This window comes from Strix aluco, chromosome Z (assembly GCF_031877795.1).
Source record: "Strix aluco isolate bStrAlu1 chromosome Z, bStrAlu1.hap1, whole genome shotgun sequence".
Lineage (NCBI taxonomy): Eukaryota > Metazoa > Chordata > Aves > Strigiformes > Strigidae > Strix > Strix aluco.
In genome coordinates this window covers 81,197,114-81,341,292 of record NC_133971.1, presented here as the reverse complement: position 1 = coordinate 81,341,292, position 144,179 = coordinate 81,197,114, and positions in this window count along the sequence as shown.

The window sequence follows — 144,179 nt, the reverse complement described above, 5'->3', positions numbered from 1 at the left end:
TCATCTAATTGATCTAAATGATATTTCACAAGCTCAAGAGACTTAAGCAGCTTTATAAGAATCAGATGAGGGCACATCTACCAGGGATCTGCAAAATAAATAAATTTGTCAGCCCCAGTAAGTGGAGACAGTTGAACTCTTCAATATGAACAATACACTTACTGCTTTTCTCAGTATATGTACTGCCCTTTAATTGGGCACAACTGTGTTGAATTTTTACATATATGTAACAGCTCACATACAGATGGTTTGAAAATTAAACCTTGATATGGCACTACTAAATAATGCTCACAGATTTCTTTAGCACATGATCAAGGCTGGATTAGTCCTATAGGTATTTACCTGTTTTATATACAGCATAAAACATGCAAAGAGATTTAAGATTGATGCTGTAAGATTGTTCACAAAATCACACAACTCTTTCCTTGTCTATTTGACTCAGTTTACTGGAAAAAATGCAGGAAGAAGAAATTGCAAGACCAGAATCAGGCTTTTCCTGTGCTTGAGGAAGCCATGTAGGACAATATTTGGAGCACTTTCTGTTACCATAAATTCGGTCTCAAAAAAAAAAAAACCTTTTAAGACTTAGTCTGAAGTTTTAGAAAGCAGGCATTCTTTATTGCAGTGTTAGATGCACAGGGGATCATTCCACCTAACATGCACACACGAAAACAAAAGTTCATCCTTTATATTCTGTAAAGACATGAGTATTCATACATTTTCCAAGAAGTCTCCACCTTTCTGTCTATCTACTACATTTACATAATGCTGGCATTGCAAAACTACACTACACATGTGCAGGGGTCTCGGGTGGTCGTCAGTGGTCATTTGGGGAGTTAGCCCCCTACTCCTTTTTCCCTTTTGTGGTCACGAGTCTTTTGAGGACTATTTCTTCTCCTTGGATGTTCCCAACTCTGTTGTCCAGCCAGGCTGTTCTTTTTTATCCACCTTGTTAGAGCATTTCTGCCAGAATGTATCTATTCTCAAGGTTAGGATATCTTCTCTCTACGTTGTAGTCACTCAGGCCTTGTTGAATACAAAGTCAAACACTGTTTGATAAAAGAATTTCTTAATATTCCCCTTTCAGACTTCCAAGTACACACAACTGGGTACATCATGAGTACATAAGGTATAATGGAATGTTTCTCTTATCACTAATTTTTACAGGCCTAATGGATAAGGCATCAGTTAGCAGGCATCACTTACAGAACAAAACCCTTACATGAGTGCTGAAGGAGGCAAATCAGCAGTAGCTTAGGCTGCACTTGGGTTCATTCTGTTTTCACTGTTCTGTGAATGAAAAGGACAGTGCTGAGGTGGCAGCACTTTTACAGACTCTCTAGTGGAGTGGTAAACTTTATCAGGAAAGGGGCAGACAGGTCCTCTCAGCTCCCACTGATAAGTTAGTTTCTGCAGCAATGCCAGTGATGACTTTCTCTCTCTCACTTTTAAATGACATCAGAAACATCAAACTTCTAAAAACTGGAATTACTGACTTGAAAGACTCATTTAGATATTATTGTTTGGGATTGTTTTTATTTATAGCTCTGTAGACAAAAATAAAACTATTCTTCCATGACAAAAGACTTAGAAACTGAGTTCTTAAAAACCAAAATATGATGAAGTTTCTAGGGGACAGATGTTGAGAGATCCTCTCTTCCCCCTGAAATATGATTTTCACGATATATTTGAAAATTGACCATTCAGAATCTTTTATTTTCATATTAAAAATGCTTATTTGGGCCTTGATATTTGGGAACTTTATTTTGTATACACCAGCATAGAATTTCTCTGGTTATGCTTTACTGTCTTCACTTAGAATGGAGGAGCAAGCAACCAAGTTCCCAAGAAAAATGACTCTGCAAACACACTCTGGCTGTATTGACAAGAGCATACTGAGTGAATTGAGAGAAGTGATTCTTCACCTCTGTTTAGTACTTATGAGACCACATCTAGTGTCATCTGTCCAAATCTGGGTTCCCCAGCATAAGGACACTGACATAGTGGAATGACTCCAGTGGAGGGCCATGATGATAATTGAGGAACTGAAGTGTGTGACATATGAGGGATGGTTGAGAGATCTGGGTTTCACAGAATCACAGAATGGTTGAAATTGGAAGGGACCTCTGGAGATCATCTGGTCCAACACTCCTGCTCAAGCAGGGTCACCTAGAGTCAAGTTGCCCAGGAGCATGTCCAGATGGCTTTTGAATATCTTCAAGATTGGAGATGCCACAACCTCTCTGGGCAATCTGTTCCAGTGCTCAGTCACTGTTGCAGTAAAAAAAAAATGCTTCCTGATGTTCAGAGGGAACCTCCCATGTTTCATTTTATGCCCACTGCCCGTTGTCTTGTCACTGGACACCACTGAAAAGAGCCTGGGTCCTTTTTCTTTACACTGTCCCTTCAAGTATCTATATAGATGAATAAGATTCCCCCTGACCCTTCTCTTCTCCAGGCTGAACAGTGCCATCTCTCTCAGTCTTTCCTCCTATGGGAGATACTCCAGTTATTTAATCATCTTTGTGACGTTTTGTTGGACTCTCTTCAGTAGCTCCATATCTGTACTGAGGATCTGAGAACTGGACACAGTACTCCAGGTGTTGCCTCTCCAATGCTGAGTAGAAGGGAATGACCATGTCCCTCAACCTGCTGTCAATACTTTGCCTAATGCATCCCAGGATACCATTAGCCTTCTTTATAGCAAGGGCACATTGCTGGCTCATGTTCAGCTTGGTGCCCACCAGGACCTCCAGGTTCTTTTCTGCCAAGCTACTTTCCAGCTGGGTGACCCCCAGGATATAATGGTGCCTGGGGTTATTCTTTACCAGCTGAAGGACTTTTCACTTCTCATTGTTGAACTGCATGAGGTTCCTGGCAGCCCATTTTTCCACCCTGCCAAGGTCCCTCTGGTTGGCAGCACAAACATCTGGAGTATCATCTACTCCTCCCAGTTTTGTGTCATCTGCAAACTTGCTGAGGATACATTTTGCCCCACCATTCAGATCATTAATGAACATATTAAACAGGACTGAACCCATTATTGACCTCTGGGGTACACAGCTAGTTACTGTCCTCCAACTAGATTTCGAGACACTGATCACCACCCTCTGGGCCTGGCCATTCAGCCAGTTTTTAATCCACCTCACTGTCTCCTTAACCAGCCCAAACATCAACAGCTTGTCTATGATGATCTTATGGGAGACAGTATCAAAAGCCTTAGTGAAGTCCAGGTACCCACTGGACTTCAGTAAGTCCACTGTTTTCCCCTCATCTACTAGGCCAGTCACTTTATTGTAGAAGTTTATCAAGTCTTTCAAGCATGACTTCCCCTTGCTGAAGCCATGATGACTACTCCTGATGATTTTCTTGTCCTTAACATGCCTGGAAATGGTTTCCAGGATTTTAGAGGAACTTCTGCTTCTATGATTTGTTCAAAGAAGACTAGGTTAAGAAATGAATCTATTGCTGTTTCTAATTGTTTATTATTGTGCTTATTAGTCTGAATGACCTCCACGGGTCACTTCCAATCTAAATTGCTCTGTTTTCTTATGCAGTGTCTAGCAGCTAGTGGTGGCTAGCTGGGCCAGACTAGTAGTGATGCCACGCACATTCATTCAGGGACCTTGCATAACCATAAGATCAGTGGATATGTGTATGTCAGATTATAAGGTCAGAGTACACACTTCCTTTCTGTAATGTCATTGTAGGGGAGTGGGCCTGTATTCTCTTTTTTGACTGAACAAATGAACAGCTGTTATAGCCATTTCCCTGGGAAAGTGGACAATTGGAAGCTGACATCAGTGTAGGTGATGTGATACTATTTCTCTGACGCTGTGGCTTATGTCCTCCTTTATATTTAGCAGCAGTTTCAAACATTCTTCATTTTTTACCCTTTATAAGATCAACTACTGAAGACTTACTTTAACGCAACTGCAGTATCTTCTCTTTCCACATAGTATAGTGAGCAATGCCATGCATCTCAGCTTGACAGCAACTGTGTTCAAAATACAAAAATCTGATCAGGAAAACTCATTATATTCTGCTCCAGCATATATGCTGCCACTGATTCTTAAGTAATACAATCCCGCTACCATGCATACTGTGGCTCCTGAGCTGAAGTAATTATTCATAGTAGAATTTAAGTTCTGTATGTCATCTATAATCCTCCTTGTATTTATTGTGCATTGCATTTTGACCATACATGCCTAGGATCCCTCCTTCCGCCACTTGTAATTGGCTTGGGTTGAGAACATAACACAAATTTCTTATTTTCAGTGCTTTGTAAATTGAGGCAACTGTGAAGGAAAGTAGGACAGCATTACTGAAATACACAGCCACTAAAGAACATATAGTTTAGCCATTTTGAAAGCAGTCACTATGAGAAACAGATCTTAGTGGATTAACTCTCTGAGGTCTGATCAATGTCCATTTCATTCAAGCATCTATAGTACAGAAGCCCTTGCGTAACATTAGAGATTAACCCAGATGAAATTATCCACTCCCTGGAATTTTAGCAGTCTGCTTATAGTCATTGTTTCATTTGAACTCTGCCAGTGGCACACATGCATTTTGCTTTTTAAAAATAAATTTACTATCCTCATCAACCAATATCTATTTTAAATGAAGGAATAACAGAGATTACATGGCAACTGTTAACTTATTTGCTAATTTAAATAACTGCCAATGATTTTTAACACATTTTTATGCTGTTTTAATATTAGGTAGAAGAGATTACTGTGATAATCAATGTTATTTTCTTGTATTATGGCTGAATACAAGATCAAATCACAAATTTGACTTTTGTTTAGTTTTGTAATATTCATCTTTTGAGTAAAATTGCACTCTGTAAAACAGTGCAGCATTTAAGCATTAATAGTGAGTTGGGATAAAACTGGCCTGAGTATTATTCCATTGAAAGATGGATTTAACCTGCTTTGGTAACTGTTTCATAGCCTGTCAATATGATAAAAAATTGTTAGGTAATATCATCAAGCTTCTAATCAGAAAAAAGGGGTTTTTTTTGGTGTAATTTATAATAATTTTAAGGGGCATAAGATATAAAGGGAAACCTGCTTAATGCTTTACATTTACATTTAAATCCACCTATCTTTTCTGTGTTTTCCATGATTATCCTTGACATTTTGATTGAATTGTGGGAGATGTTTTTATTTAAATCATTGTGTTACCCTCTTAGCCCAACTTGTCCTATTCCATCTCCTTCTCTTATATGATCCAGAAATGAAGTCAAAATGCCAAGGTGTAAAATCTCTACAATTTCCATGGCAACAGAGATATGATTTAGTGAACACAGGATTTTAATTTCTAGAGAAAATCAGGTAAATGAGAGAAAAAACCTTTCCTCATTCAAATATTATGTCATTTTATTTCAAGGCATGGCGTTTGATATGAGGTTTTATGTTACATCATTGTGGTATAAGATCTTGCTGGACAAACAAAAAAACCCAACTTGCTCATTCAGCATCCAAATAGGAATTCTTCCGGGAAAAGTAACACGCTCAAGAAAGGAGAGTTAGTGACTTAGCAGCTGATGTGCTTCTCTTGGAGTCTTCACTCAATCCTTGCCTCTGCAAGAAGGTACAGAGGATATAGTAGAAGGCGTGCTCTCCAGGATGATGTCTAAAACTGTGGTTTTATGAATGCAGGATAGACATGCTTTAAAAAGGAGCCTTATTGTGGCTGACTTTTTGATAACTTTTATATAAGCTGTGGTGCAGTAAATCCTTCCTGTATGTCTAACTCTGCAAAAATGCAGTAACTCAAGCTAAAATATGTTTAACATCATATGCTGGAGTTTTCCCAATATCTTGCAGCTGGGGAAAACACATGGGCCTTGCAGTTCAATAAACTGAGAGTATTATTGACCAAGAGGATGGGAAGTGAATTCCAAAGATGAGGATATTTTAAGCTAATTAAATGTCTCATGGTACCATATGCAAGAGTAGGAACATCTGCTACTATGTCCTAGTCAAATTACAGGTTTGGTAATTACTTTCTGCCTAACTGAGCTCCTGATTAATTTTAGCTGGATTTAAGTATTCATCATGCCTTTCCATATTTTGTTTCTGCTGTCAATACGGTAGAGCGAGCCACTGGTGATAGAATTGTTCCTCCACTTGTGCTGTATATGCTATACATGGACAATAGTTCAGGGGAGCACATGGGGATTATGAAAGTCAATTGGTGTTGGGTTGTTGTAGATAGTAGACAAAAGCACAGCCTTAAACACTACTTGACTGAGATCTGTGTACTACAGAAGGCCAACAACAGTTTTCCCAGAGGAAAACGAGGACTCTAATAACGAAATATCTTGTGCCCCACCGCTTCCACCCACCCCACCATTTACAAAGCATCTATTTATATTATTTTAACTGTTGTTGTGTACAGATGCAACAGTTCTATTTGCTTTAAAAGGCATCATTAACATGTATTCCAGATGACTGCATAGTGTATTTCTTGTAATGAATTTAAAATTCCATTTACAAGTAGAAGTAATCCAAACCTTATATAACTTCAGATGGAAAAATGATAGGGATATTTAGTAAATTATCTGCCAAAACACAGAAAGAATTTAAGAGCATATCAATATTTCTTCTTTTCCAGTTACTTAATATATTGCATTTGTAGGTCCATACTGAATTGTGAAAAGGATGATTGTGTTTTATATTAATTATATAATAATATGTATAGTTTTATAATATTTACAATTTTATATTAGATATCAGTATGCATATATATTTATACATAAATATGAATAGCTTTTAGAAAGAAAAAAGTGAAATATATATATATGGTATAATAATCACATATGGGATTATGTGAGAAATGTGGCAGACTGACAGAATTCAAGTCATTTGGTGTTATCACTGTACTTTTGGCAGTATCTTTAAGGGGACTTCTGTTGCACTAAACTAAGTGAGTATCAGATTTCACCAACTGTGCCTGACAATAGATTGTGGCTAAATCTGACAAGACCCCTGGGAAAGAGTGCTACCCTCTGCAACCATATGGCCAGGAAAGGGTTTCATACCTGTTACAATATCCTGAGGAGGCGGATTCATTGCTAAATATATGCAGGCTCATTACTAATCCCATGAAGCTAATTATCTGTGAAGGATATTTTAAAGATGCTTACTGTGAATAAGCATATTATTCAGACTGTCAGATCTAGGGTTTTTTCCTTGTATTAGTTTTTATTAAGCAGTGATTACACTCGGCTACTGAGAATACATTATCAAAAACATTGAAAGAATTGCTTAATCTCTCTTGCAAATCATAAATATTGGTTGAATCTAAATTTAACAAATTTACTGGTATTTTAGGGCAAGTTACTTATCAACCAAAACATATGTCATTTCCTAAATTGAAAGTGATTCCCATGACAAAAAAATACTTTTCTGCTTTCTAACAAACAATTTCAAATTCACACATAATGCAGAATGATGTTAAACTCCGTTTTTTTAACCAGAAATCTTCTCTTTATGGCATGTGCAATTTTGATCTCTTGTCCAAACAACCTGCTTAATACCCATATTATTATGAAGTATTTAACTATTAGTTTTCAAGGTATTTGCTCCCCTATAACTTTAATATGGCTGAAAAAAGATAGTTTACAGTTAATGATTCTACTTACACATCAGTAAAAACAATTCCCTTTTTGTTTTTGCCCCTATATCTGGAATAACTTATGGGCAGCTAAACCATTATTCAGTAAAGGTTTAGATTATTGCATAATGAATTTATTTATAGATATCACCATAACTGCACATATGACAAAAGATTCAGATGTGCATTTGTGAGGAACCCAGATGGATGCTAAACTTCTCTCCCAAAACCACTAGCACTGATGATGTAGTATATCTATTCCTGCTCAGGGAACATGTCTACATGGCTATCCTGCCCCTGTATTCCACTTCCCAGTCCCTCAGTTTATATGAAGAAGCTGAAATATCTGAAAATTTGCTCTTAAATTTTCTCTTAAGCATTTAAATAAATAGATTTAGGAACATGATGTATGCTTGAAATGAAAAAAAACACAGAGTATCATCTTGCAAGAAGACAGTTAGATTTTACCTTCTCTTTCCCTTTGCCAGCTCAGCACATTTTAGTGTTAGATGTTTTTGTTATACAAAGTTATTCAAAGGAAAAATATTTCCTGCAGAGAACCTGGAGTTAACAGCAACAGGATTTTATTAACTAGTTCTTAATCCCTGATATGGCTGCTTTTAATTCTCTGAAACCTGTCTTGGGACATTGTCCTTTACTGGGCAGGGAGGAAATGCTAATATTAAGTCATGGCACTAGAGCTGGACTTAATATGGAAGAGCAATTCTATATACTTGTAATACTTGGGAGAAAAAATGCTTGGAGAGTAATATGGTTGTAAATCCCCTGACTAGAGAAATTGAAATGGTTTTGTTAAAACTGTAAAAGTTAGAGTTTCATAACTGAGTGAAGAGGACGCTTCTCAGGTAGAAAGAATACCTTGGAGAAGTACTGATTACAGTGGTCATGGGCTTAAAAAATTTTGCTGAATGTTTATCAAATAAATTAAAGTAAAATCTAATTATTAGGTAAGTGCTTTTTTTGACACTTCTCTGACAGCAATGTACTCTGACATTCTGTTTATGGCAACTCAAGAACTGGAGCTCTTAGACACAGAGTAATTGAAGAACCTCAGCTGAAGTGAATGAGAAAAATAAAATCCTCAAATAATCTTGCCTTTCAAACAATACCCCACCTGTGTGACTCTTCATCTCACTTTCACTTTGGATATCTGGGAGTGGGTCAGAAGGAACAGAGGAAAGAAAAGCCCAATGATCTGTACCAAGATTATCAGGTTGAGGATAAGATTTGATAAGAGGATGAGATTTGATGAGAGATGAGGAGATATCCAGGACCAAGTCTTTATGGAAGTTCCTTCATGTATACACTCCTGGACCACCTAACTCATGTTGTGTCCCTTGGCTCACCAGAGTTGCATTTTTATCTTCCCTAACTCATTGAAAGCATTAAAAATTGTTGTGGATATAAAGGCTATTCTGACCTGATATAAAATAAATATAACACTCTCTGAAAAGCTTATTCAATATTGGATTAGACAGGACAGAAAGCAGCCTTTCATTTTTTTATATAATCACAGAATCATCTATGTTGGAAAAGACCTTGAAGATCATCCAGTCCAACTATTAATCTATCACTGACAGTTCCCAACTACACTATATCCCTAAGTGCTATGTCGACTCGACTCTTAAACACCTCCAGGGATGGGGACTCAACCACCTCCCTGAACAGCCCATTCCAATGTCTAACAACCCGTTCTGTAAAGAAATGCTTCCTAATATCCAGTCTAAACCTTCCCTGGTGCAACTTGAGGCCATTACCTCTTGTCCTATCGATTGTTACTTGGTTAAAGAGACTCATCCCCAGCTCTCTGCAACCTCCTTTCAGGTAGTTGTAGAGGGCGATGAGGTCTCCCCTCAGCCTCCTCTTCTCCAGACTAAACAACCCCAGTTCCCTCAGCCGCTCCTCATACGGCCTGTGCTCCAGACCCTTCACCAGCTTCATTGCCCTTCTCTGGACACGCTCAAGTAATTCAATGTCCTTTTTGTAGTGAGGGGCCCAAAACTGAACACAGGAGTCGAGGTGCGGCCTCACCAGTGCCGAGTCCAGGGGTAAGATCACTTCCCTGTCCCTGCTGGCCACGCTATTTCTGATACAAGCCAGGATACCATTGGCCTTCTTGGCCACCTGGGCACACTGCTGGCTCATGTTCAGCTGGCAAATGATCTTTCAAAGTCATTGGTTCATATCAAATGCATAAAACTGTTCACTCCTTTGTGTACATGTTGCTCCAGCTCCCAGCCCTTGGATATGGCCAGCTAAATGGTACCTTTTGAAGAAAGCTGTGGACCTTGGTTCTTTGTTTACTCACCTATGCAGTGGCTGGAGCTTTGCTGTTAACAAAACTAAGTTTGCCCAGCAACCTTTGTTGTGTGCAGTTGTCATACATAATGTGAGCTACCGCGGAGAAAGTCCTGCTGTGTTATGAATCATGGTGCACTCAGCAAGGATTTAGAAGGTTATGGGGTGAAAATGATAACTGTACAGATGAGTTGTTCTTTAGCCTCATCCAGTTGGCAATGTCAGTGGGCAGTCAGCACCCTTAAATGCCTATTGTTAAAGAGTAGCACAAAAGATGTCCCAACTCTATCCCTGCCCTTCCTGGCCATACAGCACACTGACAAAAGCCTCAGACATAAATAATCTTCTCAAGGCATGCAAGGCTGAATCAGTCACCTAAATCAAGCAGACAAAAAACCCTAACCCATCACAATATGAGAAAAAGAATGAAGTTGATTAAACTTGGTTGGTACTTGCTTATACATTACATTACAGTTTGAAAGAAAAATATTATGTTGATATAACAGTCCAGTAGGTGTTTCTAGAGGACAACAAAAACGTGTTTATTACAATACCTCACCTGCATGTTTATAAAGCCCCAACTGAGACTGCCTGTCCTTGTGAGAAGTTGTAGTCTAATTTCAATGGGAAATGACAAAATTTGCTTAACAACCTGCGTCCAAAAAATTACACACAGGCCAAGAGCTGGGACACAAAGAAGCAGAATCAAAAAAAGAACATGATGAATTCCAGGAATAGTTTCCTCCTCTGGACTTTCAGATGATTTAGGACAAATGGCTGAGTAGAATGAACCAGTCCCTAAAATAAGCAATGAAAAAGTTTATTTTCAGAATGCCAATGCAGTTTGGCTGTGGCCATGGGTATCATGGTAGCATGGTACAGCAAACAGTGCTCTGCTGCACATAGGCACCTGTGCATCCAGACGGGTACACAGAACTCTGAGAGCCCAGGTCTGCTCTTATACTAGAGAATCAGAAGTGAGAGTTGGGTCTTGGTGTTTTTCCCCCCTGATATTTTTAATCTATATTTCCTACAAATAAACAGATTTTGTTATTAGAAATTCCAGCATTGTATGTATGGATGTCTTCCGTTTTCTTATTTATTTTCTGTTCATTTGCTTTATATAGTCAAACCTTTTCTTAGCATGCTGCTGGGCTATTATGCATTTGAGTTCTTGTCTCTCTTCTGTCTTCTTCATTTCTTTCCCCTTTCTGTTATTTCTATTAATTCAGATCCTCTCTGGTATTAACTTGTACTCCCTTCCTCCTCAAACTAAGTTTAGATATCATACAATAAGGTGTTCTCTACCTGGAGGTTTGATTTGTTGGACCAAAAAACTTATATTACACTCTAAGTTAAATGAAAAAGTCTGCAATTTATTGTACTTTTATTTTTTCATCAGAGAAAACTATGGATTTCATGTTATTTGTAAAAGAAAAATTATATTATGGAAAATTACTAGATGAATAATGTCTCAGTTTTAATCAAGATCACCATGATATTTGAAAGATATCTAATAATGAATAAAATATGACTACAGAATCAATGAACTAGTACAAATGCCAAACTGTGCTTTCCTGAAAAACTCATCAGCCTAAGGCATACCTCCCTATATTGTAATACTTTAAACTGTACTGTGATATTTAATAAGTAAATAAGAGTTTGTCATCAATACTGATGTGTTGTAACATGGTTTTAAAATGAAGGGATTTTTAGGCCATCAGTCAGTATTGATAGCAATAAGTTTGTGCCGCTGCCCTGCATGTGTAAGGAGGACCGTCCCACACGTAGGGCAGCATGGTTGAGTAGTTCCCCACCTCTGCACAGTGCCAGGGGAAGCAAAACAAGGGCCTGAAAAAGTTGTGTGTGGGGGGTTTGCCTTTTATTCATTGCCTCCCTTTTCTTTCTAAGTTTTTGAAGGATGCAAGGAAGATAAGAAATCCACCAGAGGCTGCTGGACATTATGATGGTTTCAGTGGGAGTCATGACAGTAGTTGGTTGGTGCATGGAAACCACCATCTCAGAAGACTTTCTGTTGAGTCTTGTCATAAGAGTCTTCACCTTTGAAAGCAGGCACAAGAGTTTAACATCTCCAACAAATCTCCTAAATTCATTTCTTCTACAGTTTGCTTTGAACCAGCAAATTGAACTTCTGAACTGTCACCTCCCCCAAAACTAATAATTCTTTTTGGATTTACTTTCTGTAGAAACCTGAACATCCTGAGATTTCTGTGAGGTCTCTAAGTCATCCTTCCAGGCCTTTAAATAGCTGTGGTACAGTCTGCATAACTTGTATGCTAAACTGCTGTCGTTCAATGAGATTGCAAAGTGTAGATGCTTTTTAAACATAACAAGAAATACTATAAAAATATTTCACTTTTAAAGATTGATGTTAAGATGAACCTTCTATGGATCTACAATATAAAGTGAAAAGAAATACCTTTGTATAAATTATGCACATTTATATGTGTGTGGATACATGTACATATACCAAGATTACAAAAATATCAGGCATTCACTTAGACGTTCAAACCTTCCAAATATTCCCTGTCTTAATTTGTAAGACTATAATATTTACACGCTAAATACAATCTTTAGTACTGTTTATATTTCTAGAAACTGAAGTAACTTAGCTAATTTTATGCACACAGAATCACACTTTTCAGTGGAAATTGAATCTTTTAATATTTACGAAGCTGAATCTTTTAATATTTACCAAGCTCCATTACAAAGCAAAACCATTTGTCAGTTCTGGTTCTGAAACAGGATTTTAGTATTTAGATTACATTTTTCAAAGCCTTTTTTTAACACCTAATAAATGGGGGATACTCTGATTTGTTAGAAAACCACAATTAGATATTTCTCCACGATGGTTACAGTAAAACAGGAATAGAACAAATCTATTGATTCGTACCACCAAAGAGAGTGCAGCAAATAGACAAATCACATACACAGAACCATCATAAAAGGACAACAAAGACAAAGAAAGAGATAAAAAGGCTATTATTTTTGCAAGAAATGTAATTTCTTTTTTTCTATACTCAGGGAATTTTTGTCACAACTTTTTTGACTAGTTTCTGAAAAAATTAGTGGTTATATCACGGGAAGAATGGGACCAAATTCATGAAGAAACCTGTAAACCACAAAATCATTTGACTGATTCACAAAACCTCAAACTCCATTGGTCATCATTTCCTACTCTGTTTTACAGTGGTTTTGAGTCTGGTTCTGGTTAAAAAATAACACTTGTCATAATACTTGCTGGGTTTCTTGTAATCGTCCAAGTATCATAAAATGTAAATTTTTAAATTATCCTCAGTAGTTTTTCAAGGGTATTAGAACCTTCGTTAATAATTTTTTTTCTTTGAAGTTTTGGCCATAAAATTGAGCTAAGTTTCCCAAAATCATGGGAGGATAAGTTACAAGTGACTTTCATTTGCAATTTACGCATGCCATAGAGAGAATTTACCTTTTACTACTGTGTAAGTCTGAATGTTCTGCATTTCAGTTTATAAGTGAGGAGACTTTACAAAGACCATGATTCTGTGCATGAAAGTCTAGATTGCTATTAATGAATCTTGGGATCTGTCTTTGTTTTTCTGTAAATAATTTTTGTAATCTGCCTTCCCTATTTTTCCCCACTCCCATCCATTCCTGAAGATCTATTGTCTGTAGAATAATATACCAGTGTTTTAGGCTATTTTCTGTTACCTTTCTCCAGAGTTTCTAAAGATCCTAGGCTTTCTGGAAGGTTGCTTTTTGCTACAATATCTATTACCTACTCAAAATTCTTTCTAACATTCAACTGAAGAAATAATTCCTTCCCATATTAGTGTAGATTTCTAAGTAACAGCAACTGATCACTTGTTCAGTACATACCATTGATGCCATTCCAAAAATACTATGGAATATGTTTGGTGAATTTCAATTTTTTAGAAGACACATATTTACAAATGTTGTAAAAAATAGTTCCTGGGCAGACACACAGGTGCAAACTAATGCACACACTATCCAAGGGAATAGAGCTCATGGGCTACATACTAGATTTGCTAGCTGTTGGCTGACTGATAAGCCCATGTGTCACTGTGAAGTGGTCTCAGGATGTGTTGCTACTTAAGGAATAACAATTTTTTAGGCATTTCTGATAGATGCAAACAGTCAGTTGACCACTAGACATTTTTGTCTGTATAGATAAAAGATATTTTACTTGTAATTGATTTACACCATACTGAATTGTAATTGATTTACGCCATAACTGAAGTGAGATTTTGGGCCATATATGGGCTGTGTTATTTGCATGTCTACCATGCATTTTGAAGTAGAGAAGCTATTTATAGATAACTCTCCTGGAGACCTTTACATAATTTAAATATTGGTGCAGACAGCTTACCTATGAGTGACCAACACCAGCCTTAAAGAAAATCCTCTGGTCTGGGGTAAATTAAACATACTTTTTATTACCACTCCCTCAGGCAAGAGTCTGGGAATACAAACAAGCTTCTAACAGGACCCTGAAGATAAACAGATTCACATGCCACCATTTCTGCAGGGAATTACAGAGGCTGTACAACTTAACTGAAATAATGTAGATACTCTCATTAAATTTCATTAGTCAGATGTAGCTTTTACTACTTTTCCACTGGAACTGTGATGAATCTGTGAATAGATGTCTACCAAGTCACAGGGTGTTTTAAAAATCCAAATATGGATTTTGTGTGTTTCTAATCACCTGTGTACAAGCTGCTAGCTGACTTACTTTCTGTAACTCCTTTGGAAGGGATTGGCAAAGCAAAAGACAATTTGCATTATGTGCAGTCAGAACCTTTTTTATTTTTCCAAAGCTCATATGCATCAAATAAATTTAAAAAAACATAAACAGCCATGGTTTTCCATCTAAACAGCAGCTCTTTCTTGACTTTTGGGATTCTACAGATGTGGTCCTTTAGATGTGACTGTAACACTTTGCAACGATACTGCCTTCAGTTTTGTTCCAAGCCATCAGGTTAAAGTCATTATCCCATTACTGAGTCCATAACTGATCACAGCAGTGATCCTGTTTAATTTAAAGCAAATTACCTTAAATTAACATCCAGAACAGTGAACAGCTGTAGATGGTAACATTCAAAATTGCCAAGATGATATCAGGACCTGCCCATGCCTTAACCAGCTTACTTTCTTTTATACCTCTAATTTAGACAAATGCTGAGACAACAGCAAATTTTCTGAAAATGAAGGAAAAAATCATATGAGAAAGTCATTGCAGGATAATTTAAGGGTCATCTGAAACAATCTCAATATCTTAACAGTTATCTTTGAGAGCTCATAGAGGACAGTTAACATTAGAATAGCTGCAAAAGGCAAACATGGGGTATAGATTTATAATGGAAGATAAAAATGAAATTATCAGATTAGCTTGCATCTCTGGAAAAATTCTGGGAAAAAATTAACTAGCCATTAACAGCTGGAGAATAATAAAGACACAGTTATCATATAGCCTTTTGTGAGGCTTTTTGTACTCACATAGCATCATCAGATGTCAAGAAAATCTTAGCCTGGATGCAACTGCTGGAGTGAAAGTTAATGTGCCCTAAAAGTACTAACAGGTGGTTGCAGTTGAGATGGGTTTCATGGAGTTATATCCTGCATGTAGCTCTGTTTAGTGCTTTCTGTATTTCGTTAATGAAATAAAAAAGGAATGTGTTAAGTCTTCTAATGCCAGAAAGGTAGAAATATCAATTATGTTAAGAAGTTATAAGTGTTCAAAATGATTTTGACAAACTGGAAAAATGGTCAGGTGAATTTCAGAAAGGAAAAATGTGAAGTGTTATTCTCAGGCAGGAATAACCAGCTGTGGAAACACTAAGCGCTGACAATCTGACAGCAGGTTTTCAGGGAAAGATCTGAGAGTTATGAGAATGTGAGCTGGTGAGCCATGCTGTTGCAAAATAGGCAGAGACACTGCAACACGCACAGGAGTTCCTCCAGCTTGCTTCTGTATTGCTGAGGCCTCACATGGAGTATCATGTGTCCTTCAGGGGCTGAATTTCAGAAAGACATAGAAGAAACAAAGAAGACCCAAAGGAGAATTAAGAGAATAATCAGAAGCCAAGAAAACATGACCTCTGAGGAAAAAAATTATTGTCTTGGGGTTGTTTCATGTACATGAGAGAAGATTGGGGAGGGGGCTGGGGGGATGATTGAAATCTTCAAGGATATAAAACACTGCTGTAAAGAGGAAGGGAACAATCTATTGTCCATTTCCATAGCAGAGAGACCCAGTAGTAATGGGTTTAAGTTACAGTGAGGGATATTCATCTTAGGTATTTAAAAGCTTTTGAAAGACTAGGATAGTGAAGCACTGGAATAGATTGTCTGGGGAGGCTGAAATGTTCCCATCACTGGAAGACTTAATGAATGGGTTAAACAAGCAACTGCCTGAAATGACATATCTTCAGTTGATCACACTTTGGAGGAGTGAATGAATTTAGGTTATATTTTCAACTCTTTTCCATATCTCTATGAGATTCTGTGATATATGCTAGCTTTGTCCTAACATCACTATAACACAGCTAATAGCAACACATGTTTCTGTAGCTTTAACACTGCTTAGGAAATGTTTATGCTTCTAGCAGAAAATAGAAACTTGTTAACATTTTAAACTACTTTCAGGAAAGAGTCAGCTTGAATTACTTCCCTGGTTTTTATTTTCTCCCAAAATATCCTATTTCTGTAATTTCAGAAATTCTGGATTCAGATTAACGGATTTGAATCCTTAATTTGCAAATTTAGAAATTAAAGCTTTTTTTTTTTTTTTCCCCTTTGCCTCCATTCGCTGGTCGTGGGAAATATTTTCAAGTTTTTTACTGTGTGAGGCAGAGAACATTTCACTTGATTGAACTATTTAAATAAAACAAATTCTGTCCATATACAACACTTATGAAGAAGCAGCAAGGACTCAAACAAAAGTTGCTTCTAATAGGCGGAAAAAGAATTATCATTAGAGAAAAATCTTCACGACCCAAACAGCCTGATTCTCGACAAGTTCAATGGTAGAAGATTAAATGACCATCCAGAAAATCAGTGTTAGGAGATTCAACTAGCAAACATTTCAATTAATGTGGACTGCATCTTTTGCAAGCAGATAGAAAGGTATCTTTTAGTAAGAAAGCTTTCACTGACATGAGTTGTACTGCTTTCAGGAACACATTGAATATTTCTTGCCAGAAGTGCTGACCTGGGAGAAACCTGGAAGGAAGGAAGGAAGGAAATAACAAATTAGCCCTGGTACCACAGTATGTGTCCTTACTCTCTGTGATGATGGTACTGCTTATATGGGTGTAATGGTTTAAACCCGCTGGCAGCCAAACCTCATTCAGCTGCTCTCTCATCCTCCCCCGCCCCAGGGATAGGGAGAGAATTGCAGGGGTAAAGGTGTCCCGATCCAATCTTGGGGGAGGTTTCAATATGAACCCAAGAGTGAGATTAAGACACAAATGAGGTCAAATGCCATACACCCAGAACAGTTTTTATTATTAAAAGTGAAGAACGGTAGCGATAGGACAGAATGGAAGGAAAAGACAGAAATCAAGCAAGCATCCAGAATAGAGTCGCAAGAACAGTCACCACCATGGATCCAGTGGCATCCCGTTGGTCCTCAGCCTTCAGTTCTTCAGTGGTGGGTGCACACACAGCAAAGTTTTCTGTTGCCTTTTAAGTTCATCATATCAGCTGATTGGCATATCTGCCCACCTTTAGTTTTTCCTTTGGTCCCACAGGTTTGTGCTGACTTCCTGCTTCTTGAGCAATCAGCCAGCTTATGGGGCAGAAATCCTCACCTCTTTTCAGTTCATTAGCAATGCATGCATGCTGTCTGGCGTACACAATACAGCCACAATGGAGCCAGTGATAAACATTTGGTTTTGCTCAGTCCATGTCTCCTCCTCTGAGGTTTATATAAGGAGTTTGACAATGCAACTACAAGGAAGTGGGGGGGGTGCATCCTTCGATACACTCCTGCTTCCTTGGGTGACATTCCTTAGACTAATCCAAAGGCCGCAGATGGTCTTGAGGTTTGCACAGACACAAGTAAGCTTTGAGACAGTCATTTGACATTTCAGTCTCTCACAAGAAGTAAGGAGACTCGTAGGTAGAGATAAAATAAATTTAATAACTGAAATACAATAAAATTAAAATAATAATGAAAATAATAATAGTACTAATAGAATATGCAAACAAGTAAAGCACCATCCACTGACAGATGCCCTCCCATTCCCGACTAATAATCCCAGAGGAGAGAAAATCCTGAAACCACGATCCTGGAAGAGAGAGAGCCAGAGCTTCCTGGCCACCCCTCATCAATATACTGAGCATGACATTATATGATTTGGAATATTTCATTGGCCAATTTGCGTCTATTGCTCTGGCTATGCTCCCTCCCAGCTTCCTGTGCATCGGCACACTAGCAAAACATGAGAAGCTGAAAAGTCCTTGATTTCTTAGCAACAACTAAAAACATCAGTATATTATCAACGTTCTTATTCCAAATCCTATACTGAATCCAAAACGCAACACTATTCTAGATACTAAGAAGAAAAATTAACTCCATCCTAGCTGAATCCAGGACAATGGAGAATAGTGTATCTGTGAAAAAACTTGGGATAAAAGAAAGGCTGAAGAAAAAGTCTTTTGTTAACAATACTAGTCCTGGGAAAGTGCTTATCAGCACAGTGTTTGAAGTTGAAATGTTTGGTGTTACTAGTGACAGTTAGTATGAATTTTGAGAGACAGATCTTATATCACATGTATTTTTCATTCAATTTATTCTCACCAGGTCTGTTGTCTGTTTGAGATAACAATAAAGATCTAGAGAAAAAAAGTTGCTGATCATAGGCTACAGGTAATAGCATCAAACCAACACTGAGAAGAGAGAGATGGACTGTAGAGTTTTTGTGTGGTGAAAAAGATTGTAATATAGGATAAGATATATTTTTTTTCTGTATTGAGAGGCAGCAAGGAAGTGCATTTGAAAAGGAGGTAGAAACTCTACTAGAATGGGAATAAGTACCACTGAAAAATTTTTGACTGACTTTTGGTTTGCGTTTGTTTTTCTCCCTCAGACTTAAAGGTCTAGACAATAGATAAGCTCATGGATGGCAAAATACACATGCAAGTTCAGTGATGACCCAGCACTGACAAGGAAAGAAAAGGTTTATTACAGAAGAGCACCAACTCTTTTATTAATGGGTTTTTTATAGTAAGTCCCCATCACCAAATTAGGAATTTAGCAACAAGTGGAAGGAAAGCAAGAGGAAAAGATGTGAAGGTTGGCATATTCTTTTCCTTCCTAGCTTACTTTCACCATGTCACTCATATTTTTAGGTCTTAGTAACAGAACTAATTCTTTCCAGATTTAGACTCACTATGTATCTTTGTAGATACAGAAAAAAAATTAGATTTCCTTCACCATTATACAGCTGTGGCATTGGGGTTTTTTATTCTCACCAGCTCTTTTGTTAAATTACAATATTTAATATTGATTTCACACAGAGTAATAGAAAAATGACACCTTTCATGTACCCCACCTCTCCTGACATAAAGGTTCATTGTCAGATTAGAGTTAGAATTAGTACCAATGTTAGGTCCTTTCCTATTCTAGACAGAAATCTTAAGTGAAATGACTAATATATAAATGACATTCAGCTCAGCTAGTACAACAACTTTAATAGCTTATAGATGATAGAGCAGCACAGGCAGGCAGTGCATTGGTTCTGTGACAAACAGTGGTTACGCCTGGAGAAAAAAAGGTTATAAAGAGTATCAAATATGTTCAAAGTATTTATTTAAGAACACACATGCCCCACTGGTAAAGTGAGTTTAATGTGAATATAATTTAAATTCCAAAGAATTTCCTAAGAATTCATGATACAACTTCCAAGTCTGTATGGATTTGGAATATTAAAGAAAAAACCCCAGACATCAGGAGAGGTTTGAAAGCTGCAACTTAACCAACATCTAGTTTTAATAAGGACTGCATATCAGTCCACTATCAGTCTTTAATTCAATCTCAGTATCAGACTTTAATATTTGCACATGAAGTCAGGCCACTTCTGTGCCATATAATTTCTTTCTCTTTTCTGTGAACTTGGGTATCTATCTCTTTTTAAATGACTGAATACAATTTTCCAATTATTTCCCCTGTCTCAGTCAGCACTCAGGGAACTCTGCTCTGTTGAAGACATCTGTTATGTTGTGGAGGACGGTAGAGGTGACAGCAGCTTTCTGGCAGAGACAAGGCGACAACCTAACAATTCAGTAAAGCATCTAACTTTCTTAACCTAAAGTTGTCCCCACCCACCCTAGTTTCCTTCTTCATAGTTTCTTTCTTCAAGTTTCTTTCTTCTTAGTTTCATTCTTCAATGGCAATGTCAGGGATGATATATGCTGTTAACTGAATTATTTAAATCAAAATTTCCACATCTAACCATAAATCTCGCACAGGTACAAAGAGGCAAGCACAGCAGTACAGTTTAAAGCCTAGCTGAGAAGATTATGTGAGGATTAAGGATTCAGATTTATACAAAAATGGGGACACTGCTGGGAAAAAGGAAACCTAAACAGAAGGAAATTATTTTATCTGATCTATAAGGAAATTAGGCTGTGGTGATGAAAAACACAAAAAATGTGAGTAATCTTCTAAACTAAAGAGTGTGGGGAGTCAGCAGTGGAAAAAACACAAGGTACAGGGTTCTGTCTCTGGTATTGATGCAGATATGAGAAGGACATGCAGGACAAATTGGATGGTGCAATTAGTCAAAAAGAAATAGAAAATAAAGTGCCATTTAAATTATGATTCCAGGAATGGAGAACCAAAATCCTTTGGTACTGGTGCTTTTACATGAATGATAGAATATTATGAAATAAGACAGAAGATCTAGAATGTCTAGCTCTTCATGAGGACAACATCACTGTATACATACCAGAAGTCTGGTGAAGGAAAATAATCAATAAAAACCTGCAATACTAAATGTAAAGTAACCAGAAAAATGCAGAATAGGTCATAATAGGAGTGGATTAGTACTGTATGACAAGAGACCATAGAATAAAATGATACTAAAAAAACTATTTACTTGAATAAGTAAAGTAGAATCTATACATTAAAATTTCAGCTTATTTAGAGAAGCTAGGGAGTGGGATGGTGATATTAGCTGTGATATGGCGAGTGGTTACAAAGGCAGAGAAGTAATGTGATGAGAAACTTTAATTACACCCATGTTGGCTGGGCAAATGTCACAGCAATGTCCAGGTTATTGACTCAGGTTGATGACAATGATCCTATGGATGTCTCATGGAATGGCTGATTAGGGAGCTCATGAAGAAAAGAGCAACTCTTAACATAGTGGTTAATCACAGAACCACAGAATCATTCAGGTTGGAAAAGACCCTTGGGATCACTGAGTCCAATCATCAGCCCTACTCTACAAAGTTCTCCCCTACACCATATCCCCCAACAGCTCATCTAAATGACCCTTAAATACATCCAGGGTTGGTGACTCCACCACCTCCCTGGGCAGCCTATTCCACTGTCTGACCACTCTTTCTGTGAAAATTTTTTTCCTCATGTCCAGTCTGAACCTCCCCCGTTGCAGTTTAAAGCCATTCCCTCTTGTTCTATCGCTAATTACCTGTGAGAAGAGACCAGCACCAACCTCTCTACAATGTCCTTTCAGGTCGTTGTAGAGAGTGATGAGGTCTCCCCTTAGCCTTCTCTTCTTGAAGTGCTAAGGCTTGGACAACAGGCCCAAGCCAGAGTTGACCTATAGATGAATCCTGTATATTTTATAACTGATAACCATTGTGCTAGTAGGTATTGTACTAAGTTATAACAACCCACTTATGCTGATGTAAAAAGTGCTAAAGCATTGAAATACTGCAGCCTGAACAACAGGCCTGGCCTGGTTTAACCAGGATAGGGTTAAGTTTCCCCAGCAGTGGGGGGGAGCTCTAGCCGGGTTATTCGGATACCATGCGGACGTCACATCCTGGCTGGTCACATTTTCCTGGCGCGGGAGCGTGGTGCACTCGTGGTTTTGTACATCGTGCTTTTAACTGCTGTATTTGGTAGCTATTTTGCTCTGTTCATTGCTATCACTATTACTGTTATTGTTATTGTTGTTGTTTGTTGTGTTGCTATTGCACTGTTGTATTAAACCTTTCCTTATTTCAGTCTTGGGGTTTTGTATTTCACTCCCTTTGTGGGGGAGGGGTAGCCGCCGCGTGGTCTCAGACCCTGGCAGGGGCTAAACCACCACAAGGCCCCAAGCTGAAGCTGCTAACTTAGCATGTAGTCATTAATAAAATATGTAAACTCGCTAGTGAAAGACAAAATATAATCAGCAGTGAGGAGAGAATGTATTCAACTTTCCTTTCGCAACCTTGTTCAAGGCTGAGAACCCAAGTACTTGGCCTTGTTAGAAACTCCCTTGGTTCCCGCCCGGAGCCTTGGCCAAGCTTTGGGTGGAATCCAACAGGAGAATGAAACCAGAAATTTTCCACTCAAAACAAAGGTGCCAGTTATTCTGGCTTGTCGATCTCTGGTATATAAGGCTGGACCTGCTCACAGCAACTTTAGAAGCCTCACCTATGGGTAGACACATTGCATAGGATTTCCCACTTGCCGGGACTGGCTCTCCAAATCCTCGCTGTAACCAGGGCTGCCCAGCGTCTGCGGATCTGGATGATGATGATAATATATGCAAGTGGTGATGTATTTCTCTTAATCACTATTCTTTCTCTCATGTAGTAATGATTTGATGCATTACCCTGTATTTTCTTGTTTGTTGCTTTAAGTGCACTATTCTGCCTTTTCTTACTGCATGTTTTCTGTATTACTCTGTTACATTATTTGGTTATCACCAGTAAAATACGTCTACTCTTTTCACTCTGGTGTCCAAGTTTAATTGATATCCTTAATCAGCAAAACACTTCTTCAAACTAAACAGTCCCAGCTCCTTTAATCTCTCCTCATAGGATTTATTCTCCAGGCTCTTCATCAGTTTTGTTGCCCTCCTCTGCACTCGCTCCAGCACCTCGATATCTCTCTCGTATTGAGGTGCCAAAAACTGGACACAATACTCAAGGTGTGGTCTCACTAGTGCAAGATATCATGCAAGATATCATAATATCATGCAAGATCTCATTACAGATGAAAATTCAAAATCAAAGTCTGTGTGGCCTCTGTAAAGAGTAGCCCTTTCTTACGTACTGAAAGTGTAAGCAAGGAAGAATAAGAGTGATCCGCGTGATGTAGTCCTTTTGAATTTTTGAAAGTTTTTTGACCAAGTCTCTCACCAGAAAGTTTTAAGGAAAGTAAGGAGTTATGGGATAAAAGGGAAGATCCTGGTGATTAACTGAAAGATAGGAAATGGAAGCTAGAAGAAAACACTTGTCACAGTGGAGAAAACAACCAGTTCTGTGGGGATCTGTGTGGGTCAAGTCCATGACAGTGCAAAATATTCTGACAAACTTCTCCCAGGGAGCTTTTAACACTCAATACTACTGAAAGAATTTGATCTTAGAGAAATGTATCAAAAAACCCAAAGAATTCCCGTGCCTAATCTCTTTGATAATTGCCCTGATTTCAGCTGGGATAAAGTTAATTTTTCTTCCTAGTAGCTGGTATAGTGCTGTATTTTGGATTTAGGATGAGAATAATGTTGATCATACACTGATGTTTTAGTTGTTGCTAAGTAGTGTTTACACTAAGTCAGGGAGTTTTCAACTTCTCACACCACCCCATCAGCAAGTAACCTGGGGCTGCACAAGAAGTTGGGAGGAGACACAGCTGGGACAGCTGGCTCAGATGACCAAAGGGATATTCCATACCATATGACATCATGCTCAGTATATAAACTAGGGGGAACACTGGCTGGGGGCCACTGTTTAGGAACTGATTGAGCATCAGTTGGCGGGTGGTGAGCAATTGCATTGTGCATCACTTGTTTTGCATATTCTAAATAATAATAATAATAATAATAATAATAATAATAATAATAACAACAACTATTATTAGTATTTTCCCTTCCTTTTCTGTCCTTTAAACTGTGTTTATCTCAACCCATGAATTTTACTTTTTCCCTGATTCTCTCCCCCATCACACTGGGGAGGGTGGGAGTGAGAAAGTGGCTGAGTGATGTTTAGCTGCCTGCCAGGTTAAACCACAACAAAAGTGAACTGTTTCTAAATCTTGGGTGTCATGGTATGAACTTGCAGTTATTTAAAATCTTCATTAGATCTAGCTCTAAATCAAGACTGATTATCCTTCTAACATAACCACTAGAGGCATCTAGAATTGACTAGCCTGGAAGAGGATGTTTCCACCCAAAGTTTCTATGGAACTGTGAGTAAAATATTCAGTGTATACTGCAAAACAGCATAATAAACACATTAATGAATTATGAATCATTTAACCCAGGAGTATAAACAGACCATTCTCGAGAAAAAAAGATGCACCCTGCAGCCATGGAGGAAAGAATCATTTGTCCTAATCTCTTGGAGAACATCCAGAAAAGTGAAACATGAAATGTGCATCATAGGAAAATATTCAGCTTTTATTTCAGTTTACAGTACAATCCTACAGAGGTGAAACCAGTGGCAATCTCAAAATTTCCTAGTACTTAAATTTTAATAGAATTTTCTTATTTGGTCCAATGCTGCAACAATCCTATATATTTGGATTTAAAATTATCAATGTATTTAAAAATTCTGTACCAATTTTTTTGTCAACTCTTATAGAAAAACTTTAGAGTGCTTAAAATAGGATCACAGCAAGCAGTTTATGAAGAAATTGCTATAGTAGCAGTATTTAACAAGCAAAATTGCTATATCAAATTAAACAAGTTTAGGAACTAATAAATCACTTTAAACATGACACATTAGGGATTTGCAATGGTTTAGTGACATCAGTGTTAAAGAGAATCAACAAAATTAGCTGAAACTTTCAACTAAATTAGCCAAAAACTGCAATAGGCGGGTTCATTATGTATTAAATTGAGCAGATAGGTTTTGTTTTCCCATGTCTCCTATTGTCTCTTCCATCTAGCCCTTGACAGAAGCACAGGCAGAATCTGATCTACCAGAAATATTATTAAAGGAATGTGTAATCCTGTTTTGAAGTAAAACCATGTTTATTGTGGACATGCAGGATGACTCTGAGGCAGTAAGCACTCCAGTGAAAAACTGAAAAAGCAATTATGAATCCTTTTACAAGCAATTTTATGAGGCCTGTTATTTTACAAAAGGAGAACTACAATCCTATTCCACAAATTCCCTTCCATTGAGAAAGTGTTACTTTTATACTGTAACAAAAGCAGGTGCCCTGTTAGACCAGCACAGTGCTGGTATGTGTTTTGGCAGGTACAACGAGCAATACTCTATCATGAAAGATTACCTCCTGACTAATGATGATTGCTATAAACAGTTGGGTGCTATTTGACTGCGTGGATGGTGGTCCCACCTAGCTGACAGACCATGCATATGTTTTATCTCATCTTGCATTTCAAACCATGTATGCAGTTAGACAGAGAGTTGGAAGAATCTTCAGAAAGTTATAAGGAAGGAAATGATTAATAGTGGGCTATTAAATGATATTGCAACAAATAAAGCATAAATACAGGCCTTTATCATCATCTGAGTTTATCTAAGACAGAGAAGACCTTTTTGAAGCTATATTTGGGAGCTAAAAAATGAAGTGCTTGACATATAAAGATAACAAGAGTCTTCATCCAGATTCTTATTCTTCAGCCTGTTGAAACTGCATTGAAATATCCAGCTGAAATCTTGAAAGGTGTTATAGGAGGTTTTGAATATAAGTTTTCAGTATTTTCACCTGTGTTCAATAGATTCCATCCAAAAATTCCCTGCCTAGCCTACACTGAGAATTTTGAAACAAAATCAGCTTTCGTTTTTTCTTCTACCACCTTGAAAATGGGACAGGAACCCACAACTTCTGATTCTAATATCAATTTTTGGAATTTTTAGTCTTACAGTTTTACCGAGGCTGATTATTTATACAAAAAATAATTATTAGATACAGTTTTCTTTCTTTATGCGTCATTTGATTACAACAATTCACATTATTTGCATCCTTGACCAAAGTCTTGGAGCAGATGTTATCTATTTATAGGAATCAGTGTATCTGTACTTCAGGACAGAATTTTGCATTTATACATTCTTCAGGCTATAGGGCTTCTTTGCATGTGTGTTCCCTGAACTGCATGGTACTCAAGCAATCATCTTAGTGTAAACTGCTGCTATCATTGTTAGACTATGAAATAATATTTACAACAGTTAAACCCAACAGTTTTAGAATATAAAATGCTTTGGTCTAAGATTTCTATCCAAGTGAAAATCAAAGACTTTTCTGAGTATTTTTAATTGTGATTATATGCTGGAGCTCAAATCAATGTCTTGTTTTGTGTGCATTTTTTGTACTGAGAAACCTAATTTCAACACCAATTTTTTGTAAAAGTAAAAATTATTTTTATGCTTGACCTCTTATTTTTACCAAAATTTGTGTACAGTTATTGTGGGAACTTCATCATCTTATAATAAACTCGTAGCCCCTTAAAACTATCAACAGAAGGTAGTTTAATAAAAAGCCAAATATATTTAAAGCAGATTGTTTTTGTAGACTTAAAATATTATAGAGTATTTTCTGAACCTACTATATGTAATGGTAAAAGTAAATTAACTTCTTTTTTGCTGGGCTCAATTAAGTGATTAATATACTAATTTGGCTCAACATATAGGAGGGTGAAATTTTGGTTCTTTTTAAAACAAATATAGTTAGGAATAGTATCTACCTCTGGAATTGACACAAAACCTGAAACTTTTAAGATGAAAAAATCTGTTTGTTTTACACACAGAAAGCAGCAGACTAGTCATTATAAAAAAAAAGAAAGTCTTTCTAATTTAGGTACCTGAGCATGAGCTATTAAATACACTTATATACATAACTGTTTTTCCTGTGTAACCTAATGTTCTATAAGAACCATTTTTGAAAACTCTCATTTACTCTTGCAAAAAATATATACACTTGCAAGAAATATATTCCTTTCAGTCAAGCTGTGAGCACAGATCTGCACAAAATGACAATTAATTAATTCAGATTTTCATCTGGGTGTTTTATAATCACCTTGCCAAGCATATTTCTGGAGGCTTATCTGAGTTTAGCAAACACCTTCATGGAAGTTGAAAGCTGAGTGTATAGAATTTTTTAGATTTCCCAGCACATATACAAAGTTATTCTTAAAACCTTGTAAGTTTTGATATACAATCAAACTCACTGATGGTAACATTTACCAAATAATCTTCAGAATTTGTTCTAAATTTCATTTTCCTTCTAATCAGTACTCTGTAGATTAATTTGGTGAAGAAATGCAAATATAGGGGAAAAAATCTTACTTTGGCTTCTTGGTCCTAATAGTTGTCACCTTCGTGACACCTTAAATTTGTTAGATCAATGTACAGTAATCAGGCACTTAGTTTTACACACCAGCAGATTGACACATACTCTCTCTCATTTTCTTCTTTGATGTCTTTCTATTTTTTTTTTCCTGTGGATTCAGGGAAGACCTTGACATAACAACTTTTTTTCAATTACATTATCAATTCTGCAGTTATGCTGATTTTATGACTCTTTTTATTTTCCAACACTACATGGCATTATTAACCTCATTTGTTCTCAAGCTAAATTTTGAGATAAATTTGATTTGCAGGTTCATAACAAAGAATACAACTGGGGAGCAGAAATCTTTAAAATTAAAAAACCTGTTTGTTTTTCTAAGAGTGTTATGCTCCACAGTACTAAAAAAACAGAACATAAATCAAGATTTTTCCCCACAGTAAAACTGGCACATTGGCTTGTGATACAATTGCATGTCCTTCATGAAGAAGTGAGTGTTTTCTTCGTGTAGTTATTGAAAATTGATGCGAAGCTTTCTGCTTGACATTCACTATTTTTCTTCCATCTATTAGATAGATCCCCTTAAAAGACAGAAAAAAATCTTTTAGTTGTTTCGTACACATACACATAAATGGAAGCATCTGCACTGTATTCAAGGTGCTCTTGGACACATTATATAAGTAGAGTCATAGAGACTTCTGCAATTATTTCTAGTAGATGCAATGTCTTTCCAAAAAATATAAGAGGCTGAAATCTGTTTTTACAAACCTGAGATTTGTAAAATATATACAACCTGAAACTTACTGGGGTAAGCCTTTGTCCACACATGATTTTGTCTGTCATGTTACCCTCTTCTCTCCCACAACCCACAAAGTAGTATGAAAGGATAAAGGGTACCAGCAATAGCATTCTCAGAAATTCATATCTAACATATGGCTGATCTTGACCTTTCAGGATTTGTCTTACCAGTTAGTCTGAACTTCAGCAATGAGTGCTATGAATGATCTAAAAGAAAATTCTTACACTGAAAAGTTATATTTTACCATATTCTATGTTTTAGACTTTTCTGAACGATAAAATCTTGCAGTAGTTTATTTTTCTGGTTGAAATAAGCTTATTCAGAAGCGCATAAAAAGAGGCAATTCTCCATTTAAAAAAAGCAACTCATAGATTCTCATGAAAAAGTCCTACAAGACTTCTTGCTTTTAAATTATGAGCCTATCTGATATCATAACACATTTTAACGCTGAAGTTTATCACAGAAAGTGTAAGCTTTTAAATATAGAATTTCCCATTAGAATCAGATATCTCTTTAGATAATATCTGTACTGCAATGCTATTATGCCTTCTAAGGAAGTGAATGAAGTTCAGAGGCAAAATGCATCAAAATGCAGTTGAGTTTTCAGGTCAAAATCCTGAATGGGTTCTGAGGAAATCCAGCTTGTATAGACAATATAACTGGATTCATCTCCTCAGTGTTTAGGTCACCTACACTATCAAGGGTCATGGAGAAACATGTAGGTCTCTCAGGTCCTCAGGTGAAATTGTGTCAGTCCATTCAATAGTCATCTCTCCAAACTTTTACATGCTTCCTACTATGGTGATTGTGTCAAATATCACAGTAGTAATAGTAACCATGACATGTGCTCACTCATCATTTCCTTGCCTTTCTGCATTGTTTGTTTTTTTCTTTTTACTGGGAGCATAATCTGTTTTGATAATCATACCTTTAAAACAATTTATAAATACGTATGCTTTTTAAAGTGCAGATAATGACTGGGAGCAACAATAAAGTGTAGAAAATCTAACCCAACTCCTCAGATATTTTTTTTTTTTAATTTTAGTATTGTAAGCACCAAAAAGTGTAAAAGCTAGAACTTTGAAAACCAGTTTGAATTATTTTGTTCCAAATGAATATAGACATGCAAAAAGGCTTTTCTGCACAGGTGGTTCATGTACAGGAAGCAGAATTATACACAATTTGACAAAAGGTCACAAAGGAATAAATGTAATTCTTTTTGAACTTGACAATAATTTATTAGAGCTTTGCTTATTTTAAGTAACAAAATGGCACACTAAAGCTTCAGAATTCTCTTTTGTATACATTCATTTCACCATCTCAACTCGGTCAGAGAATAAACTGTTCATAGTGAAAAAGAAGGAAGTCAGTGTCAAAAGACAGTTAGTTAACCCTTTGGTCAAAATTTTGAGATGAAGTTGCAAGACCTGAAAATTTGCTGTATTCTTATTTCCTTTCTTGCTCTTTCTAGTCCCAGTAAGAAAAGACATATGTTCAATGGGTGTTTTGCTCTAGCCAGAAAATCCTGTACTTCTATATGCTCGTGACATATGAAGATAATCCAATGGAAAGAAATTAAAGTGCTGTCACAAACATTATTTATAGTTGACTTGCAAAATATTTTTTCATGCTAAGGTCCCAGCTGATTCCAGTAAGCAGTGGAGAGAAGAAACTGGCATGTATATTAGAGCAAATTTCAGAAATCTTAGAGTGTTTGTAATGGTTGCTGCATGTAAGGCAACGTTAACTACTTCCAAAATTACTTCTACTGGCTGATTTACTCACATGCATACAGGTTGAAGAACTGAGTCTATCATGTTTAAGTTTGGACACAGGACACAAAGTATGCATCCAGATTTTCACAGAATCACAGAATCATTCAGGTTGGAAAAGACCCTTTGGATCATCGAGTCCAACCATCAACCCTACTCTACAAAGTTCTCCCCTACACCATATCCCCCAACATCTCATCTAAACACCCCTTAAACACATCCAGGGATGGTGACTCCACCACCTCCCTGGGCAGCCTATTCCACTGTCTGACCACTCTTTCTGTGAAAATTTTTTTCCTCATGTCCAGTCTGAACCTCCCCCGTTGCTGTTTAAAGCCATTCCCTCTTGTTCTATCGCTAATTACCTGTGAGAAGAGACCAGCACCAACCTCTCTACAATGCCCTTTCAGGATTTATTCTCCAGGCCCTTCACCAGCTTCGTTGTCCTCCTCTGCACTCGCTCCAGCACCTCGATATCTCTCTTGTATTGAAGTGCCCAAAACTGGACACAATACTCAAGGTGTGGCCTCACCAGTGCAGAGTACAGGGGGACTATCACCTCCCTACTTCTGCTGGTCACACTATTTCTAATACAAGCCAGGATGCCATTGGCTTTCATGGCCACCCAGACACACTGCTGGCTCATGTTCAGTTGCTTGTCAGTTAGAACCCCCAGATCCTTCTCTTCCACACAGCTCTCCAGCCACACCTCCCCAAGCCTGTAGCGATACATGGGGTTGTTGTGGCCCAAGTGCAGGACCTGGCATTTGGCCTTGTTGAAGCTCATCCCGTTAACATTGGCCCACCAATCCAATCTATCCAAGTGTCTCTGTAGTGCCTCCCTATCTTCATGCAGATCGACACTCCCGCTTAACTTGGTGTCATCTGCGAACTTACTGATGATACATTCTATGTCCTTATCAAGATCATCAATAAAGATGTTGAACAGAAATGGTCCCAATATCGAGCCCTGAGGAACACCACTTGTGACTGGCCGCCAGCTGGATTTAGCTCCATTGATCACCACTCTCTGGGACCGTCCAGCCAGCCAGTGCTTGACCCAGCAGACCGTTCGCTCATCCAGGCCATGAGCAGCCAGTTTTTCTATGAGAATTCTATGGGGAACTGTGTCGAATGCTTTTCAAAAATCCAGGTAGATAATATCTACGGTTTTTCCCTCGTCCAATAGTCGGGTCATCTTGTCATAGAAGGAGATCAGGTTTGTCAGGTAGGACCTGCCTTTCATAAACCCATGCTGACTAGGCCTGATCCCCTGGTTGTCCAATATATGACTTTTAATGGCACTCAACCTGCTCCATGACCTTCCTGGCACTGGGGTCAGACTGACAGGTCTATAGTTTCCTGGATCCTCCTTTCTGCCTCTCCTGTAGATGGGTGTTACATTTGCCACCCTGCAGTCCAATGGGACCTCCCCAGTTAGCCATGACTTCAGGTAAATCATGGAAAGCGGCTTGGCGAGCACATCTCCCAACTCTTTCAGCACCCTTGGGTGTAACCCATCCGGTCCCACTGACTTGTGTGCATCCAAGTGGTGTAGCAGGTCTCTGACCACCTCCTCTTCAACTGTGCTGACCTCATTCTGCTTCCCCTCCCCATCTCCCAGCTCATGAGGCTGGGTGTCCAGGGAACAGCCAGTTCCACTGCTAAAGACTGAGGCAAAGTAGGTGTTGAACATCTCAGCCTTTTCCCCATCTTTTGTTACTATGTTTCCCTCTGCATCCAATAAAGGAGGGAGATTTTCCCTAATCCTCCTTTTGTTGTTAATGAATTTATAGAAACATTTTTTATTATCCTTAACAGCTGTAGCCAGGTTGAGCTCCAGCTGCGCTTTGGCTCTCCTAATGTTCTCCCTGCATAGCTTCACTACATCTTTATAGTCTTCATGAGACACCTGCTTCCTCTTCCAAAGGTGCAACAGGATGGTAGCAATACATGAGAAGCTGCTGAATTGCATCATGTAGGCTGTTATATGAGTTAACTATCATCCCAGGAGCAATGGTGCATTGATCAGCAGTGGTTGCAGGCTGGGCCACCACAAAGCGCGTGTGAATCTTGCAACTAAACTCAGGGTCATCTTGGTTTTTACACTGCTAGAACACACTGTAGAGATCACAGGTTCTTGTACAGATTCAATTCATTGGATGGAAAATTCAAGTTCAAAGGTAATCTTTTTTGCCTGGGCCAGGAAACTGTGCCAACATATTTTGAAAAACTAGCTTACTAGTTCCCAGTAGAGAAGTCAATGTCACACACCCTCTGGATGCTGGCCACAATGCCCACGGCACATCAAATCATGACATGACAGTTTGATGTCTTCAAGTTCATAACTGATGTGACTTTAAGAGAACTTCAGAACCATGCCCTTTTCCCGTACATTTATTATTTTTATGTAGCACAGGTCATATAACAGGAACTCTAGGGGTCTGTGCTGACCTTTTCCTCTGACCAACTATTTTTGTTCTGTTTTCTATCTTTCAGTCAACTCTTAATCTATATGAACCCATGACAATGTAATTCTTTTTAAGAATATTTGACAAGGCACTGTGTCAAAACCTGCTTGGATATTCAAAAGGAATGGATTTTCAGCTATGAAAACGGCCCACCTTCCTGTTACACCTCGAATCATGTATCGTCCCTACAGACTCTCTGGTATGCTTCTTACTTCTGAAGTGTTACTTATGATCTACGTCATTAAAATTCCATGTTTAACTCATCAGAATTAATACTCCTGCTGCCTTTTCTTGTTTTGACATAATTTTTGCTTTTTGAAGATCTATACATTTTTTTATTTCTAAATACCTTCTTCACTCTGTTTTAAACATATCAGCTCTTTTTAGTTCTTTTAAATGCTTCCAGATGGATAATAAAGTCTACTATGAGAATTACTCTGAGTATCCGATATGGTGTATTTAAATTTTAAAATTTGTGTAATCTGAAAGCATTTTAGGTCTTCTGCCGAAATTTTTTTTTTTTTAATTTCTTTTGGGAAAATTTTATAGTTGCTTGTGTAGGTGATAGAAATGAAATGAAATACCTTCTTTCCAGTACTGCTTGGCTTTTTCGTCAGTGTTCTGCTATACTTCTTCTTGTTACATCATGAGGGATTGACCTGATGAGGACTTTTTGGTTCATTCTGTGTTCAAACTAGGGCTTTTTTTTTCAGCCTCACTTGAGAAGAAGTTAATTTCTGTTACTTAACCAGACATGGCTTCATTGATGCATGCTCTGTCTGTAAGTGTTGAAGACAGGTTGGCAGCAACATCCCTGCACAGTTTCCAATTCCAGAACCAAATGAATATGATGCTGCCCTTTGAGCAGAGACCATACAAGAGTGTTATTCTATATTATGAATTATAATATTTGCAATCTCTTTGTGTCACTGATAGAGTCTGAGTGTGTAACACCAGCATAGAGCAAACAGGGATGACAGCATGGGCCACACATAGTCTTGAGGAATATATTGAGTACAAGGATTGCAAGGACACACTGGAAGCATACAGAACCCAGACAACATCGTCTGGCATGCTCTCTACAGTGCTCTGCCATTCACTCACAGACACTGCTGGAGCTGGACAGTGTAAAAAAACCAGCAAATTAAAACCTAAGGACACCTTTGGGAACAATCATTCAGCACAGTATATACTCAAAACACAGACAATGACATTTAAGTGCTTTTTTCCAGAGCTCAGTAGCCACAATTGAAGATCATGTTAAAAACAAATAAACAAAAAATTCCAAACTATATCCCATTCATTGCAAAAATCATAATTTTCAAAAAGTTTCAACACATGGGCCTGCCAGTAGTCCTGAAAATCTGTCCAGTAAAAGAGTTCCTGGATATTGAACTTCAGGAAAAAGGCTGCCTTGTTTTCAGCTGCAAGAGTCAGCTGGAAATCTACTCCGAGTTGAAGGTTTTGAACCCCTCAAAAGTCAGGACTTTTAGCTTTCTAAAAATGAAAATTTAAAGAAGGAAAAGTTGTAGCCCCCACTGTACCTTTGAAACACAAGGCAAATGAACCACACACATAGTTTTTTCTGAGTCACTGCAGAAGCCACCCCTAAATCCTTTCTGTGGATCAAGTTCCCTTTCATGACAGGTTAACATCAATGTGCAGTTTGGGATGATTTCCCCTCAACCAATGGCAAAAAGAGCTCAGGTTTGGTTTTAGCTACAATCCTTTATATTTCACGGAGAGACAGGTGTGATGTATCTCCAGTAGATACAGAAAGTCTCCTGATAGAAGCAAGAAGTGAGTGGCTCTGACTTTACATTTAGGGTAGAGATACAGACATGAGAAACTCCTTTGACCGAGTGTCAGAAAAGGAGGAAAACTTCTCCAAAAATCACCACAGCGGTCACAGTTCACCTGACTGCTTCCACTGAAGCATTAGTTTTCTCCTTTCCTAAGACCATCCCTCCTTTTCTTTGTTCTCCTTTGTAACACCCTGTTTTGTTTTGTTAATCTGGGCTCTCCTTTTTCGTGGTGCTTGAAAATGTGGCAGAGCACACCTTTGATTTGTCCTTGCTCTCTGCTCTGCTCAGTCAGTTGTCACACAGAGTTGTGGTGATCACCAGGTTTCATGATATCTGTCTGAAAAACAGAATGAAAGAAGTGATATTTCTCACACCAGAAATATGTTTTGTTTAGGAATCTGCAAAAGGTTGGGGGTTTGTTCTAAATTTTAATAAATCAGTAGTTTTAATGGTCTCTGTGGGTATGGGTAGAAAATAAACATGTTGCTTTATCCTAAGTTCCTTTTGGTACAACCAAGGAGCAGAGATTTCCCTGCAAACCTGCCGTCCTCCCCTCCCTAATTCTCCAGCACCCCACTTCACAGGATGGCCCATGGGTTGCTCATCATGTGGTTGTACAGCCATGAGGATGTCCAAGCAGCACAATGTCCTACAAAGACAATTCTGCGGAATGATGACTTGCATCTATAGCATGATTGGTCTTTCCATAGAGTCTCTCTTCCTGGTGAAAAAAGGTCTTTCATGACAAAGACCGAATGTTGTGTTTCATGTATGTTGCTTCAGGACTAACACAAGAACTTCTCTTTGCTTCAGTGATATTTGAAAGCAGCCAGTGTCTTTCTCCAAACAGTTGAAGAACTTTCTCCTTCTTTAACTTAAATCAATCGAGTGACTCACTGTTGGAACAATTGACCCTGGATAACAAAGTGCCCTGGCCTCACAGAGCAAATAGACAAACAAACATGTCAAACATTATACCAGAACAGGGAGTTTTCCAAACAGCATGAAGTTATATATCCCAGTTCTTTTTAAGACCTCAATTGTGAATTGTGGAAAACACAGAAAGGACACTCATACTGGCCAGTGCAGGTAAGTGAAAGACTTCAAAAAATATTAACATTAGAAATATCCACAGAGGTGTTTTTTCTTCTGTGCTTTGCTCAAAGTTTCAAGAATGTTCTTAATTTGGCCTTGCCAGTTAAAATGCTTATACTCTCCATGGCGAAAAAAAACTGACCAAACCTTTACTCAAGAGCACTTTGTTGAAGTTTCTGCAGAAAAAAATACAAGTATAAGTAGTCTTATGCACATCCCTCTCCTTCTTCACCCCTGTCCCAGGACTGTTCCCCTAGCTTGTGCTGCTCATGCAGCTGCACTGTAACCTGGACCACTTCCCTAAGCTGACAGCCACAGGATTGGTTTTAGCTAAATTATGTTTAGCCTGGCTCAGCCCCAGTTCAGTTCACTGCTTTGGCTCATTACATGGAAATGAACATGCACGGATGGCGGGAACCCTACTGCTCAAGCCGCTGCTTCCAACCAGAGGAATCATCATGAAACCACAACCTCAACATCAGATTTAATTGTGTCAAAGCCAGTAATATGAACAGACAACTGATCTACTAGACTGTTAATCAACTTAAAGAACTAATCAAGTAGAGCTGAGGGACCTACCTGAGTATAATATATTAGTAATAGGCATTTTCTATGTTCTACAACGAGCCTGTAAAGCAAAAAAAAATACAATTAAGTTCTTTCCATCTCACAAACAGAGAAACCTTCCCAGCATCAAACCAGAAGAGAGATGTTGCTCTGATGGATGATCAAAATAGGCAGAGTAAAATGCAAATGTGCTCCAGATAACAAAACATGCTCCCTAACATCAAAATTAATTTTTTATTAATTAAATTTTGTATTTATTCATGCTAGAGAGTTAAAGGAAAATTGTAATCTGTTTCAGCTATTTTAATAATCTGCTATCCAGATATTCCTGGAATAAACTAGTTTAGAGAGTGATTAAAGTAGTTGAATTGAAAATATATAGTTCAATGAACATGATTAAGTTGTAGCAGTAAAATCATTCTTCCTATCTGGCTGTGCAAATGGTACTGGAGTACCAGTGTTTTGCTACACTGGATATGTAGCTGACTGAGCCTAGCATCAGTGTGGACAGAAGGGGGTGGTGTTACCTCAGCTTGTGCAAGGATCTGCACTTCCTAAGAATGGAACAAAAAAATTACCCCTAACTTCATTAGCTCCACAGAGAGCAGAATAAGATGCCTAGGAAAATAAATCAACTGACATTATTTACATTAAATGAGACTTTTAAAATATCTTATTGCTGTTTAATATGGCTTTTTCTTCCCCTACTCAGCATTGTGGGGTTAGCTGATTTATGAAAGACACATGAAGTGCACAGATATTTAGAATACAGGTCTGCAGAATCACTACACAATGCCTTGTTTTTCATACTATGTTAATCTTGAAAATCCATTCTATGCATTACATGATAATGTAGCCACAAGTGGCAGATAAGTTGGGATTCAGAAGACCCTCTCTTTGAGCCTAGCTTGTTGGAGTCAGGTGGAAAGTAAGAGATGAGGCAATATTCCACAAGTGTGGAAGAGAACTGCAGGTAGGTAACCAACAGAGATGTTCAAGTTAATGTCAAGTCACACCCTTGCTCCAAGTAAAAACCCTCTGGAGTAAGATTTTCATGAGCTAGTGGTAGCAGAGAGATTCATGCTGTGTCATTGAGACCAGGAAGCATGCTGGGAGCTGCTGTACAAGAGGCCCAATCTAGAAAGGTTTTTAGATTTTTTTTGCTTGTGTGTGTTGTATGTGTGTGTAAAAAAGAGCAAAACCTGTTAATTCTTTGGCAAAGTAGCAGCTGGTCCTTGGGACTGGTTATTCAGTCAAAATGCCATGCTGTAACTCATTAACACAACAATACTTACATATATGAAATTTATGTAAATAAATATATTCACAGCTAGATTTTAATAAAAAGGACAAAGGCATATGGGATAAACATATTCTGCCACAAAAGGTTACTAAGGTATTGTGTATCAGCTGCGGAGAATATATTTGAGAATGATATGACAAAGAAAAATCCACTGATATTCTAACAGCTTTTTAAAGTCTAGTAGAGTAGTTAATCTGAACATTACTTTGGAAGCTGATTCAAAAAGTATGCTCCACACACAATATCTTGAAGTAGTGGACAAACAGGCTCTCATTCAAAAACTTCCTCTGCTGAGGGAAAGCAACTTTCTATAACCATAATTTCTCAGAAAGCTTTGCTTGTACTTTTCTGTCTCCTGCACTGTTGATAATTTTGATTCACAAGAATGTCAAGCTTTTAAAAGGTTGTACTCCTTTCCAAAGGTAAAACTAAGTGTTGCTATCATTCAAAGTGGTCTGAGAAGAAGAGAGAGTTTTGAAAACATGCATTTATGACTCTTAGAAACTGTGATAACCACTTGGAGACTTGGCAGTGTATCATCACTGACCTTTTCTTGTGAGCACTCATAATTTCAGAGAGATTAATTAATTAAGTTTTGCTAAAATGTTTTGAAGATGTAAGATTCCAGATACTGTATGACAGAAAATCTTATAAACTGTCTACTCATCTCCAGAGGAGTTTGCTTAGGGAAATATGTATGCAAACTGCAGTAGCCAGTAGTTGTAGTAGCAGCATGAGATTTTGTGGTAGGAAGGAAAAGATACAATGAGTAATATATTTATCTATAGACATCTTCTTCTATGCAAACCTGGCTTTCAGAGACACTAACACAATACATGCATTGAATTTGTTTCCACTAGCACACAAGAAGTGTTACATACTGTCCATAGTCACCACTCAGAGAAAAGTAATCCTAAAGTACTTGGTTTGCAAGACCACCTGGCCTCATTTTGCTCATCATAAAAATCTTAGCTTTGCAAGTTATCATGGCAAAATGTTACTGAATTCGTCAAAACAAAGTATTGGATGAGGAATTCACTTCAATTTCTCTTATTCCCAATTTAACAATGAAATTAAGCATGTGTTTAATTTTAAGCACATGTGTAAATCCCATTGAAATCAGTAGGATTTATGCACATATTTAAGTGCTTTGCTGAATGGGGGCCAGTAAAGAAATATGACTAATCTCATTAATAAAGGAAACAAGAGTTAGTCCAAGTTACTTAATCACAAACCGTCTATTGATGGGGAGATGTTTTATATCTTCACTGTCCTACACTTTAAAAAATAAATACAAGCCAGAAAGGGAAATTCAGCTTTCTATAACACAATGATATTATAATTTGTGCAGAAACACCTTTGTGATTTTCTTTTGCTTGTTTGAGTTACTGACATTTCCTACCCCCAGTAAGTCTGTACTCAGTTGGCAATCCATTTTAACTGTATTCTGTTTCTGCTTTCTCCCTCCTCTCCACCCCACCAAATCTGTTCTATTTTGTGTTTGGCAAAATTATACAGATTAGTGCTGAATAACCAATACAAAGGAAAATTGTAATTTGAGAGATTTAGGGCCAAGTCTACTGATGCAAATCCTCACAGCTCCACAGCAGTGATTGAAGCAACATGAGTTGAATGCTGGCTGAGGTTTTAGACCTCAGGGTTGGTTTTTTTGCCCCTTGCAGAATATGTAGAGAAGAATTAAAGCAATTTTCTTAGATTTGCTATTAAAAACTGTTCAGCTACTCAGTTTGTGGTTTTTTCCATGGGGATTGCAAAAGGCATACATAATCTTGTCATGTCCTTACCTAATCTGCAGGTGAGTAGTTGTGATTTGGCCATATAAATCAGGTAATACATTTTTTGATGAGTATGGGTGCACTTCTCAAAAAGTGGTTGTGACATAGAATCTCATAAAACTTATTTCTTCAGACTCTGATCTAGAAGTTCCATTCTGTGGGGATTTTCATCTATTAATGTTAAAAGACTGTAGAAAATACTGGGAATATGATGTCAAGTAATAGCTAGATTTTTTTTTTTTAATTTTTAAGGAAAGCCTAGTGTTTATATATGCACACAAAAACCCACAGAAGTTCAAATCACACAGTTCACATATTGTAACTCATCACAGACACACACACACAAAAGTCAATTTTTAGATTTATGTTATGTGTGCAAAAATCCCCTGAAAACCCAACAAGATAAGGAAGAGGGAGAAAGCATAGAAAAGTAAGGACATTGACAAGGAATAGAAAACCTACAATAAAAGAAAAAATTCAGCTAGAAGAAATTAATTTTAATTAAAAGACAGAAGCAACATGTACAATAGATATAAGACAAAGTTTCCTCTTAGTATCTTTACTTGATCTAGTCTATAAATTTTTTGTGTCCTAAAGTTTACTAAAAATGTTTATATGAGTTGAAACTTAAAGCTGCCTATTTTCACTTTTAGAATGGGTTGCTTTCCTAAGATGTGAAAAAGGCAAAATTTAATTTTATACTAGTTTGCAAATTATGTTCCCTAGCTCTTACATTACAAGCCCAGCTAAGAACAGAAGACTGTGTTTGATTATCGTTTTTTAGAATGACCCTCTGGAGTTTATATCCTGTAGGTAAAAGAGAGATAATTAATACAATAAATTACCACAGCGATATTTTTTGCCATCTATGGAGTTAATTAAAAATCTGTCCGTTTTATTTTTTGCTCAGCCTGGGGTTGCTGTTATATGGTGGGATGCTAGGAATGTAATTGAACATACTTTCTGTAGCTTTTATGTTTACTAGCCCTTCTTAGAAGAGTCCTAGAGAAAGAAGCATGAGGTTATTAAGCAGAACCAACACAGCGAGTCTTTAGTAAACAGCTGTTTCTCTGGTGTTTACGAGTGTGAATTTGCCTGAATTAATTGTAGTGCTGCTCATGGCACAAAAATTAACCAGCTGCTAGCATTTCTGTTGCAAGCATCCAGTTTCAGAAATCTATAAATTAGGTGTAAAATTTTCTCTGAACTGAAATGCTCAGAATTAGTTCTTCAAAACATTGCCCTGCTTAAAAAGAAATAGGCTTAAGCTATGAGTTTCAGCTGATATTCAAGAAGTTGTAATTGTTTGATGTGTATTGAAATTGAGGGATAATTTACACATTTTGTGCACCTTATTTATCTTTCCGCAACTCTACACAAAAGTAAGTGGAGACAGCATAACCTACAAATCCATAGGCAGAAATTAAATTTATAAAGAGTAACAAAGAAACAACTACTATTCTGGGCACACAGCCTCCAGTGACAGAAATCTGTAACTGGTGGTGAACAGTCTGAATCCATTTTAATATTTGGTCCTTTCTCTGACTATCTTAAAATTTAAGACTGGGAATATTCCTATTGTGTAACTGTACAGCATAAGAGAGAGGAGCTAACAGGAAAGGCTTCAAGATACCTTTTATCAATTCTTAGGTAGCTGCCTGTCTTGTGATATGCCCTTTAGAGAAGAGAAGTTTTATAGACAAGGAGATGAGCAGAATTTCTTATCTACAGGTATGATGACAATGCATACAAGGATTGACTGGGTCAACATAATTGATCAGCATGTGCAACTGTGTAGAGACCCTCTAGTACTCAGTCTGGCAGAACAGAAAAAAAGATTAGGAAGCTTGGTGTAGTAAGAGCACAAGCCCCAGCTCTAGACAGTTTTGCAACGTAAATTTCAAAGCCTGAAAAGTTTTTCTTAAATGAAGGTTACTGGTTTAAAAACTGATCTAATTCCCTCTTAGTCAGCTGGTTAGGTGTAAGAGACATCTGATGAATATTTATTTTGAGTTACAGATAGACTAAATGATCACAACGACTTGTTGGCTGGGAAATTTTTCATCCCCCTGTTTTCACTCATGACCAGATAGTAACCAAATAGTAACTATCAACAGAAGGTGAATTCATAACCTTCTACAATAACCACTAAAGGAAGTGTTTTGTGCTGGTCATTTGTGTCATAAGCAAAAGCTTGAGTTGAGAAAACAAGGGCAGATTGATTCAGCACACTCCACCATAAATTCATCTAATTGACACCTAAAACTAGATGCACCAGCAACATTGTGAGGATCCAGTTCACAAAGCAGGACAAGTGAATCACAGTAGGATGTAACTTGGAAATTGTGAGATTGATTCCCAAAGATAAGATGGAGGGAAGAGAAAAAAACTTAAAATCTGACTTTTCTGAGACTTCTGAACTATTAATATATCAATAGAAAGATTTAATTAGGTCTTATCAACTTAGTTCCAATCATAACTTAAAGAAAGAGGGGAGAGAAGGAGAAGGATTGCAATAATTTTATAGAAGATATTAGGAACATCTGTAATAGCTCATATTAGCTGTTAAACTGACTCCTGAGATGTGGATTAGGTTAAATACTTCTACAAAAGTTCAGAAAGACAAGTTGCCACTTAAAACACTGTGCAGTATTCTCAGTTGGTGATACAGGAGCCTTTGATACTCACTTAGCCTTCCCTTTTCTCTTGGCATAAATTATTACAGAGATTAAATGGAAGCTCATGGCTTCTGTTTTCAAACTACTATTATATCTATGAGTGATTTTGTTTTTTGCAGCCTGTATAGCCCAGATTGATGGTACAGCATGGTTTGAATTGGCCTCGATGAAAGCAATAAAATAGTGTTTTTTTCAGCAAACTGCTAACAGGGGCTCTTGTTTCCTTTCAGTCTTCCTAACTTGGCACGTGGGCCCCTCAGACCCATAACCAGTGGTGCTGTCATGCAGTCTGCAGATTTGAAAACTATGCTACTGGCTCAGTTTTATTCTCTCTTTAAACAAATAACTCTGTGAACAGCTGAAGTTTGGAAGGCCAGTTCCCCACGGCTCTCTCCCATGATTGATGGTCTGGTGTCTAATCTAAGTTTTGAACTCAAGCTGCAGGCTCTCCCTCAGTGGGGACTGATTTGTCTCTTTTTCTTCTAACCAGCTGTCTATTTTTGCAAAAGTGGTATCGCTGCCTTTGTCATAATTGATTGAAATTGGCAAATATATTCTAATATTCATGAATTTGCATATGCAGTTTTATTGGACTCATTTGCTACAACTGTAATTTTTTAATGCAATGATTCTGGCAACTGAATAGCTCTGTTCCAGACCTCCTAAAGATAAGACATTAATTTAAGTCACAAATGATGGGAAATAAAAGAGATTAGTGTAATAAGATATAACAAGAGAAGCAGGAGGACATTAATGCCTCCAGTTTGTTCTTTTAAATGATTTTACTATTATTTTTCTTTAATATTTGAACAAAGGAGGAAAATGGCAAAGGAGTATGCAGTGGGATTTTGCATGTAGTGAATGTGCTTTTCTTTCCACTGAAAAAAAATTGTGTATTTCTCCTTTTCCCAGAAAACAAAAAGGAGAAAATTCCCAGAATTCAGGTTGATTCCTCACACACTTCCCAGATGATTGTTTTCTGGAGGGAGACACTCTTCCAAAGGCATGTCAGAGTCCTCTAATCAATATGGGTAGATTAGATATTGCAAGTGTTTATTTTGCCAAGATTTTAACCAGATTTTGGTTACATTCCTATCCTCTGGAAACTCTTACAGCCCGGGAGCTCAGTGACCAGGCAGACAAGCAGGCTCATATTATTCATTCATAAATTCCAAACATACACATATACCCTGCAATATGTTACGGTGTTGGCTTTTCAGGTCATGCCTGTTTATTATAAGCCTGAAGAGGGATAATACACAATGCCATGTCACATTTCTTCCATCTAATCTAATCCAGAACTAGAAATAGTCCTCCTGTTCCTTTCAGTGCAAGGAAAACATCCAGCTTCCTCACATTTACCACAAAAGAGGTGAATAGAATGTGTGAAATTTGTGTTTAGAGATCCACCCAACTGTTAATGAACACATACAAATTCTTAAGCCTCAAAGGTAACGGCATTTTTCCTTCACACAGTAAGGGATTAAATCCTTCCACTCCCATGCGGTAGACACAGCATGCATCAAACGCAGAAATTCCAGGAAACTGCCATTTCTTTGAAAGTATCTATTTTCATGATCTAAAAAACCCCAAACAGCAATTTTACCTTTTAGTTGGCATCAAGTTCCCAAGGTAACATCCCTCTGTTTACTACACTTTCTTCTCTATTTAAAACATGAAGTCACTATTTCTTATCTAAGAATGTGTTCTGAAATATATTCTCCTTTCACAGTAATTTAGTAGTAAATATATCCTAAGAGCTAAAATTATTAATTTCAATAGCTGTTTCTTAATGACATGGGCATACATATCCAAGATACTTCATCCCATTGTTTTAATTTTAGCAAGCAAATATAAACAACAAAAAATACCACAGACCCTGACACTTCCAGACTGGCGGACCTGCAGGATCAAGTATTGTACATGGATTGAGTATGAAAAAATGACAATAAATTTGGCATGACCTATACATGAGTTTTCACAAGTGAAAGGTTCATGCAGACAACTATGAAAAATTGGATTTGAGTGACAGATCTTGTAGTTTATTATTTTCCTTGTCTTAAATAGAATGCACAGTTTTTGTTGCTTTGTTGGAAAGATTATTCATTCTTCTTTATAAGACATTGATATAGTACAATGAAGTTAATTCTTATATGTGAATAGCCTGGGAATATAAATATTTGTCACAGTTGATGACCATCAGACCACAATCAGTGCAAAATCATTCACTTAAGTGGTCTCACCAATTGCTCATAGATCGAAGTAAGTCACAAGCTGGCTTTCAGCTAGAATCTTTACTCAAAACTGGTCAAGTCCTCTTATGACTTTATAAGACCAAATTCTTATTACTGAAAAAAAAATGAAAGAGGTGTGCATATGTAGGTTAACATGGCACAAAATAGTCTATCTTGTTAAAAAAACAGCACTAAATCCCTTCCTGTGCATTTACCTGTGCAGTAAGCTATCACTCAGCTGAACTCATAACACCTAAGCACTGTTTAAGAACATATTTCTTTATCAGTCTGATAGCACTCTTATTTTCTTCAACAACGTAATGAAGCATGTGGCCTGAGTTTTAGCATACTGATACAAATACTTTTTTTTTTTTAAATCACCATAGCAGCAAGAGGCAATATTATTGCTGAAGTTTTTTCACAACCTTTTTTGAAAGCTGTTGCACTTGCTAGTGAACAAGAGACTTCCGGTCTATTCTCCTCCCACCCACAGTCTGACTGTTGAATATTACTGGGAATATAATAGAACAGATTTTTCATCCATTTGCTTATAAGAAAAGTGTCCTTGCACAAAGGTGTAAATGACATTGTAGGTGACAGCTGTGGTTTTGCTCCCTAACCTCAGATCGAGTTTCAGACTGAAGCTCAAGAAAATCAGGGCCATAGAGTGTTACAGCAGAGCTGTTACCTTCCATGGTGTGTAGAAGTTTTAGGGATATTATGGCCAAACATACCATAGCAATGGAAGTGAAGAAATGTTTGTTCTGATCTGGGAAGTATCCATTGACAGACTGCAGACAGGACAGATAGTAAGTCAGAAACTATCAACACAAATGAAAGGAAATCATAGAAGGAGGAAGAAGCTAATATTTCATCTTCAAAAAGTGATAAACATTCCCACGTGAAAAAGACATTTATTCAGTTAATGAATAATTAGGATATTCAAAACAATGATGTTTTCTTAGGCAGTTAAGATCACTGGCAACAGTTGCATTAAGCTGACTTCCCATTTAAATCACAGTCGTGAGATGAGGTCCTATAAATTATTTTCTGCCAACTCACATAACACATCTGTTAGGAGTATGAGAGAGGACAAAAAACATGATGGCAAAGGTATTGATATTTTGAAGTCTTTTCTAACGTTTTGAACTATAGGAACTTATTTATTTAAAACATGTCTTGAACATAGGAAATCACAGTGTGACTGGCATGAGAGGGAGTGCAAGCAGGCATACTCTGACTGATGTTACTCTTTGCTTCCAAAAGCATCTGACAGGCATCCATTTTATACCGAATATCTACAACACTTTTCTCCTCTCAAAAATTAATATCTATTTATGCTTATATTTATGTAGCATAAACATCTTTATATTATGTTTATATTTAAGCTAGTAAAATGCCTGGATTTGGATGAATTCAAAACAGCATCACTGAACAGAATTTGTGGTATAAGGAAAGATCATAGCTAATAATAATGCAAATATAATTCTTCAGGGAGTTTAAATGCCCAGGGATTGAGTCTGAGCAATTTAAACATGACAACATCATACTTCAGTGAAGTCCAGCCACTTGTGGATCTGCTGGCTTGTCCCACTTCAACCACAAATCAGGAATGGAAAGGTGTCCTAGAAAGAGGGATATGTTCAATCATTTGCAATAATCTCATACTTTCTTCAACCAGTTGTAGTGAGAACTGTGGGGAGTGAAGAGGGAAGGCAAAGGATTCCCACATCCACACTGGCATTTTAGAAAGCAAAGCAAATTGCAGTGAGCAGCAAAGAGGTCTGGAGGTAAATGTGAAGTACTTGCCTGAAGCCCTGGAATGTGGCCAAGTATCTGGGAACAGCAATGGTGTCAAAGGCAGGGAGGCACATGTTGAGTTAATTTATGGAACCAGGGGAGGAAAATCCTCTCTGCTGAAGGACATCTCAAGAAATTTTTTCTTGTCTTTATTTTTTTCAATCAGAAAATCTTATATTTGTTCTCGGCAGAGAATTTGTATGTTAGGAAAAAGAAACATGTTAGCAAGTCTAGGCTATTCTTTGTTATCTCTACAGCCTTTCAGAGTAAGACTAATAGATGTTTAAACAAGAGCCTATTGTTTAATTCTTTTACTGTCTTTAGACTAGTCTGAATGTGTTAGAAATATGAACCACCTTTCATTCCATTTTAATTGTTAATTTTGGTAACCAGGATGAGCCACATAAAAAGGGATTATCCTTTTATTCAGAGAAACCCAGCAATTAAGAGGTTAATCTGTTAAATCTGTTAGTACTGCCCATATACATAATCAGTTGTGGAAATGAACAGCCTTGTAATTCCATTTTATGAAATCAGAATCATGAGTAAGGTCACCTGAATAATCCTGGAGAATAACAGCTTTAAAGAGTGAGGTGCATTTGTAATAAAATGCCCATTATCTGCTTCCACTCATTGGGTAACCTGCTTTTATCCTCCGACCCATTGGTCTGCCATGCTGAAATGCCTGTGCGAGGTAGTGCTTCTGGAAATGACACATCAGAGCCTGTGAATCTGCCTGGTCAGTGCTGAAATGTCATCTCTGGATCCCTGCTCCTGAAGCAGCAGTGTTCCCAGGAGCAGTGATCCACAGGGCTGCAGCACAGCCCTGGTTTGGAGAGGTAGCTGATGGTGGGGACAGGGGGGAAGCTGCTGCACTTGTAGGTTAACAGATGTACTGGAAAATTCCCACGTGTGAAGGGATTTATCTGTTTAAAAAGACAATTGGCCTCCTCTGTGACAAGATAATTTGGCACACTGTAACTTTGTGTCTGCCTGAAGTCTGTGACTATTCCTTGAGCATGGCCTCTGCTGGAAGGGTGGTGTTCATTCTTCTCAAGCATTTTTCTGACACTTAGTTCCTTCATATGTTTTCAGTCCAGTGTTTCATGGTTCCTGACCATCCAAGCTCCATTTTCATTGGTACCACTCTTAGTTCTGAACTTGAAGAAAGTGAAGTTTCTGTGATCATGCTGTATGTCTATCTTTCTTTCCTCATTTTTCAACCACAAGTGACTTTGACAGTTGAGTAAGTACTTTAAAAATAAAAAAGTTCATGCAAGTTGCCCTATATAAGAGAGTAGGCAGAGGAGTAAAAGCACAAAATACCCAAACCGTTGAAAAAGCCATCTTGCTGACTTCTGTTTATGGACATAAGAGAACCTGCATGCAAGAGGGGCCTTGTGAGTACCCTAATTAGGGGAAAAGCCTTAATCAGAGCCTTCAATCAATCACAAGAGACAAATCTTAGAAAATGAGGCATTATTAGTTCTGGTTCATGGAATTATTTGTTTAACATAGCTGATAGTGATAAAACTCATTGGTTACACAAGAGCATAGATTTAGCCAAATGAGCTCTCTGTGGAAAGTTTCCTATTTTCCTCTGTGTCTGTATGGTAGGTTGTGCAAATCTATGATTCACAAGGATGAACGGAGCACATTTTACCCAATTTAATTTACTACAGTCTTTTAAGCTCACAAAGTTGTTCAAACACTTTAACACTGAGAAACATCAGCTGAAATTTTGGATTTCAAATAAATATTTGGAATTGTTTTTGAATGCATATTAAATTTTTCATCATGAATTAAAATTTTTAAAGTGTAATTCAAGTTGACAGGTTAGCCCCTGGTCTCTGCTACAGGTCTGGAGCTGACTGTGTAGGGAACCTACCTCTGTATGATATGTAAGAGCCCTGCAACACAGAGAGGAGCTTACTGGGATTTTTCAAAAAGATCAATGTGCATAACTCCCTTTGTGAAAGTGTTTTGAAGAGAAAAATTTTGACAGGGTCTAAGAGTGTAAACAGCCTTTAAAAGTAATTGTATTCTATGACTTAAGAAAATCAACTATGATGTGGACCATGACAGTACTGTTACAATATATTGGTAAAACAGAAAAATGGTAGTAAAATGATATCTTCATCCATTATGAAAAGGTCTTTCCTAAAAATATATCCGTGTTTCAGGGTAGTGTGAGTTCAAGGAAATAAATGCTGCCTCATAAAATTCAATGCATTAATGGGCAATTTAAAGTTCACCATTCTTCTTATTCAAGTCACCTTTTCCTTCCCATCACAGTTTTTGGTGCAAAGTGAGAGGCAATACAATAACCTATTTTTTGCTTTTTCAGATATTAGAAAGGAAAATATACTCAGGTCCAGTAAGTGCTTCCCAAATTGGGAAAGGAGAAAAAAATTACAGGAAACCACCCTGAAAACATAATAACATTTTGAAATACAATGTGTGAATTTGGGAAGAAAAGGGTTTGGAAGAAAAAATATTTTACAGAAAAGGGCATTTTAAGTTAGTAAGAAACAGCAAAACTGGAATTTAAATCAGGAATTACAAGCATATATTATGTTGCATATTTATATCTACCAATGCATTTTGTACAATCTACCTAAATACAAGTCTATCTGCAACTCAGAAATTAGTTCTATTTCAACTCAGTCACTGACACACACGGACATACAGTGTGTCTGTGTATGCTAGTGCTGCTATCTACAACTTCATGCCATTTGAAATAAATTGCACCTTAATTTTGAAGGCAATTTTAGGTAGTTTGGTGTGCAGTATAGATCCCATCTTTGATATTTAGCAAGCCTGAGATCTTTCTAACTTGTGAAGTCTGCATGTCTACAAACTAGTATGGATGTGTTTGTGTTTATTACCTTTTTCTATGCATGCCTTGAAATGACTAAATTACAGGTATTTTACATGTGTTTTGTGGTACAAGACAGATACCGTCTGCTAGTATAATTTATCTTGAAACACCCTGTTTTTCAAAATTACAGAAAAGCACAGCAATTTGCTCTTTTTTTTTTTATTTTATTTCTAAGACTATGGCAAAATCTTCAAAGCCCAGAAGATGCTTTCTAGCTAAGAACTTAGCCATGTAATAAACAATTTTCATCAAAGCACTGGGTTTGTGGAAATAGAGTACAATTGTGGATTTAAAATTTTTATAATGTTCCTTACTTATTAGCTATTTTGTCTTTTGTATTTTGACCTAATTCAGCCAGCAAAGGGATCAACCCTTATGTAAGATTAGATACACATACATGCACATACAGCAGCCCAAATCAGATTAGCTGCAATCAAGGTAATTGTGTTGAACAAAATTGTTCATCTGTGCTTTGCACCTGGCTTTTGGATCTAGTGTTTGATCCCAAGTGACTGAGTTATACATATGTTCTTCCTTAATCCTGGATAATTTAGATTTTACTTTAATATATAATCACCGCTTTAGAACTGAAGACTGAGAGTATTGCATATAAGTTAATTAATATTTTCTTTTATAATTTTCTCTGGTACAATCCAAAGTGGATTTAATGGATACTACATGGGAACCGAGGTTCCCAAAATCTGAGGCGATCATCTAGACTGCCTACTCTCCAGCACCTCTACCAGTTTTCAAAGGCTACTTCCTTGGACAATCTTCGTGTTCCTTCAGCAGTTAAAATTACACTCTGACCATACTCAGAGTGCTAAATACCAGAATGAGAAAGCAGGTGCCTTTTTTGTTTATTGCTCCTACACTCTTACAGTCTACACATAGGAAGGCAGTATGGCTTCTCAGAAGATCCAATAGCTGTGTTTAGAGAAGAAAAAGAAAAAAACCCACACACCCCCAGAAGAGAACAATAGCTCTGGAGAACTTTAGAACCACCGTCATTGGTAGAGCTATCACACAGTTTTGCAACTCTAAAGAGTTTAGGCACTTTCCTGGAAATGGAAGCTGTGATGTGTCAGGTTTTCTCAGTCTGAGGGTGTTTGAAGACAAGATTCCTGTGTTATAGAAAGTATATGAACTTATGGTTCAGAAAACTTATGGTTGTGGTTATACCATAATTCATAACCACAGTTTACGATTATGGTGACATCTGAGTTCTGGCAGCTGCTGCTCTTCATTGTATTAAAACTAAGGTGTTATCAATCCAGAAGGGCAACAGTCCAGATGAGCCCTACTTTTGCCTAGTATTTCAACTCTTAACTGTCTCTTGGACAGTTACTATTACTAATATCTGTACAGCTTGACTTCACAAACCTTTACTTTTTCACATATTGTAAGATAAGTTTCCTATTTTTGTAAGATAAAAATTTGCATTTTTTAGTGGACAAACAGAAGACTTTTCCAAATATATTCAAAAGATGCAGCCTCTTCACATAGTCCCTCAGAGAGAAAAAGAAGTTAAGCTTCTAAAAAAATTGCCTTGTAGTTGTGAAAAATGAAAAATAAAACAAAGTTTGAGAAGAAAAATTAGCATTTGGTATATAGAACACATACTGACACTGAACTCTGATAACATGTTTCTAGGCACAAGAAATAACGCTGTATCAATAAATAAATTGTTTTCAAAACTTCTGAGGTTTTGTTTTAAGGTTCATCAGTCTTTGTACAGATCCAAAAAAGCTTTTATACTGTTATTTATGGTAGTTATTAAGAAAGAAGAAAATACTACCTTCAAAAAAAAAGCTGGATTTAAACTCCAGATCCTATATAAGAAGGAACCTAAATTATCCAAACATTATCTTTGTAAGTGTCATAAAGATCTTGGTAAAAGGAAGAGGAAACAAAAAGATTAGGAAGTACTAAATGAGAAGCTCATTGTTAAGCTGATTATCTACAAGCTTTGGTCCTTGTGTAAGTCAAGGGGGCCGTAATATCTGGAGAATTCTCTAACAAATACATGGAGGGGGGAAGTGGGGTGGATTAGCCTCATTCTCCTTTTCTTTTGAAAACACCAGAGTTTCTGCTTTTCCCTTGAGGAAATGAGCTATGAATAAATCCACAGAGCCATATGCCATGGTACAGAGTTTTGTCCTCTAGATCCACTTTATGAGTAAATATAACCATTCCTAGCAACTCTCCATCCCAGGACTGGAATTCCTTGCTAGCAGCTCTACAAAAAGCTATAAGTATATATATTTATGCACAAAGATATATGCATAGGTTTTATATATATATATACTTTTATATATATATAAGTAGGAATGTTTTTTATAGCTGAATCTTCAGTTACTAACCAACTAAAATATAATGTTTCCATCTCTTTTGTTAAAGTGGTTTGGTGTGGAAGGAAAGCGGGATTGCAGAATTTTGCACTATTAATCCATTCACAGTGGAGTTGTTTATACAACATTTTCCTGCACTCAGCTTCTGACTGCTTGGTTTAAATGAAGTTACTCAGAGTAGGCTGCACAACCCCTGTGTTTTTACTGTCATCTTTGTGCTTTTTATTGGCTCATTAGATTGTAAGCATTGATCTCATTAATGGAAGTGGGTTATTCTTGGTTGTCCTGTAAAGGTTGCTACTCACATGTTGGAAATACCACATCTTTGCTATCGTACTAGACTTACTCTCCTATTTGCCAGTGATTATGCCATGTTTGACATGATTTTACCCAAATCAATCTATTCTTGGGGTTGGATATAGAGCTCAACACAGACTGCTTGCTAAGACTCTTGGGTAGGCTTTGGAGCAGACATTCAAGTAACATTATCTAAGTCCCTCATTTACAGAGAGTACAGGTTTCTCCACAATATACAGAATGACTCAGATCTGTTCTCAGATACCAACGATTTGTTATGCAATCTCAGATAAGTCCCATAATCTTTCCATCTGTTTTCCTATCTGTCCTCTTTATATTCTTACTAGAGCTAGCTAGGAAATGGAATGTATTTCCTATGAAAAATTTGGATAATTTTATGAGATCTCAATTTAGGAAGAATAAATTAAAATCAGAATTTCTTTAATTATAATAAATTTCTGAACAAAATCCTTCTGGGGGTTTTACTACATGATGCAATGAAGAGAACCCTGCACAACCATTTCCTAGTAAGTGCTAATTTTCTATCAAAAAATATGTAAGTAGGGGTCATATAATCAAGGTAATATCTCAGGAATAAAAATATATAGTTTAGTAATATGTGAAATTATGAATAAAGTATTTAAAGGTTTCAGCAGCTCTAGAAGTTGCTTACTATCTAAATAGACAAAAGGTCTATATGTTATTAAATGAAGCTTACAAAAGACTTAAAATTAAATAAGGATATTAAAAATGGTGTAAAGTTTTATGTTAATGAGGCTTCAGTAGAGGATAAAACAGTCTGGGTCTATGCCCTCTTTCCCTCATCCCAGTGAATTAAGAATGTGGCAGCAGGAAATTTAAAACCTTTCTCATATGGGGAATGTTTAAAAAATAAATAGAGAGAGTCATATCTGCAATTGCAAATTATATGCATTTTGCCAAGTTTCCTCCAGGATTTGATAACTCTCACTGTAGCTGTCCCTGTAAATATGACAATAAATTTTTAAATCTCCAGAGAACTGGTAAATACAGGCAGATGCACTTAACTGCTGGTGAGCAACAAAAGTCAGTCTGCAGGAAACTGTGGCACTAATGTAGCTCTTGATTAATCTCTAATTACACTTTTGTCATCTTAGCAGGGAGACAAAACTATAGCAGTTCCTAAATAGGCAGGCAGCATTTTGGCACCTAGCAACCAGCAGTTCTTTCATATTAGCTGCAGTGGACTCTGTGCTGTTACATGGAAGGTGGTTATGGATCACTGGTCTATTATTTATAGAGCAGCATTTACAGAGGCCTTCACAACAGTATATAAATTAGCAGCTTAATAGGCCACTGCTAACTAAAAACATGGCATGAGCTGAAGCATCAAGTATGAAATTAAAATGTGACTTGGAGATAATAATGTTTGTAACACACATAGAAAGGAATGTCGACTTATTTCCCTGTTAACCATTTCACAGGCAGATTACAGTACTGTCTTTAAGAATTTTCATACAGATATGTGTGTGTGCTTGTCTAATTTCTCATATGCACATAATGTGTATGTATGTGAATACATAGACATACATATTTATACATAATAAATCTTATATTTTGTCATATGTGTTTTTTAAAGATTAGTGTGAAAGCTTGTCTATATTTTTTTCACACTAGGATAATATAGGACAGAGGTGGATGAGCTAGAAGAGCTGTGCTAAAAGGGATCTACTAATTGGACAGCAGGCTGCAACAGCACTCCAAGTGTCTTCATGAAAGGGCCTTATTAGCTATCAATCAGAAAAATAACACTAACTTTCTCTGCCTCCTGTTCTTTCATAACTTGTCAGTGAGAAGACCCACTCCAAAGAAAGACCTCACACCTCTATTTAGTGTCATTCAGAGTGAATAAGATTCCAAAGTGATTAAATATGGTAAATGACTGCTGGCAAGCTGCAGTTGATTCCTTATTTAATCAACTAAAGGACATAAATTAATGCTTAAATATTAGGGATTCTGGAATAAGAGAATATGATTATTAAGAATGGGAAAGCATAAGCAGAGGAACTGTAAAAACATAAACCTTCCATTTGCAGTGCTTCCTTAATTAAGCAATGTTTGGCAATGAAAGACAGTTCTGACCTATATCACAGTGGTTCCTGAAGCTTCTGCTGGACTGGGTCCCATTTTGCTTTCCCCTTCTCAAATGTATCATCAGAGAAAGTCCCTGTACAGTGGGAGAGAGCTCACAGCCTGGGCAGACATAGCAGATGATGGAAAGAACTCAGCTGCATTCTTTCCCCGTATTCACACAGCTGCCTGGTGAAAGAGTCAGAAAAGGGAAGCTGCATCGGGTACTTCCATCCACTAAAATCAATAGCAAAATAGGTGTTATCTTCAGTGGAAGAGGAAATCGTCTTCAGTTTTCTATCAAATAACTTATTGCTAGATGTGCTTCACCAAGCCACCGTTCTTGACTACACTTTTAGTTACTGGATATTTCTAGAGATTTTTTTAAAAGACTTAGGAGTTAAATGTGGTATGTCTTCCTCTAATACCATGGAAATGGTATTTTATTTTATGTTTCTCTCAAGGTTACCCTATAGATGATACACTCTTTGCATGTAGAAATTATTCAGCAATGTGTTTTCTGATTATAAACCAAAGGTCCAGTGAAGGGTCACACCATATACTCATGGCATAAATAAAGTTAATTTTTGAAAATTGGACTTCAAAAATTTTCAGAATGCCCCAAATTACTGAGTTTCTCCCAGATGGCCTGGCTGTCCATTTCTATAGTGCTGTACAGAGACAGACTTATGCAGTGATGAGCACAGAACTGAAAACCAGGGGCTTAGTCCAATACTACTCTTTTAAAATAATGTTTTCTGTAGTGCTCTGTGTGCTGTTTTAAGCTTCACCATAAAATAGGCAAAAGGAGAGTAAATAATCTGGCCTTCATTCACTGAGGTTTGCTTTCTCCTGAGCAACTTTTTGAGGGATACTGTTAATGCTGGTTCCTCCACCAGGGACATCCAAAACTTTCTCTGTGACCCCTGCAACCATTAAGGTGAGATAACAGAGCCTTATGTGGGACTTAATACAGAATATAGTCTCAATATATACAAAATATATATTTGGGCTATTTAAGGGCAGAATAGGAGGTCAGAGCCCTGAGCAGGTGCTTCTGAGAGATATTATCCTTGCTTTTTCCTAGATTTTCATGGGGGAAATTGCATAAGAGTAGTTTCTTTTCTTTGTACACAAATAACTGGTGAATTGGATAAAGCAAGAACATCAGTCAGATGAAATGGATTTCTTACAAAATCTCCTATCTCTAATAAAAAAAGAGCAGTAATCATCAAACTATTCATCATAATGCTACAAGAGGACTTAATTAGCTAGTTGATTTCTATGACCATGCTCAAAGAGATGGGGTCTGAGATGCATTTGAGACAAGAATTACAAATTGATGTGACACTGAGAGGTTGACAAATTGCTCTCACTGGCTACTTGGTGTCTAAAAATGTTTCAGTAGGAAAAGCAAACCTGTGAAAAGTGGGGATCCTGCAGTGGATCTCTGTGGGATCACATCTGCAAGTAAGCCAAGCCCCATGTGAGAGATCTCTGCTTAGATATAGATTTCCCCCAACTTTGATCTGACTGTGAGGCTTCTTTTCTGTTGTTGCTAATTCTAACTATTGGGAAGGAAATTAATTTTATCAATGGAGCAACAACTCCATTGATTAGGCATTTTTAACTTCATTTTATAGACTTCAAGTCACAAGTATTTTAAAGCCGCGTCTTTGAACTAAGTTAGTGTGCAAATATACCTTGTAATTCAAAGAACTATAATCTGTAACCAGAATAAGCAAAGCAAAAGAAAAATATTGAATGCTGTGAAGTCAGTCATTTTTCTTACCGCATGATTTTGCAGCTGCACATAATTAAGACTGTTAACACATTTTAGGTATTAATTTCCATATCTTAATATGTTTGATTTTTTAAAGTACTATTGTCACCCAGATTGATCTATGATTTCACATGCTCATTTGGGGAAAAAAAAAAAAAAAGAAGCTTGAATGAAGTTTTTCAGCTTAAATCCATACATAGTTCTAATACATATATTCAATCTTAGTTCCATGTTAATTTAGTCATAAATTAGATAAACATATTTTATTTGGTGCAGTCTAAGGCATATTCAGTGGTTGTTGTAGCAATAGAGAGCTGCATTTATTATACTCAGAACAGAATAAATTAGAAAAATGTTTTTAGTTTAAAAATTACCTCAAAAGAAGGACAGTAAAGAGATCACAAATGAAATCAAAAAGATATATTGTCAATTACCTCTGATGATACAATTTCCAGCAATTTGTTTAAAGATGACACCTTGGTTTTAATGAATCATTTTCAGGGGGTATTTTTCAATGAAATGTCTCTCTCTGGTGAGTAATTTAGAATAAATAAATCCATACTTGTATCAATACAAAAAATAAAGTCCTTTTATTAGCCTTCTGGATTTATTAGACATGGATATTTAAGGATTAGAAAGAACTTCTGACACTAAGGTTTAGGGTCATTAAACAGGTCACTGGAACTTTGAACAGTAAATCTGTGCAAGACAGCTTCAGCTGATGACTTCAATCAGGCAATTTGTTTACCAATCCTTATAAATTTCATTTCATGAAATATATACACTCAAAGAATCTATATCATATCTAAAGTAATCTTCAGACTCTGCTCTGGTTTTTGTTAGCATTCAATAAATACTTCATCTTAGTATCTTTCCTTGCATTTTAAATGATAGCTATGAAGTCCATCTTCTTATTAAAAAAAAACACAGTATGAAAATACTTGTTCTTTGTGAATTTAGCTTGAATCTGTGAAATGACACAGTTCAAAAGTGGAGTATTTGTTGAAGTGGGAGCTAATTCTGTACTTTCAGAAAATAATGAATAATGTTTCTGTGTGACTGTTCAACCGTGTAAATGATAGACAGTTAGGAATATATAAATTATATTTACTCATGAAGAATTGTGCTGATGTTTCCTATTTATGACAAGCAGAAAAAAATCAGTCTTCTTTTTTTTCCTTTAATTCCTGTTTTGTAATTATTAGGAAGTTTTAGGGTTTGTTAAGTACTTTTGTTGTGTGCATAAAACTTCTCATCCTGAATAATCTCAACATTTCAAATAAGAAAAAGAGTATATTGGGTTTTAGATATCAGAACCTGAAAATTACAGGTAGTGAAATGTGTGTCTGTGTGTCTGCATTTGAAATTTGATATAATTGATTTTGTATTTCCATTTGCTCAAAGTAGTTTCTGCTTTCTGTATGCATCCCTTTTAAAAGTTGCATTTTCTATTTGCACAGCATTTATAACAGAAAATTCTTAACATGCAAACGTTCAACATAAATAAAATGTTTTGTTACACCATTTTGTTTAATTATATGTATATATGTCAGTATAAATGTATGATTTACACAAAATTAAAAATGCATTCCTCCTATGCTTCATATCATTGGAAGAATTATTTCTACTTGCAATTTCCCATTTTAAAAAAGGAGAAGATTCCCTCCCAAAGTGAGATTAAAAGGAATTGGAAGAACTTTGACATTTAATTTTTAAAGTTTCATGTAAAATAATATTTGACAGACATAAGACTAAACTTTAATCAGCAATTTATGCTATTTTAGAGCTCTGTAAAGGATTTTACTTGGAAAGTAGGGAATTCTGCTATATGAAATAAGCTGTAGATTTGTTTCTTTATTCAGCAAAGCAGTGAAAGTATGGACTTAAAATCATAGTATTGTAAACACATGTGGAAAGTTAAGTATATGTTGAAAAGTTTTTCACTAAACATGGACTTGGGACACTTTTAAGCCAGTTTTTCTTTGCCTTTTCATGTATATTTAGTTACATTAATCCCTAAATTTAAAAAAATGTCTTGAAATACATTATAATCTATTTGTAAAATATGAGTGCTTAAGGCCTTATAGTTCGCAATAATATCTGAACAAATAACAAATAAATACAAGCCATAAATCAGAAAATATGACTATGAAAGTTTTTGTCATAGTACACAAAGGGATTTTGGTCACATTATAAAGTGAATACATAAGCTAAAAATAAAGGTTACCTAAGGCTCATGTCAGTGGGAACAATTTTTGTTTGTGTTTTGCTTTTGGTGACATAAGTAAACTGAAAGCTGTTCCACTACATTTGCAGTCATTTACATAGCAAAATGACTTTCCATTAATAGATCCAGAGCACATACTACTTCTTGTGCTGCTTAATTTTCTCTGTTAAAATTAAATCTAAACCCAAACCCACTTGCCCACTTTAATATTTAATAGGTACAAAAATTGAACAGTATACAATGACACAGGAAATATAAGCATGCTTTAAAACATAGTGTAAAATAATTCTTACAAAGGAGAATTCTGCCCTCACCTATACAGAACATACTCTAGTTCATTTTAAGAAGGTGGAAGATTCTCAGAGTCACAAAGTGTAGCTGAGATACCTCAAGTGTTGAAAGTAAAAAGAACTCTCTCCATCTTTTTAGGATTCTCATTGGTTAGTTCTAGATTTTGAATGCATTGACAATATCTATTAGTGGAGAATTCTCACGTTTTTCCTCCATAGAGTGTGGTGCCATTATGATAAACAGAGGCTTTAATATTGTAATAAAAAAGCTCTCTTCTTTGTTTTTGTGACACTGAGAATTTCAGAAGATCTGGACTCCAGCTCTAACATGCTCTTCCATAAATGTGCAGATACAAAAACCTGCTTGGAAGAAAAGCAGACAAAAGTATTTTTGTTGCTGAAAATTTTCACAGTGAAAGGTAGATTTTAGGAATACCATTTCTGTGAATACATGTTCACACTGTAGACTGGTTATAAAGAAGAAAAGGAAAACATGTAAAATTAAAAAAGAAATTGATTGTATTTTCTACTCAACATCCACTTCAAAGTTTCTTTCAATTTTATCTAATCTATTAAAAAAGTCTAAAAATACTGTGAAAATGAAATATTTATTTCCAGTCAAAAGGGACTGACATTTCTGTCAAGAACTTAGAGGAAGCCAGTTTTATACATGATTAGTTCCTCTGATTTTAGTGGATCTACTCATCGAAGTCTATGGCTAAGTTTTTGTCTGCTCACAGACTTAATTGATAATGTCTAGAAGGACTACAGACAGACGTGCCCACTGTGTTTAATTTGTGTAGATTTGGTTTCTCATTTGTTCTTTTCACATGCATTAAATGTCTTCCGAAGGATTTATTTTACATCTGCCACTCTGTTAGCCTGCAGTCAGTGGTTTTCCTTCTACTGCAGATGAAACCTCAGAAGACCAGCTCTGAAAAGGCGTGCTGTTTTTGCAGAGAAAAAAGAAACAGATAACAAAACTATCACACACAAAAATGTCTCTTCTTTATCATTCTAATCAAACCTGATTTTCATTTTTGAAAGTGTAACCCTAACACTCCACCTGGGAATACCTGGTCATCAAAGCTGAACCTGGCCCAGCAACACATACAGTAGGCTTGTCTGAACTCCATGGGACAGATCTTTGGCTGGCATAAATAAGGATTGCTGCATCTGAACACAGTAGAGCTATGCTGATTTACACCAGTTCAGGAACTAGTTCTGTGCATTGATTTACTGCAACCAGTTTGAACCCATTAGACTTATGCCAATATAAACCTGAAGAAACCCAGTGGTGAATCAAGCCCCAGAAGAAAGAAATCTTTAGATAACTACTTAATGACTGTGGAACTATTGACTGGCTCTCATAGGACTTAATTACCACATCTGATGAGAATGATGATTTATGGAGATCAGTAAACAAATCTCACCAGAAAGGGTGTCACGGGAAAAATGGAGAAACATATCCACTATATGAACAGACCATCTCAAGGACTGTATTTGCTTGCACTGTCTGAGTCAGGCTAAGATTTAATAGACGACGTTTCTAACTAACACTTTGGATTTAAAGGCAGCTGAAAAGAGCAACACAAAGCCCCTGTGGCCTGTTGATATAAAGGGCTAGGGGCAAGGAGGATCCTAGTGTTCTTGGTTCACTCAATGACTCATCATGCAACACTGGGCTCGTCATTTGACCCTTTCTTGCCTCAGTGAACTCAACTGGAGATTAGGGTGAAAAATGTAGGTTCCTATTGGAAAACAGATGATTTATAACAGAGCTTCCTTGAGTAAATACATTACAAAGAAGTGGTAAATCCATAAATTTTACACACAAAATCATAAACAATGAAGTTGATGTCTGTAACAACCCCAATTTCTCCTTCCTTCTTCAGGTTGCTTTCTTGTCTTACTGCATTATTCTTACCATAAAACCACCCGTATTCATAACAGATCAGCAAATGAGGGTAACTTTACTACTTTCTGAATTGGTGGTCTGATAAGAGATGCAAGAATAAAAACAGATTCCCACTCCTCCCATAAATCAGTGAAGGCAATGATGCCAGTTATATCTACTCTGATATCAAAAGTAAGTTTCAAAAAAATTGTTTTGGACAGCTGTCTGGACCAAGCAATTACAATTGCTAGTGGTGTGTGCACATGTGTGTTTTGAAGATGTAGAGCACAACCTGTTCATAATCTGTTTTGCAGGCATTAGTACATTTTGTATTTTCCCAAGTGAGCATGTGACCCATAAATTGTCTTGTACTGAAGGTCGTTTTATTCAGTAATGAATTGCATGCTCCTCATCTTGAATTGCTTTCAAGGTTAAAAAATAAAAAAGGCTTCATTTTATAATCAAATCTCTATGAAGATCAGAATCAAACATTAGGGAAAAGAAATGGATTAAAAGTCTGAACAGCCTTTGTTGTCTTAATTTTATATTCTAATTATTTGGACAGCTCTCCTCACTAGTGTTTTTCTCATCAAAATTATCATGAAAGCTTTGACAATGACCAACAAAAATATACAAGTGTTCTGCCAGTGTATCAGATAAAAGATCTATAGATTACTTTGACAGACTGGATGCATACAGGGCTCATTGTATAAGAAATGTGAAATGATGGAAGGGTTATGAAATATAGTAAAAAAAAACCACATCCCATAAGAATTAGGATTCTTTCAATGTTCAAATATCAGCCAATTAAATCCACTGTTTAAATGCTGAGACAAAAAGCCACAAATATCCCAATGCTATCTCATCAGAAGAAGGGGCTTTTTTCTCCTCTGCTGGCAGCTTGTAGATGCAAAAGGTCTTGATACAGAGAATGCTGCAAGTATAGGAGCAGCTAAGGAGTCTCAATCAGATAAACCGACATCTGTGACAGATAGCTCTCTTACACAGGAGTCACTAAGCCTTGCTTGCCTTTCTCACGGGAATGATCCACCACTATTACAGTATCTCTAATGCGGCTACTAACATGCAGTTTTAGACTCATTCACAGTTTGAAACAAGATCACATTTACAGTGAAAAGCCAAAGTCTTAAGTAGCATGGAAACTCAGTTCAGTTTTCCTTATCACTTTTCGTCTATAGATTGAATCAGGTGTTTTATTTATTAGGAGTTCAAAAATAGTCTCACTGAATGGCCATTCATTTCTCATGTCCCCAGCCACTTTGTTACTTTTTATGCTACATAAACATGTCTGCAACATGCCATCAAATAGAACTTGAAAAAAGGGTTTTTTTAAGTTAAAGTAAGTTGTTCTTTCGCATTATAAACAACACCGCTTGCACAAATATTGAAATGAAAAGTACTTAAAATTGAGCTTTTCATGCATTAAAATGTATTTATACTACAATAAGAAAGGATCAAATATTATTTACTAACATGCTTTCCATAGAAAATCAGGTCATTAGATAATATTTTCAGTTCTGAACAGAAAAAAAGAAAATGTCATTTCAGAATAATTTAATTCTATTTTTGGTGATTAGGAGAATCAAAAGATAACTGCAAAATTCTTGGAAAGGTACACAAAAGAAGAGGACACATTTTGTAGTAAGGATTCAGGGATTTTTATATAAAATAAGCAAACTTCAGGAAAAGAAAGAAAAAAATTGCATGCTGGACCAAGGAATAGGATGCATACAGTAATAATAGGAGACAAATAAGCAATCTACAGTGTCAGAGTAAAAAAAAGGTCATTATTTCTTTCTGGAAAATCACTCCACGCAGAAAGTGATATAAAAGTGTAGAAAACATCCAGAAAAGGATTCTTTTACAAAGTGAAAATTAAAGTGAAATTAAAATCAGGTTCCTAAAAGAAAATATCTGATGTCGTGTTACAAATACGAACAAACATAGAGGAGGAAGAGATATTAATTTTGATCATGAGTTTCCTCTTGACTCCATTTTAACTAATCTGTGTTTGGAGTCTGATTATCTTCAGATACATTCTCTTTTTTTTTCCTAATTAAAAGAACTTTTTTCACAACTGAAATAAATGTTCTGTACCTACTCTAAATGTGTCTCTGAATGCATCAAAATAAGTGACATACCTTTCACACATGGTGCATGTACTTCTGTTCTTATCAGAGTTACTTTCTGTAAATTTTGAGTATTAGTGAAATAAAACCTCTAGTGTTTTTTAATTTAAAGTTGTCATTTTCCTGTAAAGAGTCCAGAAAAGTGAATGCTGTGATATAAGTAAATATCACCAAAAGCACCAATATGAATTATGAAAAACATTTACACTTTCCTGAAATAATAATGGCACTAGATACTAATTGTAAGGTTAAAAATATCTGATCTTCACAGAAAGACATATTTATGAACAAAATCCAGGTTTCTTTTTATTCCCTGGAACTCTTACAAATGCACAAGACTCAGTCTCACTACCTTCAGGAGCTGCTTCAAAACCAATTATTGATATTCTGGACCACAGCTCTCTTGGAGCATATTAAGTATCAGCTGCCTCAAAGGTTGGCGCCAACCTTGCTCTTCTATGCACCACAAACCAGAATTAATTGCAAATCAATCGAACAAACTACAGCTGATCAGTAAACCAATTAGTAATTTTAGCTGTTCAACCTGTCTTCATTTACTAAAGGGAAAGATGTGGGATAAAGAAAAGTGATTTCTAGTTAACATTTAGGATTTTTTTTCACCCTGATAACAAGAATGCCCTTGTAAAAACATTTCAGGCAGTGACATATCCAAGCTAGGCATTTCCATCACTTTCATTACATTCTTCTTATGGTTCTTTTTATATTTTACTTTTCTTTTTCTTGCCTGTATTTATTTCAATAATAGGCAAAAGATCATGCACCTCTCGCTGTTCTGGTTGCTCTGTTTTTTTCTCAATCTGTGATTGAGAAACAAAGGAACAGTGTAAATTGCATGTACATGATCTCCACTGCGTGTGAAATTTTCCCTTAGTTGCAGAAATGTGGCTACAACCAAGGCAGAGAGAAATCCTATTAAATACTGTCTGCTAGTCTTGATTCAACTAAGGATGTTGGGAAATGTACTGTATTGGCCTTTTTATTGTACATCTTTCTTGTGTCAAGGGACTATTCTCTACAAAATATTCACAAGGACCCCATCATTTCTGATCTTACAGACCATGCTCTCCATCCTCTGGTGAAACTGTGCAATCCCGAAGGCTGAATCCTGAAGTCTTCTGTGGCACATTTACTCAAATTTTTATTCAGTAGAAGTCCTGCAAAGAACATTTCAGAATATTTTCTGCTCCTGATTATTCAACTCTGAGCTCTATATGGAAACTGATTTGTGTGCGAAAGTGGAAATCAAGAGAAATATGAAAACATGTAGAAAGCCATTTGAATGCACAGGAGCAGCTAGAATTTCAGTTCTGCAAACGTGAATGTGACACTTTAAAAAACCACATGTACACTGTAGACACAACAGTCACATAATTTACTTTATAGAAAACCTGAAAGAATCCCTAATTCAATACATTTATTTTATCAGATCTGAGGGAAGATGGTAGGAAGGAACCACAGATATTTTTAATGTATGCCAATATATTACTTTGTAAACGGTGTGATAATAATGATAACTGGTAAGTGTCAGATTTTTAGATGCATTTCATTATGAAATTAAAACAGTAACAGAGGTAGCTAGAGAGATTCTCTAGATGACTTAAAACTAAGAGGGCAGCAGTGTTCCAGCTACCTGTCCTAGGCAGTTACCCAACATGCAAGGGGGTTAGTCTTGAGGCTTTCTGTTGTTAACACTAGAGCAAGCTTTTGCATCCAAATTTTTAATCTTTGAAGTCTGCCCAATCATGAGTTCATCACTGTTTCAGAATCTACTCAAAACATTCAGAGTGCAAATACCTCCTCCCATGTCCCTTAACTACTATCCTGACTCTCATTGGATTACTTTGTTGCTATTTCTAAAAGGGGAGTAATCTGTGGCCACCTCTGGACAACATGTACCTATATTCTAAAAATGTTTTTCTATTTCTGATATGAACTGTGAATGAAGGAGAAAAAGAAATTGAAACCTGAATCTTCTATGTTCTAGATAAACACTGTGGCTTCTCTGAGTTTCAGTTGAATTTATTGAAATTTTTATGTTGCTTAAAAGTGGATTTTCTCTGAAATTAATTTTTCAAGTGTCTACATATTACTTGAGTATAAGTACTTTGCAGTTTTAACAAAGTAACGATGCATGTTGCATCTACACTGACTTAATCTTTATTGTTATACCAAAGTAGGCCATTCCACTGAACATCTGTATAGTTGAATGCATTATTTGTGGTCAAAACACAGCAGATTTTATTTCATGTAGCAGTATTTCTTAGGAAGAAATAGTTACATGAAAAAAATCAAGTGCTTAACTGAAGAAGCCAAAGAAAACAGAAGTAATATCTCAAACAAGGCACATTTCAAGGTCTCAAAAATAAGTTCCTGGAACATCAAAATGTATATACAAGATTCCTGAAGGTCTCCCAAAAAATTTTAAGGCACTTGTTTGCAGTGATTAGACACCCAGGAATTAAATTGTCTAGTAGTAGTAGATTATTCAGTAAGCTTTATTAGAAAATATTTTTTTTTAAAAAATGCATTTTCTGCAGAGGTTGTTTTGTTATTAAATTTCAATTCTGCTTGATAAAACAAAGAAATATTATCTAGAAAAAAACCCATTTTAACAGTCATTCTGGGCTCATAACACTATAAATACTCTCTAATAAAAAAGATACACATACTTTTCCAGGGAAACAGTATATTTTGTGTAAGACTTCTAGTACTTAAAATGTTGAAAAGTGAACTCCAAAACCCTGACTGATTGTGACAGCAGCACCTTTCACCAACTGATTGAAATTAATAGGTTCTTTCAGTTGTTCTAATTAAGACCAATGGGAGTTCTGGAATTCACCAAAGGTGTCTCAAATTGCTCTCTTGTTTAGGTGTTGGTGATATCAGCTTCTACTTTATTCAACAAACAGTTTAGTCTAACTTGTGAACAACTCCTTTCTTAGGGTGCTCTTTCAAGTAGTGCTTGTATCAATACCTTCTATGAGTGCTTCTTAATAGAGAGCACTGCAATTACTGATGAAAAGGAAATAATTTCTGGTGAAAGATTAACACATAGTGGAAGAAACTCTGACAATTTGAATAGAGAAACGTCACTGAACAGCGACTAAGGACTCTCAGACATCACTGTTTGCCTTTAATAATGACTACAGTTTTCTACAAAGAAAGGGACAGATCTGGAACATACTCAACGTAGGGACACTACTGCTTTCAGTGTTGGGTCCTACAGGAACAATTCCTAGTTTATAAGCTGGATGCCTGGGGTCAGAGACCAGGATGCCTTGTAAAGAATCCACAGCTGATGTGGGGAGCATCCCGGATACAGTTACAGAAACCCCATGCAAGGAAGATATCTGGATCTCCACACACTTTGGGGCCTGGCAGTGTCATTTGTTCAGCAGAGCATTATCCTACCCTTCCTGAGGATGCTTATTCAAAAGGGCTGCCTTTAAAACATGGGCAGATGAAGAGACTCCACTCTTTTGTTTCATGATATGGCAGGTGCAACTTGAACACAAGGGTTATAGACACACGCTTCATTCCTAGAGCACCCTGGAATTTCCTGAATCCCTTTGACTGTATTTAAACTCATTAAAACGTCATGAAAATGTTGTAATCAGCAGGCTGGTTGCAACAGTGTTGTTGCAAGTGCACATATCAAGCCATGACTTTTTTGCCTCAGTCTTTACTGGCAAGTGCTCCAGCCACACCATTCAAGATGCAGAAGGTAAAGGCTGGGACTGGGAGAAGGAAGAACCGCTCACTGTAGGAGAAGATCATGTTCGAGACCATCTAAGGAATCTGAAGGTGCACAAGTCCTTGGGACCTCATGAGATGCATCCAAGTGTCCTAAGGGAACTGACAGATGAAGTGGCTAAGCCACTCTCCATCATATTTGAGAAGTTGTAGTAGTCCAGCAAAGTTCCCACTGGATGAAAAAGGGGAAACGTAACCTCCATTTAACACCTCTGTGCTCGGCAAGATCATGGAGCAGATCCTCCTGGAAACTATGTTAAGGCACATGGAAAATAAGGAGGTGATTGGTGGTAGCAAACATAGTTTCGCTAAGGACAAATTGTGCCTGACACATTTGGTGACCTTCTACAATGGGGTTACAGCACTGGTGGATAAGGGAAGAGCAATTGGCATCATCTACCCAGGCTTGTGCAAACCTTTTGACACTGTCTCTCATGACATCTAAATTGGAGACATGGATTTGATGGATGGACCACACGGTGGATTAGGAATTGGCTTGATGATTGCACTCAAAGAGTTGTGGTCAACAGTTCCAAGTGGAAAGTGGCAACGAGTGGCATTCCTCAGGGGTTGGTGTTGGGACCAGCACTGTTTAACATCTTTATTGGCCACATGGACAGTGGGATTGAGTGCACCCTCAGCAAGTCTGTCAATGACTCCAAGCTGTGTGGTGAGTTTGTCACACTGAAGAGAAGAGATGTGCCATCCAGAGCAACCTTGACATCTTGAGAGGTGAGCCCATGCAAACCTCATGAAGTTCAACAAGACCAAATGCAAGGTCCTGTGCATGGGTTGGGGCAATCTCAAGCACAAATACAGGCTGGGTGATGAGTAGATTGAGAGCAGCCCTGTGGAGAAGGACTTGGGGATATTGGTAGATGGAAAACCATGAGTCAACAATATGTGCTTGCAGCCCAGAAAGCCAACCATATTCTGGGCTGCATCAAGAGAAGTGTGGCTAGCAGGTGAGCAGATGATTCTCCCGCTCTTGTGAGAACCCACATGGAGTACTGTGTCCAGCTCTGGGGCTCCCAATATAAGAAGGACATGGACCTGCTTGAGCAGGTTCAGAGGAGGCCATGAAGATGTTCAGGGGCTGGAGCACCTCCACTATGACAACAGGCTGAGAGAGTTGGGGGTTGTTCAGCCTGGAGAATAGAAGGCTCCAGGGACACCTTAGAGTGGCCTCTCACTACTTACTACAGGAAAGAAGAAGAAGGACTCTTTATCAGGGCGTGTAGGGATAGGATGAGGGATAACGGATTTAAATGGAAAGAAAGTAGATTTAGATTAGACAGAAGGAAGAATTTCTTTACTGGGAGAGTGGAGCAGGCTGTCTGGAGAAGTTGTGGCTGTCCCCTCCCTGGCAGTGTTCAAGGCCAGGTTGGACGGGGCTTTGAGCAGCCTAATCTAGCGGAAGGTGTCCCTGCCCATGGCAGGGGGATTGGAACTAGGTGATCTTTAAGGTCCCTTCCAACCCAAACCATTCTGTGATTCTATGACAAATTTATGTTTGCTGGCTATCAGTATATGCCTACAAAAGGACTGAGGAATACTAGCATATGGTTAGGCGGTTCTGTACCATGAACTGCAATGCATCTTGCAGCTCCGGTCCACTGACTTTCCAGGTCAGGAACCTGGCTGCATTTTGGTGTGAGGTCTTCTTCACTAAGCAGTCATAGGTAAGGTCTGGAAAGTGACCAAATACTTCAAGATCCCACAACTCAGGCTTGTTCAAGGTTATTACATAAGATGAATCTGCAGCATAACTGAAATTTTACAGCTGTTATATAGGATTGTTCTTCCATACTCAGAGTTTAATCTGGTTATTAGATATACACCCATAAATTTCATACTTTCTTTTTAAATGGATTGGAAGCACATTAGGAAGATATAAATTAAGTGCTACTATATTTGAGAGAAAACTTTAGTATTGAAGTTTTATTGTAAAGTATTTAAAACCTCCTAATTTTAGCTTAATTGATATAAAACAAATGATTGTGGAATCATAGGTCATTTCAGATAGTCTTTTATATGGTTCCATTTGGAAAATGATGTGGAAAATGATGTATTATTTGAATTTCATTGAAGAAGGGAAAAAAAATCTTGAAACGAAACCTACACACTGGTTTTTTTCTTGGGATATCAATGGGCCATTTAACTGAAAGATGCATGTGCAGTATTTAATCTTTTTTAAGACAATTATTACAGAGCAAGTGGAGGGTTTAGACACTTACAAAGAGAAAATTTTGTTGTGCTTCAAATGTATTTGCAGTGACAATGAATTTAGTTCCATTTTTTAATGTATTTGGGCAACTTGAATAGTGAATGTTTTTAATATACTTGCCTGTATTCCTGTTCCTAAGATTAGGTTATGTAGTATATATATATATACACTATTGATGGACATATTCCTTCTTGAAATATTTCACATGTCACTATGTTCTTATTTTAATAGGAACTATGCAGAGGAGGGACTGTTTATGATGATCACAGGGGCTGATTCCCACAACTCAAGTTATCTTCACAGATTTTCCTGTCTTAGAGTTCTTGTGTGACCTTGAGCAAACCCATCTGAGTCTGTGCCTTCTGTTTGGGTCTTTGGTGGTTCTCAGTGTTGTCTTTCTCCAATTTTTGTGTCTGCCTTGTCATTGTCCCTTCAGTGGTCTTCACTTCCTCAGATCTGCATTAAAAGCAGCAGGGCTCTACCTGAGAAAACTATGATATGCTTTGCTCTTTCTGAATTTCTGAAAATTTTAAAGCTGGAGCTCAGTTTCTGAACTGTGTATTTGTGCTCTATTTTACCTCTGTTCACTCCCAGTCCCTCAGTGAAGGTGGTTGTGCAATGGCATGGCTGTGGGTGTACCACTTGATGCCAGAGGCAACCCAGGCACACACCTCCGCTCAGGTCAGGCACACCAGCAGACAGAAGAAGGTATGACTATAGGGTCTGGATGGATGCACCACGAGTGGACACACTGCATAGCTCCATTGCTTCTTTCCAGATCTTTACAGGTAGATCCTGGAAATGAAAGAGTAGATTGTGGTTATACATGTAAACACTGAGGTCAGTAGCTGATTTCTGGCCCAGAATCCAAATGCTGTGGCTTGTATCTATACCTAAACTCCCTTGCACCATAAAATAGGTCGCTTTGCCCATGATGCTTATTGGGAACAAGCCCCAGTCTGAATCATCACCCAGAGCATACCCAGGTACGTTCAACAGCAGGGCCAGGCAAAAACTCTGCCAGAAGATTTACTAGCAGCTAACTCGTATGCGACTGGGTGGAGCTTAGGCCCAAATCTTATTTAGTTTACTACAGCAGGCAGACAGGCAGCAATTGCAGCAAGGTGGTGGGACATGTGAGCTGCCAGCACAGCAGCAGAGGAGTGGGGTAGGGCCAGAGAGAGGGGAAGGACACCCAGGTACTCCCACATCTGTACTTAGCACAATGACACTACTGACAATGATAATAAAATGTAAATTGATTCTGATTTGTGAAAAATCCTCATAATAATTTAAATATGTTTACAATAACAAAATGAAGGGCCTGGAATTCTTTGGGTTTGATATCATCTGGTATGGATCATGACTGGTTTTTAGAGCAGCCACTAGGAACTGGCTTGTTATCTGAAAAAATAGTCCATAAACATTATAAATATTTTTTGTTATTACTTAATTTTTCCCTGCTCTGAAGAATGTTCCCTTTCCCATATTTTTGCCCTAACATTCTGTGTGAGGCCCTTTCAAACCAAAAAGGCTTCAGAAGAGGCTTGTTAATCTAACACATGATTCCCTGAAGATGTCAGTTCCTCCTCCAGCTATCCCTGTGTTGATAAAATGGTGTTCCCATGCTCTAATTGGCATTCTTTTCTTGAAGTGAGAGGACAAGAAGTGGCCCAGGCCACAGAGTCATTATTTTCCCCATGGGAAGGTAAAATATATATACATATGATATCTATATCAAAACTGCTGTTAAAAAAGCAAGCTGGATTAATATGGATTCAGCTTCCTTCAGCAGTGGGGTTAAAGAAAGAGACAAAATACTTCAAGGCAAGTTCACAAATACTGAAAATCTCCAGACTTAGTGGTTCTGTCACATTTAATTTAATTGATGACAAACACTAAGCATGGTTACATGGAAATATTTTATTTCTTTTATGAACCACAATTTTTTTTTCTATTATACTCTACAGAACTTACAGTTGCCTTGCGAACTGACAAGAAATGCATCATTAAAGCCCTAGAAAGCACCTTATGTTTAATTATTTAGACATGTAGGGAGATTAGGCCTCTTAAGATAGAAGTTCTTTTCAAATAATATAGTTTTAATTTTCATCTGTTTTCTCCTAATATTTCTTTCTGTTGTCAGGTTTTGGAAGTTTTAACAGTTATATTTTTATATCATTCTACGTTATTATTAAATTTGCAGTGGGCCTTAAAAGGTCCTTGTAATAAAATGTATATTTGAAGGCACTTAATGTAAACTGGCAAAAGAAATTTAGCTTTTTCTCAAACGCATCATAATTTTTTCTCCTACTCAATGGAAGATTGATTCACAAATAGTTTCACATCTTCAGTAATATCTAAATGTCTTATTCTTTCAAACGGTGGAATGAATTGTAGCAGTTTTCTAAAGTTCTTTCATTTACCAAGAAGACATAACAACTACATCACTAGAATGGGTTGCAAACCATCCAACAGTTCCCACATTTGTCATGAAAATATTATTCATCAGCTGAAATAGTTCATGGTGATGAGTATTTTATTGACTGTTCATTTAAAACTATTTCAGAATGGTTTTCACATTTTCAAAGCAAAAGAAGTTTCTTGGTCTGTTTCAAAATAGCTTTTCGGTATTTGATTTTCAGAAAATTTTAATGGGGGATAAGGGTTTAAACTCCAGGATTTAAAAGAAAGTATTTTGAAATGGACTATTATGAAGTGATCTTAATTGATTTCATCTGATCAATTCTTAAAAAAAAAAGTTGAGATTGAATTTTATTTATATTCAAGATACAATTGAATGTTCATAATTCAAACAATTTCCATGGAATAAGAATATCATTTCCAGAAAACTCTAACAAATTAAAGATGTCATAAGGATTGTTGGTCATATGCTGTTTTGCCTGATCTTGACATGAGGCTCATGTCTTATGCAACCTATATTTTAGTATCTTGGCACTCACTCAATCTCTGTCTCCTTGGATTTTCACAAAATACATTGAAAAGTTTTGGTGATGCCCTGATTCTTTTAGAAATCTTGTTGATTTCTACAGCGTAGTAGCATTTTCTTCTCACTCAACATCTACATCTGGTCCTGAGTGTATTCATTTACATTGTGAAGCAGTCATACTGGGCCACACATAAGGGAAGTCATCAGTCTATGCTTTCCTACTCACTTGGAGAGTGAAACCGCATTTGTGAGGCTGATCTCTGAAAGACTTAAGGACCTGATTTCATTACACATATCTCTGCGCTAATGTATGGGTGGCTATTTTTTTCCCCAGGGTGAATGACTCTTGGGAGGTAACATGCAGCGCTTGATGAAGGAGCGCTGGTGCTAATTCCCATTCCAGAACTGAGAATCCCTGTCGTGGTTTGAACTTGGCCAGCCGCTGATCACCACGTGGCCAGTAGTTTACTTCCCCTCTCCCCTCCTCCCCCCTCACCCCCCACTGAAATTAGGGGAGGGACAAAATAAAGAAATTCATAGACTGAATTAAAAAAAAAAATAGTAATAGTAACAAAACAACAGTAATAATATTAAGTCCAAACGGGTATATTGCAGCTGCTCACCGACTGTCAATGGGTACGCAGCCCACTCCCAGCAGCGATCCTGACCGCACCAAAAATCCCACTATGCTGACCGGAAAATGGAAACGGAAATGAGAGGGCATGTGTCCACTTATACACTGAGCATGACGTCAAATGATATGAAATATTCCAATGACCAATCCGGGCCCAGCCATCTAGCTGTGCTCCCTCTCAGCCCAAAGAAAGTTAACTCTATCCTGGCCGAAACCAGGACAATCTCCATCCTTTATTCCATACTGTTTATGTTTTGTTCAGGTTCCAAATACATTCTAAGGAATCACCACCCCTTTCCCAGGTCTCATAGATATAATTCCCTCAGTCTATGGGCCATCCTTCCAAAATGTCTACTGAGTTCATTTAGTCCATAATTTTTGGTTCCATCTGTCATGACAATCTTTAAGGCTGGAGGGATGAGGTGGAGTTGGCTCAGTCATTGGAGCAGGAGGCTTTGGATGTGGCAGGAGGATGTTGCGGGGCACTAATTGCAATAACAGGGTTGTTTGACAGTTCGATTCATTGGCTATTTTCACCCAGAATTAAATCTCTTTGAGGCACACATCGGACTTCTCCATCCTTCTGCATTACCTACCAAGTGCGCCCAGGTCCTTGGGCAAAAGTAATCCTACGCATGGGTTTACCTTTACCCAATGTAGGAATAACCCAGACTGTCTTCCCAGCATATTTTTAATGTGCATTACGGGGGCTTTATCCCCATCCACGGTATGTAGGAGGTTTGATTGAGCAGGGCCAGCTTGCTTGAAAGATCCTCTAGTATTGACTAAGCAGGTGGCTTTTGCTAAATGCACGTCCCAGTGTTTGAAAGTTCCACCACCCATTGCTCTCAGTGTAGTTTTTAACAATCCATTGTATTTCTCAATTCTCCCAGAGGCTGGTACATGGTAGGGAATGTCATATATCCACTCAATACCATGTCTTTGACCTAAGTGTCTATGAGGTTGTTTTGGAAATGCGTCCCATTATCTGACTCAATTCTTTCTGGCATGAGAGGCCACCATAAGACTTTCTTCTCAAGGACTAAAATGGTGTTCCAGGCACTGACATGGGGCACAGCATAAGTTTCCAACCATCCGGTGGCTGCTTTCACCATTGTAAGTACATAGTGTTTGCTGTGTCAAGTTTGTGGGAGTGTGATATAACCAATCTGCCAGGACTCCCCACATTTATATTTTAACCATCATTCTCCATACCAAATGGGCTTTAACCATTTGGCTTGCTTGATCGCAGCACATGTCTCACATTCATGGATTACCTGTGTAATAGCATCCATGGTTAAGTCCACCCCTCAGTCACAAGCCCATCTATATGTTGCATCTTTTTCCTGATGACCTGAGGAGTCATGTGCCCAGCGAGCCATAAATTGTTCACCCTTATGTTGCCAGTCCAGATCTACTTGAGTGACCTTAATCTTAGCAGCTTAATCCACCTGTTGGTTGTTCTGATGTTCTTCAGTGGCCTGGCTCTTGACTACATCAGCATCTACATGGCATACTTTCACAGCCAGATTCTTTACCCGAGCAGCAATATCTTGCCATAATTCAGCAGCCCAGACGGGTGTGTCTCTGTGTTGCCAGTTGCTCTGTTTCCACTGCTGTAACCAACCCCACAGCACATTTGCCACCATCCATGAGTCAGTATAGAGGTAGAGCACCGGCCACTTTTCTCGCTCAGCGATATTCAAGGCCAGCTGGATGGCTTTCATCTCTGCGAACTGATTGACCTTCTCCTTTCACATCTCCAGCGACCCGTCATGTGGGACTCCACACAGCTGCCTTCCACTTTCGATGTTTCCCCACAATGCGACAGGACCCGTCGGTAAACAGGGCATATAATTTCTCATTATCCAGTAGTTTATTATATGGTGGGGCCTCTTCAACACACGTTACCTCTTCCTCTGGTGCCATTCCGAAATCTTTGCCTTCTGGCCAATTTGTAATCACTTCCAGTATTACTGGATGGCTGGGGCTCCCTATTTGAGCCCGATGTGTGATTAATGCAGCCCATCTACTCCACATGGCATCAGTTGCATGGTGTGTAGAGGGGACACTCCCTTTGAACATCCAGCCCAGCCCTGGCAGTTGGGGAGCCAGGAGCAGCTGTGCTTCAGTCCCAATCACCTCTGAAGCTGCTCAGACCCCTTCATATGCTGCCAATAATCTCGTTTTCAGTTGGACAATAGCGGGTCTCTGATCCTCTGTATCCCCGACTCCAAAACACCATGGGTCAACCCCGAGTCTCCCTTGATGCTCTCTGCCAGAGACTACAGGTAGGGCCACTTTTCCCAGCTGCAGTGTAGACCACATTTTTAACATCATGTCCTGTCCAGACTGGCCCGAGGGTTACTGTATGAACTATTTCCTGTTTAAAAGCTTGTCGTTGTCCTGGGCCCCATATAAAATCATTCTTTTTCCGGGTCACTTGATAGAGAGGGCTTACAATCTGACTGTAATTTGGAATGTGCAGTCTCCAGAAAACCACAACGCCTAAGAAAGCCTGTGTTTCCTTTTTGTTAGTCAGTGGGGACATAGCTGTTATTTTATTAATCACCTCCACTGGAATCTGATGACATCCATCTTGCCATTTTACTCCTAAGAACTGAATCTCTTGCACAGGTCCCTTGACCTTACTGCGCTTTATGGCTCTCAGAAGGATTTGGACTATTTTCTCCCCTTTCTCAAAAACTTCTTCTGCTGTATTACCCCACACAATGATGTCATCGATGTACTGTAAGTGTTCTGGGGCTTCACCCTGTTCCAGTGCAGTTTGGATCAGTCCACGGCAAATGGTGGGGCTGTGTTTCCACCCCCGGGGCAGTTGATTCCAGGTGTATTGGACACGCCTCCAGGTAAAAGCAAACTGTGGCCTGCATTCTGCTGCCAGAGGGATGGAGAAAAATGCATTAGCAATATCAATCGTGGCGTACCACTTGGCTGCCTTCTACTCTAGTTCATACTGAAGTTCTGTCATGTCTGGCATGGCAGCACTCAGCGGTGGCGTGACTTCATTCAGGTCACGATAGCCTACTGTCAGTCTCCACTCTCCTTTAGACTTTCACACTGGCCATGTGGGGCTGTTAAAGGGGGAGTGTGTCTTGCTGATGACTCCTTGGCTCTCTAGTTGACAAATCAGCTTACGGATCAGGATTACAGAGTCTCAATTGGTACAATATTGCTGTCAGTACACTGTTGTAGTGGCAATTGGCACCCGTTCTTCAACCCTGAGCAGTTCCACAACAGAAGGATCCTCTGAGAGACCAGGTAACACAGACAGCTGTTTAATTTCTTCTGTTTCCAAGGCAGCTATACCAAAAGCCTACCGATACCATTTTGGGTCCTTAAAATACCCTCTCCTGAGATAATCTGTACCAAGAATGCATGCAGCTTCTGGGCCAGTCAAAATGGGGTCTTTTTCCCACTCTTTTCCAGTTAGACTCACCGCGAACTCCAACACAGTCAGGTGTTGAGACCCCCCTGTCACTCCTGAAATACAAATGGGTTCTGCCCCTTTAAAATTTGATGGCATTAGGGTGCATTGAGCACCAGTGTCCACTAGAGGCTTATACTACTGGGGGTCAGATGTGTCAGGCCATCGAATCCACATGGGCCAGTAAACTCGGTTGTCCCTGTCCTCTGCCTGGCTGGAGGCAGGGTCCCTCTAATGTTGAGCACAATACCTGCTAATGGCAAATGGGTTAGTGTGGTGTGCACGGGTTTCAGTCTCATCCTAATCACTCACTTCTTGTAAATACAAATCAGAAGTTATTCTCACAGGATTGTGAGCAAAGCTGACCTTTCTGCTCTGTTTGGGCACTTCATTACTGGAAATCGGAGTAACATTTCTCCTGAAAGAACCCTGTTTTGTAGTTGTTCTTCCTTCCAACACACGTACCTGCTCTTCTAAGTAGGTTTTCCATCCCACTTCTTCATGTCTTCTCCATGTTCACTCAGGTGATGTCAAAGGTTCCCCTGTGGTGTATACTGGTTCTCTCGAGTAGAGAAACGACGACTCCTGATAGCTGAGATCCTAGTCCATGCAGGTGGGGAGTAGGACATGTCCTCTTTAAATTGTTGGAATTCTTGAGATAATTTCTCCACAGCTGCAGTGAGGGGGGAAGAGAGACTTTCTTCATATTCTTGTAGTCGGTGAGCCAATTCACCCACTGTTGGTTCCTCTTTGTCTCTCCAGTCCATTACTGCTAATATATTAGCATATGATGAGGGTGTGCTCTGTACAAACTTCCACCACATGGTGCATTGGACTTCATCTGGATCTGTGGGTAGCCGCACATTATCTGGGTCATAATAAACCATCTCCCACACGGCTAGCTTGCTCAAGTATTGAATACTTCTCTCCATAGTGGTCCTCCTCTCAAACAAGGAAAGTTAACTCTATCCTGGCCAAACCAGTACAGTCCCAGAGCTTGACTTCAGCCAGTTTGCCTAACTGATTTATCGATCTGATTTTTAAGCTAGCTGTCTACATAGACATTCACCATTACAAGTGCAAGATTAGGCCAAAGCCACAAAAAACCCACCCCAAAACAATCTTACAAATTATGATTTAGCTTCTGATTTGAATTTTATTGTTGCCTTTTGGAAACTGGCAACGTGATTACATGCTGCAGATCAGTAAAACTGTGCCACTGACTAGTTGGCCTTGTTCTTTCAAAATTTACTGCAAAAAGAGTACAGAGTTAGTATTTTGTATCTCCAAGTTAATATTTTGTATCTCCATATCATAGCCAATGAAATCTTGCTCTACAGCAGCTTTATTTACTACAACAGAGATTTTTGTAAAGATTGACTACTGGAAACATGCTGAAAGAAAATGTAATAAGCAAAATGAAGAGAAGTAACAATATGAATAGTAATACAGATATTTATAGATCCTTTCATATGATCCTTTGAGCTCGTAATTCTAAGCATTGTTACTGTGTCAGGTAAGAAAGCTCTACCTCTTGATCTGTGGCTGGAGCTTTTCCTCACACATAAAATGAATGACTTTTTCAGCCTTATTTACTATAATATTCCGGTCTTTAGTTCATGCTGTGGGGAGAGACTGAAATGCTTAAAATTTGTCCAAGCAACCACAGAGATATGTAAGAGCAGCTACCACCTAGGGAGCTTCTCTTTCCCTTTGTATTTCTGATACAGGATCCAGAAGCAGCACAGTAAAACTTGACCATTCCCTCAATTCCCCATTCCCTTCTTGCAAAAGAAAATTCAGTATTTTTTTGTCCTTGGCTACTCTTGGGGAAATTATTTCCATTCCCATTAATGCTTCTTTTGCTCCCACAGTCTTCCTATAACCTACTCAGGTCTAAATTCATACACAGGTCTTCGTCCTGCATCTAGGTATAGCCTTAAACTCTTCATAACTTCTAGAGCATATCGTGATACCTCTTTGTATTTGATAGTGACACTGTCTTCTCCACAGGGTCCCAGCACAAATTATTCCTTGGGATGGTTTATGCATCCAGTTCTCTCTTTCCAGTCCTCTGAAAGGAAAGTGGTCTTCTGATCCTGTGAAGGCCTGTGGGAATTCCTCAGGGTGAACACAGAAGGACTGCACAAGCAGCAAATACACCAAGGGCAAGATTAAGTACCATGGGAGCTGTATCCAGACTACAAACTGCATATCTTATGAAAGAAAGCATGTCATAACAAGTAAAAATAAAATTTCTGTTTTCATTTGTTGTAACTGTTTTGTTCCTACCATTGGAAAAAAAGGAATGCTTACGAATTGACTTTGAATCATAATAAATACAACACTCTACATATTTATCCTTGGCACTTTCACATGTTTGATGTTTGTGATGTTTTTTCTTATCTTATCCTCTTAGTGAATCTTATTTAAGAAACTTCCCAGTCCAGCAAGTGATGTTTTTGAATCAGTGTCTTGGTTTGTCACTACTACAGATAAGAGTTGGCACACCAATTTATGTAGGCTGAGGAGGTGAAGTATGTGGGAAAGATATTTTAGGAAACCTTATAGAGGATATAATATATATTTACAAGGTATCAAGCTTTCCACAGCCTATTTACCAGAAAATATTGCTGGGTTATTCCTAGGACTGGATGTCTACGTTTTGCTATGTATATTACTTGATGGAAAGCTGATACATTCCAGTGAGCTTCTCTGCCATGGTATCTCAGAGATGACAGAGAAACAGTATGTTAGATTAAGTGACATGAAAAGTTGAAGAGGGATTTGATTAAAGAAGGATTGAAGAACTGTCATACAATTAATGCTTGTTAATATGTTAACATGAGAGTGAGTTTTCTTCTTTTTTTTTTTTTTTTTTTTTTTTTCCTTTAGATAGGGCCTGTCAAACAAATATGATACTCTTTTGATAAGATTCTAGTTTGGTTGATAAAGATTACCACAGAGATGTAATAGGTCTAGACTTTAACAGTGTTTGTGGTAATATCACATGACATTCTGTTTGAGACACTAACACTATACAGTATCAATAAAACACATTAAATATGTTAAAAGTTGGCTACTAGATGGTTTTCAAAAGGTATTTGTCAATGGAGAATCATCGTCAAATGTGAATTCGGCTCTGGGATTACACAAAGACTCAGTGCTACTCAACATTTTAACAAATGATACGCAATAAATGTAAAATTACTGCTGCTAAAAATTGAAGATGACACAAAAGCTATAGAAATTTAATACTGATGAGGACAGACAGCCATAATCAGTCATCTAGGTAAACTGGGGCAACTTATCCAGAATGTGTTTTAATATAACCAAGTATTAAATAAGCTGCCAATGAATAATGAACACAGGCAGAACCTACAGGAGATAAACTTTAGTTCTAAAACATTGTGACTGTGAAAAAAATCTAGATTTTATGGTAGATTAAATATGAGACCTGAACATGGCTATGATAAGATTTAATTCCTGGATACCTACATGAAAAAGGTAGTTAATAGGAGTAGGAAAAGGATATTATCTCTCATTTCTGAGACCACATTTGACATTCTGTCTAGGCTGATGTCACATTGTGAAAAGATCTTGAAATGTTAGAGAGGATACAGAAAAGATTATTTACCAGAGAAGATACTGTAGAAAAGAACTGTAAAAGCTCCATCGGTTTAGCTTATCAGAAAGAACATTGAATAGTAACTCAATTACATGTTAGAAACCAGATATTAGTGATATCTTAATCTATCTGATAGAAGTACAATGAGAACCACTAGCTGGAAGCTGAAACCAGACATGTAAAGTAGAAAGAAAGCCATGAGGGTAAAAAAGACTTAAGCCATTGGAAAAATCACAAGAGTGATGGACTTTCCATGTCTTGATTTTTCCACTGAAGTCTGATGGAAGGGATTATTGAATTTTCTCTGACTTCAGTGGATAGTAGATTGTATTCCAAATTAAATATTAGACTGTCATTTATTATGTGTTCTTGCCTTACAAATCATGAACTTCACATGATTGCACCTGTTCAGTCCTACCTTACTATGTGTAATGCAATTTCTGATGTGTTTAAAACCAAAAACTGGAGACAGAACCTAGAAATCTGATTGAAGTCTTGAATTTGGGACTGATTTATCCTCTCTGTTTCTTCTACAACAGAAATTATATTTAACAGAATAGTTGTACTGGATACACACTTTAAATGTTTATGAATTGTTCAGTCAAGTGAAGATCACAGATATGCATAGACTAAAGGGTCATGAATTCAAATGGAAGATCACAATGAATTAGGAAATTAAATTGAGAGAAAAATATGTTTGAACACAGAGGGCTTGCCAGTCCCTAGCTGGGGTGTCTAGAAGAAAAATTTATGTACCTTTGATGTTTGTGGAAAAATGTTATTTATTAGCTTAATAAAAAATGCTATATGGAGGCCTTGATTTCAATAATAATTCAGATTCTGTGATGAGAGAATTGAAAGAGGTTGGGGCAGGTCTAAAATATATTCATTCTTATTGCTTCCCTATCTTGTTAATCTAGGTTTGGTCTGTCTGTCAACATACCACTGAAGTTTGAATGCTTATATGAAGCACTGAGATAACGGAACTTCTGAATTATGGGTGATTTTCAACACTTTCCATGCCAGACTAGCAAGGGGTAGCTGGAAGATGAGCTGAGATGCTGTGTATTTAAGAAATCTGTGCCCTCATTGCTTATACTATACTTGGCTTAAGACAAGAGTGTTAGCTCACTACTTAGATAAGAACAGAATAAAGGGAAAAGTTTTATAAAGGAAAAGAATCAGGTGCTACCAAAAAGCACAGGTTCCTGTTAGCCACTGCGTGCATAGTGCAGGAGGTAGAAGAGAAGGGTTGGAGAGTAATTTGTGCTGAGACAGATAGTGCTCTCCTGAGAAGTGTCTGATGTATACCTGTAGGTGTTCTGCAAAGCTATTTTCATCCTTGTCACCCTTGGCCCATGGGGTGCTAACACCTTTAAATCTCCAACAGATCTTTCTATTGGGCTTGCACCAGCAAGATTAGTTTAGTTCCTGAGCAAGTCTGGAAACACAGAGGGAAAGAGGCTTCTCAGCAGTTACAGCTGAAGTGGCTCCATTTGTTATGAAATGCACAAATACTCTCTGAAGCAAGGATAACAACAGGTTCTTGAATCATGGATTTTCTCTCCCCAGATGTTTTTCCTCTTCCACTGAACTTTCAGATACTTTACAGAAAGTAATGTGTGTTCAGTCAAAAATTCTGAAGAAGGGTCAGGTATGATCCAGAATGACACTGCAGGTTGGGTGGTAAGATTTTGGGTCAGGAAGAGAAGCAACTTGTGTTGTCTCCTTTTCAGGTTCTGAAGGGCATGAATGGCTGCAATATTCTCTGATCTGTGGGAGCAGAGAATAAAAATACACAAAACAGGAAAAGTGCTTCCATCAGGCAGTTTTTCCTCTGAAAAAGGTATACCTGGCACAATTTTCTATTTCTCTGGTGGATTTCATGGATATGAATGCCAAATATAAGAAGAAGCTTTACAGTTAGTTGCCTCACCTCCCGGTGTTCTCAGCATAGGCAGGGCTTGATTCTGTGTGTTAGTTTTGCGTTCTGTTTCTGTCTGTTCATCCCCTTCTATCAGTCTCACTTTAAAGGAAGCAATAGGGATTTCTTGCCTGTTATCGTACCTGTTGTTGACCTCTCTCCTGCTTCTGTTGATCTTCCTCACCTCTCCAGAGGCATAGTGACAACATCAGGGAATTATTAGAGAAACAGTAGCGGAGGCAGCAGCAGGCAAGTTCTGGAGTGCAAGACCAGTCTTAAACTCTCCTTTTCTGAAAGTAAAAAAAAAAAGGGGGGGGGAAAAAAAGCAAATATACTTCATTTTTTAATTTTTTTTTTATAATTACAATGGAAAAAGTTGAATGTAAGCACTGAATTCATTTACTTTTCAGACATCCTAGTGACAATGAAGTTCCTTCTGTAGGATTCTAAGCAACAACTTTACAAATATTTCTAATGCCAATTTTGAGAAGTAAGCTAGATATTTTAGATGCTAAACTAGATACTAAAGGTATCTGCCCATTGCTTTTCAGTCAGTTAATAAATTTAGTAAATAATAAATAATGAGGAAGTAGAATCCAGCTGATATTCAGCATATTAATTGCTGAGTGACAAATGAAGTATCACTCTTCCATCATTGCAGATTGAGCTGCCAGTGGAAGCCATAAGGTCTGCACCTGTCACAACTGAACCGAGATTAGTTACTTAGCATGTGAAACCAGGCCATTCCAGGATGCTGTTTCACACCAGGCAATCTGAATACATGCTCTGTTTAGAAAATATAGTTTCTGTTGTCAATTACCATTGGATTTAGACCCTTATACTTTCCCTCTTAAGGAGGATTTTTCCATGGCAGTCCCCTGCACTTTGCTACATTCAGAAGCATTTTATGCAAAATGTATTCCTTTTTGATCCATTAAGATAAAACAGCATAAGATGTTAATTTTCTTCCAGGTTTTCTATGCCTCTAAAAGGAATTTCATAACAGAATCCAGCATCAGTCCTCACATAACTGTAACTGTCAGGCTTTTCATTCTTTGGGCCTAGCATATGTGCAACAACAAAATTACTCATAATAGTGCTGGGGCACATTTCTTTATTAAAAGCAGCTTTAACTATTTCAGTTCCTTATTGTTTCTGTATAATATTGGCTACTTGTCTGAGAGACGATGAATCTTTTCTCCCTGTCTGCCACAGTTAAATTATCTATAATTGTTACATAATTACAGATGTGCTGTCTTCCTTTGCAGGATAATCATAGGTGTAACTTAAAAACCCTACAGGTATTTAGGTTAAACAACCTGGTGGATCATGTTCTAGAGAACCACAAGAAGTTATCCCACATATGTGCTGAACAGTCTCATCAGCCTTTAACATGACAGCTATAGCTCCAAACATGGACAGATCTCTTTGATTAAAGATGTCTATTAGCTTACAACAACAAAAAAGGAAAAGCATTTTTGCTCATGTCTTCTCATGAAACTATTAGGACTACATTATTCACATTTCTTGACTGAGACATATCTTGATCAACTAATAAGCTTATTGGGTTTAACATTGTTAGTCATTACATCTGGCACATCGTTGCTGGACAAATAGCAGAAAGGAGTTGGTACCATGTTGTCTAAGATGCCAAACTGACAATCCAAAACTAAGTTTCTGGTACTGAACCTTCAGACTTAATAACTTTGTTTTCATATATGTTATGTGAGGATAATTAAGTTCCTTCATATGCTTAAGTTTACACTCCTTAAATATTTAGTCAAACTCTTTTTAAGATTCAAAGACAGTATTAAACTGCTTAGATTGGACTGAGTATGTACACAGTTCAGAAAAAATAAGGAAGGAACTGTTCAGAAAAAATAAGGAAGGAACAGTGCTTTTAATATTATGTTCTGTACTTGAGATTTCTAGGTAACTGCTACCTGTCCAATATGTAAGCACTACCAATCCTTGAACAACTTGTCTTACTGGTGATGCATATTTGTGTGTCATCTGATTTTCCTACAGTTCTTTTCAAAAGCACTTGCCCCGGCAGGACTGTCAAAATCTAAATGCCCTCCTCCCAGTTCTTTTTATTTTGTTTGTTTTTCATGTACACTAGGTTTCACTTTGTATCATGCTTCCTTTTTTTACCCCTTTTTCATTTAAAGGTCTGGGTTAATTTTAAAATACTGGGGTTTTTTCTTTTTCCTTTTTTTTTTTTTTTTTTTTTCAGAATGCTATACATTTTGATTTTTTAAAGACACTAGCTTTGCCAATGAGGTTAAAAATTGCTGATATTGGAAGGCTACCCAGTCCTTACTATGAAAAAAAGAATTCCACAATTCAATGAGACTTTATCATCAGGAAACTACTTGAATAAAACAGACAAAAGATAGAGTCAGTACAAAATTAAAACTCCCTATATTTTAGCAGCTGCTGCCACCTGTACCTACCTCATTCTAATTCAATACCTCTACCACTGAGTTGTTGAAAGGGTGGATAACTTGATACTGTCCCAGTCTGCAGGAAAGGAGTAGTGGCTGTAGCCCAAACAGAGAGCTTAGCCTAGGAGGGAGAACTATTATTATTAGTGCCAGAGGATACGTCATTTTTCTGTGAAACAACTGTGTGGATCCTTTAATAAATCTGGCTTTGATATTGGCAAGTAGTCAAATAAAAACACAAAAACCTGTGTGCCAGATATGCACAGCTGTATGTGTCTCACTCCAGATCCATTGCATTTTCCTATCCTAATCCGTTCTACACCACAAACACAGCTACGTCAGGGGATCCCATTACAACCCAGATGACCCCTCATGGTTAAACTATGGTTCATGCTGTCTAGTTTCTTACTATCTATCATTTGTATTAAGGTGAACCAGCAGAGCCCTGAGTGCAAATTATTCGTAACAGGATTGAAAAAGGATCTACAGACACTTTTAACTTGCAGGTACCCAGACTTCTGCACTTACTGGACGCAGAGATCTTACCTACACTGCAATGTGAAGCTGCGCTTTAACCATGTCAGACAATAGCATATTTTATTTTCTCACCCAGTACCCAAAGAAGCTGCTTTTGCACTAAGGATAGAGGCTGAAAAGGGAGCTCAAAAAAGTGTAAGGAAAGATACAGCTATTTGGATTTGGAGGTAAGGGGAGTTACAGGGTGGTAGCAAAAATATGATGCAAAATTATATTGGACAAGAACATCCAGGTTCTGGGACAGATCTAGTGTTTAGATCCAAAACTGAAGTCCAAACACCAGATGAGTGATTGCCCAGTTTTCCTGAAGAGCTCAAGAAACAGTAGGGGGCAAGAAAAATAGCAATGAAACAGTGAGTTCCCTTGGGTAGACCATAGTTGTATAATGGCTATGTTTTCCCCCTGATGGTACAGTAAACCTGGAGGGCCAGTGGTGTACCTAACAGTCTTCTACAGATATTTTGGGTACTCGGTAGCAGTGTAAGTGGACTAGCATTTAAGTTTAAGTAAATGGTTCCTAAGCAGAGTGTCAGCTCCAGAATGACAACACAATCCTGGTTAGTGTTTCATCTAGTAACTTTAAGCTCTTGTCTGCAGAAACCTGGCCAGCTGATTTAAGTCGCTGTCACAATGCTTTTTCACCAACTGAAAATCTTGGCATTATCATACACTATCTATATAGTAAATCATGGGTAATTTTGCGTGTGTGCATGTGTGGTTTATTCACGTTAGGTATAGCTTCTGTGTATGACAGAGATTATACGTAGTCAGAAATTTAAAAATACATGCCAAAAAAAAGGTATCCATGTTTTCAAAAATTTATTAGCTTAATAGAGTATGAAAATACAACTAGCAGATACATATGTGTAAACACACAAAAATAAGTATTTATATACATATGAACACACAGAAATACATCTATAACATTGCATACTGTGTATGCCTCCTACATCTTTATGATCTTTAAAAACAAACCTGAAGAAAGACTATTTACGTAAGTAAATTATTTAAGCTAAGTACAAGATCACAATCCACAGTACCATTTGAAGGTTATACTTCAGGGATTACCTGGTTTAGAATTGCATTTTATAATTTCCTTCTCATTCAGGACTGAATCCCACAAAAAATTTAGCACCTCACATGATAATGTAACAAACTGGTTTGTCAGTCATATTTCTGTGGTTCCTTGACACAGATCTCTACTCAGAAGCTACAACTTCTTTCAGTTGTTACTCCACATTGAGAAAGTATTAACTGCCTTTGAACAAACCAGAAAAATAACTAAGCAAAATTAATTCCACTTCCAATTCCTTTTATGATCTTTCTAATGCCTTCTATAGACTAATGTCAAATTTGTACAAAGACAAGACTTCAGTGTACTACAAATGCGCTACATTCTTGGTGTCAATTTAGTGGTCTCAAGGAACTTAGAAGAGGGATTATGTTTCAAATTTTTTAAAAGAATGGAATAGAGAAAACACAGCAAGGAATACATAATTTTTTGAACAATGAATTCTTGAAGACTCTCTCTGTTTATGAGTCTGTACCAGTGTTTTGGGGTTACAGAAGTCATCCAAGAATAAACCAAAACAATCATGAAAGTTTTTGTAGGATGTCAGTCTGATTTAGGCAGTTAACCAATCGCTAGAGGCAGGAGATGAATGTTAAGATATCAACCACATAGTATATTTTCCTTTTCTTTACACATACACTAAATCTTATAGATATGGCATTATTTGCATGGTACACTACTAAGATTTTCACTGAATCAACCAGCAATGCTGATGTTTTAGTTAACAAAGTGTTTGTTGGAGAAAAGCTATTTATATGGAAAATAAGTGAAAGGAAGAAAATATGAAAATGAGTAGTCTGAAGGTTTCTGAATCCAAGTCATTATTTCAGTGTTTTCTCCTCCCTGCTTTTATTTATTAGTGTTAGCAGTACTAAGAAATTCTAAAATGTGCAACAGCAACAAGAATGTTTCCTGAAGCACTTGCAAGTGTCTCCTGGAGATAAGTGACACTTCTGGAAATGTCTGCCAAGGGAAACAAGTACATGGTGAATCATCCATTTGCACAAGGTAGGAATAAAAACAGGGCAACAATCCAAGCTGCCAGCACTGCCACATACTGCTCCAAGGCAAATAGCATCAGGAAACTCACAGTGCTATGTAATAAAAGTTTTGAGAAAGGTCATGCTGGGCTCAGTCTGTTCAGGAATGCCATTGGAATTGTGGTTTAGCCCATGCCTCACAGTCCTGGATTTACTCTTCCAGTTAAAGATACTAACACAGTCCACATGACACAGTGAATACTTTTGTCACTGATTGATGGCCTCCTATGTGGTAACCCTAGTACTGATGGTTAGATTTTGTAAAATCTGGAAAAATCTAGACATGCTAAAATACACACACACATGAAAACCCCTCATCCAAAGATAATGAGTCATGTCCTAAAAACCGTAAGTCCAGCTTCCAGACTGAGATACTTAAAATAACAATGCATCCTGACTTTCTTTTAACTGTTCCTTGTATTTTTAAATCATTAAGAAGGAGGTCTTTCAATCATATTTTTCAAGCTTTTTACCACAAGGACACTAACAACAAGCTTATTTAAATAAGAGAAAAAAAAATGAGACTTTTATGTATGCTTATAACTCTAACTCACACACAACATCCAGCAAAATTGCAACACTGCAGAGTAGATTCTTCTTTGTCTTGATGATGTCCTAAACATGTTTAAGCTAGTTGAAGGCAATACCAAATTTTAGGGGTGTTACTATTGTGCTAGAGACTGCTCTTGTGTCTATTGCAAACAGACACAATGATTGTTTTGAGCTCCTTGAGTTTGTACTCCTGTGTGTCAGTGAGGGTCTGAAGTTCCCTACTTCATTATTTTCCCAGTCATTATTAGAGTGTAAAGTTTGAAGAAAGCTTTATACAGTTTCTGCATATGTGATGCTGATGTTTTCATTTACTTGTTTACTTCTCTGTAGTAAAAGGGAAGAGGCACAATTATTTCAAATAAAAAAGATTTTTAGTTTAGCTGAATAATGTCACAAGTGAGCCAGATAAACTCAAATACAATAGAAGAGTCAGTATTTCCACAGGCCATAATGACAAAATCACATTTGATTTGGTTTTGTCACCGAAAAAGGCAAGAACACAGTGCTCCAGTTTTCACCAAAACTAAAACACAAACAGAAACTGTATCCTGGAAAGACTTTATGTCAATGTCAGAAGGTTTTGCCTCCAAAGACAAAACAACCTGTGCCAAAAATTCATTACTCTTTCCTCTCTACTAGATTCAATACTGTGCTCACAGTTTTAATCATTTAGCAGCACCAGCTAGACACTACACCACACATAAACTACAAGAACCAGTTGTTGTTGTGAATGCAGTACTGTATCATTAGATCCATGATGTTCGTTTCCTACACTGTGTTCTCTGAAAAAGATGAGAAGGTGGATTATTAAAAGCAGAGATTTTGAGGATTTTGGACCTATAAATGCTGCAAGATAGGTGTAGCTTGATCTTGGCTATAGTTTGATTTTGGGATTGAGCAGTACATTAGAACTGCATCGTTTGGCGCCCTCCGCTCCAGCAGTTCTTCCAAGTTATCCCCAAAGTCCCTGTCCTCAGAAGTCCCAGACCTTCACCATGCTGTGCTGCAGCGTGCACAATCTCAGTTGCCTGTTGCAAAAAACACTGTTGCAAGAGGCTATGCTGTGTCTTTTCATATCGTTTCAGCCCATTTAAGCTGAAATATTACACATAGTTGTGGATGTACATGCATATCATAGTCACAGAGGCAACACATGGAACCCATCGAAGATCCAGTTCAGCTGTTCCATGGATTTGGCCTAGGCCTCAGGGCTCACCCTGAGCAGATTGGAGTTCAGTCACCCCGCACACTTGTCTTGGTGGTCAGAGATTATTCTCTGGGAAGGATGCCTCTATTATTATATACGCAGCCAAAGTTATCATTTAATAAAAAATTAATGTCTGGAAAAATTGTGCTACTAATGTTGTATTGCTGAGTAGCTCACAGATTCTTGTTTGTAAGACCTCTCCTCCTACAAGGAACAGCATGCAGAAGGGGCATTATTTGCATTTATGTGCTTGTACAGTTTTCAGTTATGCCTGTCCTGCAGGAATGGGCCATTTTCATCACAACAATGTAGTGATTTTTAATGGAACTCATTTCAGGGTCAGTACTGCATGTCTGAACTTTCCATTAAAAAGTGTTGTTGTAATTATAATGTAATGAAATTGTAATTTCAGTAAAAATTGTTATTATATTTTAACAACTCAGTAAGACTGTATTTGACTCTTTCCCTCTCATTGTAGTCAAATGATCTCTATTTATCCACATGTAGTTTGTAGCCAAATAATTGAATCAAAATTACTATATTCCTTTTTCAAAACCTAGAGGAAAAAGTAATTACAAATCAGTGCATGATTCTCAGTAAGAGTCCTGGTATTCAACTAAATGATCAGTGTCACTTCAACAGCAGAATCATGAAGACTGTTTAATTTTTTTGAACTAAAATTTTATTTAAGAGAAGAACAAAATTATTAAGACTAGAGCCATAGGAATGAAAGCTAACACCTGTGTCTGCTGCAAACCAGCTATTTAGCCTTAGTCAGGTTATTAAATTTTTCTGCACCTCTGCCTATGTTAAAAAATATTGTCTGTATTCTAAATATGAAACTCTTCAATTAGATATTTTTTAGATGTTAGTTGGGTTTTTTTCCTTTTTACAATGAAGGGGTTACTGGTGGCAAGGTAAATAATCCTTTGTAAAGAAAACAAAATAGCTGACATTACAAGCAGTATAATTATTTATTTATTAATTAGATTGAAACACTGAGCATTAAATTGTGATACTTAATTATATAATCCTTTGTAATTACATATTCTACAAACTGAATTTCAATTAAATTTTACTACAAGTCTAAACTTCAAACAGCACCCATCTTTACAACAGAAGCAGTCAGTACCTAAGGCTTTAAAATAATTTTTCTCAGAAATTAAGAACAAACTGAAAAAAATAGCCAATATTTTGTCATTTTAGAATTACATTTGCCTACCAAGTCCTACACAGATAGAGATAAAAGCTCCTCCAAGAGCAAAAAGTGCATCTTTTTTTCTATTGTTACAAAATATTGATGAAGTGCTCTATTGAGGTAGAGATCTCATTAATTATTTGATTTACAGAAAAAGAAGACAGAGGGAAATGAGTGCCCTGGCTAATGCCATGATGTACCATCTTGAGACTTAAGATCTTTTTAATGTATTCAGCAGTGATGCAGCTGAAAGAGGAAAGAGGAAGTTGAATGGATCCATTAATTTAATTGAAGCAAGCTCTGACAAGAGATAAAACATCTCAGGCCCTGCATCTCTTCAGGAAGCATCAGCACTATAGTAAACAGTCAATGATCCACAGACACACACACACATACAAAAAAAAGCTAAAGGTATACATAGATTCTAGCGACCTCAAGGCCAGAGAATAGCTACAGAGGTAGAGGTGAATAGACTGAAGAGGCCCTCTCTTCATGCAGCATCACAAAGATTTCAGCATCTACTTTTATTCAGTTGTACTCCCATGAAAAACTCCTGGGTTAGCTCTAAGTGATTCAGACTTCTTACAGAAAAGTTCCATTTGTTCATTTTTTTCAAGCTTCAGAGAAGCACACTGTCTCACAATCTCTTGAAAGGCAGAAGGGAGAAATAGACTTCTACTGCTCTTTAAAGAAATTCTGATGCTGCTGTTGTCTTTCAGGTGTCTTATCCTTGCCCTCCTGTATGGCTGCCAGAAACTTGCTTTAAAAGAATGGTACCACTCCTAAATACGTAAGTATTTCTTAGTTAGTGGTTACCATGAGCATACTCAGTTAATACTGTAAACAATTTTTACTAATAATACATCACCATGACATCTTACCAATGACAAGGAATACCTGGGTTCATATCACATAGTTACTTTCTATTAAGTTAGAGTTTACCGAATTACAGAATTACAGAATCATCTAGGTTGGAAAAGACCTTGAAGATCGTCCAGTCCAACCGTTAATCTAACATTGACAGTTCCCAACTATACCATATCCCTCAGTGCTATGTCAACCTGACTCTTAAATACCTCCAGGGATGGGCACTCCTCCACTGCCCTGGGCAGCCCATTTCCACACCTAACAACCCGTTCTGTAAAGAAATGCTTCCTAATAACTAGTCTAAACCTTTCCCGGTGCAACTTGAGGCCATTCCCTCTTGTCCTATCACTCATTACTTTGTTAAACAGACTTATCCCCAGCTCTCTGTACCCTCCTTTCAGGTAGTTGTAGAGGGCGATGAGGTCTCCCCTCAGCCTCCTCTTCTCCAGACTAAACAACCCCAATTCCCTCAGCCGCTCCTCGTATGACATGTGCTCCAGACCCTTCACCAGCTTCGTTGCCCTTCTTTGGTCATGCTCAAGTAATTCAATGTCCTTTTTGTAGTGAGGGACCCAAAACTGAACACAGTAATTGAGGTGATACTAGAAATTAAGAATTCTATTTCTGATCTTGATAGAGTGTAATTAATACCACAGGGTAAATACAGCTGGCCAGTCCTAAAGTGGCATAAACTGATGCAGTTTTTCTGACTACAGAGTTATAATGGTAGCTTGCGACCTGAGATATGGGCTAATACCTGGAGAATTGAGTAATACCAGAAGAGGAGTTTATGATAGATATTGGCTTTAAATACTGGCCCCATATCTTCTGAATTTCTTGGCAAATTTGATAATTGACTCTTCAGCCACAGAAACCATTTAACATCAGTACCTAAATGGCCTGGTTTAGAGCTAGCTCAGCTGAGGCTGTGTAAACACCTCCCATCTGTGATGGGAACTAACTTAAATTCCTTTCAAAGAGAGAGGATGTTCCAGGAAAGGGACACTGTGTGGAGTTACAGCCCTGAGTATTTCTAAGTTTTCTGACTTATTTCACATCTTGACAGTCTTCCTGTAGGCTTAGGTTGTTTAAAAAGTAATAATTTAATGATAATGTTGAGAAGAAATTGGATTCATACATATACACAGAGAACATAGGTTCCACTTCATTAAAATACTTAAAAGATGTACTCAAAGAACAAAACTTTTCCTACCCTATGAACACCATACTCATGTTCTCCTGTACACATTCATTTGACCTATGAATTCACAGTAAAACAAGGACAATCATTTGCCTGTGCTGATTCATCGCAATCACATGTACGATCAGTAATTTGAAACTGGTTTTTATCAAAAAATAAAAAAAAAAATAGGAAAACGAAAGATTTCAACAAGTGAAAGAAAAATGAACACAGTTCCTTAAAGCAGGAGATGCAAATGAAGGGACAGTCAGGGGTTTGGGGACAGTGAGGAATAAAATAGTTCTAGTAAGATTTTAAAAATTCAGGCACTGTTTTGGAGCCATACAGAGATTAATCCATACATTTTGACAGAGACAGTTAATATCGCAGAGAAGACTACTGGAGTGATCATTTTAATATCTTCACATCTGCTTTTACAGTAGCTGAAATTTTAATAACATTAACCAAACAGACAGTACAACTCCACAGTGAAGGAAATTGTACCTAGCCCTATATTCCTGTCTATATCTAGCCATTCAGATTACAGACCCTATTTCCCATCCACCTTCATTCAGTCAAAGTTGTTTTGTTCAGTGGCTTTTACATATTTATTTATGTATATATTTTTCTGTGTTTTGCACTCTCCAGTAACATCGTCCACATTCGATGATATTCAGCAGAATAAATAAGCAAGCATAAAAATACAACAGAGCAGTCATAGTGAGTTATGCTTGAAAAAACACTGAAACTATATCAACACTCCAAGTATGAGTCTTTGACAATTTTGTCATTGGATATGACTGTAGTATCAACAGGTAATTATTTTAAAACTATGTTGCAATATAAGCTGGACTCGTTTCTCTCTCATTTATCCTTAAGAGATCGAAAATTACAAAATTCTATAGATCTAATATAATAGTCACCTTAAATGTTAGCTGGATTGCTGGCATGTAACCAATAGTGCATTTAAATTGTTAAAAAAAAAAAAAAAAAAAAAAGATGCAAGTGAAACAATCTCTGTCTCCTTAAAGGAAGTCATTTGAGCTGATTATACAGAGTGCAATGATGCATTAATACATCACTGGATGTGAAATGTGTATAATGTATCACATAATTCTTTATTTAGAGTTTATTAAACAAGCATTGACCTTCAGTCTTATCATACACAAAACTGTATCCTCATAGTTCGATAAAGTGGGTTGTCAAAGTAAATATTTACAGCGGCTAGTAAAATAAAATCAGGTTATGTTCACTAATGGTCTATAGTGATCATTTATTTTTGAGTAGCTATATTCTTGCTGTCAAGCTGAAGCCCTCTTTGGCATTAGAGATCCCATCCAACGTGAGTCCCTGAAGGCAGGCTACTGATTCAGGGTGGTATCTTGTAGCTATTAAAATTGAATTTTCCAGGCCAAGACTACCGAAGCTGTAATAACTTCACTTACAACAGCTCAGCTTTTCTAACTGATTGAGAAGTCAACCAGCAAACATGGCCTGACTATGCTGCTGAACATGAAGGAGTACCACCCTTCTGGCCCTAAAGAGAAGTGCATTCATTTACACTGTCATCAATATAAGCAACAACATCAACTAAACAAAGAATCTGCAGTATAACCAATCTCACAGGAAAAAAGACAAATAAAGTAACTACCTACTACTGAGTATCATCATGATTTCTTGGCAGGAGGGCCTCACATAACAAAAACGTGAGTGATAATTGTTGTGTCAAGTAAGGTTATTTATGTATTTCTAATACAAACCAATGTTTCCTCTTACTCAAAACTTTCTCTTTTGTTAAAAATATAATTTAAAGACCATCTCAGTGTTCCAGGTGAATAAGAATAAAACTTCTGTACAAAGACTCTTCCATTACAAATAAAAGCAGTGAAAATAATGGTTCATAATATGGTTTGTATGTGTACTTATTGCGGCTCTAAGTATTATATCACTTGTTTGTTTTTCCCTAGTTTGTTCCATTTACTCTATCATTCCTCAAACAGTTCGGTAGTGGGTACTGGGTAGTAGGTACACAGGCAGTCTCTATTTTCTTGTAGAATAATGCATGCATGGTAGCACAACTTGCTTTAAAGAATCTGAAAAACAAGTAGTAAGTTTTTCTACTTCTGATTTCATATTGTGAATCAGTTTTTATAGTAACACTTCAGCTATTCAGCAATGACAATGAAGACTATTTTTAAGCTTCAATCAAAGCAATTCTGGAGACATACCAGCATTTCTGTCACTTCTGTCAATTCAAATACTTAGCAAAACATGCTTAGAGATTGTACACTAAGGGTACTATTTTGGCATCAGTGTTCTGAAAGCAAGGCCATTAAATTTAGAATCTGTGCAATTAAACAGTCAATGAAACATTGTAACAAAAGAATGTGTGTGAATGTCTGTGTGTGTGTGTGACACCTTCTCCTTCATCAAATTATAACTATGCTCTTAGGCATCCCGATAATGAGATAGCACCTCCAGAAATGTAAGATGTCCTTAAAGACAAAAAAAGAAAGGTGGAAGTTGAAGAAGCATTCCTTATTCATGATACATTTAGAAAAGATTTCTTCTAAGCATAATATTTTTCTTACATATGACTTATTTTAGTCTCTAACATTAAAAAAATTTAAAAACTCAATCAATTTCAAACTAAGAGAAGGACCACTCACACAGTCCCTAGTTTGCTACTGAAACAGTGACATTGGCAGGAGACAGCCAATATGCTTGAAAATCATACCTGATGATATTCTGATGGTCTTCAGTGTAAACAGGAAAGCAACACTTCAAATCAGAGTGAATCTACAGCCACTCTGCATTTATCAGTGAGTGTATTCTGGGTTGTGTAACATCTTGCCCAATGCATAGCAAACTCTGGTAATGCTGGCTTCTGGGACTTTAAAAGGCATTAGGCATTAACTCACATGAAATACAGTTCAAAACAGGTGATAAAATAGCTGGGGACACATATCCTCTTAGGAGACCTGAATACCATCATGGCATATCCAGAGATCTACCCCAAAATATAGAGCTCAGTTTTATTAGTGTATTCATGGACACACCAGATAACTTTTTCAGCTACTATAACAATGGTTTACATAGATACAATGTTATGTAAAATAATTTTGCAAGACAATTAAAATGGCACAGCAACCATAATGCAAAGTATTGTAGAAAGTTCTGGATTATTTTTTAGTAAAGTGATATTTTGTCATGGCCAAGGCAAATAAAATAATTTGTAATTACAATAATAACTTCCATGAGAAGGTACCTTTTTATTTGCAACTTATAACAGCAACACATTGTAGTCTGTTGTTAATGTCTGTTCTCAAATTTTTAATTTTATTTTATTTCATTTCCAAAATCAGATCCAAACCATGTATTTTTCTTTAAACAGAGTGTTACTCAACACATTAATATCTTCTAAATAAAGTAGCTGAGAAAAACCCAATTAAAAATAAATAAATCACAACTCTGGCATAGTTGTAATTCACTAGTTCACTTGAATAGCAAATTAACACTTTGAATTTTACTTGTTCCATTCAGTGGTTTAATAAAGAACCTTTTAAACTGCACCAACCATACAGTAATGAAATAAAATATATAGCAACCTGACAAGTTACCTGATTTATAGTAAAATCTATTCTTTTATCCAATACCATGCAGATCTGGAAGGGGAAAAAGCTAGTTCTCATTCTCATCACTGTTTTTCTACATTCTCTCCATTTCAATTCAACTTGTACTGCAGCAAGTGCTTCCATCTTCCCTGTCTCCCCTCTCACATTTCCCTTAAAAAAATGAAAGTTAGAATAGATTTTGTGCAGGACTGATCCTTAGAAAATATTCCTTCTCTCCCAGCCTCAGTGGAAAATAAGGGAAGGGACTGAGTGTAAACTATGACTCCTCTCCCAGGCCAAATAGTGTAGCTAAAATTCACCAGAGGAAAGATGAGGTGTTCACCAAAACAATTTCTACTGCCAGCTTATGACAGAAGAAATCAAAGGTCAAATTCTCATTTCATAATGCTGTCTGCTCTTCTGATCCAAAAGCAATAGTACACTATGCCACAGACACATGTATTTCTATGAGATTTTGCAAAGTGATATTTAATTAATACAGAAATACTTAAATAAGGAGCACAGCAAAGTCTTTTGAAAATGATTGATATAAAAGCTGTGTAAAGACATGATAAAATGTGACAATAACATACCAGTGATTCTTTTTTGTCACAGACTCCTAATTACAGAAATTGTTTTAAGACTTCCTTTTCTCCCTGTTTTTCAACTGTAAATTAATTCCATTACAAATGTGTTCAGTAAGAGCTGTATTTCCCAGAAATACAGAAGCTCAAAATTTACTTTTATATGGTGACAGATCTCTGACATTCTCAGATCCTTTCTAAATCTGCAGAGGTTCAGAATTCTCTAAAATACTTCTAGACGGCAAAAGTACCTTCTATGGCAGTGATAGAACTAAAGGGAGATGGAGGCTAAGAGGGATGTGGGACATTCTGGAAGTAGGTGTGGGGCAGCAGCAGGCTTCTAGGCAAAGTAAAGGACATAGGATTTTGGAGGGTAATGAGACTCCCTCAAGGGCAACAGTGGACTACTATAGGCTTTGCAGCTGTAGGTAATTTACCTAGAAAACTGAAACCAGTCTTCTCAGGAATAAACTGCTTCCTACTTTCATGTGCCTTAAGCCTTGTCCAAAGAATCAATCCATTGTTATTCAGACAATGTTACTTGCTTTTTAAACTTATGTGTGAAGTGTGATCTATTAGCTGCTTCTCCAAACTTACTGAAGAATGAAAGAATGTAGCGGTGCTGCTGTGTACTGAGTACTTGTACAGTTACGTGTCCATCTATTTCTTGCTCCAGGCATTACTCTAGTTGGGAAAGATTTCACAGAATCACAGAATAGTCTAGGTTGGAAAAGACCTTGAAGATTATCCAGTCCAACCATTAGCCTAACATTGACAGTTCTCAACTACACCATATCCCTCAGCGCTATGTCAACCCGACTCTTAAACACCTCCAGGGATGGGGACTCCACCACCTCCCTGAACAGCCCATTCCAATGCCTAACTACCCATTCTGTAAAGAAATGCTTCCTAATATCTAGTCGAAACCTTTCCTGGCGCAACTTGAGGCCATTACCTCTTGTCTTATCACTCATTACTTGGTTGAAGAGACTCATCCCCAGCTCTCTGCAACCTCCTTTCAGGTAGTTGTAGAGGGTGATGAGGTGTCCCCTCAGCCTCCTCTTCTCCAGACTAAACAACCCCAGTTCCCTCAGCCGCTCCTCGTACGACATGTGCTCCAGACCCTTCACCAGCTTCGTTGCCCTTCTCTGGACACACTCGAGTAATTCAATGTCCTTTTTGTAGTGAGGGCCCAAAACTGAACACAGGAATCAAGGTATGGTCTCACCATATTTCCTTCTCATCCATCCCATTCTCCCTACACACCCTGGCTCTGGTCTCAAAATCACTATACAGCATGAAAAATTTGGCTCATAAATATGGAGTAACTTTATAATGAAACCATTGTGAGAGGGGCTTCTAAATAATTACTGATTATCTTGCTGACTTAAAAAATAAAAAAATTAATCTGTGCTGATAGGTTTACATTTGGTGTGTTTACTACATTAGAGATTGAAAAAAAAAAAAACTAGACTATCAACTAATTTATATTTGAAATTATGAAAGAAAACTTTTATTTGGTAGAAGTAAATATTCATTTGAGATGGACTGAACTCAATCTGTTCAAATCTAAAGGTATATCATGGTATATGGTCTATAAACTACATGAGAATGAATGACATGGTAGACTCACATAAGCAGATACAGATCTTCATATAACACAGATGATCACAGTCACTGCTTGTGTGTTTACTTGTACATTCAGTAAGTGTCAAGCAGGTAGATAATCTAAAAATAAGGATAACTATAGCAAATATAGGTAATTGCCACTGCAACAACTGAAACGTGGTAACCTCAGGCCATATTTTATTCAGTGGTAGTTTGTTCATGTGTCTAGATTTGCTTTGCATGTGTGTGAAACTGGGTATTTCCCTCTCAGGCTTCCCAGCAATGTCATAGCTACAGGAAAAGAAAAAAAAAAAAAAAAAAAAAAAAAAAAGAGTAATGCTACACTAGTAAGTAACCAGTGATATCTTGGACTTGTGGTGGTGTCTTCTCTCACAGGATACAAATTTGTAACCACTCTTCAGCACTGCCCAGAAGTCAAAAACTGCACATTAATTACCCAGAACAAAGCCAAACCTGTGACCATGTGTATCCATGAAAAAACTTACAGATGTTTATGTGAGCACTTGGGATTAAAAATTCTTTTATTTGTGTTTATTATGAAGTTACTTGTTTATTACCCAAGAGAAATTTATTCATCTTGCAGATAATTCAACTTCAATAATGATCCCATCTTTTTTTCCTTTGCCTCTGCTTTGTCTCTGCTTCTATGTCATAACTTCCTTCTTACAACTTAATTTACATAAATTTGCATTATCTTTATCTTTTCTTTATTTGGATTATCCCATTCTTTGTTATCCTGGATAACCAGAAGTGGTCTTTGCGTCTTGGGGTTATTTGGATTCCAATTATTAAAGAGTCAAAGTGCTGTTGGAGTGACAAACTCTAGCTGTACAAAGAATCTTAGAAAGATCTCAACACACAGCAAAAAAAAATCAAGCTGAATTGACTCTATAAGACTCTGCTCCCAGAATCACCAATCACTTTTGAAAATGGACTCATTTTTCTTTAAATACCGTACTAATTTGTCCTCCTCTACAGAACTCACATAGGTATTCATTGCTCTGTGTTAGGGATTTCTTCATGAATAAATGAGTTGGCATTGAGAGAGCTATGAAGCCAGCCCTGCTGTGGGTCCTTCTTCTGTTTTATTTTCTCCACACTGGCCTCCTTCCAAAAAGGGAACATTATTTGGCTGCCTTATGAAAGACTTTCTTACTTAGCTGGACCTGCTCTTGCACTGTTCTCTGACATTATGTAAAGCTCAGCTGTACTATCAGACACTTGGATCTCTTTTACTTCACTTGCACTTGCTGTCAGCCACTCTTTCTTGCCAAATATGGAGACTAGCCCAAAATAAATCACTGCTCATGTTTTGCATTCAGTGCCCTGACCAGTGTGATTTCCAGCTCTCTCCAATTTCGGCCAAATGCCAAGTGCACCAGCCTTATTACAAACTCCTGAAAATTGGGGTTTGTAATAGAAGTGCTGACACAGCCCTAAATATTGGCATGAACAGCACAACTATAATTATGCAAGGACAGATGGGCAAGAAGAACACATGATTGTTGAACACAGAAAAAAGCTGCTCTCATTAATCATCTCATACATTTGAGAAAATAACTTTGGAAAAGGAACAGTTAAAATTCTGAAGTACTGAAAGAAAGTGAACAGAAGACCACAGTTCATCCCAGTGTTCCTATTGTAGTATCCACAGCTAATGTGGAGATTAAATTTCTCTGAATAAGGACTGTGCTAAGTAGAATTGTTGTTTCCTGAGAGTCCAATTGTAAGTATTGTAGCAAAACAAAACAGAAGAAATTGGATCCAAACTCTGAGAGAAGCTGATATGGATACTCTGCTCCAGCTATTTTTTTCTAGGTTGTAGCATGGTTTCTAACTTTACACTGGCTTTCAGCAAGCCATTATTTTATTAGAATTAGACTAGTCACAACCTGTGACTAGTCCCTTTAACCTGTTAGAATGAGTAGGAAATATATGGATAGAAAGATAGATGTGTGCATGTTTGTGCTTATATGTACACATAGACAAATATGCAAGCATATTGCTTTAGCTGTTTGGATAATTCTGTATGTACATTCAGTCACATACACACAAACTTTGTATATGAAGTCTTATAGCGGTCTCTAAACATACGCAAAAGGTCATATATATAGAAGTCCCAAAAAGAATTCCTCTCCCCAAATCTGAAGCTTGTTAGCCCAAGTGTTTTTATTATACTATAGGTTTTCTGCATGAGGCTACCATAAATCACCCTGTCCTTGATAAATCAAAAGCCCTGAAAAATAAAAGAAAGGGAAAGGAAATAATTTTTTAAAAAATATTGAGTCAGTCTTTAAATAGTGGGAATAGAAATCCTGATTTCCTTACCTTCTTTCTCAATAATCTCTATTTTAAGTAATTACAATTTCTAAAAAAGAAAACCCACAAGCATTTAAAAGTAAATAAATGCATATGTACGTAACATCTTTCGGAGAAGAATGTAGATGAACAGAGTTGTATGGTTTTTAGTTAATAGATCAGAAAGCTACCATAAAAATAGGTGAGAGAGATTTCCAGTCCTGACTTAATTATTTGTTTAAGAGACCTTCACATCTGTTGCAATGGCTAGATGGCGTGTTATGGTGCAGTTGTGTGTGAACAGTATTAGAGAAACATTAACTTTTCAGGTTGGACAAAAAAACTAAGCTGAATCTGAGTTCCCTGTTTTCTCCTGTCTGTTTCACAGCCATCCTCTTTAATGAAGGATACTTTATTTTTTGTTTCCATGCAGTCCTGGCCTCAGTGAACTACATTTTCTGCTCTGACTGGAGCTGTAGTCATTAGCCTGGGATGGCCAATACAATGTGATGACAACAATGGTCTAGACTTACGGGTAGAACCAGGAAAGATCATTAAATGTTAAAACTGAGGTACCACTATCTTAACTGTGAATGAATGGATGCTATGACTCAGAATACTTATACCTTTCTAACCCAGTCTAAAGATGATGAATTAATATTTCATGTAATCATATTCTCATATGAAGGAGTCATAATTATCTGAGGCGATAATTAAACAATGGCTAAATTTTTTCCTAAATTAAACTCCTTCACACTTATAATTTCAATGAAGTTGCACAGATAATGAAGCAAGACAGAATCTCCTCTGTTTTCAAACACATCTATAAAAAATACGCAGTAGTACCCAGTCCTATCATAAATAGATGAAGTTTCCAGTGCAGTTGATGGTCAACATGCTTCTCTATACTAAAATTTAATTTGACCCTTAAATCATTACATCTATTGATTTTTGAAATATACTTGTGTGTTAGTTTTATACCTGTTGGCAGATAAATTTCTTATGGCCCCGTGGTCACAGGGTAGCCTGGAAAGGCCTGTATTACTAAATAAAATTGGCAGGCAGAAGGAATGACTCCACAATTGATAGACTGCAAAACCATTAAATAGTTGGTAACTTAGCTGCAGAATGAAAGGTACCAGCTGCTGCATGTGAAACTAAAAGAATCAGAGAAAGAGATGGTGAGTAGAAGCAGAAGTTCAAGACATGTACCTGACAAAGAATCCCTTGACTGCTGTCAGTGTGCAGCTATTTCTTAAACTGAGAGATTTCATAGTTATCACATACTTTAGACCTTTTGCATGAAAAGGTATCTCTGATGGTGCTGTGCAGCACAAATTAGGAGGAGGAAGCTAGCTGGTTGCTGCACACTGAAAAGGGCAGAAGAAAATGCATAAACCAAGAAAACAACAAAATAGGCCTCATTTCTTTCAACCAGTCTCATTGCACAACAATGTAAAAATTTGCATGTGAAAGCAGCAGTCTTTGGCTTGCCAGATGACTAAGATGTGGACATGGAAATGAAATGATGTATAGCATAATACTTTCACAATCGTGCCTCTGTAATTCTAGTTCCATTGTCTCTAGTCAGATATGCTTGATTTACCCATGAGTGTATGGCCTGTGGACTCTTTATTAATACTATTTACTGTTACACTGGGATCAATGATCCACCCAAAGGTACTATATTAAAAATCATCTTTTATGCAAAAGCTAATCAAATGACAGAGCTCTCTTGCTGGATGGTTAACTCTAGGCTCAATAAAATAAAGGTAAAAATGAAAACTTGGATGGCATGGAGTTTCAACTTGTTATTGAAAGTGTTAGCAAGACAACTGGAAAGTGCTTAAGCAGTTTGTTCAGGATTTGAAATAGCATTAAAGAGGGAAGGGAAAAGGCTGATTTGGGCTTGAGACCAGTGCATGGGCTGTCATTTTTATCTCAGAGGGCTACAGTGCATTAGGGTGAAATGGTGCTGCTGAAACTCGGGAGAGTTCGTCTCTTATCCTCTGAGCATCATGTCCTGAAACAGCTGTGCCACAAATCCCTACACAGAATCCTGTCATCCATGTTGAGACCATCATTCCAAGGTAATGGTTTTGGCAAAACCAGGCAAACTGCAAGCATAATGTGCTTAAAATGATAAAGGTCTTTAACTTCAACTGTGAAGGTCATAGAAAAGAACATAAGAGGTAAGCAAAAAAAAAAAAATTCCACTATTTTAAAAAGAACACATTTGCTTGAATAAACTTTATAATGCTAAGCTTTATATGTTACTCAAAATACATAGAAATAAGTCAACAGACTAAGTTTTACTGTATTTTTTACTGTATTTTTACTGAGACTAACAGTAACTGCTATGCTTAACCACAGATCCATAATACACTGACAGAACACAAAAAGGCACAATGTTTCCTTCCTGTCACAATTTATAAATATTCAAAGAATCTGTAAAGCAAGTGAGTTCCCTTTATCATGAAGACTAATAAATACTAATGCTGAGATCACAGATTGCTGTTCACAGTATTTCAGATTGGAAGGTCAACCAAGGTCTAAACACTGAGAGGAAATAGCTGGCTACTTCATTATGACAAATTTTTCAACAGATTACAGTATCCTGCCAGGGATTTTTCCAGGATCTATAGTTGCCATTTACTGTCTTTAAGCTAAACATCCGGGGTTTTAGATGTTTATATATCACTGAGAGAGTTTGCATTCTCATTTAATAAAAATATATACAGTGAGCTTTATGTTAGAGGTAGGCAGACAAACTTACTGCATTTAGACGTATACACAGAATATTTCATGAATAAGAGTATAAATGCAGGTGGTTGTTATTACTTCATGCATAGAGTAAATTTTTTAATATCTGGGGTCCAATTATGATAACCCTGTTTAGACTGAACAGTGTCATACCCTGTCAATGGCAGTGAACAAATGAAATCACAATAGATAGAGTGCTATTCATCATGAATAACACAATAAACCATAGTTAGACTGTACATACAGTCAATGCCTATCTTCATTTCTACCAGCTTGATACAGATGATCATTTGTAAGATAGTGATATTTTTCTTCCTATTGTAAATTCACTTTGTGCCTTTCTTATTTATTCAGGCAATTGTGAGATGCTGGCTCTACGTTCAACTTGACTGCTTTACTGTGTGCCATTGGACCAAATAATTTACAAGCATGGCTATTTAAAATGGTAATGATACAAAAAAACCACCCAACTGGACAAATTTTTTTTAAATTAAAACGAAGCTGTCAAAGATTACAGAGTACTGAAGCCAAAGTAATCATAGAATGGTTTGAGTTGGAATGGATCTTGAAGACCATCTAGTTCCAACCCCCTGCCATGGGCAGGGACACTTTCCACTACATCAGGTTGCTCAAAGCCCCATCCAACCTGGCCTTGAACACTTCCAGGGAGGGGGCATCCACAACTCTGGGCAACCTGTTCCACTGCCTCACCACTCTAAAAGTAGTGTTTCTTCCTTATATTTAATCTACATCTACTCTGTTTCAGTTTAAAACTGTTATCCTTCATCCTATCTTTACACTCCCTGATAAAGAGTCCCTCCCCATCCTTCCCTGTAGACCTCCTTTAAGTACTCGAAGGCCACTAGAAGGTCTTCCCAGAACCTTCTCTTCTCCAGGCTGAACAACACCAACTCTCTCAGCTTGTCCTCACAGGGAAGGTGCTCCAACATCCAGATCATCTTCCTGGTCTTCACCTGGACCCACTTGAGTATGTCCATGTCCTTCTTATGCTGGGGGCCCCAGAGGTGGACACAGTACTCCATATGGGGTCTCACAAGAGCAGAGTAGAGGAGGAAAATCACCTCTCTTGACTTGCTAGCCACAATTCTTTTGATGCAGCCCAGGATACCGTTAGCTTTCTGGGCTGCGAGCGCATATTGCTGACTCATAGTTTTCCATCCACCAATACTCCCAAGTCCTTCTCCTCAGGGCTGCTCTCAATCCACTCATTGCCCAGCCTGTATTTGTGCTTTTGTGCTTGAGACTGCCCCAGCCCATGTGCAGGACCTTGCACTTGGCCTTGTTGAGAGCACAGGCCCACCTCTCAAGCCTGTCCAGGTCCCTCTTGATGTCATCCCTTCCTTCCAGTGTATCAGCTGCACCACACAGCTTGGTGTCATCAACATACTTGCTGAGGGTGCACTCACCCACTGTTCATGTCATCAGCAAAGATGTTAAACAACACTAGTCCCAGTACCAACCCCTGAGGAATGTCACTTGTCATTGCTCTCCACTTGGACATCGAGCCATTGAGAACTCTTTGGTAATTCCTTATCCACTGAGCGGTCCAACTATCAAATCCATCTCTCTCCAGTTTAGAGACAAGGATGTCACACAGACAGTGTCAAATACTTTGCACGAGTCCAGGTACATGATATCAGTTCTATGTAATAACCTTATTTGTTTTCTAAAACATGTTTTCAAGGGGTTTTTTTTTTGTTCTATTTTCTACTATATTCTCTGGTTAGAAACATTTTTCTCACTCTCAGCATTGGTATCAGATAACCTTCATAGATATCAGCTTTGACAGAACCAAGTGGGCAATTTTTTAAGATAAAGTTGGATTTTTCTCAACACTGCTAACACAAATATTTTCCATTCATATCAAGCATGTGGAAGAGTAACATTTTCCCATCTTTCTTCAGGGCATAGATTTTGCTGTTGAAAAGCAGAAAAAAAAAATCTCTTCCTGCTTTCCATTTTGTTACTAATCTCCTGCCCCTCCTCCGTTCTCACTATTACAAAATCAGTCTCTGAACCCAAATTTTTTGCCTCCTATTAATTATGCCATCTGAACATGAGAATATTTATAACACATTCCAAAACTTTATTCTGTTTTGTGTCTTGTATGGGGCACACAGCCCAACAAGAGTGATGAGTATGTGGGTGGACATGCGTACAGCAAAAACTTTCAAAAGAATCTAAACGTATCCACTAATCATTAGTTTAAGGAAGTTCCTTCTTAAGGAGTCTTATGAATCTAACTGTCAGAAGTTGAAGTGTCAGCTTGAGAACAAAGCCATGGAATGAGTAATGACAAATATTTCACTATGAGTTTTATAAAATACTGACTATGGAGTACAAATTATTTATTAGAATTGCCTATGGTCAAAAAGATAGATATCCACTATGGTACACTTTTTCAAGGACTTAAGGCAGGGTTTAAGGTACACAGACTACATATTCTGATTTCTATACAGGTCACATTAGTAGGAATTGTATAAAAATAAGGTTAGTAAATGCATAGAGAAATTCTGTAATGGCAAATGGGGATTCTATAAAGACTATAACAGTAATAGGAAAAGAAAGCTTTTGTGGAAAAAAAGTGTTTTGCAAGCCTACTGTATTTATTTGAAGTCTGATTATAAAGTAGAATAATCAATTTGCTCAATAGATTGACAATTTCATGTAGTTCTTGCCTCACAATATCAAAATGACATGATAAATCTAAAAAAGGTTCCAAAGAAGGGTGACTAGATCTTCAGAGGTGTGTGGTGGCTTTTAGATGTGGAGAGATTGTATATAGAACTATTCAAACTGTGAAAATATAGGACTGAGAAACAACAGGAGAGAGATTTAGAGAATCAAGAAAGGTGAACAGAGAATAATCAACTTCTATTTTCCACAACAGGAAAACAGGGACACCTATTGAAATGGCCAGGCAAACATGCTTAAAACAAACAATAAGATAGTTTTTCATAAACTCAAATATTTTATCACAGAACATATTGACATAAATTGCATTGCATGCCAGGACTTTTATAAATGGATTTTAAAAGAAATGAAACAAAATAATGGAAGAATGGTCCATGAAAAGTTTATAAATATGATGACAGAAAATTAACGTGTTAGAAGAAGCTGGGATGGTAATGAATTTCAGTTTTTCATAGAAAGGCAGCTCTTGTTCTTCGCTTGCCCTGGTTTTATTTTTGTTTCATCATTCTTTGCTAGTAGTGACCTGTGGTGGACTGAGGGAGTCCATTCTTAAGGTATGTCTGCTTGTTTCTGTACATGGCTGTATAGTGTATCCTTGAATCTGGTCTCAATACTTATTTTGCTTTAAATGAAAAATAGCAGTGAATAGGTCCTGCCACATCTCTGAATTACTTCAGATGTGGTTTTGAATAACAGGTGAATTCAGCCTGTGGTATAGGAATTTACACTGTCTTGATTGCTGTTCCTATTAACATTTTAATGTTTAATGACAAAGTCATCCTGTCTGTCACATAATTCTTGCCAACTTTCACACTATTCTTCTTTTAGTCCAGCTTAGGGAGTAATGTGAATAAATTGCTACAGGACTAGACATTTTTAAGCCTTTTTATCAGGTCATATCACTCTGAGCACTTTCTACACAAACAATCTATTTCTTAAATGCATTACTCCGTGAAATATATATGTATTTTTTGAACAATAGCATGAATTATGAAGGGGCAGAGAAGAAGGTTAAAACTTTTCACTTTAACTATTTCATCATTATGTAGATATCAGTGTTAACATTAAAATGTTTTAACCTAACAATGTAAGAAGAAAATGGCTGATGAGAATAAATTTTTCCATATGAGTTGTCATCAAAATACAGTACAGGTAGAAAGGAATTACATTCTTTTCTTCTTTCTTAAGGAAATTGTGTGTGAGAGAGCATACTCAAGTGCTAAATTCTGTCCTGAGTCATAATGATATGCAACTATTCATTAAAGATTTACTCTGCATTCACATAGAAACAGTTTTTCAAATTAAATCTCATGTTATTTGAATACGTTTCTGAAAGTCCTATGAATTTAAAAATGCCTTTTTCTAAATTTTTTTAAGAGATGTGTGATATGATCCAATTTGGAATTAAATAGGCATGGTGACAAAAATGTTCTTTAGAAGGCCACTCTAAAGCTGTAAATGTAAATAGCTCTACACTATGAAGTATTTTTGTATATACTTTACATAATGTTGTTTGTATTTTTGTATTCCATACATGGAATGAGCCCAAGGCTTTTTGCATGTGAATCTTAATGTATTTGACTACTAAGTGCTTCTACATTAAGAATATATAATAACTAGAAGCTGGTGATCAAATTTCAAAAAACAACGTCAGGAAGTATATTTATAACAGAAAATGTGAGCAAGCAATTCATGGGATTTTTGAAGACCTTTCTTTTTCCTTCAGGAATTGTCTAAGTAGAAATCCATATTTTTTCAGAAGTCTCTTCACAAACGTAGCTGACACAACTTTATTCAAAGATCATTCAAAATATGTATTACAAACACAGATTATTAAAGCTGAGTAGAAATTTTAGCATCTGTACTATGTAACCAATTTATGCAAATAATCAAAGCAAGATGTTATCGATTGTAATTCTATTGTACTTTCTGCTTTTGTTTTTGCTGTTCATTGAACCTGTTCTCTGATTTTTACTAGTTTTATTAAGGAAGAAATAGTTCTATTAGACCAACATAAAACAAGTCCATTAACTTTTTTGGAGAAAAAATGTTAACTAAACTTGATATAACCTTTAAAAGAAGGGAGAGAGAGAACTGTTCCTATGTACAACATCTTCCAGAATACATTTGGCATTCTGTAAACACCTAGTAGTTATACTGTGAATGTTTATTTATATACAATTGTACGTATGGCTTGCCATCATCAATCAGTGCTCCTACAATCAAATCAAACAGGCTCCTGGAGGCAAATACAGTGTCTATAGCGTGAAGCTTGAAATTTATTCTAATCACATTTAGAAGACTGTTCATTTTGCTAGGAAAGAAAGGTCTCATCCTATCTAATCCTGAATTATTATACCAATTTCTCTGTCTTTCCTCAGTACCATATCAGACTTCCCCTGGCTTTGAAATAGCTTCAGGTTTTGTTTATGTCTTCCTGACAGGACCCTCATCTTTCTTTAGATGCCCAGTACATGGACTTTGTCGAGTTAAGCTGTTGACATGACCTCACTGGCCAGAAATTAATCACTAAAGAAAGGGAAATGTTTTCACCTGAAAATATTCTCACCTGGAGCAAACCAGGGTCTAATCTCAGAAAATCCAGTTAAATTATTTGTAGTGGAAACAAATTATCAAAATAGAAACCTCTTTCAAAGATGTTATAGCACCTACCCATTAATGGAGCCTTTTGGCACTATTTACACATGGAATAGCTATCTTCTAGTCCCAAACCCATTTGCACTTGCAAAAACATATGCTTATTTTAATGTCACTTCTTATTTTTCTTTCCCTTGCATGAATAGTGTCAGTCCATTAGCTTTCTAATGGATTGACACTTTTAATTCAAAAAATATATGTTTAGAGGAGTGCTGTTCCAAATGGTAATGACAGAAATCAAATGCCTCTCTCTGCTTCTAAGATACCACTTATTGAAGCTACTACTTTATTTTAAACCAACCAAAATTGCCACCAGCATATTCTTTTGGTGTAAGGAAATGCATTTCCATGTTTTCTTCTGGCTTTATTCTCTATATGACTTTTAAACTCTTTTCGAAGTTAGTCCAATGACTTCAATGACTTATGTTACTACTGTATATTAGTAGACACTGATTTCTGTCATTGGTTTGTCATTGGTTTTCATGAAATGAAAACCAGTGGGTTGTTCTGTGCCAACTTTGCAGAGACAAAGATTTTCATTTAATCACCAAATCTGATCACAACTGTATACCACCTGGACTGAATCAGAGATCTTAGCTATGAGAAATACTGAAATGTGAGGTTTTGTAGTTTAAAATGGTCTATTTCTAGAGGTGCTATAATTTTTTCTGCTAATATATGGGTAATTCAGGTATTTATCCAAGACTCTTTACACCTTCATGGTGTCTTGATACAACTGAAGGGCCAGATTTTCTTCCTCATAGACACAGGTAAACTTTTCAGAGCTCCAAGGATTCAAGTCTTTTCTGACACATTTTTTTTTCTAAGCCAATTAGAATTATTTTCTTTCTCATTTCTCTTCATGCAAGGTGGTGTGCACCAGGAGGTGCTGATCCATTATGGTCCCAGTAAGTCACCTAAGAGTTGTGAGGTGATACTTAAAATGTTGTTTATTAGAGCTAACACTATGAGAAGAGAACAACACTGATAATCTTACATTCCTTTAAATGGTGGGAGCCCTGGGCAGTGAGTGTAGCATCAAACAGGACTTCCACCTACATGCAGCACACCATGCATGCCTCATCCATAGCAGAGATTCTCCCCTTTTGGTCTTACAAGCTACTATATGATTTTCTTACAAGGAAACAACTTTATTTATCATGTCTACAGTCAAATAAAAATTATGTTCACATGAGAACTTCCTGCTGCAATGTTAAAGGCAAAGCCATGCAGGTGGTGTAACTGCTGGTATGCAGGGGAAGCTGCCCACAGTCCTCCTGTACAATGACCTGTCAGGTTGTCCTGCAGCCAGGGGGTTTGTGCAACACAGTACTGGTCTGAAAGCCACACTGGAACTGTGCCTGCTCAGGGTGGTTGTTACATGTATCGCTAACTCGTTGCTGCAGTTGCAGTCAGGCTCACTACACAAGGTCAGTACTGATTCCAGGGGAGCAGAAAAAGACAATTGGGTTCTCTTCACATTGAGAGGGGCAGCAATTATCTTGGTCATTTACCTGAATGAAATACACAGACCATGAACAATAAATCATGAAAAGATCCCAAATAAACAGAGATTAGCATGGGTAAAAGCAATAAACAGTTAATTGGCTATGGAAGAAGACAGAAAACCTGGGAAGGTGTAAGAGAAGATTTTTCTGATCCTGGGTAACTCTAAGTAAACTGATCACAGAACAGTGTTTTTTTCAACAGGGATTGTAGGAGTGAGGAAACAGAACAACACATTTTTTTGTTGTTGGGCTAAGACAAGACAACAGATGATCAACTGAGAATTTATCTCAGATTTTTAGAAACATGACTAAAGCTGTAAATTGGAAGTTGTGAGCAAAAAGTGGAAACCCATGAGAACCTGGAAGCATGTAAGTCAGTTGTTCTTTCTAAATTTATTCTGTCTTTTGCGAAGTGACTGTGATGTTATTTAAGGAATGATAAGACACCTGGTTACATTAATTCATTTCTAGCATGAACTGGTTTGCCTAGAGAAAAACAGGGTGTGGCTGCAGACTTGCAGCACTGGCTTTTTATTTCTGTGTAATATTTGGGAGCATCAGTGTTATATCTAAATTAGATAATTATGCTGTCATCATAGTATATCACAGAATTTCAAATACTATTGCTGTTCCTTAATTCTCTAGGTTTCTTTTATTTTAAGAGACAAAAAAGGTGGAAAGAACCTGTTAAATAATGTGGTGGACTGGAATACATAGTATTTGCTTGCCTATTTTTGATGTAATTTTTTTATTTCTTAGGAATATCTGTGCTCTTGAACTCATTTACATCGTAGGTTTACATTTTGAATGTCCATTTGAATGCCGTCACTTAAAGCTTTAATGATTTAGAGCTGCATCCTTTTAAACCCTCCATTAACTTTAAGCTCTGGTTTCCAATGAACAAGTTTCATGGTAAAACACAATGAAGAGTGTAGGAGCTCAAGAACTGTTCAACGTAGACATCAATGCACTTACACCCCACTGGTTTGCTTCTCCTATGACTCTATCTAGAAGGTGGACACCATGTTAGCTCCTCAAACAGATAATCACCATGGGCAGGAAGCCAACTTCCTGCCCCAAGAGGGTCCTTCTTCCTCTGATTACCTTTACAGGAATGTCAGCAATGTGTTCTTCTGGGATGTTGTTAGTCTGCTGAGGTACAGGAAGAGTGGAGGTAAAAAGAAAAAAAATGTGCCATTAACATGTATTGACCGTAGATGAGTATCTACCACATTGGATCTCTTTTGTCTTTAAAAAGAAGATTGACTTCTCAGGACACTTTGGTTGGGAGGCTGTCACAGGCTGCGATGAAAATGACAGTGTATGACTAAATGTGCTCAGACACCAAAGCACTGTTAGTCATGAGTATATTTGATGTTAATGAGCCACACAACCTTCCTGCTCCATGGAAGACATGGCAGAGCCAAGGAGAGAAGGTTGGTGGCCAACATGGCAGCCCCAGCTTGTAGCATATAGACAACAGGGCTTCCCCACCCCATCATAAGCCCTCACACACTCCAGCAACACTCACACATCCAGGAACTCCAGTACTTACAGGATTGGGTAAAGAATACCCATTTCTGGTTGGCTTGAATCCCACAGCTTCTGCTGGGTTTGTTGCTGCTGCACGGGCATGCACACCTTGACCTTCTGGAAGGTTCTCCACACATTAGGTATTAGTTGAGGGTGCCTGCACAGCGTTGCACCAGTTTAGCTGCAGTTAAGTGGAAAACACCAGTCACCTTTCTCCCTTTCATCCCCAGCATAGAAGCAGTGGTGTATCAGGACATACATATAGTTTTGAAGATGTATAGCCTCTGTGGGGAAACCCAGTCAGCAGAAATGGTGGATGTTGCTGTTACTGAGTCATTACATCTTACGTACCAAGTTTGGCTCAGAACAGTATAGCTAGCAAGGAAATTAAACCACAGTTGACAGTGAAAATACCTATGCTGTGACATACCCTGTAGTTGTAAATACTGTTGTTGAGGAACTTACAGAGTATTGTGGATTTTAATAATGGGAAACAGATTTAAAGATTGATGATGAGATAATGATTAGTTGCTGCTTGTATAATCTCATTATAAGGATCATTGTTTTATTGATTAATAAAAACTGCATACTCTGCCAGCAATGCAATTAAGGTAATCCTTAGAAAGACATTCTGGAAAATAACCACAGCTGATAAATTGCACTTTTTTTATAAAACAACAACATTTGAAAATCAGCAGTTTCCTTGCTGTTCTTTCATGTTTCTCACCTATTCTTTTTGTGCAAAAAAGGAGAAGACAGTAGCAAAAATGCTTGAACTGGTGCCTGACCAAATTTAGAGCAAATGTTACTCTAACAAATGTTGAGAGATATTCTCTAGTTTTAGGCATGCAACTAAAATTTCTATCATTTCTTCCTCTTTTGAAGCTTCTTACTGAAGGTGCACCATCACTCTATTGTAGGATGTCAAAGCTGCCTAAACAGAGTGAATATTTTCCAGAATACATACATGGTATTCTCGCCTTGTGAATGCTTAGAAATGAGCATTGTGCTCCTAATGGAAGCTGTCTGAGGTGTTTTTCCCTGTTCTTTTCATGAAGAAATAATAATCTTTGACCTGTTGAAAGAGAAAGGAAGAAGACAAATATTGTCATCAAACTGACATCCAAGATATTAGCTCAACCCTGAGTGCTTGATCCATCTGTATGCTTAATAGAAAGTCTTATCAGAGCAGTAGCCTTAAAGCTGCTTAAAGAAGCATCAGTGCTAGGACTAGCTCCTGGAAATTAAAGGAGGAAAAACAGCAGAGGGTATAGTAAGCTGGGAGAGTATCATTCACAGGAGGAAGAATGAGAGAACAGAGACCCTCCATTTCAGATTGTCTTCTGTTGTGATGGATTTCACAATTTCACTTGCTTTATTTATTGAGTGCCATATTTCAAGGGCTGAAAGAGTCATGTAGAATAAACGATGACTGCAAAAATTATTAGCACAATATGTACCCACTAAGTATTTACATGTAATGAAAAATAAAGTTAGGATAAAAAAAAAAATGCATGCAAAAAAAAAAAAAAAAAAAGGATACAAAATTGGAGATTCTTTACCTGAAAATCAAGTTCACAGAATCACAGAATCATCTAGGTTGGAAAAGACCTTGAAGATCATCCAGTCCAACCATCAGCCTAACATTGACAGTTCTCAACTACACCCTATCCCTAAGCGCTATGTCAACCCGACTCTTAAACACCTCCAGGGATGGGGACTCCACCACCTCCCTGGGCAGCCCATTCCAACACCTAACAACCCGTTCTGTAAAGAAATGCTTCCTAATATCTAGTCAAAACCTTCCCTGGTTTGAGGGGGACTTGAGGCCATTCCCTCTTGTCCTATCACTTGTTACTTGGTTAAAGAGACTCATCCCCAGCTCTCTGCAACCTCCTTTCAGGCAGTTGTAGAGGACGATGAGGTCTCCCCTCAGCCTCCTCTTCTCCAGACTAAACAACCCCAGTTCCCTCAGCCGCTCCTTGTACGACCTGTGCTCCAGACCCTTCACCAGCTTCATTGCCCTTCTCTGGACACGCTTGACTAATTCAATGTCCTTTTTGTAGTGAGGGGCCCAAAACTGAACACAGGAATCGAGGTGCAGCCTCACCAGTGCCGAGTACAGGGGCAAGATCACTTCCCTGTCCCTGCTGGCCACGCTATTTCTGATACAAGCCAGGATGCCATTGGCCTTCTTGGCCACCTGGGCACACTGCTGGCTCATGTTCAGCCAGCTGTCAATCAACACCCCCAGGTCCCTCTCTGACTGGCAGCTCTCCAGCCACTCCTCCTCAAGCCTGTAGTGCTGCTGGGGGTTGTTGTGGCCCAAGTGCAGCACCCGGCATTTGGCCTTATTGAAGCTCATCCAGTTGTCCTTAGCCCATCACTCCAGTCTGTCCAGATCTCTCTGCAGAGCCTCCCTACCCTCGAGGAGATCAACACTCCCACCCAACTTTGTATCATCTGCAAACTTAGTGAGGGTGCACTCGATCCCCTCGTCTAGATCATCAATGAAGTTAAACAGGTTCTAGGTTCTAAAAAAGTTCTAAAAAAGTTCTAGGTAGCTTCACTGGTAGTATTGAGCTGCTACCCATCACGGATAAGACTTTTTATTTTCTTTGAAACTCTTGTTCTAAAGATTCATAGTCTGTGGAGCTCACCTCCCATCTGCATTTACTTGTCCTTATGTATAAGATTACATGTGAGCCAGTTGCCTAATCTGTTACAGTCAGGGAATCCTGGCCGGTACAGCCAATAGAGTTCGGTGCAGTCACACTTTTTGTGAAGTGAGAATCGAAGATAATTATGTAGAGTGTACTATACCTGAGACATGAGCTCACTCAAATTGTAGAGTCTAACATGTAACAAAATAGTTCAGGGAGACCTAAAAAGGCCAAAGACAAGTAACATTCAGTCTGAGAGACGTTGTGATCCATTGTGCAGTATTGTGCTCAAGCTATTCAGCCTTATCAATCAGCAGTGCCAACTACATAGCCTCCAAAATGAAGTTTTTGGCCAAGTTGGATCTTTGTACTAGCTTCCATGTTCTTATGCTGCTGAGACTTGTGTGGGAAAAGCAGTCCTACACAAAATAATCTTAGTCTGTACTTGCACAAGTAGACAGGTATATATATGCATGCTATCAAAGTGTCTATCACACACTCTGTTTCAAAACCAAAATGGAAGTAGTCTGCTGAACTTCACAGAGCAAATAAATTGCTAAAAAAGAATAGTACCTGAGACCATAGATTATTTCATTCTTTCTGTAGCCAACAGATAGTTGCCAAATCTTGAAATTACTGAGGCTTTTTAGAGCACACACACATCAGTAGTTCAGAGTGCTATTTCAAGAAAGGCATTAAGAGAGCCTGCATCTTTGGCTCCTTTGTGTGTCATTTCTTTCTTATGTCTCTTCTCCTTTGTAGGAGAAAACAACATGATTAAGCAAGTATGCCCCTAAACTACTGGTTTTGTTCAATATGATTGTTCTGTAGTAGCTGACATGTTACTGCTGTTACTTGTGTCACAAGGCAGATTTCTAAAACTAAGAACAAGTGGGCATCACTGAAGACTATAAAGTTATGACTCTGTCACTATACTCAAAGTCTTTCAAACAGAAAGGAAAAAATATCAAAGGCAGTGAAAGAAAGCAGTTTAAAATATAAACAAATAATCCTTTTTTGTTGAGCCAGTCATAATTGATACTGCCCCTGTGGGAAATAATTTTTGAAGTGGTTTCATGATTAGCAGAAAAATAATAATCTTTGATTTTCATGCATGTAAAACATACAATTCAAAATATCTAAATGTTAAAAATTATCTTCCTCTTCTATAACAGTTTAAAAAATTCACTTTAATGATTCTAAGACTTTAAAGTAAGATGATCCTGTCTTCAGCAGACATCTCTGTGAATACACAAAACAGTAAAAAAAAATGTTTTATCAATGCAAATTTGCTTCTTATTCATGCAAACATACCATGTGAAACCATAACACTATTTACCAAAATTTTTATACACAAAATAGTATCAGTTCACACTTACTCTGCCTCATGTCTGTACCAATAAATGAGCTTCTCAGGAAGATTTTTGGCACAGCTTTTCTGCATACTGATATTTTACAAAATGGCAGAAAATGGATGGATAATAGAACCTGATATTTGGAACTCCTGAAAAGCTCTAACTTTTCCTTTAGAGATGCTTCTTAACTATTTTTAAATTATCAGTGGCCAGGAAGTACTCCTACATATTCTTTCAGTATAGACAATAGCTGGAGGCTCTTAGTAGGTGACATAAATTCAGCCTATGATTTATCATAAATATTAATGGCATTTATTTCTCTTTCTGAATACCTTCACCATAATATCTAAACATTAGCAGTAACAACAGCAATTTTTACCAGTATTTTATTAGGAAATAAAAGGTCAAACACAGTACTGTGGGACTCCGGGGGAGTCCGTGCCTTTCAGTACACCACACAGTACCTTTACTTTCTTTTTCACTACAGATCCCCTCAATTCTTTTCCCAATGTTGTGATTTTTGTTCACGCTATGCATATTACATTGGGCTACTCAATGGAGCAACTGCTTATGAATGTTTTGAGATCTGAAGGGACTAAACTGGTTTTAGAAACATGTAATTCCTGCTAAGTCTCAGGAATTCATTAGAAATCGTTCCATATTTTCTATTTTTACAGGTCTGTCTTGAAGTTCTGTGCTTGTGAATATCAGGTCTCATTTAAAAAGAACCAAACCAATAAAAGAATCAGACTTAAACCTCTCATGCTTGTGAGCAAATCTTGAAAACCATCAACTCCAAGCACTGGAAAAAAACAGAAAAATGATTAAAAGAAACTGAAAAAACATTATTCTAGAATATCTAGATTTGTAACCAATTAATGTGAAGTTGTGAACCAGACTCATAGTATGTATAACATTAATGCAGCCACATGGAGTGAGTTCTGTACTCTCTACTTGGGAAAGTTTGATGGGATAGATCTTTTTAAGGTGTTTAAGGAGAAGTTGCTTGAAACTATATACTTTGTTTTCTGTACCAGTTATTATCCAGAAAGGATTTAAATGATTGTTCTTGGTGAACACAATTTTTCTATTGTCAGGACTAAACATCATCATGTGACTCTGAGTGAACAGCCCCACTAAGCTGAAAATCAGCTTGCAGCTCATGCAGAACAAACTGAATTCATGTATTTGACTATAAAAATATTCATCAAAGCTGACTGACTTAAGTGGGAAGAGTTTTGGACAGCACTATATTTCAAAAAAGGATTTCTTTGAGGTTTTAAACTTCCATAGCCTAAGATGTCAGAAAATCATTATTATGCATAATAGAAGAATTCCCAATGTATTCAAGTTGGGCAGTGCATTACTGTGATTTTTAAAGGATATTTATCCATTAAAACTTTGTCATCAAATATTGCCTGTGGCCTATAGTTATCGTCACTGTGCATTTACATTTCAATTGGAAAAAAAGCCACTTTCTTTTTGTCTTCCCTGATTAACATTTTGAAGCTCTGTAATTTTCTTGCTGCTCAGAGAAACAAAGCACCCAGGCTTACAGAGAAAACCCATTCAGCAAGATATAAATATTTGCTATTCAGAAAATCTCAATGAGGGTTTAGTTATTTTAAACTAAAAAAAGAAAATTACTAATAATGATTGGTTTCAGCTAATGAAATGCTTTTATGCAAATATGTGAACCCTAAATATGACCTGGAAACAAAAGACTGCTTAACAGTTACTATTAAGCAATACATTAGGAGATCAATTAAACAGAACTCTTTCTAATGAATAAGCTGTACAAGAGTTGCTATGGAAACCTGGAAAGAGAAAGCCCTAGAATGTTAATTCGCAATTTTAAGAACATAAAGTATTAAAGATCTGCAAGTGGCTGGCTGGGTAGTCATATACCAAAGTTAAAAAGTGTCTCACAAACACTCTCCCAAAAAAGAGAAGGGAAGTAAAGGAACAGAGCCACAATATTCAGATCTAAGAATAACTTATGAAAAAATTATAAATGTAGTAGTGTATCTGAATGGGTAGTTATGAGTATGTCATTCCAAAGTGGACCATCAGAGGGAGCCAGAAATTGCAGTTTCTCCATGGAAGGTCATTAATGATAATCTAGAGAACAGTGAGAGTGAAAAGACACTTTTGTGTCTTTTGTTTAATTTGTTTCAACAATGGTTGAAAAAGGGTTATCAATACTCGGGTTCTTCAATATGTTCATGACATTTCTCTATTTCTAAAATACATATTATGGACAATTACAAGATAGCAGATCCAAAAGATAAATGAAATAACTTGAAAAGTTGAGTTGGGAGAACAGGAGGGCCAAATTATTTCAGTCAGAAAAAATATTTTATTTATTTTTAGCATAAATTACTTTTATTTTAAAACATAAAGAAAAAACTGCAAGTTTCTGAGATTTTAAAAAAATACTATGTTACTGCTCTTTTCCCTCAGTGTTTGTGTTAAATAAAAAATAAGATTATATTTCTTCAACTACAAGATGCTACAACACCAATGATCTTCTTTAAGTCTGATCATGTAGAAAATACTGTTTAATTTTTCCCACTGACTCCAGTGGCAAGATAGTGAAACACTTCCACACTAGGCATAGATTTGGAACAATAAATGTTCTTTTGTTAGACAGATACAGTTCTAAATGTTTAATCAGAAGTTCAAAACCTGCTGTTTCTAATCTTGACTTTGAGGCTGTCCACATTAATGTCCACATTAAATTTGAAGAGGCAGAAGGAACCTGTGCTGATGTCTACATTGAGGGGACACAGTAGCATGGAAAAACCTGAATTTAGGGAATTCTAGAAGAACTCTAGATCTGATACTCAGATCTTAACTGGTCCTGTTACTTAACTCAAAGGCCTAAATAACTGCTTTGCAGATGGGAAGGCCATGCCATGTCACACTCCAAAATTCCCACCTACCCACGTATTCACACAGAGTGACTGCAGGGTCATTTAACATTGCCTTCTGCAAGTGTAGATTTATGGATGGTAGTAGTACTAGAAGACAAACCAAAAGACAAACCACAAATGCACACACTGAGGTGGATCTTGGTCCAGCCAACAGAAGAAATAGTCTGATTTTATCTCTATTATGACCCTGGTTTGTCACTGAAAAATTGAAATTAAAATATATGTGCAAGCAGTTATAGTAATTACAGTGTATTTAAGAGCTGAGGATGAACTCAACCTCTGTTTCATTTTTCAGTCCCAGCAGAAGGGAGATAACTGGTATATTTCACAAACACTTTGTGAAATGTAAAAAGTTACTGTTTGTTTTACTATCCCAAGTTCAACAGAAACTTTTCCTAACTAACCTATATAAACCATCTCAAAAGTTGCGTTGCTAATCCTAATGGTCAATGACTGATTATTTAGTGTTCAGAGCTATGTGGTATCTATAAACGAAGTAGACTTCTTAAATAATGCCTCTACTAGTTTAGGACTACTACCTAGATAATAGAATGGTGTTAGAGGTGACGATTACATTGCAGTTAGATACTTCCTTTATAAAATGATTGCATATATTTTTGTTTGGAATCCAGAAGCATAGCATATACCAGATACTCCAGTCTTTAGAAAGAACAAACTGAGCTATGGGAAAGTTTCATATTGACCAAAGACTTCAGATTCATATTATATCCTCCTACATTCTGCTTTTCTTTAAGGTAATTCAAAGAAATAACATTAGGTTTCTATCTAAACAATGTTTGTCTATGATACTTAATTTAAAAATATATATAATGGAAAAGAAAAATATTGTTATCAGAATTTATAAGGACTGGATGATTTATACAAAACTTTTAGGAGAGATATGTTATTCAGTAGGTTATAATGGTTGCATTTATTCCTGTCTTTTCACATGTCTGAAGGAGATCACAAAATACATAATCTCACAGAAAGCAGTGTTTACAATGACATACATTTTCTTCCTGAACTCTTTTCATACGCCACTGACAATTTGTCCTTTCAACAGAATAGATTTCTTGATGTCTACAGCCACTGGAATTACTCTCCAATATTATGATAAGTGTTATATTTATTGTAGTTGAGTGTATACTAGCACAGAAATTCCTCAACATAGATAGAAAGATAGTTTATCAGAAAAGATTCATAGACTGGCCTCTTTCAATGCAGTTTTCCCAAAATTTTGGAGGTGCATATATTAGTCATGCAAATCTGTAAAATTTTGTTAACTGTTCTAGTAAATTGCAGAGCAAACTTATACCTTGGATATTCCCTGCTTTCTTTCTGAATAGAAATATGAGTTTCTTCTATTTGTATCTTTATGGGAAGTTACCTACCGAGATTACTGGGGAAGATTCAATCTATTTTTCATTAAGTGGTGCAGAATGACCCATGGTGTTGAGTAGAAACCGGGAATGCAAACACAGATGTACACTGAGTATGAAAAAAAAGGCACAAAGATAAATTAATGCTCAAGCTGAACACCTGGTGGAGCTCAGCTACACCTGACACAAACTCAGCAGCACTGTAAGTAAGAACAATGCTGTAAGTGATGGCTCTTGGCTGCCTGTGAAATGTTATTGCTTGGCAATATTATGTTTCTTCAGTGACACTGCTAAGCAGCCTTGGAGCATGCACCAAAATAGATCATTAGATCTGCTTGGAAGTGACAGGGAGGACTCAGTAATAGGTGAAAAATTCCACACAAACAGGGTTACGAGTTAGATACTCTTTAACAGCTCTGCATAGCCCCAAAGCACAAGGAGCAAGGAGGAGAAAAGGCTATCACTCCACACTCCAGCACCTCACTGAGGAACAGCTGCATGGTGGAGCAGCTTGTTCTCCCCTCGAAACATCACAGCGGGAAGCTTTGTGTAAGCAACCAAATTTAGTCATTAGTGGCAGTGTCAGCAGTAGAGCTGATGAAGAGTTTTTCAGGGAAACAGGTTTTTAAAAATTCATCAATTCATCAAAACAGAAACCTCTCTGTGAAAAAAATTTTCTTTGACAGGTTTCTGAAGTAAAAATTAAAGGAAAAAAACTTCCTTCATATTGAATACCCTTTTCTAAGCAATGTATGTTATTATTATACCAAAATTACTTTTTCTTTGAAAATGTAAGATACAATTTTAAAATGTCTAGTCTCTTTCAAATATTGACAAAAATTACTGACAAAATATTTTTAAAAATCCAACCCTTTATAAATGCTTTATACATATGACCCTGGTTTTCAAAAATCATTAAGATTTTACAATGGTAGAAAAGAACTTTCCATTGTAATTTTAGTGAATAGTCATTTCCTAGCTGTCTCTTCTTAAGAGACTTGACAATCTAAAACAGTTTTGTACAAATTCTATTGCTGAACAGAGAAAGTTCTATGTTGGCATTATTTCTTCTCTCCTGGGGCTTTTTTACTAGGAGAGAACTTGGCCTCTAATTCCAGCTCTACATGATTATCAAAAGAAGACCAGCACTCACATTTAAGGGTGCAGATCCCTGAGGAATAGCATATTCCTTAGCTTGACCAGCGATTTAGTTGTCTAAATGAAGTCACTGGACCTTGAAAACTCTAGGCTCAGATCTTGATCAGCCATTTGAATCATTATTTTCACCGGTATTTAGCTCAGGGTTTTCTTTCCTCCTAGTTATTAAAAAATGGTAATAAAAGAACCCCAAATGTACCAGGAATAAAAGTCCTACAGCAAGAGTTATAATGGCTGTGAGCTGGGAGCAGTGACTGTAGTAAACTCTCTTCTTTTCTAAAATTTCTTTAACTATCATGCTCTCCACCTTTCCATGGACTTTATGCAATTGAAAGGAGTAATACGAATAGATCTTTAAGAACAGACCCATGACTAATACATGTCACTTTGCTTAGTAAGTGACACAGATCTTTTACTTGAGCCAAACTCTGGTAAATGAGTTGTTTTAGCATTATGTCTGTAGTGACCATAGGGTGACATATAAGGTTGAAAAATTAAAAGAATTTTAAAAAGTCATATGGCAAGTAACAGAGAAAGGATTAATGATTAATGAAACTGAAGGAAAATAGAAAAAAAGGTTTTGCTTCACATTTTTTCCAAATATTTTAAAGCCACTAATAAAAGTTATGTATTTTGTGTTTATGGAAAATTATTCCTTCTGAGACTCAAGCTGTCAGTCAATCATGATATCTGTTTAGTAGAGGCAGTACACTGCAATAGGTGTATCATTATATCTTATTATTTTTTTCCAAATGTGGAAATGTCATATTCAATGACACAACAAAGCCAGAAATTCTGAATGAGTTGAAGTAAAAATGAGGCATTCAGTTGATTAATTAAAAGGTAGGTTAAATGTGTCTATATAAAATCACATCTTTTTATGGTTCTCTCTTCAGCAGTCTGACTGCAAGCTTGCATGTATGTTCTTTGTCTGGGAAGAGAAGAAAATCACAGGAAGGGTATAGTTTACCATCATAGTAAACTCAAAGTGTTTCATGGTCCATTTCTCTGACTAGCTTATTTTTTCCATGTTTTAGCAGGTCGGGATGCCAATTCAATAATCACTAGTGTTTTGAAACAGTGTCCTGATGTCATTTAATTAAGACTGGACAATCTTTTCTCTCATTGCCTGTTTTTATCTCAGTTTACTTCTTAGCCATAGCACTTTCTCATGAGGCAAAAAAGTGAAAGATGTTTGATACCTGTAGAAGGTGGAAGGAACTTAACGAGGAGATGCTGTGTGCTCTTGCTGGAATTTTTAGTGGCTTTGGGAGGAAAGAGTGTAACCTGATCGAGGGTAAACACAATAATGATAACAGTTTTGCCGCGTCTGCTGGCGCTGAGGTATTGATTCTGTACTACCAGGACTGTTTGAAGTCACCTATAAGCATTCAGGAAGGGAAAAAAACCCCAACAATTATTGACAGCATTCACCAGGCATACAACACGTGGTGGCAAAGACATGAAGAAGTAGTCTTTCTCTGTTATTTGGGTGTCAGACAGTAACCTGACACAGGAGACAGTACAGCTGCCTTCATTTAAGGCCCTTCAAATTTCATGAAATGTGATAAATAATTGAGGATCTGTGTTAACCTAAAAAATTAACCCTTTCCATACTTATTGCCATTGTCTTTTTCATCCAAAACCACAATGAAATTTAGCTTTTGCCATAACTGCATTACACCATAAGTTGTACAAACCTTTTTAATGTCCTTTAAGAGAAAGTGTTGTTCAAAAAGATGCTGACAAGAGTCTCTCCCAAGGCTAAATTATATGCAAGATAACTTTCTTGTCCAGAGTTCATCTTACTGAGAAGCTTAGGAGTTCTGAAAGGGATTAGGATACTTGACTTGTTTATGTTAATAAAGTTCTTTTTACTGCTTCTAGTATAAATTTTACTGTCAAGCATACGCCTATAATTTTACATTTCTCAGAAAATGTTTTGTCAGGAGATCTTGAGATTTTATTTATGAACTACTTTCCACAGAGGAGTTAAATCTAACTGATATGCCCTGCCTCTCAGGATACCATTAACTCTGTGACACTTCACAGCCTTTGTTAATCAAAATTGCTTCAGCTGACTTTTTGTAAAACAGAGGCAGATACAGCCTTCCTTGCCAGTACAAGCTCAAGGTACACAGATTTACATTTTCTTGTGCTGAAGCTGGTTTGGAAACATCATATATTTATTAACTTCATATCTCCACATTTCTCCCTTACTTTTTCCAGTGTAGTCCAGCTACAGTTTGTCTCTCAGTCAGACTTGGAAGCTTTTTTGTATATCTGTAAATTTCAAAATACAATTACTGAATCAGAAAATTTGCACTCAGCTTTATTTTCACTATTTTCTTGTTCTATGCTATTTCAAAAATGATAGCACCTAAAAGAATAACAAATCTCCATGAAATATGAAAATGTAGGAGTTAAACTTGCTGCTCTGGAAGCAAAATCTGGCTACTGTGAAAGATATTTCATTACCTCCCTGCTTTCCTGACTGTCAGTTAGCTCTGTCTTGACAGCGTGTTCGCCATTGTCCAGACACCTAAATTGCATTCTGGCAACACTCACATCTCTGTTCTAATCCAGACCAAGTCCCCAGAGAGAATATCTTTTACAAAGCAATCATATTTAAAAAAAAAAAAAAGTCTTCTGTGCACTCCTTTGACATTTTATATTCCAACAAGTAAACTAAAATTAAATGGTTCCCAAAATTAAATATCTCAATTTGTGCCATCGTATGTAAATATCAACCAGGAAAGGCAAATCAATACTGTTCAAGACCACATTCTGCATAGAGTTTGTTCCTGACTTCAGTAGATGATAATGTAGGGGAATAGGCTAGGAAAGAGTCCATTAAATGCCTTGCTATTACTCCCTAGTGTTTACAGGCTGTCAAGAAAAGGGATTTCATTTATCCCAACAATCGTTGGGTATTTTTCAAAGCAAGATTTGGTCTGACTTCTAAAGCTACATTCAAATATTCATGCTTTGTTCCAAATCGTAGTCAGTCTTTGTTCTTGGACTATATAACCTATTATAGCATTAAAGCTCACAAATTAGTTTTACAGACATTCTAAGAGTCAACACTACAGACACCAACTACAAAGGATTATAAGGTTACAAAATATGCTTGTAGTTACTAAGGGAACACCTTTTTTAATAAAAATAAATAAATTGTTCAAGTGCCATTACTAGTGATCTGAGAGAGGTCAAGGCCAGTGGCTGGGAAGGGAAAGAGGAACCTTCTACTTTTTTCCTCGGAAGCCAGTTATGGGCTTTTAGATCCTACTGAGATCTCTCTTGTTATCTATGTCACCTGCACCACTTTTTGCTTCCCTTCTATCCAAATGTACAGCAATTCCAGCATTCAGGCTCTCCACCCTCCAACTTTCTTTAACTGATGGAGTCAAAGCAATCACAGCTCATGCTGCTTCTTCCTCCCAGTGGAGGAACCTCACCAGCCTCTTGACTCTGGTCTCAGGCTGCTGTCTTCCAAAGCCGTACGTAGGAGGAGAGGCTTTCATTGTTTCTCAGAAATACGCAGTTTCGGAAAATAGGACTATTTTACTCCTCTGGGTAAATCAGGAAAATGTGCTTTTTGCTCCTCCCAGCTGAAACAAGGAATCACAAACAAGATAGATATACATTTAAGTAAGTGTAAATAAATAAGTTATTTTTTCCAATGTAAACAAACTGCTACTAATCAAAGAACAAATGCTGGTTTCAGCAGTTCCTGCTTCTACAGTGCCCAATGCTGCTAAGCCCAGGGTGGCTCCTGTGCAGCTCACTGTGTCCCAGGACCCCAGAATTTTTCTGCAGAGCTGCTGCCCAGCCTGGTCTGGTGCCAGTAGCTCTGCTTTCCCAGAGGCAAGGCTCAGCACAAGGCCCATTCCTCCAGTATATCCCGGTTCCTCTGGATGGTAGCCCTGCTCTCCAGGGCATTGGCTAGTTCCCTCAGTTTGGTGTCAGCTTGAGAAGAAAAATGTTCCCTCCCCGCGCCCTGGCCATTGAGGAAGATGTTAAACAAGACATGTCACAGTATAGACCACTATGTTTTATGAGATTTTAGGCAGCATACAATGCATTTACCACCACTCCCTGAGACCAATCATCCAATCAGGTTTTTGTCTAGCTGGTTGGCCTTCCATTCAGGTTGTGGTAAATTGCATACAATATTGTGGAAACTAAGTGTCAAAAGCTGGGCTAAAGTAAAGGTAGGTGATATTCTCTACTCTCTCCTTGTCCCAAAATCTAGTCATTTATCATAGAAAGCAACCAGTTTAGTCAGATATGATTTAGGCTTGGTAAATTCATGGTAATTTCCAAATCACTTCCTTCTTCTCTGTGTACCCAGAAATGTGACTCTGACCTCCGTCCTCCACGTGTTTTATACATAGTGTGCTCTTACAGTAGGTGCTGAGCTCTGTCAAGACAGGTCTCCAAGCCAGCATGACTGCATAAATTCAGAATTCTTCTTCTCATAAAAGCAACTGTTGCATAGAGATTAATGGCAGCCTTTCAATGGGAGCTACAGGTTCTCGGCACCTCTTAAAAACTGAGTTATAAATGGCTTTTCTGTGTCTATGCACACTGCCTCCAGGCAAGATGGGAATGAAGCCAAGATGTCTTCAGGATTCATGTTCACCAGTATAGGACAGTCATTTCTCTCTGCACCATAATGTAACATGGACTTGGGTGTTGAGATTAGTTGCAAAAATGTTAATGCATCAGATGTAACAAGGAGAGGTGTGGAACAAAGGAATGTGTTCAGTGTCACCAATCCAACAGAAAATTATCTGTCAGTAAACTGAAATTGGAGGGCATCTCAGTCAATAAAAGACAAGTATAGCCAGAGCTAGCTCCCTTGACAGGCTAATTAGCCAGGAGCTGGCTGTGCTGAACAGGCTACACAAAGACTCTCCTGAGTATTCTCTGTCTCCTACCACATGTCAGAACTGATATCCTCTGGACCATGATCTCCTGCTAGTCACAGGACCCCAATTCTCCACACCACCAGCCAGGCAGCAGCAGTTTATGTGTGCTGTTGCCAGTAGGAGAGCCAGAAGAGTATTTTCAGCTTTTTTCCATAGTCCCAGCCATGAATGTTTGATACCAGCTACCACTTACGTTTGGAAGAATGGTTATGAGATATTTATTAAGAATGCATTGTTGACATCTCTCATGCCTTTTACTATGTTCTGTGGCATTTTCTGAAGGCATCTGTTGCAGAGAACAGATGAAAATTCTCAGTTTCCACTTAAGAGAAAGTAAGATTTTAGCACTTATAATAACAGGAAAAGATCTGGAACTCCAAAAGCAATTAAAGAAGAATCTATGTGTCTTTATTATGATAATTTTAGATTATGCAATAATTGGGCATTAAAATTTTCATGTGAGTTTCTGTTACATGAAATCATGGCCTATGTCTGTTTCCTGAAAAAACATCCGGATTCCAATTAAAAAACCTGGAGCTCATTGCTCCCATGTTGATTTTAATAGTTTTGTTCGAGTTTGGATTTGAACTCAGTGCCTCTGGGGACAAGAGTCAGATCTGAGACTCTACCTAACCTCTTCAGCTAGTGAGAGAATTGAACCAGTCCAGATTCATGGCACAGGTTGAACAGCTAACAACAAAAGACAGTGACAGGATAAATGTCAAAGAAACAACTATGCATTGAGAAGGATTTAATAGATATTAAATATCTCAAAAATGTAAGATAATAAAAAATCAACTTAGCTGTTTTACAAAAGTCATGCATGATATTTTGTTTCAATATAAAATCAGATTAGCAGAGTCACAATTGTTTAGTTAAGAGAGAAAAATGAGATAGAAAGAAACAGAATAATGAAGACCTTAGACCATGACCTCTAAAAGGAGACATTCTGTGAAATTTAGTTCAAAATTTAAATTACAGCAAATCCTTCCAAACAACTTTATAGATTAAGTCCCAAACTGCCAGACTCTAGAAGCATTTCCAATTAAAAAATAAGCAGCTGGAATGAGACTTGGAGAATATTGATTTCATCAGTGACAATACACTTACCAGCCATAAATATAAATTCTCATTCTTCAGAGCAGAAGCTTTGCACTAACTGAAAGGAATAAGGAAGGAACAATTTATTAGCTTATGACATACTTTTCCTGCACTAAGGATTTCTTTTAAATATGTCTGAAGCCCCTACTACCAAGCAGTATCGAAGATCTAACACTACCTTATTAAATTAATATCTGCAGTGACGATTCCTAATTGCTGTAATGAGCTCAACATGCTGGCGTACGCACTGAGCATGGACACGTCAAACAGTATTGGTATTGGTCAAATCCTATGTCAAACAGTATTACAGAATAAGATAGACAGGAACTGTATATATCTAGATATAAAACACAGTTGCATAGTAATTTATTAGTGAAAGCTGTAAAGGTGGAATCATTGAAGCCTAAACATGGCTGTATGGCAAAAACAGCGTTGCATGCTAGCAATCAGTACTGTGTGCAGAGCACAGAGAGAAAGGCAGCACAGCAACACCAAAACTCTAACATAACATTGAAGCAGTCAGGCTGGATGAGAGGGTCTGGAGAGGCAGGAGGTAAAATGGGACACAGCAAGCAGAGAAGGCTGTGGAAGTGCTGACTGCTGAGCATCTCATAGTTATTCAGTGCTTCAGAATACATGTTCACAGATCTGAGAATCAAGGGAGTTTACACAGAAGTGGATAGAAAGCATGTAAACTGAAACTATTTGAAATTGCACATTGTTATCATAACTAAAAGTGGCAATTATGTAGTAACCCTAAATTAAAACTGGACATGTAAAATGCAACAGAAAATTGAATAGATTTTACAGTTCTAACTCTATCCTGGAAAAAAAAGACTGTAAACAAGTCTCCTCTAATAAAACTGACCTATGATTTTCTGGTAACGTTTTACTGGGGGGGCATGGGTGGGGGTGAGGAACTGGTTTTTGTTGTTTGCTTTTTTTTTTAATTTACACACAGTGTTTTGAAGCAAATATACTTGTCAATTCTGTAAATATCTAGCATCTACACTGGCATAATCCATATCAACAGCAAAGTCAATTTCTTTGGTAAATTTAGGACAAATTTATTCACAATAGTTGCACAGTTGCCTTCAAATAGGATAGATGAAGAAGGAAAATGAAGATGTTAAGTCAACAGAGGAATTACAAAGAAAAAATTCAAATATAGTTTGGTTATGAGTAATTTATATGCTTAGGCTGGTTTTGTGCAGCACCTCCCAAATTAATTAATTTTTTTAAGTCCCTCTGCCCTCTGAGGCTAAGATTTTGTTGCCTACAGCTGCACTTATTAAGTGATTTTCAACAAAAGTTTATTGTATAACTTTTGAAGTATGACATTTATTTTTTCTCCAGCTGGGGTTTCTGACCTCTTTGCTATCGTGGCCAAAGATTAACATCAAATTAATCCTGGACAGAATACCCTTTTTTTTCAAGACAAAATGGATTATATTTCTCCATGAATCCTCCAATATTTTTTAGAAACTGCCATCTGCAAGTAGTACCAAAGTATTTATTGATTTATACTGATTTTATCAATACCCATGGTAAACTTTTTCTAGTGATGCTTAATTTCTTAGAAGATCTCCAACTTCTGGCAACTGTTTTTGTACATGAAAAGTCTATCAAAGACTTTGTGTTTACATAAAAATGAATAATTTACATATTTATTGCTTGTGATTTGTGTGCTAGCTGAACCATCATCAATGTTCATAGAATGCTATGTGAACTGGAAGGGGAGTGATTCATGTGGATGTGAATGGGACCTAAAGGGCAAAGAACAAGTACAAGTATAAAGAGATTAGCAGCTGAGTATTGTTCTGAAGAGGGGAGAATGAGTATGTATGTAGAAAGATTATCAGGGAAACAGTGTATTGCAAAGTCTATCTATCACATTTATGAGGTGCTTATCACAATGTCACCTAATTACTATGTATATCAGATTATTTATCTCCCAGGATTTCATCTCTTCATGATTCTACAATTTCTCTTCATCTCGAGTTCCTGAATAGAACAGAAATCATTTAATTTGTAAAGATATGTATAATATCAACATCCTTCTTTTATCAGGAAATGGTGTTTTAACTATGTCGGTTATACAATGGTATACAGTCCCAAATAAATGGAAAAATGTATTGGTTACATCATATACTGATTATCAGTAGTAGTCATATTTACATGAGTAACATATTTAATCTGATGGAAGGAAGTTAGAAGTAGATATTTCTATGCATTTTTAGAATTCAATCCACAGATATAGTAGGCCCTCAGATTTTTGTACTCTGAATGTAGAGGAAAAAAAACACAGGACAGTCCAGTAAATGAACGTCAGTACACAATCCAAGGTAACTTGCAGCTACCCCTGATGTGTAACATAGTGGAGTAGGAGTATGATATAGTAAGTTAGTTTTGAGTGAAGGGTGTAAGAGAATGTGGCAATATGAGTTATGGTTGTTGACATTTTGTCTTTTGTTGTGTGCTTTTTTTAAGTTGGTGACCCATAGACATGGATTGTTTATCTATAGCAGAACTCTTTCATTTCCTTTAAAGAGTTTGCACTGGGCCCTGCTGAGGTCGGAGGACTAGACTAGGTAGACTTCAGATTTTATATCATACATTATTATTTGCAACAAAAAGAACCACTTTTTCACATCAAGTGTAATTACATAGTGGAAATTACTGCTGCTAGTTGTAGATTAGTGAATTTGTGGAGGCTTTTTTGTTAGATATCCTAAATAGAGCTGTTTTTATACCGATTTTGCTGTGTCATAATGAATGGGATGGTTTTATAAAGGTTTCAATTCTGTCTTTTTCATCCTTTGGTTTTCACAACAAATAAACTTGTGACATTAAAGCTAACGCAAGTTTGGCACTCGTTTCAGTGGAAAGGGACTGAGCCGCCTTCTGAACCCAGGCCACCAGAGTTAGTTTAATAGCAAGAGATTCATGCAATGATCGAAGCCTTATACCCAGGGGGAAGAGATAAGTGGAAATTTCATCCAGTGCACAGGTAGAAGGTGGGAGCTGTTCTGCTGTGAAACCATCTTAAACTGACCCGACTGCCAGTGCACATCTGGACAATAAATTCTTACATGTATGAACCTCATTGGTCCTGTATGTTGCACATAATACAATTGACACATCATAAACATTATCACCCTGTACAATAACTGCTTTATATATTTACTGATTTCTATTCCTCCCTTACAGGAGGGATTTGTTTCAGATAACTCTCCTTTGTGCCGTGTGTAGGACTGACAAAGTGCATACACAGTGTGCACCATCGATTCTTGTTGAAAGTTCATTCATTTTACTAGATTGATAAAGATTGTACTTTATCACTTGGCACAAAAGACTTGTATTTAAAAAGCGTATTAGCTTACTGGGCACTCATTTATAAAAATTGCATTGTTAGTAGTCCTGCTAGTGACTTCACTGTGGCAGACTCCTTTGAAGTGCAGACTTTCTTTTAGCATGTTTGCACTTTTAAACGGCCATATCACCAGCCTCTGCTTACATTCTGCTTCACGTATCTCCTGGGGCTGGTAGTCATAGCAGTAAATATTGGCACTAAGAAGCTGGCAGGCTGCAGATGGAGGGGAGGGGGGGATAGGTCTGATAGGCTTTTTACTATCTGCTCTTTGTTTAGGGCTAAATTCTGCTAACTCTACTGCTATGCATTAGTGGTCTATAACTCAAGCAGCATGGTAAATTTATTGAAAATTTCACAGGCAGCGATAGTACTCAACTGGAGTAAGGATGGCAAGTTGACAAGTTTGTCTCAGACAGGTTCTTTTGTTTTAGAAAATTTTTCAGCCTTGTTATGGAATATCAGGTGTATGTCAATTACATTGGCTAAATTCTTCAGTTTGTTATAGGATGTCATAAATGTGCCAGTCTATATTAGCTACTTAACTTTCTTTCATTAACAGTGCCTGAGCACATTTCAGGCATTTCTGGAAAGTGTTATTAAACTGCCTTCTGAAATGGGAGATTTGAGTAGCAGGATGTTAATCTCTACATTTTTAAATATTTGGAGTATGTCTGCTTCAGATGCAGAAGCAAATCAGAATCACATGATGCAATGTAGAGATCCTAAACTAGTTGAACTAAAAAAGATAATTTCACAGCAATAGGGCTGTGAAGCAATAGGCTCCTCTTCCCAGATCTGGAAACGAAGGCATGGGAAGTTTCATCTGTAATCACGTTCATGCTCTGCCTGAACAAATATTCTTGAGGAACAGGATTTATTACCTTGAATGAAGGATTTAATGAGCATGGTTTTGTTGCTTCTAGACCTGATCTACTCAGGGGCAGCTATGTCAGACTCTCCAGCACTTCCAATTCTAGAGTATACTCTAGAGTATTCTAGAGTAATTTGGTTTAGGCAAATTTTGCATGCAGGTATAGATTTGTCCTTCAGACAGACCCTCATCTCCTAACTATCTGTATGTTTAGCCACACATGTCCAAAAATTTCATCCTAAGTTACTTGCTCATGATCAAATAAGAGGTAGAACAGGAACATAAATTCAAGGTTCTCAAGTCAGCTCACTAGGATGCTAACTACAACTATTCTTTCTTTGTAGACTTGATAAAATAGGGAGGTGATATTCAGGTTTTAGATAGACAATGTTGAGAATTTTTTCATTCATCTAAATATCTTCTTGGGTATCCTCCATTCTAGAGAGTCTTCTCATTATATTGTCACCCAGTACCATGCTATGACGATCCTATTCCAACAAATTCAAAGAAAGGTAACTCCATAATAAAACTGTTATGTGGAAATTGGTGATACAAGGTTATGTAAACGACATCTATAGTCTGATTAGCTTGACATTGTTCTATAATATTTCATAAACACATTTTTCCTCCAGTTGTAGCTATGTCCAATATTACTTGTGTCACATATTTCTGTTTTTCAAAGACAAAATGATTTAAAAAAAAAAAACAAAACCTACAAAACTTTATTCCAAAGGAAAAATGTAAATGAAATTTAAGTAGTCAAATAATAAAAATCTGAGAAGACATTTTAAGGAAACAAAAAATATAATTAATTATTCTTAGAGAGTGAAATGCAACACTGCAGTCAAAAGTATTCCATGAAAACTGAATAAAATGATAACAAAAAAAGCAAGTGTGTCAGGAAAAGACATTGATCTGAAAACACTATATTAGAGGTGGATGCTTCATAATTCTTTGATCTGTTGATTTTGCTTATCTACTGCATGCTGCATACCTGTAATATGCTGGAGTTTTTTTAGGTATACTCGGTAATATATATGCAATCTGTCTCCCTTTTGGCTGCTGTTTCTCAGTGATCCCTTCACATTATTTTCCTTTCTGTTTATTTGTCTTCCCTTCTATAACTGGGAGGCTTATATTTTAATGATGTCATTTTACCCGGCCATACAGAGGTCACTGTGTCTCATTTTGTCTTTCAAGACCTCTGTTCAGATAGACGATACTATTTCACTATACTATAGTCTATACAATTAAAAAATCTATCACTATAATTCTTTATTTAGACAGCCTTTACAAAAGTATTTTTTACGTTTTGCAGACTTAATTTGTAATTTTCAATTTATTACAGCTTCTTCATTTCTCACTAACCAACAATTTATACCAAGCTTCATATGTGCATTGCACAAACACACAAAATTAGTAAGAAAATAAAGATATACACATATTTACATTTCATAGACAGCTGATTCAAATTTTTACTTCTCCATGAGTTAAGTGAGTATTATTATTTCTATTTTACAGTGAAGAAAACCCAAAGAAGTCACTTATTGTCCAAGACATACTGAGGGAAAGCTAGGCTCAGTTCTCAAGCACTCCTGGCTTCTAATTATATCTTTGTTTTTCTAGACAGTTGTGGAGACAAAATTTTGGAGGTATAGGAAGATACCCTGTTATTACTGGAGTACCTTAAAGAAGGGTTTAGCAAGCTCCAGTTGTGATACTCATGGAAGACCAGTAGAACCCTGAACTTTCTCATGCATTTAAAGGGTAAAAAGTTGATGAGTAAGAAGAGAATGATGTTCATTTTTGTTTCAAATAAACAGAGATTTAAAAGACGTGAGATCTCCAAACATGTCTTCAAGGTTCCTTGCCATTCAAACTTATCTTCATTTGTTATAGTACTATAACAAACCAAAAATGACAAAAAGAAGAGGTACCTCCCAATTGTCACTTTATCTGCAGACATACCTCTGCTTAAGTATAAACAATTTCATAGCACTTGTGTGACAGTGATCATTAAAGAGTATGAGAAAATGCAGAATAGATTTTGAGGAAAGGCAAGGCAGGTGGAGTAACAGGACTTCCCTCTGAAAGCAGTACAGCTTCTGAGAACACCTTAGCTCAGGCCACAGGCAGAGGCAACCATGTCAAGGACTCAGTCTGGATATGTACAGCCACAGAGCAACAGCTGCCTGTAAAAGCACAGGTCAAGCTCTGAACAGATCAGATACCGAGTCTGGAAATACAGATCCCAAAGCATTAAGGAAGAAAACTAATTGATGGTGCTCATAAATAATAAAATAATACTTTGTATTGTAGCCTTATCTTTCAGGTTTCATGGATATTGAAGTGGCTAGGGTATTTATGTTGGAAATGTTGGAAACAAATGAAGTAAATATGCCCCCAGACAAGTACAAATCCATCCCATAGATCTTGATAAACCATTAACAAAAAGATGGAGATAGTCTAGTCCTATGTTTTCATTACTTTATACACCTAACATCATCCATCAACTAAATAATTTGAGCATGAAAAGTCAAATCAATAAACGAGTGATCTCAGCTTTTTTGATTCACATTCTTATATTACATCATCTATAAAACCTCTCTCAGTACAGCTTGTAGTAAGGATGTCTGAATCTGAAGAAATTGGGGAGAATATCTGTTGAAGTGATAAACAGCTACTGGTTCATATATCTACATTAAGTGATCTTGATAAGTAAGCTTTCCAAATGGACTAGTACAATCATTCAGCACCATGGAGTGAGTGCATTACCTCATCAAATATTTTGGCTTGTCACAATATCATGTTAACTCAGATTCAAGACCATTCTGCATTCCATGTCTGATTTTCCTTTCATGCACCCTCCACCCCTTTTTCTTAAAAAGGAATATATAGCTACTTAAAAACAAAAGTCAAGGTCAGTCTGATTTCACAGCTGCATTAAATAAAAAGTGTATTGTTATATGAGTTTATATTCTGCTTAGCCCAAGGGAAGAAGAAACAGTGCCTGAAAGAAAAGAATAAAGCTGCAGTAATGTAGTAGTGGAAAAGGAAATAATTTTTCTAGATTTTTTCACTATAGCTTTCATCATTGCATATCATTTAACACAATATAAACCTAAAGCCACAGAAAAAGACATCTTATCTAGGTAATACCTGATATACGTATCTAGTCTACTGTCAAGCTTAAACGATCATCTGTCTAGTAAATGGCTATGTGTTTGCAAGAAGTTCAGTTACAATGTCTAATTGTTACGTGATTTCCAAACTACAATGAACAAAGAAGATGAGCATCATCACAGTATTCTATTCAAGTTTGTTCATGAAATGCTTTCAGAAGCTGTTATGAGACTGAAAACCAGTGTGATAGTATACAGAGGAGCACATAGCACCTCCAGAACTTAAGTGCTCTAACCTGCTCCGTAAACAAGCAGGAATCTGTCTGGCCAAAAGGTAGAGAATGGTAGATCACATTACAAATACCAGGCCTTACACTCAAGTTCATAACCCTCATCTCAGGGAGCTTCCAAACTACCAATGTAACATTAGGATAATTATTTAGTGAGTATTTCATACTCCTTTTTATTCTGAGGGTAAATAGAAGGCACGGGGAGCATAAGAAAACAGTTGTCATCCAAGTTCTTTGTCTCACCTCAATATATGTGTGGATCCAAGCTCTCTTCAACTCAGAATACTCATTTCTGTAACCTTCATTAGACTCTAAATATTCTTAAGGTAATATGTTTATGTCTGAAATTTGTGTATCATTGACATCTGGAAGAGCCAAGAATACAGGTATCTTTCAGAGCCTATAGAGACTTTAGCAGTTACAGCAGTTCCAAGGCATCCTAATAAAATACAGTACCCTGACTCATGTAGAAAGTATGTGCAAAATTGGATGATAAGGAATAGATTTATTTGGCAAAGAACACTGTAGCAAAGTCACTGGAACATCCTGTTTGTGGTATTTTCTATATGTAGTCAGTATGTACTGTTTGTCTGGACTTTACGATACACACTAACACACATTTTCTATAGTGATCACTCTCCTGCAATGCAAATAACGTGTTCTGCTAAGCCTTTCAATAGTCTGCTGATCATGTTGTTATTTCACTCCTGGGAAAAAAAAAAAAAAAGTTAATAAAAGATAAGGGGCTTTTGAAGAAGGTGCGATTACATTATTTAAAAATTATACATTTTATAAGATAAGGTTTAAACACATGTCAGGAGAAGTCAACATTGCATTATGAATGGTAGTGATTATGTTATCTGTAAACTTTGAAGCTTTACGTACTGATGTGAACAATTGACTGTTGTTTTGTCATTACCATCAGCATTCCCCTTTCAGAGCTGCTGAGCTGACTGCTGTTTGCACAGCAAGAAGTAAGGAAAGTTTGTTTTCCCACTAATATTTCATTGGCTGTTTAGCCTGAGTTGATAGTGACTTTTCACCTTCCTGTCTGCTGCATTTTTTTGCCTGGATAGTAAAATTGACTGGATAGCTAAATTGTTCACCTGCATCATTAAGAAGTTAATTCAAAAGAAAATTTTACCTAAAACATCAAGATCAGGTCCTAAAATAGCACAATTTTCTAAAGTTTATAGACATCGTTACTATTTTTTTAATCTCATTTCTTTATTCTATTATGTTGGATTGCAGCACATGGTAAATATTTGGCCATCAGATCAATGGCTAGTAGCTAAAACACAAGAAGAAATATTTATTCTTTTAATTGATATATGGATTTTGCCTGAAAATTATAGGTACTTTTATCATTTATTCTACAAACTACATTATTTTAAGGATTGCTCAAAATAAAAACTGTGTTTCATTCTCTTTGAGTGTCTGATTAAGTATATTAGAAAGCACATGAAAACGATTTTTCCCTCCTACTCTGACAGTCCTTCTCCAAGCCCAGGCTTCCTGTATCATTGTTCACTGAATGGAAAGAAAAATTAGTCTTCCATTGTTCAATCCCATTTCAAATAGGGTGTAGAATAAGAGAAGAGGAGAAGTGAGAAATTCTTTGGATAAAATTGAGGTGAGTCAATAGCAATGTATTTTATGACACACAGAATGTAAGGAGCAGGGAAAAGCTTTGTCATCTGTTCCTTCCCGAGAATTTAAGCATCAGATTTAATTGTGCATTCTGATTATCAGTGGATATTTTGTTGACATTTTTTTGTTTCTTTTCATCTTGCTTTCTCAAGTTTTAAATTGTTACACTGTCATGCATAAAGAATTTATTTCTGGAGGTATCTAAACATATCACTATTTAATTACAGATTTTATATTCTGAGTGCTCAGCTCTCAACACTTAGCCTGGATTTAATTCTTAATAGCAAAGAATATTGGGAAAAAAAAAAAAATGATGAAAGTTCCTTTATAAAAGTGCTGTGGATCCGCTGTAGACATTGTCAGAAAAATACAGCTTGTTTGCTTTTCCATAAAGTGAACCTTGAGATTTAATAAGCCAAGGAAGGCCCTCAAATGAAATCCACTACCCTGTTATTTTGTTGTCCATAAGATTTAATAGGAGAATGTATTGTTCATTGAAGTGCAATAGGATTTTTTTTTCTGGTGAAAATTAAAATACAACAGGAAAACAAGGTAGAAATTTCCCATTCCTGACACAGCACTAGTTCAATGTTTTTCCTTTCAAGAAACTGAATTCATACAGTACAGCAAAACATAAAGTTCATTAAATAAACAAGCATCGTTCAAATAATTTCAATACTTTGAAGTAAATTAACTTCTGAATGGACTAAGAGTATGAAATAATGTCATCAAAGTTATGACATTACTTGTATGATATGCTGCTGTCGATTTGCAGTCAAAGGGTTTCTAGACACAGATTATTTGTAGTTCTAAGAAAATCAAGATAATTAACTCCATTCCTTTAGAAGGCATAACAATAGTATAATACTATTCCAAAAATGTATTTTACAAAAGAAAAAGTTTCTGTAGTCATGAGTATTTTAAATATTTTTCCATAGCCATTAAAAATGTGGTATTTACTTTACTCATGAAAGGTCACATAAGCTTTTCTTTAAAAGAAGGGAAACACAAGTTAAAAAAACATAGTAGGTCACGAACCTGATCTAACATTAAGCTTAGAATATATTTACAGGTGTGAGCCATGCCAGTGAGTTCAGGATTACCAGCAAGTTTTATTTTAAGAAAGTGTTTGTTTCTGCAGGAATAGTGCTTAACTGTGTTGTTATTGTAATTGTTTTTTCCTGTTTTTCTTTAATAGGAAATTAATGATTATATTACTAGGAGGAAAAGACATACATGGGCAGATTTGATGTTACATGTAACCCACATGTCAAAATGTGGAACTTATAGAGCAGGGCCCTGAACTTAGTAAACCATAAGAACTTCTGACAACTTAAGACTTGTGGTATTCTGTCAGTGAGAATTAGAAGTGTAATTTTTCAGAGTGAGAACAAAAAGACAAAGTTTTCATGATAGGGCTGGCAATCTTGGCAAACCGTAGAGTCTAGATGAAGTAAAGCAATTCTGCTATTTATTGCAGTGGCAATTTTCCTAGTTTTAAGTGTTGATGTGAATGGATGACAATGACAACTAGGAAAAAGCAAAAGGCAACAGTGAATGCTGATCTGGATTAATTAATACAGCTATGGGAAAATGTATCAAAGATCAAAATTTCTTCCTTCCTTTCACCTTACCTCCAGCAGCTTTGCGAAATTCCATGCACTTAAACATTCTGCACTTGGGCCACAAGCCCCAGCAGCGCTACAGGCTTGGGGAGGAGTGGCTGGAGAGCTGCCAGTCAGAGAGGGACCTGGGGGTGTTGATTGACAGCCGGCTGAACATGAGTCAGCAGTGTGCCCAGGTGGCCAGGAAGGCCAATGGCATCCTGGCTTGTATCAGAAATAGCATGGCCAGCAGGGACAGGGAAGTGATCTTACCCCTGTACTCGGCACTTGTGAGGCCGCACCTCGATTCCTGTGTTCAGTTTTGGGCCCCTCACTACAAAAAGGACATTGAATTACTCAAGCGTGTCCAGAGAAGGGCAATGAAGCTGGTGAAGGGTCTGGAGCACATGTCGTACGAGGAGCGGCTGAGGGAACTGGGATTGTTTAGTCTGGAGAAGAGGAGGCTGAGGGGAGACCTCATTGCCCTCCACAACTACCTGAAAGGAGGTTGCAGAGAGCTGGGGATGAGCCTCTTTAACCAAGTAATGAGCCATAGGGCAAGAGGTAATGGCCTCAAGTTGCGCCAGGGAAGGTTTCGACTAGATATTAGGAAGCATTTCTTTCCAGAACGGGTTGTTAGGTGTTGGAATGGGCTGCCCAGGGCAGTGGTGGAGTCCCCATCCCTGGAGGTGTTTAAGAGTCGGGTTGACATAGTGCTGAGGGATATGGTGTAGTTGGGAACTGTTAATGTTAGGTTAATGATTGGACTGGATGATCTTCAAGGCTTTTGCAACCTAGATGATTCTGTGATTCTGGGAACATGGGAACTGATTTTTATGGGAACTGCTACATTGTCATCCTTATGGTTATATTTACAGAAAGTTGGAGGTTTGTGATATAGGAGTTTGCATAAAATAAATTCAAGTGTAGTTAGAGTATATAGACATTCTTTTTTCCAAATAACCATACAATATATAAATTTCTTTTTCCCCTTCATAAGGGATTGTTTCCAGTCTACAAGTTAACTTTCCAGTATGTAGCTGCTGTAATGTCTTGCATGCATGGGAAATACCCACCTGCTACAAGGAAAATGGATTAGTACAAACATGTCTGCTGCTTACTCTACCACTCTGCATAGTAGTTAGCGGAGAAGATGTCTATTGTTTGATGAGAGGAGGAGAGCTTCTTCTGGACCCAAACTAAATAATCAGTTCTGCAGGAATGAGAAGGAAGCTATAGACATTGCTTAAACTGGGACTAGGTTGTGCAGGGAGCGCAGAATCAGAGAGGTGCAACAAGTTCACTTTCAGCACCCCTACAGTTCCAAAATTTGTAAAGTTGTAAATTCAGCTCAAAGAATCCATCCAGGCATGCTAGTGAGAGAGAAACATGGTAACATTAGGGGATAGCTACTTTTATATCAAGAAGTAGCTATATGGCAAGTTTTAAGACCCTGTAAACTACTTTTTGTACTGAGTCACTTCTTCAGTACACAAACATTACACCGAGACCAGTTATTGCAGAGCAGTTGAAGCAGAAGGTCTGTCTCACTCCGGAAATGCTAGAGGTGCCTTTAAATAGAGAGAGAATCAGTATAAAGAGATTGTGGACCGAAGGGTATCCTTTGAGGTTCACGTATTTTTAACAATAAAAGTGCTGTAGATCCTACAATATACACCATTATTCTTTATTGCATGGTCAGAAATAACTGTAAGAAATTTATTTTATGAACTATAGTTAGGAATTTTCTTTAGTTTGAAACTGATCTCTAGTGATTGTTGATGAACTAGATCTTGTAATTTGAAAACCTTGCCTTCTGAACTACCAACCCAAAATATTTCATTTTTATCTAATTTTATCAGGAATGTTTCTTCAGGGTCAGTGTTAGATCAGAAACATCCTCTTGGACTGTTGAATCCAGCCTTAGTATATGGTCCCATTTATACATAGATCCAAGTTTACACCTTCATATAATTTTGTGATCACTAGTCTTACCAGAAAGGTCGGTCAAGAATGTCTTGCTTCTTGGTAAAAACTTGCTTCTAATTTTAGTCTACTTATTTCTGGTCAGTTTATAAACATCTTTTGCTAACTTTGGCCTTTAGTTTAAGCAGTTCTTTTTCCTCTCCAGTGTTCATTTCCCTGGTACATTTAATTGGAGAAGTCATATCTCTTTTCAGCCTTTGTTTTGCTAGGCTACATAGCCAAGCTCTTTTGTTTTGGCTTTGTGTGGATGTGGTTTAGCTTTTTTTGCTAATGAGAAGCCTTTGTATTTCCTTAATCATTCTACCTGGCCTTCTTTTCATCCCATCCAGACAGCATTATTTTCTCTTGAACCTGGATAAGAGGATTCAGTTCCCTGAAGGAATCCTGACCCAGATCTCTGTGGGCTCAGTGTTTTCCCATTTGTATTCTGCAACTGGATTTTATAGTCAACTTTGTCTCTTACAACAAGCTCAGATACATTACCTTGTAAGGATGTCATATCACTAGGAGTCTTGCCTCCACTATCCTGTCTTAACAGGTGACATATTTTAGTTTTTAAATGCTTCCTTCTTTCATTTTTTGCTATTGAATTTCATTTTCTGTTATTCACATTTATTCTGTAAAATATTCCCATCCTCTGTTTAATGATGATACCTCCCTGTCATCTCTCCATCATCAATCAGCATGTGCCTACCTTTTGTGCAATTGCCATTAATAAGGATATAAAGACAGAGCCATTTGAAGATCATTCCCTAAGGAGTTCCACTAGCAGGTCAATGATTACTTTATCCTCACAAGTTGTCTCCTTTTCACCATAATTTGTCCTTTCTCCTCAAAGCAGTTGTTAACTCACCTTATAATTCCTGTACTAATCCTTTCCTTCCCTGCATGACCTCAAAATTTCCCACACAACGCTATGTCAAAGGTTTTACTTAAATCCAGATTAAAATAACTGTATTTCTTCTGTTTAGAGTAATTTATTTTATCAAATAAGTATAGGTACCTTTTCTGGCACAATCAATGCTCAGTAGATCATTTTCCATTTACTGATGTATCTTTAATTATTTTTTAATTCAAAAACCATTCGACAACTTTGACATTATACTCAGTGATTCAGTTTTTCCGCTTATGAAATGACAGTGATAAATAACTGCCTTTCAGATATTAGATGACAATGTGTTGGCACTGTTAAAATGCTTTGAGATCCTTGGTAGAAAATAGTCTGTAATGCAAAGTACTCCTATCATTTTTGTCATGTGCTATATTCAGACAGGTGACTCTAACAGTTGTGTTATGTGTAAATATCAGTTCTATAGATCAAAGAATTCTTCTTTGAATGGGTGTTTTCATTTGTGAATGCTCTTTTTAAATTAAAATATTGTTTTCCTATTTGTCAAACTATGTCACTTTTATACGCTGTCAATCAAGATAAAATAAACTCACACTATCCTTGTGTTACATGTAAGATAACAGACTTTGATCAAAAAGATAAATGTATGTCAAACATAATCATCACTACTAACCACTTCACATTCTTATCACTCTGGTATTTGATATTTTCTGACTACATGGCAAAGATTAAATTCTTTCTAGTTTTAAATCTAAATAAAACTCCTCCTAACAGTTTAATATATCTTTTCATATATGTCTGCGTAGAAAAGGGCAAAGTAAATTTAATCTTTTCTTCATTAATGGGATATTTTTAATTAGGCTAGGATATGCTTAGATGAAAAGAATTCAATTAGCATGGAAGGTTTGTAGTAAATTCACATAATGTTGGTTCTATTATTATCTTTTGGAAAAAAAAATTAAAATTTCAAGTCATATCAGTCAATGCACCATATGCAGTTAGTCACTTGTACTTTCTTTTTTTCTAGATTACATATGAAGTCTAAATGGCACGCCTCAGGTTCACCTGACTATGTGCCCAAGAGAGATGAAGGAAAATTACTGAAAATGAGGGAAAATTTTGCATGATGAACTTTTTTCTTAAGCTGCCATGTATTCAATGGAGGTGTCTTTGCATTTCTTCACAATAAGCTCCTGAAGATTTAAAGAAGACCTACATGGAAAAGTATTATGTAAGAACTATTTTTAAAATCCATAGAATCAAAGAAGACGTTGTCCTTCTAATTGTTGCATGACATTTTGAACTATCGCAAATAATTTTATAATTTATAAACTTATAATAATTATTTTTATAATTTTATATTTTTTAAATTACAGTATATAAATGCATTTTATGTCATCTAAATTCCCACCATTTTAAATATATAATGTGAAATGCTGAAAAAATAAAACACTTCTTTATTAAAGGTGAATAGCATTGTCTGGGGATAATTTAGAAGCAAGCTACTGCTCTGATTGAGTAAACTAAATAAACATAATCTTGATAAATCTCCTGAGTAGTTCCACTGAAGACTCTTGAGTGGCCATTGTCCTTTAAACATTCTGAGAGCTCATTTAATGCTCATTAAATCCATAGGAATTAATTTTGCCCCAAGATTGCCTAATAAGAATGCACACACAGTAGATTATACACCCTGAGATCATTCTTACCATTACATTACCTGAATTGTTTATTCAGATAATTCCTTAAAACTCTGTTGTTTCAAAGATCTTTCTCTTTTAAAATGTTGCCTTACTGTAAAAAAACATACCATCAGTCTGTATTTCTGCCTGTACAACCATTCTAAATAAGTCTTCATATCTGATGGGATCCTGGTCTCCTCACCCCCTGTACACCTTAAAAGGTTTGCTTTGAGCCATTGTTTTCCTTCAAGTTTGTTTCTTTTAGAAAGTCTTTTATGAATTAAGACAACATAGTAATTTAATGAAATTTAGTAACAAAGTTAACACTAACATGCAATATTCATAAGTAATACTACAATATCATACCTTTCTTTGAAAGGTATACAACATTTTTCTAATATGAGAATAGCTATTTCGACTTTGGTTCTCAGAGTTATTTACAGAGTAGCCAAACTGATGTATCAAGCCCTAGAAACTTGTCATATATTTGTAGGTGATCATGAATGGAAAGCAGTGTAAAAGTATAATTGAATAACTCAATATTTAAAATCCTATATACAGTTAGACTACAATTAAAAAGGAATATAACCATTACTCTCTGAATTAAAAATTGTGAGTAGCAATAGAGGCCAGATTGTAGTGCATCTCACTTTCTAACATGTCTTAGTACTCAATTTGGGTTTGTCTAGGAAAACTTTGGCAGGGGGGGATCAAATGGGGTTTTCTTCATAGAATGTCTGCATGTGGTTTCTCCTATCAGTCTGAAAAGATTTCCATGTGTAGCACATAACGAGGGGAGTGTTTGCAAAAGTTCTATTGGTGGCCTACTGCAGGTGATGTACCCCTATTGCAAACATACCACCCCCCAAACTGCTCTTCTTAGAGGGGCTCTTCTGAGTGAAGGATTACTAGGAAGCTTAACATTACTTTTTCTAGCTTTTTTTTTTAATCTTTAATGGTTTTGACTGGGCTGAACGGACTTGTTTTACTTTTATTCCATGTTTCTTGCATATACGTAAGTTCAGATGCATAAATGTTCCTGATGTTTCTCCCTGTCTCCACGTGGCTTCCATTGTGAATACTCTTTCCCCTTGACTGCCTTCTAAGAAATGATCTTATTTGTTGCTTACTCTCAGACAGTGTTCATAAAGAAATTTCTAAAGTACGAACATTTTAAGGAACTTTCTTTTTAGGCATGCTTTTCTTTCCCACATTGCTTTTTTGAATTGTACACATGAGCATAGTGTACTAATGAATTTGATTTTAGAAGCAATTAATAATAAAACTGTTGTGAATTAGTACTCATTCCTGTTTCAACACTATGCTACAAATGACTTTTCTGGGATACTAGTTTCACAATTAACTTTTGCCAAGATCTGTTGTTCACCACCTTTTATTTCTCAGATACTAATGAATTAGATCAGTTACAAAGGGGGGAAAGTTGTTATGAAATTGAAACTTGAGAGTGTTTTGGCACTTTTGACAGTTGCTGGTGAAAAGTGTAAACCCAAATGGACTCTACTTCAGACACTAAAATGCAGCAGACAAAACTATTATTTCATCCCCTGTGGGCCACTGTCTCTGTTCACTCTTACTTTTATGTCATCATGTTGGTTTGACACCTATAATAGGTTTAATAGGTTTTTCTCTGATGTTATTATTGGCTAATGATTCTACTCTTCTCTGGGGATGGCAAGAATGAGAAGTCACACTGTTCTTCTGTTTTATGTAGCTCTACAGGGACAGCCTTAACCATAGTACTCTATGGAAGTATGTCATCTTAAATCAATAGATAGTAAGTTAGCCTTTAACATTTGAATTGCTTGCTTCAGTTTTATAAATCAGGCTAGCAATTATAAGACTATCCCTGATGATCCAGTAGTTCGATATTTATCTTAATTCATATATTTTACACTTCTGGTGTTTAAAGGGAACTAAAGCAAGGAGTGATTTCTAAAAAAATATCAATTTCCTTTATGCAAGAATTTATGTTTTCTAATGGAATAAACAGTTGTCACATGATGATGACAGAAGGAGATTCTGTGAGTTCTTGTTTCATTGAATCAACTGTTTTACCTATATCTGACTCACCATGTTGAACTTTAAGGCTCTACCTTTCCAAAATCATTGACAGGAACAATAGAGTGGCAACACATTTTACATTCCAGAAACAATCACAGGAAAAAGATAAAAACATCACTACAAAATGAATGGCTGCCAAACTTGCTACTTTAAGTCAACAGTAAAGTGTGCACTTTTTAACTATCTCCTCATCAACCTTACATTTTTTATTAATTTTCAATTACAGATGAAGGGATAACAAATACAGTTAATTTAACATACTTTGAGCAAAAGAAAAGTTGTTCTAGACTTCCTATGCATTTGGTCTTCACTTCAAACTCTGTCCACCTCACTCCAAACAATCCCTCATTGTGTTGGAATGTTTTGCTTTTATCAAACACAGAGGGGAAAAAATAAAAATAGATTATTATTGAAGTCTTAGGATATATATTTTGGTGGACTGTATGTGGAGTTGCCTTGAAAAACTGAACTGGGATACTATGGCTACTTAGTTCCCTTGATTTTGCTCCTCCCAGCTGCTCTCTGAGGTGGATACAAAGTTTCATTTAACTATAAATTTAACAACTGAACATTGCAGAGCTATTCACCGTTGAAAAGGGGTTTATTGTTTTCAAATTTAGAACTTCAGTTACTATAAATCAAGACTGCCTCAATAAATAACTCATGATTTTCAGACCAAATGAGAGCATTTCACCCTGTATGTTGGCATTATCTGAAAAATAGTTGGGAAGTAAAAAATTTTCTGCAGAAAATTTTTGGATTAATTTCTCATAAAAGAAATTATTTTATAAAAATAATGTTTAGTAAATATTAGAAAGTAATAGCAAACATTTTGCTAACTGAATAAATCTGTTTCAAATATGTTTCAATTCAACAACATTTACAATAAATAAAAATACAAACGTATATATAAATTTCCCTTTAAAGCAGCAAGCACACACCAGATAATTGGATTTGAACTTTCTGGTTTCTCACAAGGGGAAAGTTCAGATGGTAAGTTATACAACAAAGATTGTAACATATAACAGCCCGTCAGTGTTGGTCTTGTGTAGATTTTATATAGCCAAAGCATATATGAGAGTTTCTGTCCATTTCATAGGTGAAGTGGGGCACAATGATGAGAAAGTTGGAGAGTATTAGATACCCACTGAAATATTTCAGTTACAGAAAGCTGCATATATTGATATTTACATGTCTTTCCACATTACATTTAGACTTCACCTCCCTGGCTTCTTTTCATACATACTTCTTCCTTTCAGTAATTGTATCTTTTCTTTCCTGTATTTCCAGTCCATACACCTCAACACAAATTTGATATCACTTTATGCTACAGACCACTATCATTCATTTCTTTCAAATGGTAGGTTTCTTTCTTCTTCTCTTTGGCTACTCCTTCCAGATTTACTAGCACATTTGCTAACCAGGAGTGAGCCATCTGGTAGTTA